We start from the raw sequence: 144,179 nt of genomic DNA, 5'->3' as shown, positions 1-144,179 counted from the left end.
GTGTTCATGCAAGGTGTCATACACACACACACACACACACACACACACACACACACACACACACACACACACACAGACTTGCCGTCTAATGCCACATCCTCACACACACATGCCAAGGCCATCTGGCAATCCTGGCAAATGTCAAAAGGTTTGCTCTGGGCCATGGCTTGCATAAAATCTCTTGGCAAATTGAAAAATAAGCAAATATTTGTGAGAGAATATGAAAGCTGCCGGCATGGTCACTTCACCTGCTACAACATTATCAAAGGCTCAGAGAACAAAACCAATTTATACAGCAGATGAGTAATCAATGATCCAGTGATGGCTGTTAAGTACACAAGTTGGAAATGGCCGCCGTGACCCTCATTAAAGCGGAGCAATCCAACAATTCGGAGGTGGCTGCACTCTGCCCATTAATGTTTCTATGAGGAACACTGAGGGGGAAATAAGGTACAAAGGGTGTTTAGTATAGCTCTAATTTTAAGTTGTAAGAATTGCAACCCATGATTTGCTTATTGAAAAGGTGGTCCTGTTATAAGTCTTAAGTGTGACAATTCTATCTTTTCATCTTGTTTTCTGCTCATTTGTTTGATAAGAAAAAGAGAAGTTGTTCTGTGTTTTGACTGGTTAATTAGGGCCGGAGCACCGACAAGGTCGGCGAAGGCCCTATTGGAACCCGAAAGATTTTTCTTTCTTTCTTTCTACCTACCCAAGTAAATTGCCTTTTTGGAGCCTTCAGCATGCTCCAAAACTCATCAATAGTAGCACATGCATCAGGATTGGTGAAAATTTCGATATTTTGGTGGCCCCTTTCAAAAAGTCCCAAGAATGGCTCAATAGCGCCACCTTCCTTCCAGCACCACACCTCCTTAACATGGTTCAACCTACATGCATGGATTTTTTTCCCGATATCTATCAGGCCAAGACCTACAAAAAAGATTCTAATGTCATAGTGAAATCCCAACAGGAAGTCGGCCATCTTTTTTTTTTCTTTTTTTCGCCTGATTCGCATTTAAGTATTTAAGAGATCTTGCCCTAGGCCTTTTCTCAGATCAAGTCCAAACCACGCACATTCTGTAGTAGACACATTGAACATTCAAAATTGTTAAAAGTATACCTCATGCGGCCACAAAATCTTGTCTAGTCAGGGTTTTCACTGTTTTTGGCACTGTGCCAAATCCTTCAGTAAATTTAAACCTTCATATCTCTCACATACAATATTGGATCAGGACCAAAACTTCCATGTATGATACATTTTGTGATTTATAGCTCCTAGTCTTTGGAACATTTCTTTTTCACCAGGCGTCAGTGCACATCAGGCGGTGGCGCACATCAGGTGGTGGCACACATCTGTCGGTGCTTGTGTGAGGGCCCGCTCATTGCTGCTTGCGGCTTTAATTTGATTTACTGCTTCTATATTTCATTTATGTGTTTTTAAGTTTTAATTATTTTGTTCATTGTGCTGAAACTTTGTTGAGTCATAACAATGTCTCTTTGTTTATTTCAGTTTTATTGTATTCGTTGATCTCTCTACTAGTTTTTGTAATGAGCTGGCCTATGTGCCCTATAGAAAAAAAATAAAGTAAAAAACTTGAACTGGATGTTGCAATATAAATTAATTTCACTTGCTGAGTATGTAACAATCAGTTTTTAGGACCTCTTGAAAAATGGCTTTGAAGTACAAGAGCTCTAAAGGATAATCATTGTGTTCATTGTGAGCTCCAGTGGTTCTTCAGTCTGACAGCAGGCTGGTGGGAGGACGTGCTTCACGAAAACTCCTGTCAACGAAAACCTGATTATTGATCTGACTAGTGATAGAGGTGAAACAGCTGAGAGTAATACGTGTCAGGTACTATTCCATAAAAGGAACAAGACAGAAACCTGCCAACATAAAACCATAGTAATGTTGTGTATCGAACATAACCTGCACCAGTTTTCTGTCATATATGTTTACCATAGCTCACTGTAATTCCAAGACAAGGCTAAAACAAGCGATGAATTGACCTTATTACAAGTTCCGCCTTTGTAAACAAAGCTTGATGTAATTCCCCTGACATTGAGCTCTTGTCTGTAAATGTTAATTCAACATGCATGCTGTTTATTCTAATCAATCTCACTGAGAATAACTGTGTTTTCCATTTCCCCATGCTCATGTCTGTCTCCATGGCCCAATCCCAAATTTTAACCCAGAGCTTGAACAACAAATCCTCATTGACTTAAAGGTACAGTATCGAAATGGGAGCGTTTGGTAGTCTCTGGAAGTCATCTTCTAGATTGAAACACTCCTTTGTACATCCCTACCATGAAGAAGCTTCTGTAATGCATGATGCGTATAATATATGACCCTGAAACTGTCAAACTGTTAACATTAAAACCTTCTACTAATACAAACTACGTTGAGTACAACAAACACTCTCTTCTTCATCATCTTCCAATTGGTGCATTTTGCGCAGCCACACACTAATTAGCTACATCTAGTGTCTAAAACCAGTCAAAGGGCTCATCCTGGTTTGCTATGATGTTTACATGCACAAACTCAAAACCAGGATACTCAAGTCAATGAGTTCTTGCCCATTTTACCTCTTCCTGTTGACACTGTGGCAAAAGCATTAGTTTGTATCAGTTTTCTCAATCCGTAGGCTAAACCACAGGGAGTGTTTTAATACTAGATAATGTCCTGCAATCCAGCCAACAGCAGCAGAGCTTGGGAATGCATCAGTGCCAGTCGCTGCCAAGTAACTTGATCAACTATTTCAGAGTGTGACAAGACCCTTCCACTTCACGTCAGGGGTCCTGCTCACTCTGTCAGGGCTCTTATTTTCACAACCACCATCTCTACTATAAATTATCTTTGCATATCACATCATCTAATAATCTGAACATTTTCAAAGCAGGTTCCTAAATAAATGCAATTTTATATTTTTACAGCAACAAGTTTCCCTCTATCTACTAGCTTAAGAGGATGTGGTAGCTAGCAGAGCATCATTTGTGTGTGAAAATAATTTCCAGGGACTACAGTTACAGTCCAAGTTGTAAAATTCTCCATCATCCTGATGTTTTTTTTTTTTTTTTTCTGGCGTATTTTCAAACTTGTGGTGGCTTTTCAAGTGCAAGGCTTTTCCTTCAGTGAACTGAGCTTCAGATGTTCCCTGGGGACATTTTGCCATTAAAATGTAAATAATGAACCAAGGCACTCCAACATCTAAATGCCCATGTTCTCTGTGGGAGGCCTCAGTGTAATGCTCATGCTTTATTGTGTTTACATAGAATGAATACCTAAGAAGATGTGTTCTGATGGCAAAATAATTGCATGCCATTTACAGTGGTGGAGAGATTTAATAATGAAGAAAAAGCTTTGCAGAAAATGCAATTTTAAAAGTTATTTACTGAAGCCATTGATGTGATGATGCTCCCTGGGGCCAGTCATGTTGCTGAGTAAGTGGGAAAATAAAAACAGTGTTCAGTGTGATGGTATTTACAGTAGTAATTATTGTCAGTTTTACACATTTTCTGTTCATAACACTAACGGGCAAACAGGAAACCTTCTCTGCCTCCCGTAGAGTCAATCAAATACTTGCAAACTGTAGCTTGTCATCCTGATAACATTTATTAAAGAGTTTTGTTCCGCTGGTTTCCCACCAACAGCGTGAAAATATCAATAGATGTAGAGCGGACACGCACTGTTTGATATTGTTTAATACGCACAGACAGGCAAGTCTGACGCGATGAAGAAAGCAATTATTCTCTCATTATTTTCAGTTTTTGGATGTGGAAATCGCGGTGTGAAGTTGCCAAACGTTTCCCTCCTGAAGCCGAGGGATCCTGCTGAGACGTAAGAACGATTTGCAGCCGAGTGTTGACATGGCTGAAAATTGATTAGGCGTTCATATTTTTATATTCTACAAACTGTGCAAGTCAAAACTCATCTTATTTCAAGTCTGCGCAAGCGGAAAAAGAGGAAAACATTGAAATACTGACCAGAGCTGACAGAATATCTCCCATGCAATCCTTGGTGAGTGAGGCAAATTGATTGTATTATTGCTGGCTGTTGGCAGTCACTATAATATAATACTACGATAGGAAATACAGCCATAGAAGCAGCAGGAGTTTATGCATCATAGGAGGGTAGTTGATGGTTATCATTTTGAGGAAAAACATATACCATTCAGTCTGCACTAGCCCTCCCACCAACACAGAAATGACAGCACAGCCAGGTCTGTGAAAAAAACAAATATGTATCTTTGCTTTCTGTAAACAGTTTCCTAATGGAGATAAAACACTGCAGTGGACTATTCCTGGAAAGGAACATGAACTTCTGAGAAAGGCAAGAGTCCAAAAGGAAGGAAGGCATTTACAAGTGTTAAATTGATACCTTCAAATCACTACAATTATCACAAAAACGGACACACACAGACCCTTTTATGAAGAAAAGGTACCTGTCGATTTCATTCCTGTTTTAGAAAATAATTACAACTTAAACCTTTTTCTGGTTTTGAAATGTTAATTAAGGAAGGCTAAACCTGTAATTACAGATATGTTTCGGTCTCTCTGGCCTCGAAAGGACACACCTCTTTAGAACAGCATTTCTTTTTCATACCTTTGTGTGAGTGAAAATGTTGCTTACTGATTATTAACAGTAGAGATGACTCTTATTTTTTGAAACGACAATACGTGCATTTGAACCTGAGAAAATTTTCAGTCACTAGAAGCCACTTACATAATTAAATAAAGTATATAATCTCCCAGCACTCTTTTTTCTTTGACACTGTTTTTTCAGCATGATGCCAAACGACTTTTTGATGCACTGCCAAACTTAACTAGCAAAGTTCTGAACAAAGCGGCTACAGGGTGAGTACTGAATATCAACTCTGACCTGAACACAGGCACACACATCTGAAACAAAGAAATAAACAGATTTGCTGCTGGTAATCTAATTTTACTCTGTAGGTCCTGAGGAGTTGTCGGTATAAGAATGACACTCCTATAAAATATGTGGGAAAATCCCTCACATTGCCTTTAAAGCAATTTTTTTTACATTTTGTCTTCAATAACTTGAAATGAAGCCTCAGTGTAATACTTATTTTTTGCTGATATTGACATACTTGTGTATAAAAAAAAGTCTGTTTATTTATTATTAAGACCAGCAAATAAAAAATAATCTCCTCACACATATAAAATATCATTATATTGACATATGTCAACACTGAATGCACTGTTCTTCTGTTTCTGAGGAGAACGTCTAAGTGTTATGGCGGTTTATATTTAATGTGTATCCTGCCAGCAGGGCTTGCCTGGATACACAATTATATTAACTTGTTTCTGGATATAAAATGAACAGTACTGAAGCAAAACAGAAATTGTAAACATTACATAATAATAAGTATTACATTGATGCAGTAATTTGGGAGATGTTTACATTGTATTCCTGAGAGCATCTCCACAAAACAACACGACATGCCGTAGAGTTTGGAGGGTAAACAGTTAGCGGGCTCTCCTCCTACCACAACCCTCGATTGAAGCCATACAGCGACTATATCACACTCTATTAACCAGAATGACCCAGAACCCAGGTGGTGCGGTACTTATTCATCTCAATGCTTCTTATGCTGCGTGGTGTAAACTCTACAAAAAAGTGTTATTAAAACACTCCTCGGGATATAATTTAGTGTGTAGAGAAAGGCCAACACGTTTAAAATCCATTTGAATGCTTGAAAGGTGCTGCTGCAAAAAAGCAACTGTATAGGTTCCCGGTAATTGCTACACCAACCTATGAACCTGTTTAATTTCCACATGTCCTGAAGGGATCAAATGATTACAATGAGTACAGCATCAGTACAGAAATGTAATGTGTCTCAGTGTGTGTACGTCTCATGGTGGAGGCCAGCATGTGTAGTTTCGGGCTTTGTATGACGATGGCTGCTATGCAAACATCATCCCCAAGGAGTGGGCTGGACTCAGGCAGGATGCAGGAGGTGTCGTGGATGAAATATGATTTGAATGTTCACGACGAAATGGGAAATATCACATTAGAGGCATATAGTATATGTCTCTATGCCCTACAGATTCAAGGGTTCATTACGCGGTGGCTTTGATGTATCTGAGAGAATTTCAATGTTTATCGCTGTGGTCTCTCGTCATTGTGATGGTTGCATTAATATCACACAGCCTCACTGTTGTTTTTCCTCCTAACACGGCATGCAGAATTGAAATACATGGCCTTGTTTGCTTGCCACGGCTGCTTTTCCAGGTCAGCAGTGAAAAGCCAAGTGAATTGTGTCGGTGTGTTTTGTGGGATTTCGTCCAATTTGGAAGGCGTAGGAAATCAATGTTTTCTACATTTTCAGAGCGGAGATGTTGCCTCGACAATAGACCTATGTCTAAGTGAGTGGTGTGATTTGAGGTGGCGACAGAGATTAGTATTATGGGTATCACCTTGTGTCTTTTTCAGAGCGTGATAGGTCCAATCACTGCAGCTTAAGGGAGCTTACACTCTCAATGCTTCATCGGTACTCCATCAGAGATGAGACGACGAGCACGTAGGTGACACAATAGCCTTTTAAAATGCTTTAGAAGCAAATCTTCCCCGCATACTGATCAGCAGGATCAGTAAAAAGCAGTATTTATTCATTTGGCCACATCCTGAATCAGGAAATGTGCTGCCATTTCTCTCTGTCCAATTTCCAATTAAAACACGTCAGACTTCTCAGCCGTCTGACACTTTCCACCTTCAGGAACATACAAAATCTGACCGAGAGCAACTCTCACAGCAGGTTTCAATTTATTAGGACCAGCACAGTGAAGTAGGGATGCAAATTCAAAGTATGCTTTGTGATCAATCTTTAGAAATTTTAACAATAAATTACATAACATGAAATTGAATGAAAATTAAAATGTTTTCCCGAAATTATATTTTCCTCTGCAACATAATGCATGCAAGTGATGGTAATGCTCAGCTGCAGAACATATGGTGGTGTACAAATTGTTTAACATGCTGAATACCAACATGCAGAGCAGAGTTATGAAAATAATCTCTGCAGACATATAGTCACATAGAGGGAGGCTCAGACTACTAAATATGGAATTGCTGCGACAACAGACCAGAACAGAAAAACATTTCAGACTCACAGTGTCCAGTTTGCTGCCTTCTTGTTCCTTTTAAGAAAAATAAGCATGTCCACACGGTTAGGTGTCAGTCGGGAGCACAACCAGGTCACAATCAGTCACCAGCTTTGACAGCACTGATGTTGCTGGTCTGCAGTAGTACCGGCCTGCTTCACCAGTCTGGGAAATCTTTCTGCATTGACTTTCCAACAGTCTGTCGGCTTTGTGTCCAGTGATGGGGTAATGTTCTGTAAAAGGTTCTCAACTTCCCTGTCCATAGAAGAGGCTGTCGTGTATTGTTCCCCCAAATAAAAGCTTGCCATTCTGAGTGTCTCTGCTGTACGCAACACCTTTAGCCAGCTGGTTTGCACTGAAACTTCACACTTAGAACACCATCTTGATAGCTAAAAACAGTAATGACTATTTTTTTCCTTCTGTGTCAAATCAACGATGTAGCCTGAGCCATAGGTCTGCATAGTTATTTTTCGAAGCAGCAGCCTAGCATGTGGCCTGACGTGCACCTCCTCCATAATGTAACTACCCATTGAAACAACGTGGACAGCAAACTCTGTGATTGGTCTGCTGGACAGCATTGTATTTACAGCACTTCTGTAACCATTGTTCACCAGTATGTTGGCTGTGTTCTTCCTCGTAATCATTGCTGTATCATAAACAGCAACATGTTTCAGCTCTAAATTAGTATGATACTCTCGGAATTGCTGTGAAAAACAAGCAGAAAATGTAACTGGGACTGGAAACAGGCAACCTGAGTATGATAGAGATCACACTGCCCTGAAGCGTTTTGGTGGAATAATGCAGAACGATGTGGACACATCAACGTATAAGTATGTATGCGCACGTTTGCATCAGCCACTGCTGCGTAGGGTCAATGCAGAAGTATAAAGTATAAATTAATATGATACCCTTGGAATCGCTGTGAAAAAGAAAGCAGAAAATGTAGTGGGACTTGAAACAGGCAACTTCAGTATAACAGAGATCACACTGCCCCCAAGCGTTTTGGTGGAGTAATGCAGCCCGATGCGGACACATCAACGTACAAGTATGTATGCGCACGTTTGCATCAGACACTGCTGCGTAGGGTCAATGCATAAGACCAAACATTGTTTATCTGTACGTGATAGAAAATCCAACTCCCCCCTTGCCAGAGAAAAATACCTGATTTTCGATTTTTCTAGTATCCCTAGCCTGAACGTTTCCAGACTCTTTAAAGGATGCAGAGCTCAGGCCCTGGCAGGCTATGCCCTCACTTTGCTTTAGTCAGCATTACCATTACAAACGTGACAATTTGGCTCCCAGCAGCTCAGCTTTTTCCCCTCACACCAATATCACAGCTACTTAGAAAGCTATCCTCCATGCTTCACACTCCATCACATCACACATTTTGATGAATAAATCTATATGTATCATTCATGCGTGAGGGTGGAGGCACTTTTCTGCTGTGTAACATGGAAAAGGCTCTGTCAGGATAGAATGACCATGGGTATTCGAACCAGAGGGAAACATAACAGATCGGTTGTCCAGGCTTATTCAGCAAAACTTTGGTTTGGGAAGAATTTAAACACTATGAACTTTGAGAAATACAAAATACCAAACAAACTAAAGTTAAGATAGAGAATGATAAAGATTTAAGCTTTTAATTGGTGGGGTTCTTGTTGACAGCTTTCCTTTCTTTGGACGTAGCCAAACTAGCTTAACCTTTTGGCATTACCTTCATATTTAGCTCACAGGTATGTACAAATATAGCATTCAGATAAAACATTTCCCTTAATGTCAAACTATTCCTTTAAATCAAATTCGGAACTCCTTATCTGGAGTTTCTTTGACAAACTTCTCAGTGCTGCCCCTAGTGGCAAACCATGAGGTATATATGTTCTCTCTGGTACCCTGGTGTGTGATGGTGTGTTGTTTATAGTTAAGTCTCAGTAGTCAGTTTCATGTAGCAATTATATAAACACACACATGTGAAATACATGGGTTATAAGTTAAAGAGAACATGCACTGACTGTTGACTGACACGGAAGTCATACACCTCAGGAACTGGTTCACCTTTCTAGCTTAATTTGACTAAGCTAGAAAGGTTGTGCACCACACTAGAGCATCGACTAACGACTACTCTGATCGTATATAATTGTCATCAGTTATTGAAATGATTATTCAACTGATTGGGCCTTAGAATTGCAAAAAGGTTAATGGTTCGTATGTAGTGATCAACCTCTAATTTAAAATTCATTTTTCAAACTCTAATCATGCCATTAAAAATCTTAAATCACGTCAAACAAATGGTTTAATTTTAAAGTGCATTCTGGTAAAACTTTGCTGCCCTGTTTTGTGGCAGGAAAGGAGGAAGAAAAAGATAAGGGGAGACATTGAAAGTCTTGTTTGGGACTGAAACCGAGCTGAACATTTTGTTGTTTGTTGAGAATCTTTGTTGCTGTTTGGTTTTGTCTATTTTAGGGTCAAGAAAGGTTTTATGACTTCCAAGGACATATACACAATTATATAAAAGAAAACTGACTCAGAAGAGAGTCTGAAATGGGGCTTGAGTTGCACTTAAATAGCACACTAACTTGACTTGAGAATTGACTTAGACTTGTCACATGAGTAATAAACAAGGGGAGAGGACCCACATGCAGGCTACTAAATTTATGAACTAAAGTCCAAAAGGCAAAAACAAAGAAATTGTGACTTTACAAACTGAGTCCAAACAGAAATCTAACATAAAATCCACAAAACCAGAGATTGAAATATCCACAAAATCAAAAATGATGAGGAAAAACAAGAATGCTGTAGGAGGGTATGATACAATATAGAATAAACACAAAGAGAACTCTGGGAAGAAGGAACCAGATGCAATGAACTGAAAAAGAAGGGAGGGAACATAGTGACTAAATACACAGCAGGTAATCAGGCACAGGTGTGACACAAGACACAGGTGAAACTAATCAGGGCAATCAAAGTGGAGGGAAACATACAGGGACATGAAGTGAAATTAAATTAGACACATAGGGAGCAAGAACTACAAAATAAAACAGGAAACACTAAAGAATATGTGAAAATACACACACAAGGAACACAAGAAGATAAGACAGAAAATACATTGCAAAAAGCATAAACCTAACTTGAAATTACAAAAGAAAGGTAAAACAATTAAAATATGACACCAACAAAAAGTGACTTGTTCCAACCTCTGCTTCAGTACTTTTAGGCTTTTAAACCTTTGACAAAAAATGAAAGGACTAAATCACCCCATAAATATCTCTATAATGGTGGATTGTTTGTTTTTATCAGTGCTTGTAATAAAATAGAAGAGCTATACAACAAACTGAAAAAAGTGCGCAGATAGGCTTATAAAAAATCTTATCTGATCTTGCTTTGAAGAAGAAAATCAAAGAGCTGACAGCCCAATCTCCTTTTTATCACAGACAAATGACTTGGCAGTAATTGGTGTTCACCCTAACGTGACCTTCCTGTGCGGCGCTCATTGTAAACATATACACTACCTCAGGGGATCGTCATTTTCCATAAGGTGTTTACATTACGTCCCCGCCTCTTTTGGCTTGTTAGGTGATTTCCTTTACAGAGAACGGATGCATGTGTGTATACATGAATCACTGTAAGAACAGGTTTTGGAACATTTTAGTATTTTCATTAATGAGGACAGCAGGGTGAGCATAAGCAAGCATATAGCTGGCATGTCTGAGAGAGCTCGGCAATCACTCTCCTATCGGGGGGTGATCTAGCCACTGTGACCGGATTACACGGGGGGAACCCGAGAGGCTGCCTTTATAATTACTTTGCTGATTGGAAAAATAAGAGCCCTCTAACAAGCTCTGTCAATCATGCATGCACTGTTTGCCACAAAAGATTATGTGGAGAAAAATATTGAGCCTTTTCTGTGTTATTATACAGCCTGGAGATCTAGCCGAATACATAAATGTTGGCCAATTTACCAGTTTGGCAAACAAAACAATGGAAATACATAAAACCCTGTGCATTGGTAAACGTTTCAGCTTGACTGAATCCATCACCACACACACATGTAGAGAAGAGGGCATGAAATAGTGTGTTTTGGGAGACAGAGTGAGTGTAATCGTGCATGCATGGGCATTTGCATGTGTTATTTTAGCCTGTGTGTCCAACTCAGCTTTAACCAAATCCAACAGACAGTGTTTGTTTATTTGTGTTTCCCCCATTGTGGCTCACTCTCATACTAATCCCTATCTGAGGACTTATTCTGGTCTGTTGTTCGGGGTGAGACTCCAACTTTACAGCAAAGCTTGGCAGGAAGGAAGGAAGCCTCTTGCTCTCCCGCCGGCGTGTCATTGATGCATGCCATTAGGAGCCATGTGTCACATTCTTCTTCTAACACATGCAGCGTTTCAGAAAAAAGGCACCAAACAATTGCAGTGCAAATAAGGGCCAACCTGCAGGATGACATACTGGGGAAGATAATAAGGACAACCAGGCGCTCGACATGGGAGTGACTGGGTTGTATCTGAAATTCACAGAGGGCAAAGTTTGGTGAGGAACTTAAGGAGGTCGTTCGTTACAGCATCTTCGCAGCTATCAATCCTCTGTCAGCTGCAAACAGCTCATTTGTCAAACTAGGAATGATACCACTGTTTACCATAATAGCAAGGTGAAGGCTGAAAGACTCACTGCATGCTATGTTTAACCAAACACAACTGGTTATTAAGTGTGTTTAGCATGGAAAATAACAGGTCTTCTGTCATTTTTCATCATTTTTCATTAATCCAATGATTTACCAATCATTTCTAAAACCAAATTAACCCCCAAAGCACACACCCATACACACAAACACACTTACTTCTCCCTCCTGCATGCACACATTGGCTATAAATAGCAGCACAAGGATGGCATACCCTTGAATAGGACTGTCTTCAGCAGCGCAAGTGACAAAAAAAGGAAAGCAAGCATCTTCAAATGCTGTGGGAAAGCAGTGAGAACAATGTGGCCTTTCTGCAAAATTCATGTTGTTTTTGCGTAAGGCTATAACACCCTGGCAAATAAACAAAATCAAAAGAAGACAAAACAAGTGACTGTGATGAAATTGGGTTGCAATGACACGTAATTTAGCCCGAGTGGAGCACTGAGAGATGTGGAAGAGACCGCTCACCCCTACGTTTTCATCCTGTGAGACAGCTGCTGCTACTGCAGTGCTTACTCTGGGCAGCATGGGGAGGGGAATAGAGGAAAAAGCTGCACAAGAGAAAGAGAGACTTATGCTGCTGACTTATTCATGGTCAGCCCTCAATTACTGTTTGAGAGAGAACCAGCAGAAGCCATTCAGCATGTGAAAAACTGATTTCTCTCTTGGCAACCTTATCATTTTTACCTGAGCCGGCACACGAGGAAAGCTTACATGTGTTTATTTTCAGTGTACTTTGCATTTCAGGCCTGATAGTTATGTATGCATTGGGCAAAGAGAGATTCACTGAAGGAAAATAATTTGCTAGAATTTTGGTGCTAGCAGTCATAAAGAGATACAAGCTAACACTCACTGGTACTGAACGTAGGAAAGGGAATACAAAAACTTTGTGAGGCTGAAAAGATGCAGTAATAAACGTACCCACTGAAGCCATTATAAATCTGCAGACGGGCTACTGTTTACAGTTAAAAAAGAATATTGAGGCAAATATTGAATCTAAAGGAAGTTATTTTTCTCTGATGCCAGGCTCATAGCTGCAAGCTTAGATGCTGTTATAAAACAAGATTGCAGTATTAAGGGCTTGCTAATTCTATTAACATTGAACTATATTTTAACTGATTATTCAATGATAAGCCTCTTAAAATAGATAGTATAAATCCAGAGGATTAATCAACATATTTGATAACTGGTATGAATTCAGAGCAACTCGTTAAAATTCTTTGAACTGCCTACAAGTGGTCCAAAATGCTGCAGCTCAGCTCTGCACAAAATCATCAGAAGGTCCCATGTCTCACCCATCACGTCTTAGCATTGGCTCCCCATTAAGTTCAGAATTCAGTTTAAAAATCTTGTGACTGTGTATAGAGCAAAACATGGTCAGTCATAGAATTCTAGCAGGACTCTAAGGTCCTGTGGTCAGGGTATACAACAGCCAGAATACCCTGATCATACCCTTGCACCAGTCTAAAAACTAAAGGTGACTGTGCTTTTGAGGTTGTTGCTCCACAACTATTGAACAGTAGTCCACCAGAACTGGGAGCTGTGGACATTTTCAAAAAGTGACCTGTCTGTTTTTATGTATTTTGTCCAATTTGATGTCATTTTTACTATGTCTTGCTTTTTATAGATTGAATATAAACATGAATGAAACACCTCCATCTCCTCCCATTGTATCTCACTGGTAAAACCTCAAAGATCCCTCAGGTCTGCATACACTCACGGTTATGGGAAGCTCAATGATCTTAGTGATTCCTCGCTACTCTGCTAATCCAGAACAGAGCTCTTCAGGAGCCCGTATTTATCATCAGAGCTGTCCATCAAACATCATATCTCCTCTTTCTGGCATCAAACAAAATTTTCAGTATTTTCAGAATGAGGTATATTAACTATTTTCTTGTTAGACCCATGTCCCATCTGTTGTAATTTAGGAGACAGGCTTTATGTCCTATACCACAGGCATTCAGCAGGTGGAGCTCTGAAGGGCTTGGTTTAACTTTTGGAGAGCTGTTGTGCTGTCCTTTTTTAATCAATGTTGCAACTGCTGCCCTCCACCAGCACTGATTGCAAACTTTTAGCTTCACCACCCTTGCAGCATCCACCTGCAAGATGAGACTATAAGGGGATTAAGATATTACCTCATTACTCCTCGGATTGTTGCATCTCAGAACATTACAAATGTGAATTTTCTGACCTAAACAAAGGCTTAGTAATCCAATGTGTTGGTTTGCTTGAAAACTGTCTCTGTGCACCTTTTGATTTTCTGTCTGCCATTGTAACACTGTGTAAATCATATATAGGTCAAACATTTAAAAAACAACCAAGCGTATAGCTACCAACTCAACTTTGGTGATTTGTGAATTTTTAAACTATGTATCCGTCTAAATGCACATGTATTTCATTGTATGTACTCAGATATCACTTCATATCCAGCTAATAATTGAAGTCACACTACTTCATGCAACCATATACATCTTCATACTGAAGTTTGGATGTTCTGTTACAAATCTAACAGCAGCAAAAAAGGTTCCTTTATATATGTTTAAAGTTTTAAGTAAACTCATGAGTGCCTGAGTCAAACTGTCCTCTTTGTTAATCATTTTCACAATAATGAATCCATTAATAAATTGAAGGAGAATTAAAAATAAAGTGCAGTTTTTGGTTTCACTTAAATATTCATTATTTTCCTTTTGATAGACATAGAGCTTAACAGTTAGAAAGGTCTTTCTGGTATTACACATATTTAATTACGTAAAGACCCTGAAGCTAACTCTCTATATGCATGACCCCGCTGCTAAATAAATAAAGCAATACAACAATTCAAAAAAACAATATGCTCCATTCATTGTATATAATTTGCCTTGTTAATGCAATCAGCTGAAGGCATTCAACTCTAAATTAAACTGTACAAAACATTTCACCATATGTGGATATGCATTCATCTATTTTTAATGAGCCAGCCTGAAATTCCAATATTGTTCAGAGTTCTGAGCTATTCAATCTTTTGCATGACCTCCATTAAGATGAGAACTTATCTGTATTGTTATGAACACAAATGGAGAGTGTAATTTTTTCTTTTTGTGAATGCTTGATATTTCACTTTTTTCATTGTAGTCTTCAGGGACAAAGAGAAAAATGGAGTTTGCTCTGGCAGCCTGCAGTGTGATTTCACAACCCCTGTTCAGTAATGGGCCATCGGTGAAAACTGGAATTCCTTACACACCTCCTCAGTTATTTTACATTAGTAGCAGCGTGAGAAACTCTATGGCCAAAGGCTGAATAAATAAATTATGAGTAAAACAGGCATCAGAAAACAATGATGAATAACTTAATGCCCACAGGTTCTAAAAGCAGCATTTAGTTTTATACTCAAATATTTTTGCTTTAAGTCTGGATGATCTCATCTCTACTTCAAAGTTAAGGTGCAAAAGCTCAAAAGGAATGAGGTGTTTCTGTCTTATTTCTAATAAAAACATCTCATTAGACGTATATAACCCACATTAACCTGACAAGTTTAGATAAACATCTCATTTCAAGATATTAATTTAATTGATAAATTATTCTTATTTCAAGAAACTTAGCAGGTACATTTTTCTTATCCCATTGGTGGATTATTTTACTCATTATAAGCAATTAGGGTCTTCATTTTTGCTTGTTAAACCTTAAAATAAGAATTTACCTGGGCTTGTCAGGTGACTGGGGCTTCTAATAAGGGAAATTACATTTTTTTACTGGAATTAAGACAAAAAAACACTTTCTGCTCTGTAGATCAGATATCATCTTGGTCCACTTCCTCTTTAATTCTTACTGCCTTGTTATTCTGCTTCATCAATCTCACCCTATGATTGGCTGTTTTTACCCTTAAAGCTAGGGTTGGTAGTCTCGGAAAACCAGCATGAATTTGAATGTAGCTTTTCCTCATGACTCCGTCTAACCCATAGACTGTATAAAATATGGACGTAGTATCCGTGATGTCACCCATCTGTTCCTGAGAGCTGTTTTGAAGCAAATCGACGGCAGCAGCCATATTGGTAATGCGGAACTCAACCAGGCAGAGTGTCACGTAGTGTGAGCCCCTTAGCCAATGGCTGTGTGTTCCCGACCGGGAGTCACGTCAGTCATGTCCTTATTTGGGCAAAACTCGTAATCTTAATATCTTCTGAACCGTCACGTTAGAAAAAAATTCACCCCCCGTACAGTGTGTACCATTAGAGAGATTAGCTTCATAGGGCCAAGCCGTTTTTTGAACCAGGCTGTAAACATGTTTATTAATGCTGCAAAGATCGTCTTTTTCCCATTCATATCTACGTAGTTTCCGATGTTTCTGCAGCCAGCCTCAAGCGGATTCTCGATGTACTGCAGTTTATAGCACTTCCGCATTGGCTTCATCGTTTGAGACCGGAGTTTGCCGCTTGGTCTAACCCCTCCCTTCCTCCCTCGGAGCTCCTCCAAAACGACGCCCCCCCCCCGCTCACATGCACGAGCGCCGCTGATTCTCGACCATATGATCGTGACTGATTCAAAACCGGTCCTCACCAAAACATTATCATAGTGAAAGTTAAACGCAAACAAACATGGCTGCTGTTAGTACTCACAACTATCATGCTAGCATTATCCAGTTGTACCAGTGACACGATATCAGGAGAAAAGTTATAACACATATAATACTGTAACAGTTCTACTGTTTGTTAAACGTGTTCAGTGTAGATGTTCTTAATTCCTACAGTGTTAACGGTCAGTGAAGGCATCAGGAGAGGTGTAGAGTGTGCGAGTGGGAGAGAGGAGAGGAGAAGTTTTTCATTCATTCAAACATTGATTGTTGCTTTGTTGGTTGGCGTGATCACGGCCGACAGTGACCGGTTATTAAAGATCAACGTGTTCACGAATTGGCTCATCATCACTACAGCGTCCAGACGGACGCTACAATAAATATATATTTTCTGTAGGACTTACTGAACGTCATTAATTATTCTGCTTGTTGGTGAGAGCTTTTTAGACTCTGATCCGGACTACAGTCCTGAGCAAAGCACCTCATCAGGTCAGAGGGGACAGGCCCGAGGACGAGCGAGAGGGGCAGTAAATAGAGTCAGGGGAAGTAGAGGCAGGAGACGGGGACTCAGAGGAGTGCACGCCGGGGAAATGTACGGCTGTACAGGATTTGATTGGTTTAAAATTTTGGAAGCCAAAACACGGTGATTGGTTAGTGTTTTCCCAGGTTTACTCCGGCTGTAGATAGCAGTTTTTTTCACTCTTTTTTAGGAACACATCATGTAATGATTGCCATCAGGACATAAAGATCATTTTAACCAGTATGACAAAAAGTGTATCTAAATCTGATAACCAACCCCAGCTTTAACTACATCCTCTTACATTATTCAGTTGGCAGAGGTTTACCTCAAATGTCATGCCTGGGATGAGAAGCTTAAAGAGACAGTAGCTGAAATGAGGCATTTCAGAAAGAGGCTGAAACAAGACACCAGTCTGAGATAAGTGTAGATTTTTTGTGCTGTTAGTCATGTAAGGCTATTTCAAAGCTTTACAATATAAAGCCTGAAAATGAGCACAATACCCCTTATGTAAACACTGTGTTCAGGGTAGGGAGCTCTGATGCTGTTGTGTTGTCTCGCTGGCTGTATTTCAGGTTATAAGCCATACAAACAAAGGGAATCCAATCCTCACAATATTGTGTTTGTTTTACTTCTTTCCAAGAAATCATCAACTCAAAAGACAATGGATAGAGAAAAGGAAGAGCAACATTCAGTCAGTGAATCCATGTTGTATGGCCAAAACTGAATTGCATTGGCAGCACCCTGTTTGTTTTTCAGGGTCATCACTCTTGTAGATTAACTTTACATGCAGAAGTTGAGAGATGATGAGATAAATCTTGAACCTCTAATAGTTGGAGCCTGCAGGTGGATGCTGGGGACTTGATGTGGCTGAATGTTAAGCACAGAACTAGTGCAGCACAGCAGTGGCATTAGCTAAGCAGAAGCAGAGACTGGCAATCTTGCAGCCTAATTGGGAGGATATTGTCAGGTGATTGTAGGTAATGAGGCATGGCAAATGAGAAATTAGTGCTGTTGACCTATTAGCTACCATTAGATAGTAACTAGCTTCAGCATTCAGCCACTACGTGGCTTATATTAACTTTAGCCAGGTAGTAGTTGGATGCAAATATTTGCTGTCAGAGAGGTGTTAAATGTAGCTGATGATAATGTTAGCTAGGGAGTGAATGCTATTGTGTGAAGGTAGCCTTTAATTACATGGAACTGAAATATAGTGTATTTTTTCCTATGTCCCTCTTGGTAACTCTCCAATTTATTTTAAACTGTTAATCAGTATGGCATAGTGATATAATCATTATTAGAGCAGTCCCTGGATTAAGACAACACAGTACTAAAATAAAAATAACAACACTTAAGCTTCAATCCTGAACTGGTTGTTGTGTGAATGACTTTCCAAATATCTTGCCTTAATTACAGTCTGATGCTACTCTGACAATGTCTGTTTCTTTTGTCTGTCCAGATGAAGTTAGAACAATGTAGGTCCAGTAACAGAATGTAAGTCTGCCTATGCTATTCTGTCCTGTTCGTCTCAGTTCTTAAGACCCCCCTCCCCAAATATGACTGCACTTCTCTCCCATATCCTCTCCTCTCCTCCTTTACCAAGGGGGTTGCTGAACCAGAAAAATGTAAAGACCACTCTTAGTCTTGACCCCCCCCCAGTTCCTGTCAATTCAGACAACCTTGACCCTTATTTATACCTCCCTACCTCGACCCCTTTAACTTACTTTAAATAAAGTTATTTTAATACAATACAACTGTGTGGCCTTGGTAGTGAATTGCTGATCAATGTGGAGGGTAAATGTTTGTGATAAAGGTGATTTGTTCTATTTTAATATGATTCATAAACCTCCAACACAGCAAACCAGCATTATAACAGCATTTGAGCTTCATGGTTAAAATAATAGATGTAACTGAAGCATAACAATGACAAATGAGACTACCTCACATACACTTCTGTCCCTGCTTGCACCAACATCAGAGAATACAATTTACATTATTAATTACTTCAGCTCAACAACTTCCAAAAAGATGCTCATCTTATTTTTGACTGATCAGAGGGATTTTTAAATATTATAGAAGTACCTGTTTGCATTGAGTGTATAGCCTTCAGAATAATAACCCTGCCATGTCTCTTCTCCCTGTTGAGTTGTTACTAAACTAATTTTCTATTCACACTTTCAAGAAAGCCTTATCAGGAGGAAAGTTGTAGGATCGTGGGGTGGTACAAAAGTTTTAATGATGAAAGTGCCAGCAGCAAATTGCGACATGATTCACTGGAGTCTGCAAAAGCCTTTTTTGACAGATGAGACAACCATCAGAAAGAAAAAAAGGAATAGACCAATTCAAGTCAGGCAAGAAGCAAAAAGATTTGTACCCCGATGGAAGAAGGAAATAAATGATCTTGGCAATTTATTAAATAAACCCTGAAGCTATTTAATTGTGCCTTTAATGAGTCCAGAGGGACTTTTTGAGAAGTTTTAAGAGTCCTTGAAAATTCAACATTTTAATTATTTTAAATGTATGTTCAAAGGAGTGTCTTTGTAGCTGTATTTTGAATATGCCTGTTAATGCAATTAGTTTCATTAATGCTGAGTCAGGCCTTTTTTGATTAGACATCCATCAAACTAGTGCAGATGATGAGCAAGACAAATGGGCACGCTTACATTAACTATACATAGACACCTTCAAATAATATTTACACGAGGCGCTGTTAGATAAACAGTTGCCTAATTGCACCATTCCACAGCTCATAAAGACTCTCGGCATCCATTAACGTGGGGTAATTAGTTGTAATTTGCATCATTAAAGACAAAACAATAGCGTAATGGTTTATGAATACTCAATCAGAGCATAATTACCTAGCCTTGATCTGCATCTTCAGGCTGGAGGAATGCAAAAATATGCAAGAGAGAGTTGAGAGTCTTTGTTGTTTGACTGAGAGGGTCCGCCTCGTCTTCCTCCCCTGCTCCCACACCAACACACTTCCTCAGCTTAAACCAACCCTGAAGTTTGGTGAATTAATTGCTACTGGCCCATTTTTTTTCCCCCTTTCTATTTTTGTGGGAAGAAAGTAAAGCGCACAACAAAGTTGACGCTTTTCTCTTGTGCTGGAACCTTAAAGACTTTGTCTCCAGAATGGCGGTTCCTCTTTGTCGAGCAAAGAGAGAGATCATTAGCTGCTGAGAAGACATAATGGAAGGAGCACTGGAGAGGAACATCGCACTGTGTGATGTGTTATGATGTGGGTGGACTTTCACTGCGTGGATGTCTGCAGTATCAATGTATGTTCATGCATTACTTCCCACATATTTACATCATATCCCAATCTTAGGTTGTATTTTATTGAACTGCATGATTGTGACTATTTGATGAGACCTGTACTTTGTATTTGAGCTTCATGATGCTAATCCATCTACATATTTTTAACCAATTTGATTGCCTTTTTTTAATATGTGGATGTACAGGAGTTGTAAAATGCCCTCTCTAGAGGATTTGGTATAGAAGCATACAAGGGACATAAAGCTTTGAATCTTGTGAGCAGTGCATTCTGAGCCAGAATTCGATTGTGAGTCATTTAACTGTTCAATTTGATATGTGAATTTGTGCAACTTCAATCTCAAGTTTTGTTTTCATCTTTTTAGTATTGATGTAGTTGATTTTTTTTCTTTTGCTATCACACATGCAGAGAATGCATTACCCATTTTTTTTTAGACAGATTGTCTAGCTGATCTAATGTAGGATTTTAGCTTGGTGAATATCTGAAGACAACATTTTAGAGTTTTCGGTTTAGTTTTCTTTTTGACAAACAAAAATCTGTTAACATTAAGTGTATCCTTGATGTCTTTTAAATTTGAAGAATGCATCTCCTTTTTCTTCAGACACTTGGCAGGAACATTTTTGCAAGTGTTTGAAACCTTCCTTGTTTACATTCATGTTTACAACATGAATGTAAACGGAACAGGAGACCATTTCCGGGTAGTCGAGTCTGTGTTATCCCGCCAGATTACTCTTTTAATCTAACTTTTTCATCATTTTTAGTACAAATCATATGCTGCCCTTTTAGATTTTTTTGACTTCCGATTCTACCTTTTTAGTGTACCTGGGCTTTTAACAATCGGTCTCAAAGATCGTGAGTTTTACCAGAGACAAACAGGGTAAGCTATGTCTCCACTTACCTTGCCTTCGGACTGCTCTAGTTGCCTCAGTCTCATTGAAAAGGTTGCCGTACTGGAGAAAAGAATCCAAAACCTCTATCGAATCCAGGAAGCGGAAAACTTTTCGGACACGATTGTCTTCGGAGGAGCTACACATAGCTCGCTCTCCGTTTCGGATGGGCTGACAGGCGCTGCTCCATACACAGTGGGTGTAGGTTCACAGAAAATCTGGAGAAGGGGTGGCAGATGATCTTGAGTCATTTTGTTTAAGAAGACAAAAAAAAACTTGACATGTAAACAGACGGATGTGCAGAAAACTTTGCTGCTCTGGCCTTAGACCTCAGATTACTTGTATTCAGCCTGGTATTGTGTCGTTTGTCCAACTTTGCACCAGTTGAAAGTCACAAACACAACATTGAAATACCTTATCTTATGATACCTTCTTTATCATCTAAAAAAAAAGCTGTGGCTTGTGCATCAGTGCAATACGTACAACAATGTAAGATGGGGAGAGAGGTTTTTTGTTGTATCAAATCATTTTACCCAGAAATTGAAGCTCAAAGAAGCAAAGTATGCTGGATACATAGCGAGGCAGAGCAGTCTAGCAGCATCATTTTCTAAAGCTTTTCTCCCTCATAAGGTCACAATCATGCATTTAATGAGAGTAGTAGTATATTATTTTGTAAATAAACCTTGTGAAGTGCTAGTTTGATTGAAAAGACTTCTCAATTTAACATTGGTTGCAAGCAGAGGATTCGTCTTTACCTTACAACTATCAACAATGCCATAGCTGAGCTCAACTGCACATGTAGCTGGCAGGGTGGTGATAACAGATGATACTAGGAAGAGCTACACATCTGCATGGATACAGCAAATTCATGAAAACAATGGAAGTCTTCACACAGGAGCAGAGTTTAAAGGTGACATATCATGCAAAATAGACTTTTTAATGGTTCTCTACTTGAAATATGTGTCCCTGGCATGTCTACAAAACCCCCGAAAATGAAAAAAAATCCATTCTGCCCCTGTTCTGATTTCTCCACCTTTCTGTAAAAGTGTGCTGAAACAAGCCGTTTCAGACTTCCGTGTTTTTGTTACGTCACAACGAGATCCGGTCTGTAACAGAAGTCAGAGCTCGGAGCTTGTTCAGCCCATAGACTGTATAAAATACAACTCAACTCCCACATTCCTCCGTTTTTCATTACCTGCACACGTGTGCTAACAAGGAGCTTAGGAGGGAGGCATGCTAGTTGTAGGCTGTCTTAATAAACACAAAGGTCCGATTTATTCCCCACGTCTGCAGATTTGAAGATCTAGTGGATGACTTTTATTTTTCATGGAAAAGTGCTAGCACTAGTTAGCATAGCCACATAGCTACATGTTCGTCACTGTGTACCAAGACACAAGTCGACATACTGACAAATAAAACAACAAGAAACACAAAGTCTGTGACCAATTGTTCAGAAAGGTCCTGCTGCAGGCGCTTCTCCGTCACAATCAGATTCTGGATCAAATCCAGAGGGTTGAAGTAACACGGGTCTGTAAACAGCCATGTATATGCATGCATGCAACATGTAAACAATAGATCAACGTGCTGGATATCCGAGGCCACATCCACTTCCTGAGAGAGCATGGTCAGAGAACTCATTCTCATTTAAAGGCACAGACACAGAAAACAGCCTGTTCTGAGCAGGGCTGAAAAAGAGGGGTTTACAGGCATGCCAAAATCTGATTTCAAAGTGTTTTTTTGAGTAATAAACTTTAAAGACATGTTTTGGGGACCTCTTAGACCAATATATTTTGATGAAAAAAGAGCATAATATGTCACCTTTAAACTTCCCCCCCCCCAAAAAAACAGACTTGAACAAACATCTGTTTGTTTAAGAGTAAGGTTTTTATCAAGCCTTTTTTTTTGATAATTTTGAGAAATGTCTTTCGTGAAATTACTTTAGTGTATTCTTGTTAGTACTTGGAGACATATTCAACAGAGAGCCTGTATCACAAACTGGTGTATATTTAGTCTGGAAGATGCAGCTGTTTATCTGGTGATAAAAGAAAAAGCTAATTTATGTATTATGAGAAATGTTGTTCCTATTGTTTTTGGATCTCCACACAAACAAGAGACTGAATGGTGAGTTATCTCAGCTGCTTTTTCTATCTGTCTCTTTTTATCCCCCAAACTTAATGGAATGCTAAATAGCTGGAGTGCTCTTTTAATTATCAGGCTCAGTTGTTTGTTTTTTCTGCCCAAACAAACCAGTTCTGTGAGTTTTCCAGACAGCTGCTGGACAAAATCTAACCCTGTTCCTCCTGTCTCAGAAATTGAACATGACTGAGACCTTCTGCCTTCTTGATGACTTGTATTGATAGTTGCGTATTGGTGTTTTTTGAAAGATATCCATTCCTTTCAGATTTTATATCTTTAAATTTATGTTATTATCATTTTGTATGTTGTTTTAAAACAAAAAAAGTTGAGTTTCTTAATTACAAGAAGTAAGACATAAAAATCAGATCACACATAGCTACAAAATGTCATTAAAAACACCATATTTGCATTTCATTGGATAGAGATGTGTGAATAAAAATGAGATACTTTAATTGCAGGCCCAACTCATGCATTAAGCCATTTATCTTAGTAAACTAGACAAAAACACTCCTTAGCCATAAAAGCTGCATGCCGTGCAGATGCTAATTTGGAGTAACAGCACCTTTGTCGTCCCAACTGAAGCGCTGCCCACAGTGTACAGGATCATTGCATATGCATAAAGATAAACAGAAAGGTTACTCCCTGCGCACGCACGCACACACACACACACACACACACACACACACACCCTCCTCCACTCCCTACACACCTGTGCAGTGCGGACTCACTTTGATAGCTGTGTCACCGCTCTGCATGATGAATGTAGATTAAAGAATTAACACATGCACGCACAGGAACAGAGACACTGTACACGTGCCTTCCAGCCCACAAGCAGCACTTTATCACTCTCACACACTTCCTCTCTCACACACACACACAGACACACCACCACCCCCACCCCTAACCCAGATGGTCGGTCCAAGCTACAGAGCTGTGAAACACAGAGGCCACAGAGCATCAGTCCAAAGGGTTTTGACTACCCAGCTGAGCTTTTAGCATGCAGAACAACGGCCCACAGCCACTGCATATGATGCTATGTGCCAGGGAGAGACAGACATAAAAGGAAGACAGATAGACAGAGAGAAAGAAAGAAAAGAAAAGAAGCTGGAGAGGCAGCAGAAACAGAGACACAGCTCCCCACAGTGGAGCTGTATTGTACCGTCCAAAGACGCCATAGGAGATGTTAAAACAGAGATGTAAAAGCTTCCACACAAGTGTAGAGAATTATTTACTTCACCTGCAATCCAGGTTTTCACTACTTCTCTTCACAACAGCAGCTATAGCTCAGTTAGACTCTCGCTTTAATGCTCCACATAAGTTTTATTTATTGCATTACAACAGAATGGCTTTACAGCTCAATAAAAAAAGAAGCATTGTAGGACATATGTGGGCCCCTGAGACCTTTGCAGTCCCCTCATTCAGGGCCTGAGGCATCAAGGTTTTCCGGACAGCACATTATTAAGTGATGATATTTTCCTCTCTTTCTTTGTGTCACTGTCTTGACTTTCTATTTCTAATCACATCCTATTTGCAGAGTATATTACCAATTCAGCAGTGAGCAGGGCCTGCCCTATGAGCTTTCTGCCAAATGTAATGTGATTAGAGAACAGGGGTGACACGGCCAAATAGAGGTGAGAAAGGCTAATCAACTCTCTGAATCACTCTCCATGTGCAAAAAGAGGGAAAGCCAGAGAGACAGTAGGAGACGAAATTGATTAAAATTTCAAATCCCTGACCAAATAGGCTCTAGGAGAAGTTAATTACAATTAAAGTCTTCTTTGTATTTGAGTTTTGCAATAATTTCCCATGTCTCTGCATCCATTTTTAGCTCTCCTTTACTTGAACCAAGAGGCAACTTTGCCAAAAAAAGTACACAACGAGGCACAGTTGATGAGCAAAAGTATGGGGACACTTTGAAAAGACACCAAGGGGGATTACTGATACTTTTGGTTTAAAAATTTCAACAAAATTGAGGAATGTTCTTCTGGTATTTGGCCTCCCTATTCCTCAATAACTTAATGAATAAGAAATAAACAAATAAACACACATGATGTGGTCGCTTTTGTGCAACCCGATTCTTTGAATTTGCCACAAGTTAGGACTGATTTTGTGTCCGTGTTTCACACCCTGCAGACATCTTGAAGTCATGACTAATTTGTGAGCAGCAACATACTATTCAATGTTTGCCAAGGTTTGGGATCTCTTTGTAAGCCCTGCTCAAAAAATGCTTTTGTGAAACAGGCTCCTGGTTGGCAGGAGGCACTCCAGTTCATCCAAAAAGTGTAGGGTGGGGTTGAAGTCAGGGCTGAGTGCAGAGAAGTCTCCAAGAAAATATAATTAAAAAGAATAGTACAATGCAATGTGTTGATATGTTTTGTTATGCTGTGGGCTATATTACCAAGATGCCAAATGGAAATCTACAAAGGATTCAACTTTGAGATTTCTCCATAAATTTACAGTTTGGACCCAAAAATCAAAATCCTGATACCCATTTGTGAAATAGAGAAATAAACTAGTGTCACCCTCATGGGATCATGAGAACTCTTCAATATATGTTGATGTTTAGGGAAAGGTTTCAAGGTCTGTAATCTCCTGATATAATCACTGTCTTTGTATCTAGCTTTATGCAGCTGAAAAATGGTGAATTTCCGATATCTGTGATTGTTGCGATACGTCGGTCATGTCATTCAAGTAAACTTTGATTTGTAGCATCTGCAATCAATCTCCCTGTATCATGTTTATAGGTATGCGTTGGATCATTCCAGATATAGGACCCTTTTTGTTTAATGCAAGCTCTTCCACACCATAATGTGATTTTTTTTGTTTGTTTTTGGAAATGAAACCAGGGAGCCCAGCCGTAACTGTTAATATAGCCTCAATTTAAAAGTGCACACTGTATCCAAGTACTTTGGACATGTTGTCAAAGCAGTTAGACATATGTTTAGTAGTTTCAGCCTTTCCACAGCTCTTAATGCCTCAACAGAGTAAAATGCATCACAATGAATTGTAAAGATTGAAAACCACAAAATTATTGGTTGCTGATTGGTTCCATTCACTGAGAACAATTAGTGCATATTATGATTTAGCATTTAACATAATGGTTATGTCATTTATGGTTATTATAATAAAAATAATAAGGCATCAGTTTGTTTTTTAAATAGCAATGATTATCATTCATAAAATGCATTGCAAATTAATGAGCATTTTTGTTGGTAAGTTGTGACCATTGCTGCTGTTATTTCAGATATCAATAAGAACTCTGAGTGAGCACAAGCTGTGTAGCAGTCGCCATGGGTCTCCTATATGTATAATTGTGTCTCTAATCCCTCAGAGGGGACAGGCAAAGTCAGAGGAATGTGTGGAGAATAGTCAATCATCTACTAAGTATGCATGAGCCGCTTTGGCATTATTCAAATCAGCACTGCCCCTGGTGAGAATGCAGTAAGCCAACCTGTTTCTGGGAGTCTCTGTTGCCAGATCAAATATTTGTAAATGGGTCTTTTCTAATCCTTTGGTTATACAGTCGACCTTTTATATACTGGACTTTTTTTTTCTGGGGTTCAGGTGATGTGAGGTCACTGCTGTTGTTGATATAATGGTCTGGGATGTTGAACAGATTAGACATTATTTACTTTTCATAGTGCAGAACAAATAGGACTTAATGATAAGAAGGCATAGACAGCTGCCTTCAAAATGCTAATAGTGCTGAGCCTGAATAATGAATGAAATCAAACTGTTTTTCTGTAGGTGTTAATTGGCTGTTTTCAACTAAGGTTGTCATTACGGCCCTCCCATGGCCTTTACCAACCAATCAAATGGTGTGTATGTAAAGTAATGGTTTATGAAAATGAACATTTGTAGCTTAATAATTAAGGGCTGCTATGCAAAGTGGCATTACTTAAGACAGACCTTGATGTTCAATGAACAGATGTTCTCCAAAACCATTGTTTTCCCCTTGAGAGAGGCGGATGTCATGAGAAGGGTGAGAGGAAATGTCCTTCAGAAGGTCACACTCAGTTTAAACTTTAATTGAATGCTTTTGGAGTCACAGGCTTTCTGATTAAGATAAGTACACTACAAATACACATTTGAACTATGTGGCTGTTTTTTAAATGTATAATTTCACATTTTTGTTTGACACTTTTTGAATACCTTCAGCATTACTTCTCATTCAGTATCCACAGAACAGAACCAGAACCAAACTCAAGCAAACAGAACCAGAACAAAACTCAAGCAAACAGAACCAGAACCAAACTCAAGGTAACAGAACCAGAACCAAACTCAAGCAAACGGAACCAGAACCAACTCAAGCAAACAGAACTAGAACCAAACTCAAGCAAACAGAACCAGAACCAAACTCAAGCAAACAGAAACAGAAACAAACTCAAGCAAACAGAACCAGAAACAACTCAAGCAAACAGAACCAGAACGAACTCAAGAAAACAGAACCAGAACCAAACTCAGCAAACAGTACCAAAACCAAACTCAAGCAAACAGAACCAGAAACAAACTCAAGCAAACAGAACTAGAACCAAACTCAAGCAAACAGAACCAGAACCAAACTCAAAGCAAACAGAAACAGAAACAAACTCAAGCAAACAGAACCAGAACCAAACTCAAGCAAACAGAACCAGAACAAAACTCAAGCAAACAGAACCAGAACCAAACTCAAAGAAACAGAACCAGAACCAACTCAAGCAAACAGAACCAACTCAAGCAAACAGAAACATAACTAAACTCAAGCAAACAGAACCAACTCAAGCAAACAGAACCAAACTCCAGCAAACAGAAACAGAACCAAACTCAAGCAAACAGAACCAGAACCAACTCAAGCAAACAGAACCAGAACCAAACTCAAGCAAACAGAACCAGAACCAAACTCAAGCAAACAGAACCAGAACCAACTCAAGCAAACATAATCAGAACGAAACTCCAGAAAACAGAACCAGAACCAAACTAAAGCAAACAGAACCAGAACCAACTCAAGCCAACATAACCAGAACCAAACTCAAGCAAACAGAACCAGAACCAAACTCAAGCAAACAGAACCAGAAACAAACTCAAGCAAACAGAACCAGAGCCAACTAAAGCTAACAGAACCAGAATCCAGGTGTTGGTGTTCTGTCTGACCTTTTGAAAGGAGCTGTTAGGGTTGGGGTTATGATTAGGGTTATGATTAGGATTAGAGTTATGATTAGGGTGAGAGTTAGGCTCAGGGTTAGGGTTATGATAAGGGTTAGGGTTATGATTCAGGTTAGGGTTCTGATTATGGTTAGGGTTATGATAAGGGTTAGGATTATGATTAGTGTTTGGGATATGATTAGTGTTAGGGATATGATTCAGGTTAGGGTTCTGATTAGGGTTATGGTTATGATTAGGGTTAGAGTTAGGATCAGGGTTAGGGTTACTATTAGGGTTAGGATTATGATTAGTGTTAGGGATATGATAAGGGTTGGGGTTGGGTTTAGGGTTAGGGTTATGATAAGGGTTAGGGTTAAGGTTAGGGTTAGAGTTATGATTAGGGTTAGTAGTGATGGGAAGTTCTCCTTTGACTCGGTTCCCAGAGAAGCCGGCTCTTTTCACTCCCGAACGGCTCTTAATTTAGGCTCTTGTGTAGCCGTATATTTTACCTTAACTTTGCAAAAAATAATGGTTTGTTTGTTGAAATCCCTTTTACGTACAGTGTTTTTATGAGAAGACTTATAATTGCCCAAATTTGTGCATTTATTCTTTACTTTTATCCTATTATCTATTTTTTTTTTTTTTTTTTAGTATTTTAATCAAACTTTTTTATTGTACAAATTAACAAAAAACTGCAAACATATCAACAGACCAGAACCAAACTGAAGAAAACAGAACCAGAACCAAACTCAAGCAAACAGATCCAGAACCAACTCATGCAAACAGAACCAGAACCAAACTCAAGCAAACAGAACCAGAACCAACTCAAGCAATCAGAACCAGAACTAAACTCACGCAAACATTATTAACGTCCTCAGGTTGTCATTGAGAAAAATGAGATGCCTCAGCTTGGATTGGCTGATCCGATTTCTCCTCTCAGTGAGTATTTGCCAAGTCTTCAAGAAGACTCTCTCAGAAGGAACAGATGAAGCCACGATACACAGCCTCCCCTCCATCACCTTTATCCTATATCCTCACATGTGATTGGCCGCATGGCCACCATGCTGACCAATCAAAACAAAGTTCTGCTGTGAGCAGAGCTGGGGCTGAACACTGAGAGCTAAGCAGCAAAAGAAAAAAACTGGGAGCCGGCTCCCTCTTGATGGGAGCTGGCTCTTCTGACTCACTATAAAGCATCGGCTCTCAGAGCCGCAGCTTTTGATCGTGACACATCACTAGTAAGTGAGAATAGAGTAAGCACTCTGAAATTGAGGTCACAGGCAGTGCCGGTGCCAAAAATGTGGTTGGTAGACACAGGCCCTAAACTGTGCTAAAATACATTTACACAGAGATAAACTTTGTCCCATAAAAAATGCTATACTCAAAGTTTTACAAAAACCTACCATATACTTTTAAGCTTATCAAGCCAAATCTTTTACAGGTTAAGTTTTCAACACAATAATAGTCTGGGCAATGCAATGTCTGTTTTGTAGACAGGGTTTCAGGGGGTACTCAGTGGTCATGTATGTGAAACAGAAACATCTTCACTGAGACATTCACAGAGCTTGCAAAAGTGTGTCCCACTACATCCAGCAGAAACACTCCTATTGGGGCTACAAGTCATGTTTTAACGAAGACCCTGCACAGCACAGAGGGTTCATGAGATTACTTTTGCTGAAAGCAGCTGCCTCTTGCTGCTGCAAATGAGGAAGCGAGTAATCATCAGCTGCTTTGCAAACTGTGTCTGCTCATGCTGCAGCAGTGATTTATTATCCTGGCCCTGGACTGGACTCTGGCATTGTGTTTCTTTTTCTGCCAGGTGTGTTGGTTTTTGTATATTAGGAGAAAGTGGTGAGCTGTTTTGGAATTTTACCATGGCTGCTTAGCACTGACCAAAAATAAAGTTAGAGAGTTAGAGTAGCATGAGGCAAAAGTAGTGTTGCTATGGTTACCTGATGTTTAATTTGATTTAGTGAACAAACTGCTCTATGTTTGAGGTGTCCTGGACAGCATCAATCAGTACATTTACATGACCAAGATATAACCACCTTTAATGAGAAATATTCTGAACAAACATCAGTGATGAATGTAATGCTGATAAATTAAGCTGACTCATAAAATAAATATTTCATTTTTAATGTAATTCAGGCAGCACAGTGTTTCTGCAGCTGTACTCATTTTTATGAACAATTACTGTACAGTAGGTTACCCTTCTGGTCATTACATTTAATTGCATAGCTTTATTGAATCCCTAATCCTGATTGGTCAGTTATGAAAATTAACAGCCTGCTACGTCTGAATAACACACAGATACAGCTGTCATTTCAATCTTTAGAAAAAAGTGTGGAAACTGAAACTTCAGCCTCCCAACAGTGTTAAGTGGTTTAAAAGTGCAAACATTTCTCAAGACCTCACACCAAACCTCTAGTCTTGTTTATGAAGCCTATGCGAAAGTGCCAAAAACTGCAGTTGCAGAAGCATTGGGTTGAGTCAGTCCAATATGGCGGCGGCTGTCGATGGGCTTCAAAACAGTGCCTCAGAAACCAATGGGTGACATCAGACTGCATCCTTGTGTTATACAGTATATGCTTCTGACGTTAGTCCAGTGAGTGTGCTTAGTTTGACAGCCTAATGGCTAGATGAAGACCTTAACATGAAAATACATTATTGCAGAACAGGATTGCTCTGGTTCACGGAAGAAAAAAAAATGTTAATTGCATTTGAGTCAGAACTGTTCTTTGTTTTTTTGTGTGTTTTAATATCAAATGCATCTTTGCTCTCTAAATCTTGGCCTTTCTTTTACCATTAGGTGGGCATAAACCACACATTTTAATATAAAAGTGTAAAACTGTAATCTTGTTTATATCAACCTTCAGGAGCAAGTTACTGTTACTTATCGCTATTAGCTAAACAAAAAATAAGCATCCTTAGCAAAATAAAGAAGAAAAAAGAGAAGAACAAAAGAATAAAGCACAGACAAGGCAAGTTTAACAGCGACTAAAAACTGGTTGACAGGGAAATTACAGAAAATTGAAGAATAGAAGCAAACACACTGAACACAGTATTGACTGTGGCAGTGTTTTAGGACGTAAGAGAAAAGAAAATGTCAGACTTTGCCAGTTACAAGGCAATAACCCTCGATCAGATGCTGCAGGGACTCATGGTCCCTTTTGAACCATCTCACTTCACCCATTGGAAAACAGCTCTGTAGGCTTATTCTTAAAACACTAAACACTTCAGTGTTCCTTCAGATGCCTGTCCAAGGTGACATATAATCAACTATCATCAGCCATTTCTCGTGGTCCCTTTGGAACCATCTCACTTCACCCATTGGAAATATTTACTGCGAGTAAAAACAGCTCTGTAGGCTTATTCTTAAAACACTATACACTTCAGTGTTCCTTCAGATGCCCGTCCAAGGTGACATATAATCAACTATTATCAGCCATTTCTGAATCAATATGTTCTGTCAAGTAGGTTGTTTATGTAACATTCCATGTTATACTGCAGGACACTACACAGCAATCAGGTCTTTATAGTGAAATAAACCCCCTCAGAGTGAGAAAGACCGTGCATCCCCCAGTAAGGGTTTATCTGCTGCTGTAATTCAGCTGTATACCATGCCTTACGTAGCATGATAGTTCTAAAAACATAAAAGCTTGGATGCTCCTGCAGATGTAATGAAACAAAATGGAGATCACAGTGGCAGGAGCTGTGGTTGAAATAAGCTCTGTCACCTTGTGGTGTCTGAGATAACAGACTTTTAAAAGCAGAACTGTGTCTTTGTATGCCGGGTCTGACTCTTACATCTAACCATTCCACTCCATCTCAGCGTTACCTGGGCTTTCATTGGCTCTACCGCTCTTGAGCTGAATCTGTGATCTCCACACACTAAAAAGGACTTACTCTGTACCCTGCAGATGTCTGATCATAAATATGAAACATGTCTGATGGTATCAGGGCAGCTCAGATGTTTGAGTCTCTCAGTCTGGGATTGTTTGAATTTCTAATCCCCTCACGCTCGCTATCAGCCGTGATATCTTTGCCAAATAGCCAATGAATAACCCCGCTTTGTCACCCAGAAATTATGTGTGCATTTAACTAAACTGATCTCCTGTTTACTTTATGTAAGATAATGTCATCTCTATCCATTTGGGAGACAGTAGCTCTTCATCTAAGAATCATCAACAATCTTCACTACATTCAAACATGAAGGCACTTTGGTTTAAGTTTATTGTTAGGTTTGATTTAAAAAGAATCATTTTACATTCTGACTTGCTCTGTATCAAACCAGTGGGTCTTGCAAGACTGCCTGTTTTGGCTGAAGCATGAATTAAACCCCTGTAATAGCTTTTTTCCCATCATGAAACAAAAGCTAAAACAGATGCTTCATCGTAACCTGCAAGAGCAAACTAGATTGTCAGCAACAACGTTGACTATTTCACGATTAATGATTCATGTCTCTTACCACCACGAACAGGTTGGTGTGGGGAAGGGTGTGTTTAAAATTCAGAAGAAAATTTGAGTTAAGAGGAAACACAACTTGTGCATGTTGAAGACCAGATCAGCAAAGGGATAAGATACAAGTGATATGCCTTACTGATGCAGGGTACAAGAGTTTCAGGACCCGTATGAAACAGAGAAAGCAACCAAATTGGAACTCCTAAAAAGTGCAAATGTGCTGGTATTAACCAGGGATCACTGGACGTCAGTGAGCAAATCATTGATTATCTCATAATGTCTGCACACCGTATTGCCACTGACACTTCTTTTTTTTTTCCATTTTAATATGGACTTAAAACCTGCTTTGAAATGCAGATTAGGGCATGTCAGAACAGGTGATTAAAATGTATTTAATCGCAAAAAACTGTTGAAGTTCAGCAGTTAATCAGAAATAAAAAGTAATAATCCTTTGACAGTCCTGCTGCAAATGTAGGGCTGCTAGAACAGGAGCTGAGTTGCTTTAAAATCCCAAAACCTAAGTCTGAATCTGCCAGCAATAAGCCCAGAGTTGAACAATGAGGAAGTGCCAAGAAAAACAAGCTGTTATTGTCAGGAAAAGACAAAAGAGCTACTTTCTATCATGGTTAAGTGATACAGCGGCAGATATGTTTCAGCTGAGTTGGTGATGAATACCACTCCGAGTGCTCATCTGACAGGTTTTTGTTGCACCTATCATACTCTCAGCTTCTCCAGTGAGGTCATTACGAATGCAAATCCCAGTCGCAGCGGTGTTTTATGACACCTGTTCTTGTTTTCCAGGCCGTACCATGCAAGTGTCCCGTCGAGGACTTGCAAATCAAGACAGAAAACGAGAGAAGGGCGGACAGGTAGGCTCTCTCAGCTGTCAGTGTTTTCCCTTGTCTCCCTTCACTCCCCCCTCCCCTCTCCTCCCGATCACAGCTCTGCCATTTGTGTCGCCATCACTCATTTTCACAGCTCCATCCCTCTCCCTGTCTCTCGCTCCCTCAATGTTAGATGAGGACATTGCACCCCACCTCTGCTTGGTACTTTAGCATCTGCTTCTTTCTGCTGGTTTTCCCTGGAGAGTTGGAGGTTTGTAGGGGTTCTGCGTGAAATGGGTCACATAGAGCGTCCTCATACCTGTGCAGTCTGGTTAATGCAGAGGAAACAGGTCGCAAAAATATGAAGGGGAAAGATAGTGCAACAATGACATGTAGGAGAATCCAACAAAGCCTTCCTAGCATTACATGTCTGATAACAGGACACAGACTGTAAAGGACCTACAATACTGTTTTAGAAAATAGAGAAGGTCTATTATCCCATAGTAAGGATCACATAGATTCACCCTATTTTTGGACAGTGGTGTAAAAATATTATACTTTACGATAAAGGACAGTAACCCAATGAAAAACGTCTTTATTGATCAACTTTGTGAATAAGATTGCTGTCAAAAATTGAATAAATGACCGAAAACCACTGAGAAATATTAGAAAGAAGCTTTTGTTTAAGTTTGAATCATGCAGCTCTAAAGTGGTTCATTCTCAGTTTTGGATTGTGCAAATCAGTGTGCCTCAAATTTTGCAAGACTCATTACCTCTTTCAAATCGCATTTTGCCTCTGCATTGTTACAGCTCCCTGATACAAGTAGCTCTCAACTTATTGGTATTTTTTTTATCTCTTTGATAGATCCACCTTTTATTTGTTTGGTTTTCTTTGTTTAGCCTTCAAAGACAAGAGTTCAGACCAAAAAGTGGAGTTGGGGATTTTTTTTAAAGTGCTTTAGAGATAACATTTATCCCAACCAGTGTGGTGCCTGAACAAACTGAAATGAGCACATTCATTTAACGGACTCATATTTTGGTGAACAGTGAACACAATGACACAGCTCACATTCTGGGTGCTACTAAGAGATACTGAGAGCTACCAAGAGTCGCAAAGCACTGTGTTTTACATCAGCTGGAGTAGGATACACGGCACCCAAGCATGCATTTGGTTTGGCTAATGCCCCTGGCATTTAGTCAAACATTAAGCCAACAAATCAGTTATATGTTTTTGTTTCTGAGTTTTCAGACCTGCAGTTTTTGTTTTCTCTCATTTTGTTAGATACGGTGTAAAAATATGCATGCTAAATATTACAGGCGACTGAAATTATCTTTATAATTTTATTCTTGTTGACTGCATCATGAGTTCCTATTTCTAAACCTCCTTACTGACCTTTTTTGGTGACACAACTAGTTTTCTTTGTAAATGACTTTATCTTTTGTTACTACAAACACTAATATGCACACTATGTTATGTTATATTCTTATGAATTGATATGTTTTCTACAGTTTTAAAAAGCTTGAACTGAAACTCTCAAAGACACGTGTTACCGTACAGTGGATTCACAATGCATGTGTTGTGGGTCAAGTATTAAGAAGAAGAAGAATTTAATTTTCTAAAATCCCTGAGTGCTACATAATAGAAATATAAGTAAAGAAACAAGTTAGAACAGCAAAAAAAAAAAAAAAAGAAAAAGAGAAAAAACATTTAAAGTCACATGGAGTCGATGTTCCAGGCAGAGTCAGCTCCATCATGGAAAGTTTCTTTGAAAGATAAAAGTATTTGAGTTCTCTCAGGGTTTTCTTGGGCTATGGTGGTGGGGCCAAGTGTGATATCTTTCATTGGGCCCATAATTCCTGGAGACAGCCCTGGCAGAGTGTAAAATGTGAATATTGTGCAGCTTTATCATGGGACAGTTGGGCTGTTAAAAGGGTTTGCTCAATTCTTAGTTTTCAAAATCATTATCTTTAAGATCCAAAATGCAAAACAAAGTCTTCAGGCCATGAAGCACTGAGCTTCTGTCTGCTTCTGCTTTGCATTGTAAACATGTGATTTGCTTAACTTTTCATAAGGTGTGTGCAGACGCAACCTTCAAAACGCAGGCTTAAAGTCAAAGGAGAAGAACAAATGATGCTTTTCACGGTCAGAATGCTGATTTTCTTTTTCTTTTTCGGTGGAGAAGGAGGAGTTTAAAAAGAAAAGTACAAAGTGAGGCTGACATTTCTGCAAACCCTGGCCTTGTTTGTGTTGCAACTCAACATGCATGGGCTTGTACCTGTGGGTCTTGTCAGGTAAGTGAGAGAGAAGCCTGAGCAGCTTAGGATCATTGTGTGTTTGTTCATATTCACTCCACAGTTTGCCGTCACGAAACAACCTTCAGTCTTTCTTGGCAACAGAAAACACATGTTGTAAGTATGACCTCCAAATTGGCTTCAAGCTGGAAAACATTGGACAAACTAAGCTTCTTTGGCATTGAGGAACATTTTAAATGTTTTACACCCCCTCTGGTCAGACTTGTTCTTCAGTAATGACTGACTTTCTCTGATCTTGCAAAGCCAGAGCGCATGTTGCTAAAATAAAACCGGGATGTGTTTTGTAGATGGTTCTCTCTTGTCTGCAAGTTTGAGAGCAAGTGTTTGTGATGGGGTTCCTGTGATCTGAGCAGTTTTTATTGGAAGTTTCTCGCTCTGTGTTTCTGTGTCTCTGTGCTTCTCAATATGCCTCCAGCTCTCTTTCCGTTCCTTCTTTCACTTCCGAAGAAAACAGTCCAAATACGTGTGAGGCTTCTTTGAGCTGAGTGTGCTCTGTGTTCTATCTGCGCTCTATATGATGCCATCAAAAAATGAGTGGCTGTTTTTGAATCTTGCCTTTCCCCTGGTGCCTTGTCCTTTACTTCTGAGGATTTGATAACACAACTCTTAAAGGTGCAGCTCAAAGCTGAAATGTTAAAGCTGTCAGGAATTTAAAGCAATTTCACCCAACTTTGTTACAAGAACAACTTTGAATCAATTAGCTTTTTCTTATCAGACGGGACATCAAGGAGGACAGTGGGAACGTGAGTTAATCTGTTCAAAGTCAAGAAACTTTCATCCTGCGGCTTCTCTGACTTTGAACAATATCTAAGATATGCCGCTGATATGTTGCTCAGCAGGAGGCAGTCAAAGTTTGCACACCTACAGTTTCACTTTGTTTCTCTCATCCAAAACAGGAACTGTAACAGTTTGTTCAGATTTTCAAGTCACCTGTAGCACTGCACGTTCCCACTTTGGGAACTGATTTAGGTCCCTCATACACCTCCTACTGCAGCATTGTTTTGCTAACATTTATTATGAAAGGTTAACTGCAAAATTTTGTAAATATTTCATGTCTGTTTAAAAAGCACCATGCAGGAAAGTGAAAGTCAATGTGTGTCTTATATGTAATTCTTAAAGCCTTAATGAATCACATCTTTTGTTTTTTTAAGATAGAGACGTCATTCTTTTTGGACCTTAAAGATGATACTCTTGAGTTTGGCATTGTTATGTTGTTCTGTTGATGTTTGCATCACTTCATGCCATGTGCAGTGTTAAAGGTATAAACAATGTGAAAGCAGTAGGGGACCTTGTGATCAGACTCAGAAGGTATTCCAAACACTTTAAGTATGTGCAGGGTTCAAATATCTTCTGGAGTGTTGGTTCCAATTTATGGAACAATTTCAAACTTATCAGTGATTCAAATTTGCTGATGGTGTACATATTCTAAACATAAGAAGCATTACAATACATATGTGCAGGTGAATTCATTTCTCTTGCACAGTGAAAGGGTTAATGTATGTATATATGTATATGTATATGTATATGTATATGTATATGTATATGTAAATGTAAATGTATATATATATATATATATATATATATATATATATATATATGAGATTTGAAGCCACCTTGTCCCTCACAAAGCCCTGGAGAAGTGATTATCCATGGCTTGCCTCTGTAACTCTGCAGACATATTTCTATGTTCAAGAGATGTGTGTAGCCACACACAAACATCAGGTGCAGTCAGTTATGTCAGGTGGAAAGCTGTCACAGCAGAAAGGACTGTGTGGTTCTCAGTCAGCACAGTTCATTTGATGAGGCAGGCTGCTGGACGGTGCTGCCTGCAGCAGTCTTGTTCCAGGTGCAGGTGCTGATGACTTGTCGATAAGGTCAGAACTGTGCTGCTGACTGGATCACATTTCAGATGAAAAAGACGAAAAATACCAGTGACTATGCCAGTGATGGCAAGTTACATTAAAATCAACAGCTTGACAATGTTCGCAGTTCTCTGAGTGGCCACCTGAGGATGGCTCCAAAAGCAGAGGAATTCCCATTAAGCCCCATGTTAAAATTAAAGCACATTATTATAACAGAATTAAACATGTTTACAGGGTAGTTTAAAAAAAACATGTTGGTCTCAGTGGCTCATTTCTTTATTCGTGATAACGCTATAGCAAGTATGTTCGTATTATATTTATGCCACGAGCTGTGCATGGATTTACATAATTACGGGTGCAGCTGATTATACTGACAGATTGTTGTGTCGTTGTTTTCCATAAGGCTTGAGGCCTGCCTTAACTCCAACTTTCTGCCCGTTTCTGGATAGTTTAGATGGAGATGACATTTCTTGTCCAGCAAATCATCAATGGGCTTCAGGCTGCCTCTTCAGTAACCAATAGATGACCTCACTGAGACTGCATTCATGTCTGGAGAGTCTATGGGTGTTATCCAGGATAAATATTAGCCTGAAAGAGCATGCCAGGAATATTAGCCACTGAAGTAGTTTCCTTGTTGACAAGTGTTAATCAGATGCCATGAGTAAAGTCAGACTGTACTGATGTCTGCCTCGTTTTTGATTTATTTGGATATATAAAGTAGTTTTGTGATGGTTTTGGGAAGTTACTGCACATTAAAAGTTGGGTCTTATTTCAATGAAATGCCCTTTAATCCAATCCAAGTGAGTTGTGTTCATCAGGCAATCATTCATTATTGTATTTGTATTTTATAGCTATGTTTGGCTCTAATTGGCTTCCTTTGTCCAAATCCAATACAGCAGCAGTGAGAGCCAACCCTGACTGTTTAGTTTGGCTCAGTAATAGACAGAGCTGATGCAGATGTTAATATTCATGTGACAACACCACAAACACACACACACACACGATTAGGTTTTTTGGTCTACTCTGTTGGGGATCCATAGAGAAAACTGTACACCATGTATTTAGATACAACAAAAAGCAATTGAAGCAATAAGTTCAGTGCTGCACTGACTGAGCTCTCCTGCTTGTGGAGCTGTGCCGACATTGCCTGCATGAACCAGAATGTGTTGTGCACACAGCTACAACGTTGGATCCCCTCTGCTGCATTTCTGCATCCTTGTAACTTTGTCTGGAATAAATGCAGATGGAAAGTCTAAGTCAGCCAAAACACTGTATATGTATCCTCACCCATAAAATCTCATGCATTTATATTTTGGGATGCTGTTTTGGCTGTTTGTTGATAGTTTTGTTGTTATTTTAAAAGGGGGAAATGAAATCCAAGCTGAAATAGCCTGATATAGCTCCCCAGAGACACTGACTATAGCCCTTTTCAAGGATGTACTCCAGACATTTTCTGGAGGATTTTGGGACATCCCGGCTCTGAAATTTCCAGAAATTGCAATTCACACACAGTGAGAGGTTGTTATTGTCAGATATGTTGAAAATACTCTGATGGTTCAGGTTGGGGTTGGTGTCCTGGGCGTAGTTTGCAGGAAGAAGAGTCTTCAGTATGACAACGTTTCCACAGCACAAGCACTAGTGTAGAAATCAATCTACGGCCTAGCAGTGAAGACCTATGCAGATGTATTCATAGGGGGTTGGCGGAAAATGTCTACATTAAGTCAGGATGAATGGATTTTGATATTTGCATTTACACATGCAGCCCTACTGGACCATGTCAGGAAATGTTGAGGAGTGCAGTGCATGTGTGAGGGAGGCTGCTGTCAAAACACGAACCTGACAGCCGGGAGAACAACAGATTTTGCAGCTGCACCTTAAAAAGAAAACCACAGAACACATCAGCAACAACTGCAGCTAGAAGGTTAATGTTGGTACCACATGATTAAAATACAATATTTAAAAGCTACCAGAGCTCCAGAAATGTAATCACAAAGTATCTTTGAGACAAAATGGAATAAACCTCTTCTTACAAAAGCCACTGTACCAGCTGCCTGATCACAATGCATGTACAGTATGCAGTGTCATTATTCTCCACATATACAATGAGAGTGTCATTGTCAGGGAACTTCTCTGTACAGTAGTTTTTTTTTTATCTCATCCACACATCAGATTATGTAAATGGCTCTTACTCATCCTCTCCAGACTCTGAGTCTGTCAGTGCAGATGCTTGTTCTTTATTTATTTGCTCCACTTTCCAGCGTGTTCGCTGGCTGTAATTCCTTGTATTACATTCACAGCTCTGACTTATTCTTATCTGATTCTCTGCTGCTGCAAAAGCTTCCCCCACAGGGAGCATTAAATTTTAATCTCATTTAGGATTTCACAACAAGTAAACTAATGACAAGAGGATCCCGCTAGTTTGGTTGCAACCTGCTGTGCTGACATAAATCAAACCCACTGCAAACAAGTAATAACTTAACACAGAGAAATAGGATTGCCATAGTGTTGGTAAACCCAAATTTCACAGTAGCTTCCATAATACCCACACAATACAGAAGTAATATCAATGTATCAGATCTTTGAGATGGACAAATATATGTCTTTTGAAGAAATATTGCAGTACTCAGACATATTTTCTACCTCGACATTTATGTTAGCGCTAAAGTTGATGTCATAACAGAAACCCCTTACTACGGCTACTTTAGGGACGTGTGTGTTTCGTCGACTTAGTGATTAATCCTTTTTTCAGCCTCTGCAATAGAATCATTTGTTAACAAATTAACATTTTGTTTTTGTTTTTTTGTTTTTTTCTTCTTTTTTTTTTTTTTTCTTCCTCTTGTCTGCATATATATTTCTGGTTTGTGTCATGTTTGTCACAAACTGTCAAATATTCATGCAATTTATTCTTGCAGCAAAAGAAAAGAAGGAAAACCTTTTTCTCCTGTGCTTGTGACTGTGTGCATGCAACCATCACCATCCCTCTTAGAACTCTGGCCTATCTTTTATTTGCAGCTAATATCATGTTCTGTAAAAGAGGGCGTGCACACCTAGGTGGGCCAAAAAAAATAAAAAAAATAAGAGAAAGTGAAAGAAAGATTACATAAGGATATACAAAGGGACAGGGAGAGAGAGACCTAATACACTTAGATGGAGAGGGACCATCTCACCATGATGCCAAAAAAAAAAAAAAAAAAAATCCGTGGGGTGATACTAATGATTAAGCAACCCTTAGTGTCCACAATCATTACTGAAGCTTGGGTCGCAGAGGGTTGCCGCCGTGCTGTGTTCTATTTGTGTAACAAGACCACCACTGGTGCAGATGAAACCACCTGGGTCAGACCAGCCGAGCGGTACGGCCCAGCACCCGGGCCGCAAGAGCAGTCAGACCGAAGGACCCAACCCGCCGCGGGAGACCCAGGCCAGGGGACAGACAAGGACCCAGACCGGAAGCAAGCAGGTACCGCCGGAGCACCCAGGGCGACCCCCAGGTCACCCAGTAGGAGGAAAGGGGGGCGAGGGGGGAGAGATCCCGCAGCCCCCCCAAGGGACACCCCCACAACACCGCCCCCACAGCCCCCCAAGACGGAGCCAAAGGAGCCACCAGGGCCGAGGGGGCCCGGCACCAGGAGCAGGCAGCCAGGCAGACGGGCAGGACCAGGACCAGAGCCCACCAACCGGCGCGCCGGAGCGGGGGGAGGGCGGAGGCGGCAGGGCCAATCCCACCTGCCCCCCCCAGACGGCTCGACCACTCCCCCCAGCCACGGCCCCCACCCACGCCCTGCGACTGATGGACCAGGCCGCAGGGGGCATGGAGGGACACCCCAATGGCTGCCGTAGTAACACCCCCCCAGCTGCGCACCACCCCACCCCCCCAAGAGGACCACGAGGGAACCCCGGGAAACCCGGCCCCGAGGGCAGCCGCGGACCAGGCCCCAACAGGGGAGGGGGCAGCAGGGGGGCGGAGGGTGACAGGGACACCAGCCACCCACCCAGCCCCGATGGGCCCCCAACGAGTAGGGCCGAGCCAAACACTAAGGCCCCGCCAAACCTGATCTGTGTGTGTGTGATATGATTTGAATTTTGTTTTGTTTGTTTTTTTTGTTGTATGTATGTTTGCTAGTGAGGTGGATTAAAATAGGGGGGGCAGGAAGGGAGGCGGGAGAGAGGGGGGAGAGCCGTAGTGCACTACTGCATCACAATCCGTCGCCCCCCCCCCCCCCCCGTATAAAACCCGCCCCCCCCGACCCTATATCTTTACCTATATCAGTATCTAGTGAGGTTCATTAAAGTAGGGGGGGGGCGGATGGGGGGGCGGGAGAGAGGGGGGAGAGCCGCAGCGCACTACTGCACCACAATCTGCCCCCCCCCCAGTATAAAACCGGTCCACCCAACCCACACCCCCCACCCCATGTCTTTACCTATATCAGTACCTAGTGAGGTGCATTAAAATAAGGGGGTGGAAGGGAGGCGGGAGAGGGGGGGGGAGAGCCTTGGCGCACCAATGCCCCATCATCTGCCCCTCCCCCCTGTATAAAACCCGCCCACCCATCAGCACCCCCAACCCTATAGTCCCTTTTTTTTTTTTTTTTTTTTTGTCTAACTGTTCTAGTGAAGTGCGTTAAAAGAGGCAGGGCCCGTCTGCGGCAAGCCCACTCCAGGGGGCCCTAGGGCGGTGGCACTCCAGCAGTCCCCGACCCCCCAAGCCCCAACCACCAGCCCCCCCACCCCGCGATAGACAAGGCCCACGGCCGCCCGGCAGGGCGTGGCACCCGACCCGAGACCCCCCCCAGTATCCCACAGGGAGGCAGGGAGCCCACAGCCAGGGAGGGGAACAGCCAGGGAGGGGAACCCGGCATAATCAAACCCACTGCAAACAAGTAATAACTTAACACAGAGAAATAGGATTGCCATAGTGTTGGTAAACCCAAATTTCACAGTAGCTTCAATAATACCCACACAATACAGAAGTAATATCAATGTATCAGATCTTTGAGATGGACAAATATATGTCTTTTGAAGAAATATTGCAGTACTCAGACATATTTTCTACCTCGACATTTATGTTAGCGCTAAAGTTGATGTCATAACAGAAACCCCTTACTACGGCTACTTTAGGGACGTGTGTGTTTCGTCGACTTAGTGATTAATCCTTTTTTCAGCCTCTGCAACAGAATCATTTGTTAACAAATTAACATTTTGAGTATTGTAGAGATCTTGGACATAAGTTGTGACTAACCTGCAGCACAGACACGCCTACTAGCTTGAGGTATTGCTCCTGTTCTAAAATAATGCTATGATGCTCTACTGCTTTGTAAACCAGCACACTGATGCATGATGCAGTATGGAAATATTCTGGTCTAGAAAATGGAGATGAAGTTGTTTGTAGGCTGTGTTAGGTAAACTGGCATACAACCACTGAAGCAGTGAGTAATCAGCACAGGTATGAGGGCATCAACCTGCAAGAGGGACTGAAGGCCAGTTGAGCTAGCTCTGCTCTTGTTTGCCACACTTGGCAAACCGGATTGACATTGTAAAAGTGCAGACTCTGAGACCCTGTGCTTAGCCATGTTAAATAAACTGTGCTAAAAGTTGACTGTTGGTTCGTTGGAATTAAAATGTTAGTTTAATCAACGAGGGGATTAGTCACTTTGGAATATCCATGGCTACTTTAATTAAAAGATTGTATGTCCTTGATGCTGACTGTGTAAAAGAAGTAGTCCTTTCTCAAGCACCTCTTCATGATATGTCCTTTATCGAACCCAATGAGTCGCCCCATGCTGGCCATTAGACAAACACAGGTTTGCAGATAATTGGCAGTCATTCAACATCAAAACTTTAAGGCAAGGTCTGCTGCTCTCAAAAGTATGATTTTTTCTACACCACTGATAGAGTAAAAACTTCTAGCTACCTCACTGAGATACCTAGAATTTAAAGCTGGGGTTGGTAGTATTGGAAAACTAGCATGAATTTGAATGAAGCATGTCTTCAGGACTCCGTCTAACCCCTCCGCTCCTTCCCCTCGGAGCTCCTCCAAAGCGACGCCCCGCTCGCATGCACGAGCGCCGTGGATTCATGACCATATGATCGTGACTGATTCAAAACCGGTCTTCACCAAAACATGATCATAGTGAAAATTATAAACACAAACAAACATGGCTATAGTTAGTACTCACAACAGTCATGCTAGTATTATACAGTTGTACTGGTGACACGATATCAGGAGAAAAGTTATAACACATATAATACTGTAACAGCTCTACTGTTTGTTAAACGTGTTCAGTGTAGATGCTCTTAATTCTTACAGTGTTGACACTGTGTTAGTGAAGGCATCAGGAGAGGTGTAGACTCAGAGTGTGCGAGCGAGAGAGAGGAGAGGAGAAGTTTATCATTCATTCAAACATTGATTGTTGCTTTGTTGGTTGGCGTGATCACGGCCGAGAGTGACCGGTGATTAAAGATCAACGTGTTCACGAATCGGCTCGTCATCCCTACAGCGTCCGGACGGACACTACAATACAAATACATTTTCTGTAGGACTTACTGAATGTCATTAATTCTTTTGCTTGTCAGAGCCCCCGTGGTGAGAGCTTTTTAGACTCTGATCCGGACTACAGTCCTGAGCAAAGCACCCAAGGTAAAGCGAGAGGGGCAGTCAGTAGAGTCAGGGGAAGCAGAGGTGGGTGATGGGGAGTGCACGCTGGAGAAATGTACGCGCAGGAGGCAGGCAGAATGGTAGGACAGGATTTGATTGGTTTAAAATTTAGGGACCCAAAAACGGTGATTGGTTGGTGTTTTCCCAGGTTTACTCCGGCTGTAGATAGCGGCTTTTTTTCGCTTTTTTTTTAGGAACACAGTATGTATTGATTACCATCAGGACATAAAGATAATTTTAACCAGTATGACAAAAAGTGTATCTAAATCTGACTACCAACCCCAGCTTTAATCAAGAGCCTCGATTGGATTCAATTTGAGTTTTCATTAATTTCATCCTCAAAGATTGAAAATAAGACAGAGTGATGGCTTTCATAGTTTTAATAACGTCTCAAATAATTGATGTATATCACTTAATTAAAAACTAACGTAATATATGATAAACTCTTAACCATCAATTATCTGATGTAATACAGAGATAAAACTTTGGATGTTGAAATGAAGTTTTGAATATGAGCTGTTCTTTGATGTAATGTTTCTGACATTTCTGGCTCTGCAGGGCTCCTGTTGAGGATGTCGTGGCATGGGGAGAGTCACTGGAGCAGCTTCTGGAGTGTAAAAGTAAGCAAACGTATGGATTTACTTTTTTGCCTCCGGTCAAATGGTCCTCCCTCACTTTTTGGCCTCTTCTTTAACCTCCACTCTTCTCTGCTGCTCTGCCCTGCATATCATCCTGGGCTGGCCCAGGGCGCCTTTAGGAGGATCAGGGATAAATTCTCGCTTCTAGTTCATCAAATCCATTCAGAGATATATTTAAGGAGGATGACACGGTGCAGAGATAAGAGGCCTAATCTGAGCTCCCGGTGTAGATAGGGTGATTCCAGCCCGCTGTCTTATTCATTTATAAAGCCAGTGCTCACTTCTGGCTTCACCTGACTGTATTCTCAGCCTCTATTTGAAAAATGACGAAAGGGGGCAGACGGTTCTCCCTCTTTCTCTTTCTCTCTTTTCTTTCTGATGTGTCTCCTATCTCATTACTTTGCTGAAATGAATTCAGCTGATCTGTAATATTTCAGCTCCTTGTCTCCTGCGTCAAGATTAACTGTCCTCCAGATGATGAATCATCTCTCGCATCACAGTTGCTCTGTTCCTCTTTGGAGAAACGCAGTGACACATATGACAAATCGATAAAAACAGACGCAAAAAATAAATAGCCAGCCACTTGCAATCTTTGGCATTCATATACCTTTACATCCTGGTGATTTTAGAGAGCAGATTGTGTTACGATTGAAGGCTCAGATATGGACAGCGAATGATTCATAGATGGGAACAAGCGGCCCCTGGACACACTGTTTCCCGTCAATTAGCGTCAGAGCAGCAGCTGTGATTTATGTAAAGCAATTTGTGTGTATAACGCCAATGCTCGTGGTTAGCTGTTTGTTTGCGCTCCCTGAAGAATTTGCTAAGTATTCTACACCTGCAATAGACTCAAAGCCCCATGAATACTCCTGTGACAAAGGTAATGGGTGTGAGGAGAAGATAACAGGAAGTATAGGAGTGTGCAATTATAAGATGCTGAGGCGGTGCACATTGGGATGCAGCGTTTGGTTTTGAAGGGTTTTGAAGTTAAAAGAGCCTCCAGACATCCAGCACAGTACCACCGTCTCTTTGTTCACCGACTTCTTCAAGCTAACAAGGACTACGTAGAGGAAGAGAGAATGCGAGTCAAAGATAGCAGAGCAGCTTAACCTTCAGCTGAGGCATGCTATGATTTTCTCCTAAAGCACTTTGTTGTTGTTGTTGTTTTTTAAAGAGCAGGTTAATTTAATATCATATCCCCAGACACACAAATGTGTTGTTCTCTGCTCTGAGAAGACCCTGACCATGGTAGTTTACTGCAAGGTCACTGACAGCAAGCACAAGGTCATAAATCTTTTGGTAATACAAAGTGGAGACAACATGGGGAGAACATACTGATGAGCCTCTGTTTCCCTTGAGATGAAAAAAAAACATCCCTCTGGATAATCTGAACTTTCCCAGCCACACCTCATGGGCTTCATAAAGGTTGAATCGCGAAGGAGTTATCCCACGAGAACACCTGACATGGTTATATTTATTAAAATAAAATCCTAAAGGTCATCAATCTTATGCTGCAAGTTTCATTTTATCAGTTTTTTTGGTAAAGTTTCAAGTAAGTAACTTATAGTGCTCAGTGTTTATTATTAAATCAACACATTATCAGTCTCTAACACCGACACTTCTGATACAGATGCTTTTTCAGCAGCCCTACCCTTCAGATTTTGTAAATATAAAGTACCACTTTCAAACTCAGTTTTGCACATTGATGAATCCTTGTTAGGCTAGCAATGATGAATATTCATTCTTTGTTTAGACCTTAGTTAAAATGATTTTAAATGGAGGCATACTACTGTTAAAGTTTCAAAATAAAAAATTCAAATTTGCGGAGTTGCGTTTTCCCTCAATAAAGCATCTTAAATACTTGTTGATTTCAAAGGAGAAACACTTTCTTTCAATTAATCAAACTCACAACAAACTTGTTACAAATATAAGTGTAACCTTGAACCCAACCCTTACAACACTGATGAACCACTCTTAATTCATAAGAGGTTTTTAAGCATTAAATATCATGTATTATCATGTCTTCGGGTCTAGGATTTTTTTTTCACATCTTTCATCTTCATTTGATTGGGCAGGGGTAGAGCCAAGAAAATATGGTCAGAGGAGAGTGGGGAGGATATGTCCCAAGGGCCTCAGGGCTGTCAAGGAATGAGCCTCTGCACACAAGTTTTGAACTCCACCATTTGAGTGACAGCAGCACCCTATGACTAGGACTTTTAAAATTTAGCCCTGCTCTGATGACATTTTATCACATATTATTTTTTATATTTGCCCCCTGGTCATCTTACACCAGCAACAACATCGCTTAACCTGTCTCTTTGAGTGTTAGAGCCTTTCAAGAACCTTTTGTTGTATTAGTTTTAACTCGATAGACTGTCAACATCCAAAATAGAACTGGTAACACTTTACAATAAGGGTCCCTTAATTAGCATTAGTTAATGCATTATTAAGCATTAATTAACAGTTTAATAATAGTTTAATAATCGTTATAATGTATTACCTAACATTAACTAACACAGTAGTTAGTGCATTAATAAGCAGTTAATTAATGTCCACTGCTCAGAGTTAATTAATACATTATTAAGCATTAATAAAAGTTACAAAACTTAATTAGTTAACCATTAGTGAATGCTTTCTGGACCCTTATTGTAAAGTGTAACACATGCATCACTTAAGTAACACATTATAAATGCTAAACTGCCTCATAAGCATCAGCATAAGCATAAGCGTGTGCATCACTTTTAAGTGTCCTCTGTAAACACTTCTGTTGTGTTGCTGTCTATTTGCAGCACGTTTTTCTAATGTGTTGTGTTGTGGTCTTTGCATCTCGTTTTCTAAATGCTGCGCATGTGTTGTCAAATTGATGAAGATGTTTTCTTAATTTGCTTGTGTTTTGTCTTTTTGCATGTGTTTTCTTAAGTTGCAGTGCTGTGAGCTCTCAGGGCCACCGTACTTCTCTGTGCCAGTTGAGATGTTATCTGTGATTATCTGTTTTATTCTAAATAAAATGTGTTGAATTCTGTATATGTGTTGCTTCAACTACATTTCAACTCATTTTGCTTCAGCGTATGTGTTACCTAAGGGATACATGTGTTACACTTTACAATAAGGGTCCAAAAAGCATTCACTAATGCTTAATTATGGTTAAGTAATGCTTATGAGGCAGTTTAGCATTTATAATGTGTTACTTAAGTGATGCATGTGTTACACTTTACAATAAGGGTCCAGAAAGCATTCACTAATGGTTAACTAATTAAGTTTTGTAACTTTTATTAATGCTTTATAATGTATTAATTAACTCTGAGCAGTGGACATTAATTAACTGCTTATTAATGCATTAACTAATGTGTTAGTTAATGTTAGGTAATACATTATAACGATTATTAACGCTAATTAAGGGACCCTTATTGTAAAGTGTTACCAGAACTTTTTAGTTCTGAATGCATTTTCATCAGGAAGAAAGCAAGCTTTCATGCTAGAAGTTGAAGAAAATAATTACTGCATTTGACCAGAGAGGCGACTTTGACATGTAGCTGGATTTAAACAGAAGGAACATGTATCACTGACCAGACTCTGATGTATGACCTTTCTTGAGGTTAAAGGTTTACTCCTTATGGTTTTAAGTTAATTAGTCAATTCCATCTTAAGAATTGAATTAAAGGTGTTTCCTGAATTGTCATTGCATTGCCTTCTATGACCTAACTGCTATGAACAATGATACTGCCTCTCTGTGCAGTTATCAAAAAACATCCATCACTATCACTTTCCCACAACTGATTAACTTTCATGGCCGATTTGATGACATCCATTTTGAAAATAGTGAAAAAATCTCCACACGAACAGCTGATCTTTATCCTGTTGAATAATGTACATCAAGTTTATGTAGTTGAGTTCAGAGTTAAATTAATCTGACTTACCACATTTGAATGAGAAATTATCTCTGATAAATAACAAAGAAAAATCTCCTTACTTTTTCTGCATAATTATGAGATATATGTATGCATATTTTCAGACTTCAGGGCTTCTGCACAATCTGCTTCTTTTTTTTACATACAGACAAAAAAAAAATTCTAAGCATCATTATTAAGAAGTCATAATTTCACAAAGCTAGTAGTAAAGTTGTGTCAATGGATGTGATTATATCTGCCAGCCACTTCTACCTCTGCAGAATTTGCAGTGGCTTTTTATTGTTATGCAGTTTAGACATCTAAAGGAGGATTGTGGCAGAAACAGGTCCTTAAAAAACTTGTTATTGAGCATCTGTTGAATGTTCGACTGTCAAGGTTTCAAAATGTTTCTGCCTCTTTGTGTGCAGCCGGCCATCTGGTGTTTGAGGACTTCTTGAGGACAGAATACAGCGAGGAGAACCTTCTATTTTGGCTGGCTTGCCAGGAATACAAGAAAATTACCAGCAAGGCAGAAATGATTCTCGCTGCCAAAAGGATCTACACAGAGTTTGTCCAAGTTGATGCACCACGACAGGTACGGCTTTTGTAAAGTGGGACATGAATGAAGTCAGACCTGCATATCTTCAAATCAGCTTCAATTGCTGGCTTGCTCGCTATCGCTGTCACTCCTGCACGCTTCCATTCATACGAAACACAAAGATGTTTGTAGGCCACTTTCCTGTTCTTTGCTGGTCTGTGCTTCACTTTATTTTTCTTTTTAAACATATCTAACTTTCTGAGCATGACACATGAGAATGTAAAAATATCTTCAAACAGAAGAAGTCATGAGTGAAATAAAAGTTGCTGTTTTCTAAACACAGATAAACATTGACTGCGTGACCAGAGAGGAAATCAGTGGAAATCTCTCACAGTCGGGGCCGAATTGTTTCGACAGGGCGCAGAGACTGATATATGCTCTGATGGAAAACGACTGTTATCCACGATTTCTGAAATCAGAAATCTACCAAGCTCTCCTGGAACAGCAATGAAAGCAGCGTGGAGGGGGAGACGCTCGCCTGACGTCTCCCTGAGTGATTGATTCTGCCCTTCAGCTGACTCTCCTAAGGATCCCGGTTTAAACAAAGAAAGGCTAGTCTGTCTGGGAAAGTGAAAGGAGTTACAGAGCCGTAGGTGAGGAGACTGGCAGGATGTAAGAGCAAAACACAATCTAAATTATGTATTTAGTCGCTTTTGAAGTCTAGTTTTATTTGGATTGCTTTTGTATTGCACAAAAAGGACTGCAATTCAGACAACAGACTGAAAAAGAACAGGCTCTGAAATGTTGATGTTTGCTTATAAAAACAAGCATCAAGAGTAAAATGAGTGAGTGTAAGCACAACATTAAGTGTCATTAAATTAATACTAATCAAAGCTGTCTGAAGGGTTCATTTGCAAATCTCTACCTGCTGTTTGTCCTTTAAGGAAAGCTGATGGATAGTGTTTGTTTCAGTTTAAATGAAATATGATTATATTCAAAGACTGAGTCCACCCTCTCCATCTATTTAACATTAACAAACAACACTCTATGTGCTGGTGGAGAATCCAAAATCCTGTAATCTGTTTGCATTTCTGAACAATCAATTATTTGCAGTGTGTTTAGTCTGTGGCCAACCACCCATGTAATTGTGTTTTTGTTTGAAAAAACTCACATTAAACTACATTACCTGCAACTTGAAGCTCCTCACATTCCGTGCTCTGAAATAAGTTATTTTGACATTAAATATTCTGTTGGGATGAAAGCTCATGTTTTGTTGTTGTTTGTTTTTTGGACAAATCTTTGAGCTGTTATGAAGAATTATCCATCTATCTATGGGGGCTGGAGCCTATCCCTGCTGTCATTGGATGAGGTAGGTATAGCCTTGACAGGTCACCAGCCTATCACAGGGCTAACATGTGGAGACAAACAACCATATACACACACACTCACTAACTAACGACAGTGTGACCAGTTAACAAGTATTTTTTTGGACTGTGGGAGGAGGCTGGAGCACTCATATAAGCATGCATCTAGCTGGAAGACACAATCTGCCACTGGGGACAACAGTGGAGAAAAGTCTAGCTAAGTGCATAGTGCTTCCTAAAGAGCTGGGTCTTTAGCTGTCTTTTGAAAGTAGAGAGGGATTCTGCAGATCGAATGGAGTTGGCCAATTCATTCCACCATTTAGGGGCAACAGAAGAGAAGAGTCGAGCTAGTGATTTTGAGGCCTCATGTGCTGGAAGCACTAGGCGCTTTTCAGAGGCTGAGCGTAGCGGGCGAGAAGGGGTGTAGACCTGGATGAGGGGTTCCAGGTAAACTGGAGCGGTTTTGGTTACTGCTTTGTAAGTTATGATGAGTTTTGTATCTGATGCGAGCTGCAACTGGAAGCCAGTGTAGCGAACCATCATGTTAAGTTAATAAAGCCTGAGAACAAAGCTGTGCGGTTCCAGTAGAATATACTGTATGAATCACATCACAGAGCCTCTGCATCCAGTTAGTGATGAATGTAATCTGACTCCCCTCCAGTCTCCCTCCTAACACTTCACCTGTTTGCTTCAAGTAAAATAAAAAACTTTAAATTTCAGCAGGTGTTATCCACAAAGCTAAAGATCATCGAGTCCAGCCACCCTGAATTTATGCAGATAGTTTCACTCGTGTTCTCGCCGTTTCCCCTACTGAAGGTATTTACTGTATGTTGCAGGGTGTTTTGCCATTCAGCACAACTGAGGGGTCATGTCCCAATGGCCACAGTGACCACAGCATATGCCCTCTATTCCCCTTTGAAACCCCAACCTTATATGGGTTTTTTATCGTCTTCATAAAAGCCTTTCCTCAAAACAGTCAGTTCTAAAGATATTTAGTTATTGGTTCATAGAATTCTTCCACGATTTACTAAATCTTTCTTATCAAATGTAAAAGGGGACATGACCCCTGTGTCCGCAACATTATAGCTAGAGGTTTGGGTTCTGCTCTGATGTAAGGTCAATGTTTGGTAGCAAATTTAGTTAGAAAATATGCCAATTAAAACTATGGGCATCTGTGGCACAAACTGTTGCTGACACAGGTAGCTCTGTAACAGATGTGTGTAGGAGGCAAACAATTTGACCAAAATACAGACTCTGTGGCAGAACAGGTTGGCGAACAAGCTACTGAAGTCAGAAATATGCACATTGCCCCTTAATGTTATTGATTTAGCTGTTAAAACCGCTTTAATCTCTGCACCACAGCCTGGAATGAATGGAATGATTTTTATATCATTAACATTAAACAGAGGACATAACTCCAGGGGTTACATTTTTTTTTTTTAAAAGTCTGAAAAATATTCTGTAACTCATCTTAAAAGATCCCCAGCAAGATTTGATTTACGGAGAGAGTGGAAACAGCTCAAGGCTTCCTCTAATCAATATGATTGCTCATCTATAGTGCATCTCCAAAGCTGTGGGGTTCTTTAAACAAGAGTGGACTGCTGATAGTTCAGATATCCAGTTAGTGACCCAAACAACTTTGGAAGTCAGTTTCCATTTCTGCTGGTTCATGAAGTGCAAACATCCAGTGAGAATGATAAGATATCAAGCAGCTGAAGGGATGATCAAACACAAACATCCTTCTTAAGAAGTCTAACCTTGGTGATACTGACTCCCTGTTTTCAGCACTTACAAAACTATGAAGTTAATTTGATGCCTCTGGGCTGTTCGATAATAGCTTTCAATCAAATTATTCAAGTAACTAAAATACATTTGTTTTTGGCTTACTTAAATGAGGTGCCATATTCATAATGTTATGTTAATGGCTTACTTTAGTCTTAAGACCGGAAGCAGAGAGAAACGACAAGCCTGATTCTGACTCTGAAATTTAAATCAAACAAAATCCATTCTGGAAATTGAAAAGTTACCCTTAGAGGAACAAGTATGGTGTTTTTGTTTGTCTTCTAACAAAGTTAGGCTGGCTAAATCCAGTATTGTGAGCTATGTGTTACTAAGTAACGAATTGCAGTACCTTCACAACTATTTGTGGCAACAAGTAGTGCATGTAGTTACTTTTCAAATTAAGTTATGCCATCAAAATGACAGAAGCCCACATCATTAAGAATCAGACTCAGCAGGCAAGGTTAAGCCCATGTCAGCAGGAAATACCAGCATTTTTCCCTCCTTAAGGTATAAGGCAAAGAATAGATGAGCTGTAGTCTATTACCACCGCCAATAGTCATTCCAATTTCTCAAAGCACCTGACCAAGAAATAGAGAGCTTGATGCTGCAAACACCGGTGAGACAGGTGCAGCTCACGTTAGCTCAGCGAACCAGGGAGGAGCCACTCCACCCAAACAGCCAAAACTTAATTCTAAATCACTGCCAGCTCCACAATCTGTAAACGAGGAATGACTCAAGAGATTGACTGTTAGGTATGTTGTTGAAGACATGCTTCCTTAATCAACGGCTGAGTCTGCTGCTTTTAGAGCGCTAATGAGCAAAATATAGGTGGGACTAGAGGCAGGGTGCATCTCAAGAAGTAGCACTAAGGTTATTTTCAAAGTAAGTACTTGTTTTTATAATGCAGTAACTCAGTTAGTAGTTCACATTTTGATTGTAACAACTTGTATTTGGCACTATTTACTATTTATGGCTGACACTGGCTGTATCTATTCCAAGCTAACCATCCTCTGAACACAGCTTTACATCAAATGAACTGGTGAGGAGTTATTCTGTTCATCTCTTAACCTTATTCCTGAGTGAACATTTTTCAGGTCCAGCGACATCATCACTTATTGTTCCATGATGGCACTGATCGGTGACCCTGTCTCCACCACCAAGTCCTTGACTTTTACCCAATATGCTTCATCCATAGAAAGTTATGCTAAAGCTAAAATATCTGGTTTGGTATCCTCATACAGCCAAAAGGAACAGTTGCACATACATGTTGCTGACAGTTAGAAACAGTCACTGAGAGTTGGGGTGATATGGGAGTTGTGTTTTTTTACTCTGTGGCAGAACTTCAAGCCTTTTTATACGTTGCTTTTTCAGAAGAGGGGTAACAATGTTAGCATGTTTCCACAGATAAAACAAACTTTTTGCACAACCACATTTCTTATTCTCTTCGCAGAATATCTCACTGTGAAGGAATACGTTTCTCCTTCTGTTGTTTCTGATCAAAACTCAAGGTTATGACATTTCTTGAGCTTGTATACCCTCCTGTTTTGTTGTTGACCTTGTGCAGGGGTTTGAGTTTGGATGTCTGCTGCTTCCTTGCATGAAACCTTTCCTGGACCCTACTCAGAGAGTCTGAATCTGCAGAGTGTGGAGCAAGCAATTCTGCAGAGAACTACCTTCAGCCAGCCTGATTGGAGGTCCAGCATTATCTGATTGTATTTCTGGCCCTGCCGGAAGTCAGCATGGGCTTAATACTCCAGAGAGATGGGAGGGATAGGAAAGGGTTCGGCTAAGGTCAAAAAGTGGAAAGAGAAGAGGGAAAGAAAATCTGGAATGTGTAATTAGAAAGGAGGAGATCACAGGCTGGATGGAAAGAACCAAAGAGAGGGAGGGAAGGGCAGGAAAAGTAAAGCTGGGAGAAGAAGCTAAGGACGGGGCAGTAATGAGAAAAAGAAGAAAGAGGAGATACAAGAGGAGGAACAAGATGAAGGTTGAGGGAGGTGGGGGATTAGGAGAGGTATAAAGGAACGGAAAGGAAGAAGGCAAGTAGGAAGTGTTTGAAGGAAGAAGCGCCAGTGAACTGGAGGAAGGATGGATGGACGTGTGGGAGTGAGGGAGGGCTCGGAGGGCAGCAAAGCTCCAGCAGGTCGCAGTAATGTGAGCAGCAGAGGCTGAGATAATACCCCAGGGCTTTGGGCTTGGGGAGACGTGAGTCGCAAAGTCCACAGTGGGTGGGAGATAAGGCAACTGGGTCTCTGCTGACAGCCACTAACTGTTCTCTCCTCCCGACTGCGGAAAAGGAAACATTACAATGTCTCAACGCAGAAACTCCCACAGATTAACTCCTCCCGTGGCAGACTTCCAGTGCTTTAATACTTATAGGAGGAGTGATGAAAGAGTGTTTTTCCCTCTACTATCTTATAATCTAAGGAGCCAGCAGCGTTTCTCTTCCAGCTCCCCTCTAGCCGGTGTGCTGCGAGCGTGTTTGTTGGAGACAAAGCAAAGAAACCCTGCAGCCATGCGCTATTATTCTACAGTAAATATTTCATAATGCTGCCATCATACAAGTCAAGGCCAAGATGCAAAAACAGAAATGCAACTTATCTTCATGGCAGCAGGTTTGGTTTAATCTCTGTAAATAGATTTGGCACACAGAGGCAGAATTTAGGTTGTACTTTTGGGGTCTGAAGCACATTCTGACTTCTCATTGCAGTATTGATCAATCACAAAAGCACACATTAGCCAAATGCAATACAGGCAAGTCAGCAATCATCTGAAGCTAACCTAGCTTCCTATTAAACAGAAATCTGAATTGTTGCAGAAAACAATCTAGTATAGCAGTCGTTACCAAAACAGGGGTCAGGACCCTCTGAGGGGTCGCAAGAGGGCTTCCCAAATAAAAGATACAGTTTTAAATGTTTCAAAATCTGCATGCATATTTTAAGCATTAGAGTGAAAGTATAAATTGAACTAGGAGTCTAATTTATAAAAACACCATGCAAATGAAAAATGTGTTGACAGTTTTCTACATGACCCCTGGAGGTAATTGCAGCGGATTAACAACATCACTTTCAGCAGTACTGGAAACACAACTATGTGCACACAGGTAGGCTAACTTTCTGCAGAGGGTATGAAACTCACAGACAAACACAGACTTAACTGTTTGCATGTTACATTTCTTAAGCTGTATCACTACAATTAAACATAGATCACTTGTAGCTTCTATAGCCTTTTTTAGATCACATTAAAATAATATCATGTATGTTTGCATGTGTTTTTTGTGTTGTTCTTTTGCCCAATTTTGTATTGGCCTTTTCGTGCTTATGCCCTGTGAGCAATGTTTAACGACCTCGAGGGACAGTGGGGGTCACCAGTCTCTGGCATTGTAATTTCGGGGGTCGCAGCCAGAAAAGTTTGGGTACCCCTGATATACAGCACAATGTCTCTTGAGTCACACTCCATTTTTCTTTTCATTTTTCATAGTCAAACTGCAAACAAATACCAGGCGACCTAAGACAACATTGTTGCCTTGTTATTCACAACATCAAGTTATCTGCAGGCTGTTGAAGCATCAAAATACGGGCCGTCAACCTGGCAGCTAAATCATCATCAGACCACTGCAGAGGCTTGCGGTCGGATTAACCCTGTTGTTTTATACTGAATTCTGTCATCAAAGCCCATGCTCATCTAATGAGTCCACCACAGGCACTCACTGGACTTTTGAACAAGGTGTATTGATTGAATTCCTGTTATTTCTTGTGTTACATGCACACAAGGTTGCACATGCTTTGAACCTGAAACGCATACATGTCTCTGGTTTCACACTACAGCGCTGATGAACATTTGGTGGTGATTATGTGCAAGATATTATAAACAAGAAATGATATATGTAACATAGGACTGCAATTTTTAATGGGGATGGAAATGAATCAGACCTTTAAAGACCTGATGGAAAAAGTGTTTTGTTGAGAAACTTTGAAAGCTAACTGGAGATCCACAAGAAAGCTCCACAGAACACCTTGAAAAGATCAGTTGTCAGTCAAGACGAAATGTGGACACTGGTTAATTACTGGAGTCACTTATCAAGCTGGAAACCCAAATATTTTATTGTTCCCGCCCCTCAAATGTTCAGACTTGCTGCTTCTATCTGTTCTACATCAGAGTGAATTGAGTAGGTTTACTCTATAAACCATTACTTGAACAAAAGCAGTAATTTCACACGTCACCTCAGGCTCTGGGAGATTGCATTTTTCACTATTAACTGACACTGTATGGACCGAACGGAGACTAATCAATAGTGAGAGTAATTAGATGCAACAATAATTACCAACTTGTTTGTAAAATGTCTTTAGCCTTTTACAAACTGAGTTTAAAATTGGTTCTGCCTAAATTCTAATTTGCAAAAGTCTGCACAAACCCAGCGGTGGCACAGACAGGATGCTGATTAGCAGGAATAAACTCACTGGCCTCTCTCACTGAGGTAACGTCTACTCTGTCACTCTCAGGGAGAGAGAAGCTAAAAAAATGTGTTATAAATCCAAAGTGCTGTCTGCGTGTGTAACAAGTTATAAGTTGTAAAAAGAAAAATGTGGGAAATCTGACAGTTATTGTTTAACAATGCGCTGATCAATCAGAAACGGAAAAGACAGTAAGGTGTAAAAGTCTGGAGAGATGACAGCAAGGTTTCAAGTTTAAACATAACGTTTCATTATTCATTAGCTAGCTGTCACAACAGTTAATGTTAGCATTCAGGTACTTTCCAGCTGATATTAAATTGGAAGTGGCTGAATGCTAACACTGCCATTTTAAAGAGCAAAAGAGCATACCCTCAGCTAATGGTTATGTTATTTAAGAAGTAGCTAAATGCTAACATTGATTTAAGTCCAAAGGTAGCCAATCTACCGTTGATGAAACCATCAGCAACCTTTTCAGGACCGTCTAGGTGGGGATTGTTAGCTGCACTTTCATGTAGATGTCCGTAAATAGACATTAAAGCTAAATTGTTATTGGATGATTGCTGACGGGTCTAGGGATTTCACTACAGTGTGTCTTCCACCCCTTAAGCTTTCCTCAAGGACTGTCTTTTTTCCTTATACAGACAGCCTGTTGAAACACCAGTGGATGCAGTGCTCACATTACAAAAAGAAAAAAATCAGAACACTCGCAACACAAAACTGTTTTCTCACACCCACAAATTCAACATTTGTATGTAGAATCTGTAAATACAGGTTGCATTGTAATTTGTGAAGAAAATCTTGTTTAACCATCAAATATTGCAGAATGCGTCTTAAGATTTTCACTATCAATTTATCAGTTGCTATTGACCAAGAAGATGTGATTCTTTCTGTTATATTTTGGAACACAGAATACAGCATTCCATGTATTGTAACACAATTTGAGCTCTCAGCTCTGAGGGTGAAAGGAAAAGTAAGGGGTCAGGAATTCAGTCTTGGCTTCAACTGACCCTGCAGTACACTCCTCACTGTGCATCATCTTTTTATACCAGTGTGCACATGTGACCACTAGATGGAGTCAAACGCTTGGTCTTATTGAATTAACAGTAACAGCAATGCATTCAAATAAACAGCACAACTACACAGGAGAGGTGTAAGAGCTAAAGGTCAATGTGTATCTGAGGTTGGGAGGAATATTTTACAGGATGCATTTTGTTTCTTGACGTGTGAAATATCTGCTTTGTATGTTTTTTATAACATGTCCGGTAATTGCTGTGATTATAAAACATTATTAACATCATAATAAATCATGAATTGTAATTAGTTGTAGTCTAAATTATGTAGTATTTAAGTGTTTTTGTGTTGAGCTAGCAGTAAGGGAAATGTGCACAGAGCATTACGTTAAGCAATCCTGCTGACAAACAAAGCAGTGAGATGGATCAGAGTTCAAGTGTACGTATCCTTTGAAGCAGGGACTTTTGTCTGTGGACTGTGAGTGACTTCATTGGAACTTGTCAGTCTGACTTCCCCTGAATCTGTCCCCTGCCTCTTGTCCCTCGTCTGCCGAAGCTGTTTCACTTCCACACACACTTCTGCTGAAACATTCACAACACTGACCCCCCCACCCTGCAAGGAAGTGGGGGGACATTTGCAGTTCCCTGGAACCCTGAAATGACTAAATAGCATGCAGCATTATGGAGGAAAGACGTGTACACCATCACCATCTCCATGTGATTACATCACATGGAGATGGTGGGATTTTAAGGCTTGTACATGCAGTAGCAGCTGATTAGGTTTGAAATGTTCAGTAGTTTTAAAGATGTCTTCTTTCACGTCATGGATTTTTACAAATGTAGACAACTTCTGCTCACAAAAACAACAAATAACTCTTAACACTCCAAGAGTAGATGTTAACACAACAGAAACAAGCTTTTTTAACACATGATTAAAACTTTAGAAAAGCTTCTGTTTGGTTTGGGTTCACTACCAAACTTTCATAAGGTGCTGACACAGTTAAACTACAAACATTATTTAAGGAAACATACATGCAAAAGGAAAACATGTCAGCACTGAGAGTTGGCGTCACATGGGACCTGATCTCCCATCCTGTTTTTGCGTGACTAATTCATCATCGCCAACCACCAGCCCAAGCAGACTTTATCAGTTCTTAAACTACGACACCAGATTCTGTTTGAGTACTGCCAAACAAATCCTAGTGGACCTAATGGCACATATAACCCAGCTGTGTTAAACACTGATTGGTCCCTATCCCATAACAATGACATCCTCATTAAAAAATAAATAGATAATGTGCTGTCCTGGTCTGACCTGATCAATTATATTGTCTCCGAAATGGTAAAAGGAACAGCTATTTCAAGGAAATGTTCTGGATTTGTTCCACCTTCTATCATGAAAGATGTTGTTAGGTCACTTGTTCTGTCACACATTGAGTACTGTCCGCTTATCTGGTCAAGTGCTGCTGAAAAACATCTAAAAAAAACTTCAAGTTGTACAAAATCGAGCTGCCAGATTGGCTCTGAACTGTTCTTTTCGTATTAATGTGCTTGAGATGCATAGAAGATTACATTGGCTAACTGTGGAGGCTAAATTAAAATCACGTCTCCTGTCATTTCTGCAAACTGTAATATGGAACAACACAGTTCTTTTGTAATATATTCAAATATTCTGGTTAATCATAGGTATACTAAATGTCATGTGAGCACTAGTCATCTGCTAACACCAAGTCCTAGAACCAACTGTTTGATGAGATCTGTTCGTTTTAGAGGTTCCTCTGCCTGGGATCAACTCCTCACTGACATGAGAATGATCAAAAACAGATTTTCTTTTAAAAAGTCACTTAAACAAATGCTGATGAACTCCTCATAGACGTTATTATGTTATCACTGTTTTGAAAGTCTTTGTTTTATTCATTTTTGGTGCCATGTTTGTGACAATTTTGTTTTTGTTTCCATTATTTATCGTTTATTTGCTCAGATATTTAGTTTATTTTTCATTTTCATTCTTGATTTTTATAATTGGCTGCTATTGCATCTTTGTTTTATGGATAATGTGTGATTTTAAATCATTGTTTTTCTTGTTTTTGTTTTGTTATGTGGACCCCAGGAAGACTAGCAACCACAATATGGAAGCTAATGGGGATCCTAATAAATAGATAAATAAATAAATAAATAAATAAATAAAAGTGCTGCCTTTGACAAGCTGGAAAAATTAAAAATAATATGAAATCAATCTGTAGAAACAAGCTGGTCACGTTTCACCTCTGCCTGTAGACTATGTGGCAGATATGTCCGTTTCATGATAGAATTCTAAATCAGTCCACAATGTGAAGATATTTAAATGTTTATTTTGATTTGTTTAGGGAGCAGAAAACTAACTTTTGTGGTTAATGGCCAACCAATCACCAGCAGAGAAAAGAAGAAGATTAGAGGTTAACATCGCAGAAACAGTGAGGGAGGTTAAACAACACAAGCTGAATTAATGATACATGGACCAAACTGAAGAGGACATATTTGAAGCAAATTAAATGATGTGGTATGAGCTTTAGTGGTGTTAAAGGAGTGGCTGAGTGAAAAGAAAATGAAGGCTTTGAAAGTTATGAGGCAGAAGCACTGCAATCAGGTGATGTGGTCATTTTATGCATCAGTTCAAATATCAGAGGTAAAATACCAAAGTTTGACTTTTCTAAGAGTGAAAATGTAATTTGTAAGTGTTAATTTGACCCACAATTAGGCTGGCAGGAATATATTGTGCTCATGGATGTATGAATGAAGCATTTATAAAAAAAAAATGAAACCATCTTTAAACCAATATTTTGTTTCAACCTGTTTACTTCTTTGGTTGGTAATCAAGTGGAATAATGTTCAATAAGCGGATCGAAATCTCCTCAGGATTAGACAAGATCTTAAGGTTGTAACAACCCACCATACATTACATGACAAAAAGGAGTGTAAACTCCAAAACACAATGTGAAGCTTAAAGACACCAAAATCACTGGAGCAAGGTAACGCTTCCTGTTTCAAGATTCAGTTTGAGCTTTTTTTGTCTTTATTGATAATGAAAGTCAAGGAGACGGCTAACATGATGGGGGAAAGAGAGATGAGATGATATAAAACAAATGACTCAAGCCTGAAATTGAAGTTGGTCTGTGATGGGACTGGAACTGGTGGCCCTCCAGTTCCCCACCCAAGCTACTGCTGCCCCACAGACTGAGCTACTGCCGCCTTCAACACTCTGCAGCTGAACTGTCAAAAAGGGAGGAAATAATCAGATCACAATCACATGGATGTCACCACAGAGAGTGTTTTATGAGCATTAACTCATAATTTAAAGTGTACAATAGACAATCAACAGAGACTATGATGTTTCTACTGCTACACAGCCATTTTTCATCCATAAGGAACAGAAACCCAAAGAAGGGCATCCTTCTGCATGACAACCATCTGACCATACATCATTTCAATACTAGACACTTGTTTTCTACATTCAGACATATTTTAGGATTTTAGGAACTGGACTACAACAAGAAGAAATCCTTGTAAAATACAGAAAGTCCTCAACTTCCCCATTAGCTAGTCACTCATACAGATGAGATATCTAACTCCACCAGGTGCGATGGAAAAGCTTGTTTCAGAGACCAGAGGGATTCAGGCACGAGCACACAGGGTCAGACAGGCACAGACTAGTGACCATGGCTTCCAATCCACATGAAACCTCAGCGAGATCAACACAAATTGCTCGGCGTGCTTTCCCTCCTCTTCTCACTACAACTGCAACACCTTCATGCATGGCCCTAAGCATGCTGGGATGTCAGATGCTTAACTGTTCCAGGGACTGAATTTACTTTGGATTATCAGTGGTCATCTACTTCACAGTCTCTATTTCCAGATGCAGACATAGTTCAGTAGTTCCTCACATTGTGAACCGTTTGCAGACAGAATTGTACCTTTTGAAAAAGCCTCTTCCTGTTGATGAGAATATCTTTGTTAACTAAGATAGCAGAAAGTTTTGTGTAGATTGACCTGACTCACACTTGCAAACTTTGCTTCCATTTAAAGATAAGTCTGATCTAATATAAATCAGTCCAATCAGATATACAACCACACTGCCCACCAGCAAGAACAAAAAACACGAAGCAACAAACACACTTGTAAAAATATATAATACAATGCGTAGAACATAGAGTACTAAGTAGGCAATAATTCATACTTAAGCCTGTCTGAATATGAACACAGTGCTTGTTTATAATTCTATAACGATCATTTGTCTTTAAAGTTTGATCTAAGCAGTATACCCGTCACAAATCAAACAAAAGTGAAAGCTCTTACTCCCGTTAGCTTCCAGTTTATTATTCCTGCTGTAAGCATTCATATCTCAAAAGGCACACTTCCTGTCAATCAGACGGGACCAGGCTGATGAAATGCTTCTTGATTTTCCATTATTATGTAATGCTAATGTCCCAACAGCTCTGCTGAAAACATCTGAAGGATGGTGATAGAAGTCAAATGAAAGGAGGATATTGCTGACAGGAAGGGGAAACTCTGCTGCTGTGAACACGCTGCAAAGGTATATCATTTATTCTTATACAAACTTCTCTGAAATGTGGGTCCAACAAAGAGAAGGAGTTTTGAGTATGCGATTGATTTTCAGTTAGTGTGATAGCAGTATTTGTCCTCTGAATTGTGATTAAGAAAAATGTTATCATGTAAAAAAAGAAAGTCACCGACAGAAACAACTGTTGACCAAACAAGTTCAACTTTAGGTCCACCTACTTCTGAAATTAACATAGAAAAAGGCACAGAAGTCATGTAAAGTTTGAACAGAAATGTGAACTTATATAAGTGAAAGTTTTGAACATCAACAGTTCCAAGAAAATGACAGAAATGATTGACAAAGAAAGTGAGATGCTGCTGAAAACTCCTCAAAAATCAAACAAGAAGCTTGTTAGAGTCGTCATTTTGTGAAATACTCTTCGTTTACCTGTCTAGGAAACTACTTTATTGTGTGTGTGGCACAGGAAACGTTTTTTGTCTGGTCAAGATAAACTTAAGTGAAAAAGAACGTCAGTAATTGCAAGCTATGGAGCATTTCAGCATTTCAGTCACCCATCTGAACATTGACGCTTTTGCTAAAGCTAACACCATACATGCAATCTGAAAGTCTGAAAACTCTAACTCTGTTTATTATTGAACAATTTGTTCCATTCAGTCTATCCTACATTATGGCTGCACTAAAAAACAATGACTTTAGCCTGGTTTAAACTTCTGCAATGACGAGGTGGGCTGTGGTGGCCTATGCTGTTGTGAGCGCTACATACTTGTGCCTTATCGTGTCTGCATCGCTCTACAATTCTCACCCTAATGTTAGTTGGCCGTGCAATTTATGTATTAGTCATATCCCCAGTCTGTGCTTCCACTGCATTATTTTCCTGTTTGTGTACAGGACACCATGGGGACTGAATTTAGAATTTTATGTTGGAGTTAGAACTGATGAATGTTGAACAGCAGTCGATCATAGTCCAATTATTGCAAAGGCGAAAAGAGAGGAGACATAGGAGGTGATTAAAAGTATTTTCCCTGAATCAGTGAAGGCAGACGATATGGGAATGTTTTGCACCTGTTAGGTAGGATGAGACCCAGCAGACCAATCATAGGGCTTGCAGTCCACGTTGTTTCGACACGTGATTACATTGTTGAGCAGGTGCATTTAAGGCTAGATACACATGTTTCTGCTTAGGTACGGGGCTATGCATACCAATAGTGTATGCTACAGCATAGATTCAATGCACATACATTTCTCGTCTAATCAGGCTTTAGTCTTAAAATTACTTTCTAAACCTCTCAAAATGAACCCAGCAGTTATTCCTACAAATTGCTACAAACATCATGACTGTGCACTGTTGATGGAAACAAAAATAAAAACTTGTGAAATTAATAGTGAATGACATTTGACTATTTCATAGAACAGTTCAGGGATATTGTGTACAACCCACCCTTGGTTTTACACTTGAATTTGAATATAATGCTACATAATCACAGTGTAATCAAGATGGGGCAGGGATGAGGGTGTGGAGATAGATAAAACAAATACAACATGATCAGTACATCTGGGATAAAAATAGCTCTCTTAACACACCTCCTTTTAAAGTCACTCAACTTTTGTTTCTCATGCATCTCAAAGGTCTGTCAAATTGCCCAACCACAATCAGTATTCAGCTACAAATGTTATGACCCAATTAGTTTTGCTTTTCTCAAGACGTCACCACAACACACACCCTGGCATTCATACTGAAACTAGATCGTCTTTGAATTGCAATAGACCAGAAAAAAGCTGGTGAATACTGTTGACACACTTATTTCAGTGAAATTTGAATAAACTTGAGGGTAAAATTTCAGTTTCAGAATAAATTTGACACCAACAAATTCTGATTAAACAACCATTTTAATGCCCAATCTGCCTCCAACATAAGTTACAAGGTGTTTTTATGCACTGGTAGACTTTATACATGTGCTTATGCAAGTTTACATGATTTAATGTATGCCATCATAAATTATAAATTATGGTTAATGACTCTGCAATGTAAACAGAATTCCTAGACATTAATGGGCGTCACCAAGGGAGGAACTTTGCAACAAACTAACATATGCAGTGGGAGTAAATTTCATTTTAAACGGCATAAAATGTAAACAGATAACACAAACCGCTTGTTGCTAACTGAACTATGACTTTTAAGACACCTGGGTGTCATATAATAAAAAAACAGGTTTTACAGAACAAGCAACACACTGTTCTTCTCAAGTGATAAGGGAGGTGCTCTCAGTCATCAACTATTTTCCACTGCTGTGCGAACTAATGTTCAAGAGGAAAATCAGCCCACAGTGGGATGAGAGAGTGACTCACTCATTCATCTTTGATTCAAGTGTCTCCCACTTAAGTTGAGGTATTTTGACGGACTGAAAGGGGGCAAACTCGGGAGCCACAATGATTTATAAGTGTCACCGGTGGCTGTTAAAGCGGAAGTGCCCTACTTTAAATGTCTGCAGTGTTGCAACCATGGGGAGCAGTAATGATCAATGATCCAAATATTTCAGTTTTCTTGGGGTTGATTTATGACTCAGATCTCTAGGCTACAGGCTGATGAATGTTGTTGAGTTTCATAGTACTCTCTACTTTTGGCTCTCTTAATTTAGGGACAAGTTTTGTGTCATCTGCATAGAAACAACCTAGAATCTATCTAGTGGCATTCTTGCACTTTTTTCCTATTCAAACGGGGAAAAAAAATGTGATGTGGTGTATTTTTATAGAATGACAGATACAAATGATTTGGAAAAAAAGAGTTGAAGTTAATTTTGGAGGTCCAAATCATCAGACCTCAAAATAAGTGGCTCAAACCTCTGGCATAGGGACTGGCTAGTGGTCACATGATGAGGACTCACGAGGTGATTAAACAGACCAGAAAGAGGTGAAATATCTGGTGCAGAATTCTTTGTTGTTGTTTTTTTTTTCAAATAAACCTTTTCAGATCTTAAAAGAATGTATGTAAAAAAAAATATGTTTCATTTATCTGATTGTGTGTCTTTCTGAGAGATGTATGAAGTGAAAATATTTGAATGTAAACCACATATTTTATTCATTAAGGAAATGAGAAAGCAAGCCTTGTGAACAGACGTAAAAAACAAAAGGGTATTTTATGTGAAAAAAGGGCCAGATGTTCACTTGTTGCCATGAGTATTCTGATAGTATTACATTCTAAATTTCTACAGCTAAATACATGGTAAAGAAGACCCGTGTCATCATCCAGCTCTGCTTCAGTTCATTTCCTCTTTGTGCTCTTTTGAAGTCAGACCGTTTTATTCAGATTTTCCTTGTTTACCCAACACTGTAGACGTGCCAGTTTGTGTTAAATTGACGCTACTGTCTGATGAAAAAAGATAAGTTTGCGTCATGAAATACCCGAAGGATGCAAGTGCCACATTGTTAGCTTTAACAATGTATTTTAGGTGCTATTTTGTACCACCAAGAGAAACTATAATATGGAGAGGACAGTACAGGGTGCTGACAGCTGGTCAGAAGCCTTAGTACGCTGAAAAAAATCCAGTTATACCAAATGGTTAAATTTCAGGTTTGTGTGGGCTGCACCTGTCAGGCTTTCTGTTGGTGTTAACAGATTTATATTTGTACATTTTAAGTCATTTTTAAGCAGTATGTTTCTGAATTTCAGCCAAAGGGAGATAAATCCAGTGGGAGGAAGGAAGTAGGGACAGATAACCATCATATTAAATAAAATATTTGGTCTATAACCATCAATTTTATATAATGCTTTGGCTAATTCCAAGTGTTGAATTAAAACAGCATTCAGCCAAGTGTTTAATGTCTGTGATGTTTGGATTGTATAACTGGAGCTAAACTTTGAAGACAATCTCCCACATGGTGGAGGACCATTACACAGAGGACAAATTACTAAGAATGAGATTTATGGAAACTTAAAGTTCAGCTAAACTGGATAAAGCTGGTTAGCTCATTGTTAGCTACTTTGCATTTGAAGTAATACTACTTACTGTGCTTAGTATGACCAAGTTATCCAGGCATGCTTATGCCAGTAGCTTATAGAACAGAGACACATTATATTTCAAAGATAGTAATACTCCAGTTTCCTGCAATTTAAAGTTACAATTTTCACTCTGATTTTGGTCACCACCAGAGAGAAATTGATCTATTTTGCTGCTAAATGCTCCACAATGCTCAATATTAAGCAGACAAGTTTGTCTGTGCCAAAACCAGCCATGGGGAGGTAGTACATAGAAGGTTTTTTGCGCTTCTTCCCCTAAATAAACTGGGTGGCTTTGCAGAAAATGAAGCTGTGAGGGATGTGAGAGTGAACCACAACAGTACAGTTGCAGGCTACACACTCCACATTCTACACATGATGTGCCACTATAAACACCCACGTATTGTTAAACAAATGTTCAGTTATTTCTGCTTACTGCATTGAATTCTTTATAAAATCCTGCCAACCTAAAATTATGCAAACCTAAAAGATCACTTCCCTTTCACAGGCATGGCTGATCATGATTACAGTTTGAAAGCTCAGTGATGGTAGTTCAGTCAACCATGCAATACGAAGGGTGTCGCCCACCAAGAAGTCAACTCCCTAACAGTGCATGTGCATCAAGTGCAACTCCTGTGACTGTGTGGAAAGTTTAAAACAAACCCACTTCAGCTTTCTCTTAACCACAAACACACCACTATACAATGCAGAGACCCCTGAGGGAATCCTGAAAAGCACCACACACACACCCATGTTATCACCCACACCCAAATGTACACAGAGGTCCTGGCTTAGTGAGTGGTAAAATTTCCGTCACTATTTCAACCTGTGTCTTAGGACAGTCAACAAGAGGAGCTAAGCTGTGCTGATTAGTGTGTAAACTTAAGGTTGGGAAAGAACCCAGGAGTGAGTGTATCGATGAGTGTGGGAATCATTAATGTGCAACATTAAAGAGATAGACATTATGAGTCTTGTTTGGGTTGCTTAGTTTCAGTACATGTAGGAACTTCCCAGCTAACTTCCTGTCTTCTGTAAATCTTTATCACACTGTGTCCTTACATGACTCAGTTCATGTTACAGTTCCTGTGTGCTTTTTTTCCCCTTGAATAACTTTGAGGTTTTCCCCCTTTGTAATCATCCTTTTTAAAATGAATTATTGCTTAGCTCCTACATATTCAACTCAACTCAAACTTTATTTATAGAGCACGTTTTAAACAACCGGGGTTGACCAAAGTGCTGTACAGATCAAAAACAGCACAAATGACAAACATAGCATACAATACAATACCAAAATGCAATACTAAAATACGTAAGCAGTGCACATATATGATAAAATAAGATAGAATAAAATCAATTAAAATGTAATTAAGATTATGCCAGATGTCCACTCAACCTTGATTAAAAGCCAGGGAGAAGAGGTGAGTCTTAAGAGAGGATTTAAAAATCTCGATTGATCCCGCAGAGTGGATATGTTGGGGCAGGTTGTTTCCAGAGCCAGAGTGACCAATAGCAACTGACCAGATGATCTCAATGTCCTGGCAGGGACATGATATTGGAGAAGCTTGGTCAGGTACTGGGGGGCTAGGCCATTAAGAGCTTTAGAAAAAAAACAATAAAAATTTTAAATCTATTCAAAAAGCAACCGGGAGCCAGTGCAGCGAAGCTAGGACAGGGGATATGTGCTCACGCTTGCGTTTGCCAGTTAGAAGACAGGCAGCAGCATTTTGTACCAGCTGTAGGTGGTGCACTAGTGAGTGGTCCAGGCCAAAATATAGTGAGTTGCAGTAATCCAGTCGAGTGTTAATAAAAGCATGGATTACCGTCTCAAGATCTCTCTGTGGCAGGTACCCCTTTACTTTTGATAAGATCCTCAGGTGATAAAAACTGTTTTTAACAACTGAACTAACCTGTCGATCAAATTTCAGCCTGTCATCAAATATTATGCCAAGATTCCCGACTGATGACTGGATGTTTGGTGTAAGAGGGGCCAGAAAACCAGCTGGAAAGACTGCTGGACCGCATCCAAACATTATGACTTCTGTCTTATTATCCTTTAAGTGCAGAAAGTTTGCAGCCATCCAGGACTTAACGTCCTTCAGGCAGTCAAGCAAATTTCTAACAGCGTCATTGGATCTGTTAAGTCTCATCTGCACTCTGTAATGCATGTAAGAGTTATGGTTGGGCAAGTTATTCCACCTCTGATCCTCCAGAGGCAGAGTGAGGGAAAGATGGTGGCGAGGTATAACGTAAGAGCCGGCAGAGCTGACCAGCACTGTGTGTATGTGCAGGTCTGAGTGTGTGTGTGGCACTCCTACTGCATGCTTACTAGCCATGCATCTCGTATTTCCATAACGTCATGTCTGATGTAACATCACACACTGGGACACCAGTACTACACCGCTTTGGAATGAAATGTGTAAGAACAAAGGTGTAGTGATGGCACAACTTCAATCCAGCACTGTTGCAGAGTTGTGATATGTAAGAGGCTACTGTAGGCTGTCCACGACTTGAACAAACTCCCTCACTCATGACTTTTGTGGCACAGTATTTTCAACAACTTTTACCCTGTTCCTCTGTTCTAGATAATGAGTATTCGAGAAAAATAAAGCCTGCAGTGAATGTTTTTGAAAAGTAGTCTGTACCTTCTTTCTACTTTATTTATGTCACTCTGACTGAGGCTATAACTGATTTGTTGGTTAATGTAAAGGGTAAATGGACTTTTACTAATACAATGCTTTGTTAGTCCCTCCGACCACTCAAGGTGCTTTGTGCACTCCTTGTCAAATTCCCCCACTCACACCACATCCATACACTGATCACTGATAGCAGAGAGCACCACAATGAGAGACTATCAGCTTTAATTAATCCCATTCATACGCATTCACTCATGGCTAACCAGGTTCAGTGTCTTTCTCAAGGGCACTTCGGCATGTGATATGCAGGGCAGCCAGGATCGAACCCCCAACTTTGAGATGACCGACTACTAGCCACTGAAAGAGAAAGAAGAGAAAGGACCAACCACACTATGGTAATTGGTAAATTGTACTCATGAAGCGCTTTTCTAGTCTTTTCTGACCACTCAAATTCACGCATTCACACCACATTCACTCACTGATGGTACAGGCTGCTATATACAAAGGGACCATCAGTATTAGCTAATCTCATTTGTACACATTCATACACCGCCAAACACACAGTGGGAGCAATTTGGGGTTCAGTGTCTAGCCCAAGGACCCTTCGGCATATAACTGAAGGAGCTGGGATCAAACCGCCAACCTTCCAGTTGATAGACAACCGACTCTAACCACTGAGCCACAGCTGCCCCACATCATTCTCGTTACATAACTTTGTACTGTAAACATAAACGATCCAGAAATTACCTTCATAGCTTTTAAACCACAATGAAGTTACAGCACTTTAAAATAAAGACAACAATGATCTTGCTTTATCTACACAGCATTCATTGTGTGTCAAATAAGGTGGAGGATTTAACAGTAGTGTATACAAACTATGTAGATTACAAAAGGCCTTTACACTTCAGACTGGGACACACCTTTCTCTTGAGGCCAGTGATTAACTGCTTAATCTTTTAGTGCTAATGGCCTGTCTTCAGTCATGTTACTGCATGCATGGATGCACATATGTGTGTGTAAAAAAAGTACATATTTAGCTTTGATGTGAATTATAAATATCTGGTGTGTGTGTTCTCATTGCGTATGTTTTTACTGCAGTGCCTGTTGTTGGTTTAAGGTTAGATATTTGGTTTCATATTTCTCTCATTTAGATTTCTCTCTGCTCTTTCTTCTGCTTGAGGTCAAAGGTGCAAATTGTTTGCTTCAATTTAAATTGAATGCAAATTAAAAATAAATAAAACCTGACTTTTTGCCTGAAGGTTAGTCTACTTTATTGAATTTAAATCATTTGAAATTGAATTATTGGCAACTTTATCTCCAATGAAATGAGCAATTAATTAAAGTGAAGTGTATGTTTGTGTACAGTTATATAACTAAAACAAACAAAGGAACTCCTTCAATTTGATACATGTCCTTACTTAATAAAACCACAGAGATTAAAGGCGTAGCTACCTGACTTTACATGATACAGCTAAGTAACTGTTAGCTGACTGAGTGTGTCTCATTGTGTGTAACGTTATTTCACTCTGCTTTAATTAATGGCATGTTTTCAGGCCTCAGTTGACCTCTGGGAGATTTCCTCTTCATGCAGGTTTCTCTACAAACTCTCACTGGAATTTTACAGCTGTGAGTCAGTAACAGCACTGAGTGAGTCTGAGCAGCAGACGCCTGTATGCTTATTCAAAGGGCATCAGGAAACCTGTACTAGCAGGCCCTCAGCGTCATAGGTGTGCACCTTTCCTGCCAGTTTTAGGGCGAGTGCTAGACAGGGTGGTGATTTTTACAGACACAGCCACTGACTATTGGAGCTCCTAAAGAGGACCAGGGATGTTAAAATGCCGAAACGTTTGTTTTCAAAGTTTAGGTTTAATGAAATTAAGGATTTAATGCAAAATGTAAAGCGGCCAAGAAGGTAAGACAGACAGTTCAATGATACTGAGCAGTGTTTGAGTGAATGTGACAGGGTTTTTCTTTTCACCGTCTTACATTGTTTTTGTTATCATTTGTTTCAAAGAATAGATATTGTTCTTAATCGAAGGAGGCATAAGAAGAATATCCAATGCCTCATGGTACAACAAGTTAAGGAGGAGGCTTTTCCTTCAAAACGCAGGTGAAGTATGTTCTGATTATTGTTACCTTTCAAATTCTTATGACAAGTTGAAAAGTAAAGTTGAAACTTGAATTTTTTGTTTAGTTGGCAGACTGACCATGACGTCCACCCAACCATGGAAAAACTGCTTCAGGATAAAAGTAAGACAACTTCATTTTGAAACATTCCTATTATTCTGGTCATAAAGAAATAACTGATGTACAGTTATATCTTAAAACCATACTTAGAATGAGTTCCTAATCGTACACACAATTTAACTTGGTAATCTTTCCATGAAATTGAAAAAGGTATGAACTCTAAAATAAAGTCTTTCTCTCCTCTCAGAATGTCTAGCAGCGTTTCGGACCTTCCTGCAGTCAGAGTTCAGTGAAGAAAACATTGATTTCTGGCTCGCATGTGAAGACTTCAGGTCAACCGCCTCAGTGGACGACCTCCGCTGGAAAGCAGAAAAGATCTACCAGGAGTTCATCGAGCCTACGGCCTGCAGAGAGGTCAGTCTGTCAGAGATACCAGTGTTCATGGTGGAGCTGAGTGAATTAACTTCTTTAATCTTATTCTGCAATGTATGTGTGTGTGTTGACCTTAATATTCACTATTTCCCCCGAATTGAGATTATGAAACAGGGGAAAGTAAGGTTGCATAAGCTCATGAAAAAAAAACGTCATGTTAGCAAGAAGGATGAGTGAATACTCAAAGTGGAGGAAGAAACGCAGCTACAACATGTCACAACTTCCACTGCCTGTAGTGCTGTAGGCTGTAACACTTTCAGTGTTGGCACATGATGTGAAGATATATCCTGTGGGGTGTGGTTCACAAGCATTTTATCAACTCTGAGTTCAGATGAGGACCTATTTCTCAATTGTAAATGTCTTGAATCTTTCTGTTTCAATTCTGAGAAGGAATGGGGAATGATTGATTTGACTGGTGCACCCAAGAAAAGACATCCATAAATCGCTTGTTACAACATATTTGCATATGTTGCTTTATGCCTTGAGGTACAGCGTGCAGTATTTAGCAGCATTTAGCAGAACAGACTTGGTAGAAATAGAATATGAATTGAACTTGAATTGATAGACGTTTTTGATGGTGAAAACTTAACTAATGGAGGATCAGACTTATATCATATGTCATTTATCTCAGGAGCTTCTTGTTCTCAAAGACCACAAAGGCTTCAGCAATGGGAGGAGTGAGCAGGGAAGCATTTCAGTCTAGAATCTGACCTCTACACATCACTAAATATTCTTATTTCTACACACTGTACCTCTCATGAGTAAAAGCGGGAATGCCCTCAATGCACCTATGTGAAGCTCTTTAGATTGTGGGTGGAGATAATGTAAATATTGCCTTATCAGGCAGTACTTCAACACTGTGGGAGAGATACAATATGTACTTAGCTAGCTGAAAATGTCAAATCTATGAATGCTTGAGGTTATCACTTATGTTACTTTTCTGTGTTATTCCTTTCTAGATCAATGTGGACCACCATATCAAAGAGAAGATCAAGAAGTCTTTGGAGAAGCCGAGTCTTTCATGCTTCGATGAGGCCCAGAGACAAGTTTATCTGCTCATGGAAAGAGACTCTTGCCCTAGATTCCTGCACTCACAAGCCTACCTGAGTCTAAAGCAGAAATCCAGGACTCTTTGGTACATTTAAGGCCACCGAAAACACTGGGTCCACCATAGACCGTGTATGAGAAGTGGACGGGAAGTGGTCGTCCGTTGGTTTGGGGATTGCGATGTGATGCCTCAAGTTTGGCATTTTGGCCACCGCCATCTAGTTTTTTGGAACTACAGTTACCATTTCTGGACGAAAAAGCTGAGGTAGAGGAAGCAAGGGGTTAGTGAATGCTTCGTTAGCAGCTAAGCTTGGGTAGCAAGGACTAGCAAGGACTGCTTCTGTTTATCGGCTAAAAACAGGAGGAAAAATGTACTTAACCTCAAATTGAAAGCCAACTCCTTTCTTTAAGTACAGTGGTATGAAGGACAGACACTATTTGGGTTGCAAAGTAGTGGCTTGACAACCACCCTAACTCATACCCTACTTTATTGTGGGTTTATTCTAAAATGTGACTACATTTTAAAAAGTAAAAACATTAGGCTGTATGGAAAAAGACTCCAAACTAGAGATTGAAACCATAAAAAAAAAGGTTGACTGGGGTAACAAACTTAGCCAGAGGTAGTCTTATTTGCTCATTAAATCAAACATCTTTCCCACCAGAGTTTTCCCCAGCTTGCTGTTGAAATTGATAGGAATTTCAACATTGGCTCCACTCACCAGGCCGAGAGGCAGAGTCCATTTCTAATGTACAGTTTGTGGTACTAACAAAGCTTTTTTAGTTCTCATTTCCTGATGCTTTTTTTTTTGCTACGTGGCCTAATTGTAAAGATGTTTTACACTGCAGGAGAGATGAAAGGTGGTTTATTAATTAAATGTTGCAGAAGGTAATAAAGCAAGTTAAACACCAAAAGAGAAAAGTCATGAGAGAAGACAAAACGTCTGTCGCGGGGGTTAAAAGAATGCTGTCACTACATATCAGTGAAGAAGATGCAAACATATGTAGTTGTTTGAAATACGGTATGTGCTACCTGAAAGTCTTTTGTAAGTTAAGGTGGTGTTTACAGTATGATAAAGAATGATACAGAAATGGTTCGTGATATGTGGAATAAAATGGCCAACTTCAAATCAATAGGCAATAAAGTCTCATAAAACTCATAACTCCTTGTCCAACTTTGGATATGTTTCACACATGGTGTGTTGGTTCCACCTTTTCTTTTATGTGTATTCTCAGAAATCTGACTGTTTCCATGCTGTCAGAAGTTGTGAGACAAAGGTTTATATTTATCTGACTGTCTGTCTGACTGGAGCTGTGAGGGTGGGCATGAGTCAGGGAGAAAAAAAGAGAAGAGTTTCCACAGTTCACCCAGCAAGGAGATTCTGTTTTTGGTCACATGTTTGATATATCCTCTAATTAGGTGCAGAGATGACTCCACACACCAGCAATAGGGTTTACCAAACTGGAAAAAAGTAACCCTGCAGTAACCCTTGATCCCGCTCAGCTCTGTAAATGGCCTTATTCTGAAGGGTTGTGCCTTAAAAAGGAGTACTGAGGCAGCTAATAATAACTCAGGGGCTTAAACGACAACACTGGAGTCATCAGACAACCTGAGGCGTAACAGATCAGCCTGAATCTGCTGCCTTGTTAGGGGAATAATCTCATCATCTGTGGACAATGATGGCAGAGATACACAACTGCTTTACTGTGAGATATAACCTGCACAGATGTTCTCCTGGAAAAGATGGTGAAGTGTCTGGTTAGGAAAAATTATTAAATGTAAAGATTCTGAAGATAATATTTAAGCTTTACAGGTTGTTGTTTTTTACGATAATGGCTTTAAAGCTTGTTGTGATTCTTCTAAGCAGTCAGTGCAGACTTAAAAAAAATCTTTACACAGTGAAAAATTGAAACATCAAATTGAATTGAGTTTTAGAAGGCCTATAAACTCAAATTTTGTGCCAAGCAATAACTCACAACGCTACTCTCAATTGGTGAAGCTGGAATGTCTGTGATATTGTAAGTATACAATAAGCAAAGCAAAATGCTTTAAGGAGGTTTTTTGAGCCTGGTCTGTTGGAGAGACAAAATCTAATGACTTCATTTATTAGTTTTAACATCCATAAGCTTCTGTTTTTTAACCATATGACTGTCTTTCTGGTCAGTGTTAAATACCTGATTGTGATTGGTCAAAAACCCATAACAACAATGGTTAATTGTCACCGGCAAAAGTGAGAACTTGATCACACATCATATCAAATCAATGTGCGGAAAAGAGTTCAGCACATTTCATCTCTGCTTGTTGACACTGTGGTAAAAGTGCTACTGCTGTCTCAGGCTGGTCTTCAGAGTGGGGAAGTAATGACAGTTAGCAGCTCAGATGTGAGAGCAGCCCAAGGAGCTACTGGACCCCAACCATCTCTGATAGGGAAAAGTGGGGCAAACATCCTTTTCTGCAATCCAGGCAGGTTAAGTTACTGATCTCTACTAAGTCACTTATAAGTTAAGAGGTAGTGATAATAACAACAATTGTATTAGTTACTTTAAATCACCCTGTCAAAATTCTAATTTTAATAACCACCATGTAACTTTACATGATCCCTTACTAGTACCTGCAGTTAAATGAATGAGTTGATGAAATGAAATCAAGAGTTGATAACATTTAATTCCTTCTCATCTACACTCGCAAACATTAAGACAGTTTGGATTAGAGGTAAAGCCATTGGTTACATCATTCTGTTCCCAGCGAAAACTCAAACTAAGTTGTACAAATTTAAGTTTTTAAGCTTAAATTTTAGTGGGAAAAATAGAGTTACTTTATTTCAAATGTAAAAACTCACCTTTTTTTAACCCCAACAAAGTAAGTTGGGTAAGTGAGCATGACTACACAGAAGTTAAGTGCATTGCATAAACACAAAAGGTTACGAAAAACCCCCCGGCATATCTGCTCCTGCTGTGATGCAAGAGCAATTACAAGAAATGAAAAACATAGGATGAAATGAAGTCAAATGTGCATCTTTTTTAGTCTTTTTTTCAGGTTGATAATAATGAGAGCAGGTGCCCTCGCATTTCTAGCCAAATGAATATGTTGTTGCACATCAGTGTGTTTCTCTCTGGTGTGCAGGCTTTGCAGAGCCACAGTTCTCCAATGTCAAACGTCAGTATGTGTGGGTACACTCGGGTGTCAGGGGTTGTTCCTGATACATGACAGAGGTCTCACATCTCCTGCATCACATGGCGCACTATCCTTCACACACAATCTGTCGCTGTTTTCACACAGCCCAGCATGGTAACCATAGAAACAAAAAAGGAAGTGAGCACTGTCAATGGCAGAGTGTTAGTCGAGACCGTCACACTTGAGGAACTTCACAGTTCTGAATGCTACATGCTAATGGTCATAGCATGGTGCTTTTTATACCGCCGTGTTCCTTCCCAGGGTAACTGTGGAGACACCATCACATTTAAAAAGGGACAGCTTTCAGTTCTCAGTGTTTGGTGTCTCTTCGTAACGCTCCAGCACTTATAACCGTGTTTGGGCAAAAAAGGGAGAGCAGCATCAGTGAGGCCAAGCCAAAGGGCAGGTTGTGAGAGAATGGCCTGGGGCATCAGATGGGGAACAGAAAAGACTGGCTAAAGGCAAAAAAAAAAAAAAAAAACTACATTTAATCAGTTTTCTGATAACAAAGAAGTCCTCAGAGGTATTTTAAGCACCCTCTGAATCCATTTTCTCTGGGTTTTCTTCCAGATTCTTCCCCTGTTCTGTAAAATGAGCATAACTTTCTTTTGTTGGTGAAATTAAAAAGAGACTTGAAGCTGGTAGAAGATTTATAAAGTAATCAGGGAGGTCTTTGAGTGTATCAAACAGTAACCTTTTGAAGATCCTTACATAGATCTTGAACCTCTATAAACTGTGACAAACTCTTATGATACATATTTGCACTGTGGCAAAACCAAGTGATGGTTGGTTGGTCCTCACATTTTGTAATCTTGTCTTGTTTTCATAAAAATAAACTGTTGTCGGAAGTAACAAGGAATAGTGCAACTCGCGTCAAAACATGTAGAAAATGCAGTGCCAGTGTTAAGTCCAAGGCAGACGGTGCCACACTCACAGTCAAATCTTGGAGTAGAACAAGCAGAAGTAACTACAGAGGGACTGGAAGATGTTTTTCTTAATCTGGCGTTGCACCTTTAAGTGATTTCTAAACAGGTTTTGGGGTGCTCAAAGCATACCCTTGGATTCTCATTTTGATAAAAAGCCTTTAGTCAAGCACCAACCAATAACCCTTTGGTATCCAATAAGAATGGCAATGACATTTAGTGACCAGAAGTAGTGTTTCTAACCTGACTCTTTTTGAATTTAAGAAATATTGCTTTTTTAGTTTATGCTTTGTTGGCTCAAGAATGTACCAGCACTGGTTTAACCTTCAGCGAGAGATTAACAGTTGTATAACTGTACCTGTTCAAATCTTTGCTGCCAGTATTCACCACCAAATCCAACACCCAACTCATCAGTACCAAAGTTAAAATATTCTGTTCTTGTCTGGAAACTAGAGGACGGCCCCAGGAAGCTGGAAAAACACACTTACTATGAGTATTGTGTGTTGTGTTTTATGGACTGTATTCATGTCTTAAGAAATCAATATGTTTCAACTTAGGTGCTTTTAGACAACGAACAACATATGAACCCTACATACCTTTGTAACGCTCAAAAGAACCGTTTGAATGTCAGAAACTGACAATGAAAAACAACTTCACCCAGTGAGCATGCACGGTTGAGAAAGTTGGCATTGATGTTCACATATCTACCTGGATGCCCTCAGGCAAAGAAAACAGGAAAGTGTGCACTGAACATCTCTCCCCTCTTTATAACTTGGACATTAATGCTGCTGTAAACTTTTTTCCCTTTCGACGTGGCTGGAAAACACTTTCTAAAAGCTACTCTGGTCTGAGTGTGCCCCCGCCTTCAAGATAAGACAAAAGTTCAGGATGGGATGTTGAAGACCATAAATTCCCACAGCTTGTTCTCCAGCAGCCTCTTCAACGCCAGACAAAATATATCATGGACCAGCGCTGACTTGAAGGACACATACAAAGTCAAGGGTCAGTGCTACTAAAGCTAATTTCAGTTAATGCTACACACTCACCAAGAAACTGTCTGGTTCACTACAAGTTCTCACACCAAGATTCAATTTCTGGCCAAGCTAAGTTATCTCTCTTCACCCCTGTCTGCTCCGAGCTCCTTTAACAACTAACAGCCTCAAATGTAGAAGGCTGTGGTCCATCAAATGCGGATCAGTTGGCATCAAGATTGGGATCCATGTTAGTTTTTGTAGCTGTTGACCTTTCTGGCAATTTTATTCAGTTTGAGGGGAAATATCTTCACATAAATTACTTTAAATGTCAGCAAATCTCATCATATGGATATTATTAAGCTATTTTTCTCACATACTAACTACAATTGAACCAGTTTTAAAACTTTGATCTTGTAGGATGTAAGAGCTGGCCAGTTTTGACTTTTTTAGGCTCTCTTGGCCCTTCTTTAGTTTTATTTGAATGTCAAATTGTAGAGACAGACTTCATTCATTAAAGATTTCAGTCAACCAAAAGGAAGGGTTTTGACAATTACGAAAATCGTTGTGGCTGTAAAAAGAGCGGTCATGATATGACGTTGAGACAATGCTTCTAACTTCCTACCGCTTTGCTGATTCTGTTGCAATCGATCTGCTGTTTCCTCTTTCTAACACACAGCCATCTCCTTGCATTGCACGAATTTTCACCACATTTAAGAAATTCCCTTTGTGGCACCGATAAATGTTGAAGTGTATGTTTTGTCACAAAGGCAGAAATCCCAAAAAGCTACAACCCTGTCATCTTCCTGTAACTAGCTTCTCCTTTTCAACCTACCAAAAGACACAGAGTGTGAAGGTCACGATTTGCCTATCACAGTCACTGTTACTGTAATTTGCATTTGTTCTCTAGACTAAAAATAATAAGAGGGCAGCGTGCAGAGTGTTTGGCTCATCCAGTTAGGAGGAGGGAATGATCTGCAGCAGCAGCAGTAGGAGAGGAACGGACGTAGAAAGACTTAATAGGGAGAAAGGCATCAAGAGGAGGGAGGCACACATGCAGTACAGTGTGCGTATGTGTTGTTTCTGACAGCGAGGTGGGAGGAGAGGAGGAACAGGAGAAGGAGGAGGAAGGGGTGCTTCCTCATCAGTCTGGGGCTGAGCTGCTGATGTATCCCAGTAGTCCGTAGCAACAGGAAACCTTGGTATAAAAAGCAGCGTTGCAGGGGGAACCCTCCTAAGAGCCTCTCAGCCGCAGCATGACCAGGACGGAGAGCCTGAGAGTTCGGACTTAACAAAACAATGCCCAGCCTAATCGTCGAACCACTCAACAAACAACAGTTCATCATGGATAGAGATGACAGAAAGAGAAACAAGAACATGTGAGTGAAACTTTGACTTCCATGCTAATAACATCTGGTTTTATTGAATGTATCTTTTTGAATTCGCAAAGCAGCAGTTAGCATTTTCGGTTCTCACAACAAGGGTTTCAGGCACAAGAGGACACATTAGGATATTATTCAATGGTGTCTGCTTAATCTTCCAAAAAGGGTTTAAGCTAATAATGCTATCTAACTTCACTTTCCATCATGCTCTATTTTTCAAATTGCTGAAATGCCAGGCATGCTTGGATGGATTCACTTGAAGCTAATTTAACAGCAGTTAATCCTATAGGGATAATATATTCATGTATGTCTTATCTCTTCTCAGTGGAAAGAACTTTATGTGCCGACTCCAAGGCATGTTCTCACACTCATCAAGCTCTGAGAGGTAAGGGGACTTATGGAGTGTTTTGCATACATTTCAGTTTTAAAATAGCCAGCCTGCCTCTATCATTTCCATCTATGGCATCATGAAAGGATTCAAATGAACTAGAGACACAATGTTTGCTTTGGCACGGCACACAAGTGAACCAACCGATTCCATGGTTGGACATTTTTGTACAAATTTGATAAGCACATCTGCTATGCTTCCTTGATGAGACTGCTTCTGTGTCCTTCAGCTTTTTACCCAAACTTGATTCTGGTCGAGTAATCAAACTTGCATTCCCTCCAGCAGGCTAACTTTAGAAGACACCCAACAATGGTCACAGTCACTGGAACGGCTTCTGGATTCTAAATGTAGGTTGATTTTCCCCTCGAGGACAATAATGCAGCTATAACAGTAAATAAAGTTTGTGAGGTTAAGAGTCAAAGGAGGATAGTTGATCTGCTGAAAAGGGAAGTTTTTGGTTCCTTACGCTTGGTGTGTTTTCTCGGCTTTCCTCAGATGGACTTGCAACTTTTCGCAACTTTCTCAAATCTGAGTACAGTGATGAGAATATTGAGTTCTGGCTCACCTGTGAGGATTACAAGAAGATCAAGTCTTCATTCAGGATGTCTTCAAGAGCTAAGAAGATTTATGAGCAGTTCGTCAAAGCAGAATCACCTAAAGAGGTAAGTTAGGAGCCTTTGCATTCATGCACAGATGCGTTGTTTTTCCTATATGTGCTCACATCTTTAAATCCTGTTACATCAGATTAAAATGTGAAGGAACACAGTGAGGACTGACACAAGAGAGTGCCTGACAAAGTGCTGAATCTCTGATCTCTGGCTCTCTGCTCAAATCCCCTTATTCCAATCTTTCTGTCTCATTCCAGATCAACATCGACTATCACACTCGAGAGCAGATCAAAAGGAATATCAAGTCTCCCACCCTGCACTGCTTTGAAGAAGCTCAGAAGATAGTTTATGGACTGATGGAAAGAGACTCATACCCACGGTTCCTCCGCTCGGACATTTATAGAACTCTCCTTGAAAATCTTTCTGCTGACGCTGCAAAGGGTTGAGAAGTGCAGATGAGGGGGGAAAGAGAGAGAGCGGACTTAAAACCTATAACTGGAATGTTTGCGCTCCTTCAGGAGGAAGGACTGAACACAAAGAAGGAAGGAAGGTCGAGCTGCTGCACGCCGCATGGACACATACAAAGGCCTCGTAGTTTCCGGCGACACTAGACCCAGAAGTGAACTGTGGAGGGTGCCCACACAGAGAACTTCACACCTGAGGACTGTACTATGAAAAGAAGACAAATACACGGACCAGCCTTGATAGAAAGGACCCTTTATTGTGTGTTTGCATTGGATAAATCTGTGTTCAGGCCGCTTGACCACTTCAAACAATGAACAAATCCGAGGGGTGACAGAGGCCCGCTCCTCGAAGCTGCATAAGTAAACCATGCAGTGGACCTCCTTTTGGCCTTCTTTGCAGTGGTGTTTCCTGTGCAGATAACAGTAGTGGATGTCAGATGCAACGGTCACACTCGATCACTTGTGTGTTCATGTGTGTTTGTGTCTCAGAGAGAGTGTACGAGCGAGAGAGAGAGTATCTAGTTGTAGCTTTTAAGTGCTACTGACAGAATAAGCTGTCGCAATAAGAGTTGGCCAATTATCTAACGACAGCCCAAAGGAAGCCAACAGATCCAAAGTGGACAGAGGACTCAATAGTTAGGTGTAATCCTTAGTAAAGGGTTGCAGAAGGCCACTTAGTTCTGCAAGAGGCATTCTGGGACACTTTAGAAGGAGATTTTTCCTTTCCTTTTTTTCTTTGGACTGATACGTGTTTTCAGAAAATGATTTTTTGGATTCAAGCTGCCTTAGAGTGATATTTTGTGCCATTGTTTGATTTCCTTAAGGTTAATCACTGCAAACGAAAAGTAGTTTTTATTTAAATTCAAATATAGGATGAATATATTCTTAAGTGCGCACATTTTCTGAGAGGAAGTGGGACTAAACTCTGCACTACAGCAACTAAGAAGTTCCCAGTTTCAACACTGGTGACGTCCAATTGAACTCCATAGCATAATGAAGACTGCCAGCTGTTGTTGTGGTCAACCAAATTCTTCCAGAATTTAAGAGTCAAGAGTTGTGATTTTGTGTAATACATTTTCTGAGTGGAATTATTATAGAGGTAGGATGTGTCACCTTGCATGATAGGATGGTAAAACTCCTTGTACACCCTAAGAACAAGCCTTGTTACTGCTTCCAAAAGCATGTTGTTTGAATGTATTTTTAGGAGTTCAGAGTAATGTTAACTTAAAGTTCAACAATGCATTATTTATTGTTAATTGTCACTATTTGAGTAAAAAAGTTTGTTGCAGTGTTGAAGTGCCTGTTAAAATGTTAGTGATTTGAAAGTCATTAAATTATTTAAATTGCTACTTAAAACAAAGCCACCTTTTTTATGCTCACACTTTGCAGTCCCCCGTTTCGCTCACAGTGACTGATCTTGAAACGAGGGATTAGGAAATTAATGGTATGTTTGCATTAAGATTGTGATATGTTTAAAGCAATACTCCACCGCATAAGCATGGAAACATGAAGGCTGTGCCAAGTTCTGTTGGGCCAAAGATTTATTTTCACTACAGAGGAGTTGTTGGCAAGAGTGCACACTCAATCAGAATAACTGTATACAGTATATTTCTCAAAAAAAGTGCTCCTGGTCTTTCGAGTTCAAACTGTTTCAACCTTTGAATTAAAATTGAATTAAGGAAGCTTTAAATTCAGAATAAGAACATTCATATTACCAGCCCCTGCTTTATCTCAGTTGGCATTTCAACTTTGTGCAACAAGAAAAGACGTTTCTCCAGATATTGATAGAGGATTTATGGTGTTAGGAGTTTCCTGTTATCCTTTTTCTTTATCACTGAAAAGCATCTGTATGCTGGAAAGTTTAATGCACAAGTGACATTCTGGTTTTTAGAAACAGGAAGCCCAGGGGATCAGTCTCTTGTGAAATCAGTCAATGTGAGAAGTGAGATTTAGTCTGCAGTGTAACTCTTCTGTAAAATGAAAAACACACTTTCATTTTTAAAAAAGTAACACATTTAGTTGCTCTTGAAGTCAATTTTGGTTAAATCATTTAAACCTTGAAAAGCTTGGTTTAGAGTGGAAGTTCCTGATGGATTAAAAAACATGGGAAGAAAATAAATTCTACAAAATGTCACAATAGGAGGATGTAGATGTGAGGCAACAGTACCAAGGCCTTGAGACATTTATTTTCTTCTTTCTTAAATGTGCATTTAAAACTCATTATGCATAGACAGGAATTTCAACATGTTTGCAGCTACACTGCCTAGCATGGAACTAGATGGTGACGATGACGATAAGATAAGTGAGAGGAGGTCGGATATTTTACTCATGTTTGCCTCCTCAATCCACAATGTTGAGATTTAAAGACACTTTTTAGGTTTACCATATTGACCTGAATGATGTTTTCCTTTTTCTTGGAAATATATCTGAAAAAAGTGGGATGGTCTTGTGTTTAGGGTATAGTAAGTAAAGCCAGTGTGCTCCTCATTACTGGAGGAACAAGGAATGTGGTATGTGACAGAAAAACAGAAGATATGCCCATTAGCAGTCCTGTCATCTATCTAATAGACTGAAAGTTATTTCATCTTTATGGTGTTAGAATACTGATATCAAAATTGTTTCACTTACACCTGTGATCACATTGTATTCCATTTAAATGTTGCCTATAGGGGAACTCCTACTGACAGCAAACTTCTGTTTTCACTGTTTAACCCAACAGAGATGTATTGGTTAGCTGAAATGCAAAATGATGTCAAAGCATTAGCTAATGAAGCTAGCTATTTAAAATTGTATTAATTTAGCTTCAACATCACAAGAATCTTCAAACATTTTCATTCTCCATACAAAATCATAACCATCCACTCAAAGACTGAGGCTCAGTACGTGTGCACGGGCAGATGATGCAAAGAACTTACCGATAAGGTTTTGTCTGATCCGGTTCTACTGGTTCTACTGGTTTTTTTTTCAAACAGTGTGATCTTAAGGTCAGCACCAGGTATATTATTGTCTGATAAGTATGAAGCTAGAGTCAGGAAGCGGTTAAATCAGCTAAAACCAAGCGGCAACCTCCGGTCTAAAGTTATGAGCCCAATGCGGAAGTGTTAAAAACCGCAGTTCATCGAGGATCTGCTTGAGTACCGGAAACCACATACACCCCAATTCAAAACAGCCAATCTTTACAGAAGAAATAAACATGTTTACAGCCTGGTACAAAAGATGAATGTAGTCTGGATAGCTCATTTCTCGATCGAGATTACGAGTCTTCCGATGAGAGGCACAGCTGACTTGATTGACAGGCGGGAACACTGCAGCTGTTGGCTAGGAGGCTCAAAGCCAGCCTCTTTAAGTCACAATCACTCGACAGCAGCAATATGGCTCCCACCGACAATTGGCCTCAAAACAGCGCTTCAGAACCAGATGGGTGACGTCACAGATACTACGTCCATATTATATACAGTCTATGGCTAAAACTAGCTAAGCTAACTGTATTCAGATGAAACGACTAGATTGTCTCTTTCCAGAGTTTAAAAATAGTCCCTCCTAAAGTGAGCTAATTAAAGCTCCAGATTGGTAACATACAGTATATTTTCCTGTTTTATTTTCAAGGAAAGCACTAAACATCCCGCAGCCTTGAAAAGACAGTTTCTTCCCTCCAGTCCGTATGCTCGGCTACCCTTAGTGTGATCAAAATATCGTCATAAAGCATCTCTTACCTAAGATACAATCCATTTTATTTCATGCATAAAGTAATATTTCATATCTAATACATACACAAATGGCAGCATCTGCTGAGCACCTGTCAGTCTGTTTACATGTTACCTTTATGCATCTATTTAAAGTTACCTTTTGGCAAAGTTTTTCCATTATTTTCTGTTTCAAGATTCCTTCTACTGCCTGTGCTTAGGTTCCCTTGGGCAGCTTTTTCAATACATCTGTTAGATAGCATCTGTTTCCAGGTACCAATTGGCATCTGTTTCAGCCTGGGCTTCAGTGTATATTTCAAGGTACCCTTTAGCATCTGTAAATGGTTTGCTCCATGTTTATTCTGACATTTGTTTTCTTCCTCTGTAACAAATCAAACAGTCTGTGTGGTTATAGTTACGATCAAAATCAACTCGATTAAGAAAGCTAACAATGTGTTTGTTAAAATAACTCAACACTGACTTTTGTATTCACAGGACTCCATCTCAAAGACTGTGTACTTAACAGGTGCAGACATAGTGACACACTTAACTCCAAATATGGGTCAAATTGTCTCATTAGTATATTAATAGGTTAATCATATTTCATCATATATCACAATTTTTATTTGGCATAAGTGTAATATAGTGATGGATGATGTAAAGTGAAAAGGTGGTGATTCAAAGTAGAATTCTGACAGGGTGAGCAGGACCCTGAGGAGAAGTAGGGTGGGGGAGGGGTCTCTTCTCACCCTTAAGAGATGCTCTCACCTGATCTGCTGTGCCTGGTAACTGGACTCTCAAGATCTGCCTGAGAGTGAAACCAGTGATTGTGCCACAACTAACTAAAGTTTTGCCTCTGTGCCAACAGGCTGAGGTGAAGCGTACCGGACTTCCTCAAGCAGATTGATTTGATCTGACACGTGAGATCAGGTTGTACCTTCTTGTTATGGAGGGTTTATAACTGTTGTTATGGAGTTTTGATAAATCAGAATCAACAGTAAATGCAAGCACAAGCTTTGTACTTAACAGACATGAGAGTGGTCTCAATGTTTGGGTCTGAAAATGTACAATAAAAATAAGTTAACTCCACAGTTTAAGATACCTCACAGGATACCAAGTGTTATAGTCAGCTGATTTTACAAGATATCTCATGTGTAGGCCTTCTTCTTGTATTGAAAAGTAGCCTATAGGGGTGTTTTATATTTGTGCCTTGGCTATTTGCTGACTTTTAGTGTATTAACTGTGTTTATAGGTATTTAATTGGTGTCCCAGGAAATTTTACTGGCTTTGGTTGGCCCCAAAGCAATAAAAAATCCTCCTAAATTGTATTTTCCTGTAAGTTTTTATGGGGGCAATCTGTCCTCTATGTTGTTAACTGACCCAATATTCCTCTATGGATCAATGAATTTATGCTTTACCACTCTGAGTTGCCAAACTTTTCATTGCAAGATGAATAAAGGGACAAACAACCAGAGGATTAAACACGTTAACAAAGAAAGATCATAATAATAGTTTTGTATTGTTACCACAAAACGGAGTAGAACTTGATGTTGTAAAGTACAGGAAGAGGAGTCCACTGTGAGGTCACGACACAACCTCTCACCTCTGCTGAGCCAAGTGTACATGTGCACAAGAGGAAACCAGAAGCATAATGTATTAAAGGTTTTCACATGACCAGACTGGGAGGAAGGTGACACACCAACAGTGATGCTAAGAGGTGTGAAGGTGCTGGCAGAATGCTTGGGATCTCTTGGGGCAAACTGTATTTGTTAGCAATGCAGAAGGGGCCATTGCACTCTATCCTCTATAGTAAACACACACTTGACAGTATTTTTCTATAAAGAAATGTCTGCCTCAGTTTGAAAGAGATAATCCTTATCTTGCACGTTATCAATTTGACTTTAACCTCACACGCAAAATGACATCACTTTCATTTTTATGCATCTGCAAACAGCAGCTTTAACAATATCAGCACCACATTGCCACTCCAAACATTTTCCATCATCCTCATCTCCCTTTCCGTGTACTTCTAGTTTTGCCAGAGTCCATGAAATGTATTGTAATTATTTTATCATTTGTACCTACTGGAAATGCTTCAAAACCTGGGCAAACAGACCTCAGTCACGCTCCACCTTGTGAATGACACAAGCAGTGAAACAAGAATAAGAAACCAGCTCCACAGTGCTTTCTTTGTTCCATGTTGTTTCATGTGGAGTTGTTGTTCGAGCCTTTTTTAGATACTTTTGGATTAAATGTCTGAATTGCAAAATCAGACAATAGGGTTGATCAGAAGTCGACTCAAACACGTTTTGTGAGCCCGTTAAGGAGCGTTTCAAATGTGTCACCACATACCAAAACCTTGCTTAGATTGATGCTGTTTCCCTGGAACAACGGTTGAAGCAGAGTGAGATTTTTGTGCCAACAGGCAGCATAAAATGATCACTGGATAAACATTCATTGTTAGTGTCATTATGTTTCATCACCATCAAAAAATGCAAACAGGTTTTTTTTACTGACTTTTCCAATGCTCTGCTCAAAAAATATGATGTCCTCATACAGAGCAATTCATGAATTTGTTTTTTTAAATAAGAGTAATGCAAGAAAAAAGACAGATTCAGGGTATGGTAGGATAAATGTCAATTTCTAAATTAGTGTACATTACAAAATGCTGCAACCCTACACGATAAACCTAGGAACATTACTCAGTAACTTCTCACACAATGACCTCTTTGTACTAATGGATATGTTTATGAGCGGTGTGGGAAGTTTGTGGTGCTTCAGGGGGAAACGGTATCATGAAACTCAAGCTTTGTGTGCATCCACGTACAGTGCAGATGCCTGCAAGAGGATCATGATGATGATGATGATGATGATGATGATGATCATCATCATCATCATCATCATCATCATCATCATCATCATCATCATCATCATCATCATCATCATCATCTTCTTCTTCTTCTTCTTCTTCTTCTTCTTCTTCTTCTTCTTCTTCTTCTTCTTCTTCATCATCATTTTCTTTATTTAAATCCTCAGAAAACACATTGAGGGAGATACCTACAGACAAGTACAGACAACAGTTCACATACAAATAATCAGTTTTTAAAAGTAAATTAAAAAATAAATAATCAGAGAAGATGTGGTGCAAGGGCACAAAGTTTGACAAGAAAATACATAAAAACAATCGCTAAAACATTAACAGTAAGTATGAAAGCAAAAACAATTCAAATCAATAAAATTAGACATAATAACTCGTACACGTCTTACTGGTTTTAGAGTGGTCAGTTTAAAGTTTTTCTGAAGTAAATTCCAAGTATCTGGAGCAGAGAAGCTAAAAGCATATCTTCCTAACTCTGTACAGATTAAGGGGACCTGTAGGGTGAGCCATGATTGGGAGCGTGTATGGTGGCTGCCCACATTAATAGAGAGCAGAGTTGATAAATGGAGTATTAAAAAGTAAAACCAATACTACTGCTATACCACTCCTCTCTGCCTTGTTTTTCCTTATGTAAAAATATGCTTTTGACACAAGTGAAAAAAACGACCAGGTGGACTTCTCTTTTTAAGACACAATAAAAAAGAAAATAATGAACGACAAATTTCAACAGCACCTTTCAGTTTGCACACCAATGTACACCAATGTAATAATGAAATCAACCAGTAGATACCAGACCCTTTTGCCTGTACAGTTTTTTTTCTTTTAAGTTAAAATAGTAACTCACAATCCCATCATAATGCCATGTGTTGTGTTGCTGTCCTGCCCCCCGTGTAGTGTGTGTGTGTGGGGGGGGTTTGGTTTGCCTGGATCCATGTGAACGCAGCATCAGTCAGAATAGATAAGTAAGGTTTCACAGGTGTTTCACAGCTAACTCACACGCTCTGACCAGGATTCCACGTGAGAACGAACTTGCAAAGGTTTTCAAGATTGCACGTGCATTGATCAGGAGCAGCTGTCCTGTCAGAGTTTTTATCCCAGGTTTTATGACTTAAACTCTTATCTACTTTCATTTATCACAACTAAGCATTGCTTTTCTGTAACTCTTTGGACCAGAGTAGTATTTATGTGTTTGCAGAGCACTCAAAACCCTCACTTCACTGAGCCTTATACAATCTAAACAAACAGCTCCATCTCCAAAACAGGGATAAAATGAACATTTACAAGATATTTATATATTTTCAAGTGCAACTCTATTTTTTTAATGTGTAAGTGTACAGCACTTAGAGATATTTGCATGCAATTGAGTCAAAATATATTTGAAAATCATAAAAATTACAAAGACATCAGGAAAATAATTGGAAATAGCCACTGTCAAACACTTTAGATAAATCACTTAGATGCCGGGAAACTATCCAAATATACTTAAATGTAATAACTAATACAAAACATTTTTTTATTTTTCTCCTTGAGTCAACATCCGGACTGACGACTAAACAGATCCTTTGCTTGACAAAAACAGGCTTTTAAAAATGTAGCATCCAAAACCTTAACCTACAAGTTTGTCCAATTCTATGATCCAAAAAAATCCAGAATTAATTTGTGGAAAGTTGCTGCAACCCTTCAACTCTTCCAACTCTTCCTCACTGCATTTTCAAGAAAACAGCTGTTTTCTCCAGTAGTATATGCCGCCATTTACCAAAGGTGATAACATGATAACAAGCAAACATTGCATCATACTGGCTTCCTGATTCCCCCCCGTGGGTTGGGATCTATCTCACAGCACAGTGTTATGTCATCCATACATTGCTATAGGCTGAGACTCTTAGCCAGGGAAGCCTTTCTACATTTACAGAAGAAACAGGTGTAGAGAAAACATAGAACTAAAATTACATAAAGAAAGGTTGATACACTGCAACTGTCCTTTGAGATGTTCAAAAGCTGTAAGGTTAATCTAATTTAACCCCTTATTATTCTGTTATTATTTCTTATTCTGAGTGCATGTGCAGCAGCTGGAGAAGTTCATGGTTTTTTTATGCAGTAATAAATACACACAAGCTGTTGTGTACTTCTTTGATGTCCCTAATGTTCTGCACATCTTTATCCGTGCACAATTTTGCAGTAAGTGAAAAACAAAGGCCTTCCGACAGTTTAACAATGCTACAGAGTTTCACTGAATACCACGACTTCCAAACACATCAAGAACAAACTCTACGAGCAGGTGCTGGGAATCACCTCCTGCGTAAGGCCCTCCGCACAGACCTCGTGCCTCAGTGGAAACTTGGCTCTGCTCTTCATCCACTCCTAAACGGACGGCTGCTTACACACAGTCTGCAAATCATAATAAACACACGGGGTGAACACAGCGTTTTCACCCAGCTCAGCTCCAAACTGGTGCAGACTGTGATAATCTCAACACTGCAGGTGACGCAGATACATTAAAGCAGATAACCCAGAACAGACTGTGATTATTCTTCACATGCAGAATCTGTGTCCTGTTCCTCAAGAGAAGTATCCTAATTCTGGGATGTGATGTCAATGCCAAATACTTTACTGGAATAGGGAGTTCTCTCCACTTTAATGTAAATCAAACAAGGGCTGATGGGAAACTACTCTCAAAACTGTGCTAAGACGTATCTAACAAGTGCATGCATTTATCGTGTGCTGTAATGTTCTCTCAATTAACCTTTTGTACTTGACTGTTATTTAACTGCCGCCAAATAAAACATTACAACAAAGACTGTTTTCATTAATTTGGAACCACTGATATGATTTCAGATGTGTGTTGACTTTTTTGCTAAAGAGTCAGCAGGCAGATTGTGTGTATAATACAATGACAAACACTTTCACAAACGCTGCCTTGTATGCAAACAGTGACTGAATGGAAACACTGCAGGCCTGACGGTGCCAAGATAGGCTGGTGAGGGTTACTCTGCGCACAAAAACCTGACCTGCAAGTTTGGCTGAACTACAATTACACATTTGATCCGTCCAACATCCTGTTACATTTGTAAACAATGGAAAGAAACACGGGTGCATTGTGCATTTGAGGATACGCACGTCCATCTGTGACATCAAGCACGTTTGTTTTTTCTGCTGGGAGCTGAGAAGCACATGTATGCTGCAAAGTGCTTGATTTGGATTCATCTAATATGTTAGTGTTTATTGGTCACTTTTACAGAGTGAAAGAAACAATCTCAAATGTAAGAAAACACTTGATGAGCTTTGTTTGTACTACACATGGAGTTGTGGGGCAATTTTGGGTGTGATGTATGAATTGCAATTTTCCACACATGCTCAATTTTTGCAACACGTGATCACCAGTGGAAGACATGAAAAGTTCACTTGGTTTTCTATATTGAGTTGATAGTTTTAATACTGTTAAAGGATAAATATAAAGGTGAATAATAATAATAATAATAATAATAATAATAATAATAATAATAATAATAATAATAATAATGCATTTTATTTATAAAGGTGCCTTTCTTAGCACTCAAGGTCACCGTACAGGGCAGAGTTTAAAAAACAATATAAAAATTAAGCTGATAAAATAAACAAGGCATGATACAGTGCAATTAAAATACAAATAAAATGAACAGGATCAAATAAAGTGCAGTGAAGAGGTGTAATCAGTGTGAATATGACAGTTTAAAAAGATGTGTTTTGAGATGCGATTTGAAAATGGAAAGCGAGTCGATGTTACGGATGTCTGGTGAATGGAATCGTATTGTGATGAACAAATGGAATCACACCATTTCGTTATTTTCTGATGTTGTTTTAGCTAATAAGAATCAAAAGACTCATATAAACTAAGCAACCACTTCAATACTAAACTAGTGGTTAGAGTGTCAAATAATTTAGCTGCAAAAAAGGGCCCAAACAAACAAATGAGAAATAAAATACTGGCTTCATTTAATTTTTTAAGTGCTGACCTTGCATTGGCTCATATATTATATAAGTATGTATTTTATGCACTTTGTTTCGTAATGCTTCTTTAACCATGCAGTCAAGAGACTTTTGAATTAGGAGATTGAAAGTGTTACACCCATTTTAGATGCCAAGCATTGACATATTTCCTTTCCTCATTTTTCATTAAGTAATTACGCGACCTCTTTCTGAAAGAAAGTAAACAAATAAATAATTTGCCCTAGCAACAGCTAAATAAACATGGACATCTAATTACAGGTGCTGCACTCTTTGTACTCGCTGCTTTTGTGCAATTAAATTCCACTTTTCACAAAGTACGTCTTCATGGCATACAGGAGCAAAGCTATTATTAAAATGTCTTTATCAATCATGCTTGCTAAGCCACCAGCTTGGAGGTAATGTCAAGTTATGAGCATCCAGGTGTTCAACCCTGATAACCTCACATTGTTCACTATCTGATGATACTGATACCCTCATGCCAACAGTCTTGCTCCCTCTAACCTCCTCCTTTGGCGCTGAAGCTTCTGGTCTTGTTGACTTTAATAAGATCTTCTGCTCGTGTATGTGTTTGTTGACGGGGGATCAGTTCCCCTGGCAGCAATGGATTCTTTGAGCTCCTGAAAAGAGCAGAGCTTTTCCCTCCAAATCAAACGGTCTTTGCTATAAATGGTCAAAATGTGTCTGCGGTGAGGTTCACTGACCGACTACTGTACATTTCCATTTGGAGCAGGCCTTTACTGAAATATTGTTGAGGTGGTGGTAACAGAAGCTAGCTTAAATGTCTAAAATATGTAATTTTCCCATCAAATGTCACACAGATACACACCTCAATTTTGACCCTGAAATCATCATCTTTACGCATGACGCAGAGGCTGGTTCTAATCAGGTTTGTACTAATACGAGAAGAATTTAAAGCATTGCTTTCTGCAGTGCCTGCATTTCTTATTTTAAACACCAGACAGAGGTAAGAGGATATTGCATAACTTTTGTACCAACTTGTCGTATTTCTTAATGCTATGGTGACAAACGTGATGCTTCACACTTCCGCACCCAGAATGAGTCACTGTTCAAATATGGGCACTGCAGGTAGTGCTGTAAAGTCACACTGAATCAACTGATCATCACATTTAAGATTAGATAACTTTGATTTCAAGCTGTGAAATGGGGGCACATTGAATGTGTCAATACCTAAGATGCTTTCTAAATATCATGAGACCATCACGCAGCGGCTGGAAAACGCTCTTAAAGTGTAAAAATAAAAATGTGGAAAAACACACAAGAAGGAAAAGAAAAGTTCCTTCACTCCCTGACACAACTTATTTTAGAAATTAAAGTCTTCTGTTTACGTCAGATGTTGACCTTACCAATGGAAGCCTACAGGATACTGGGGGGGGGGGGGGGGGGATGTTTATGCAGTGACAGCCTATCATTGCCTCAGGCCCCTGAGAGTCATACCAGGGCAAGTCAGTGTTTACACAGCCAGAGCCAACCATGTTACAGACCTGTCAGACCAGGCCCCGCCTCCAGCCTGTTACGCTGCAGGTTGTGGCAGGAGAGAAGCTATAAAGCTGCCTGACAAGCCAAGAGGGAGACAGAGAGGAGACAGAAACATGAGAGAGAATCCTGCTGAGTTGATTTCATTCCAAAACATGGCATTCACTGACTGTATGAAACCTACTGACCTGTCTGCAGAGAGGAAGGGGCTCATGTAAGTTATCATGGTGTTTGGTGAAAATGTATACCATTATTATGATCTTTTAAAAGACACGCTGGAACAAAATACTAATGAATGTGATTCTCATCTTTGCAGGAGGAAAAACTGGAGGAATAGGATAGGATTTCTGCTGAAGTCAAACTCTTCTCATTCCATATTACATCTAAAGAGGAACAGGAGTTACAGGTAATGACCATTTTTAAGGATTATTCAAAACTACTTGTTTGTTCTGTATGCTGGTTTGATTATGTAATTGTGCCGTGTTCTCATCTTATTGAAAAAAAATCATTTCATTCATCTTTTTGTCCTTGCACACCCAAGACCAACTCTCTATTTGAAACAGGCCTTTATTTTATAAATATAGTTTATATTTTTGTGTTTTTGATATTTTTGGCTGTTTAACAAGTAAATAAATATTTGGATAAAGGCTTTAGGGCACAAAAAAATTCCGCATCCTCAAATATAACACTGGAAAACATTTACACACAGTTAGGCAAAGTCAAACCAGCATAAAGATAACATCAAATTAATGTTTGTCAAGTTATTTAATGGAATAATATGCCTTTCCAAGGTGTAGGTGTCAAAGTAAACCAGTATTGTCTTAAACTTGATTTAAAAGTATTCATGTTTCAGATTTTTTAGCGAGTATCTCTAATTGGATCTGTGCCTTCTTCCCTCAGGCCGACTGCTGATGACGTGAGCCAATGGGCACAGTCACTTGACACACTCCTTAGTCATAAATGTAAGTTTCATTCACTGCACTATTGCTGTACGATTACATAAAGAGCCTCAAAGGTCACACGGTTACTGTGTGCTGAGTGATGGCAGTTTTATTGGCCTCAGTAAAACAAAGCCTATAATGGCTCTGCACTTACTTTGGCCTTCATTAATGGGCAAACAGTTGGAAGGCTTGTCTTTTAACACTTCTCCCTATCCTTTCCTTCCCCTGCAACAGATGGGAAAGCTGCTTTCTGTATCTTCCTGAAGTCTGAGTTTTGCGAGGAAAACATTGAGTTTTGGACGGCGTGTGAGGATTACCAGACCCAAACGTCGCACAAAGAGCTGGTGTCCAAGGCCAACAGCATTTACGAGCAGTTCATTAAAAATGAAGCTCCAAAAGAGGTAACAGCTAACAGAATCTAGCATTTACTGCTAATCCAAAAAATTACTATTTGATTACTTTCCTCTAACTCTATTTAATCAGAAAGTATGAACCAACAAGTAGCATAAATACAACAGATATCTTGTATCAAAAGTTGACACAAAATACTCATAAAGGCTGTTTCTTTGTTTTCAGATAAACCTGGATTTTCACACCAAAAATACCATAACCCAATGCCTCCATGACCCCACTACAACAAGCTTCTTGGCAGCTCAGAGAAAAGTCTACAGCTTGATGGAGAACAACTCGTACCCCAGATTTATCCACTCAGACCTCTACAGAGAACTGTGTGAAGTTGCCAGGGGAGAGAGCAAGCTCATTAAGTCCTAGTCAAACTAGACACCCGGTCCTGAAGTCATTTGTTTACTGCTGAGACTCTGTGAATAGACGCTGATGATGATCATCCCAGGCACTGCCTCAGGATAATAGACCCAAATGCAAATCTTGGGCACAAACATTATGGCCGAGTGTGGATAATGCAAAACTGAAAGCATTTTTATTCCGTCCTACTGAGAGTGTTCGTCATAAAGAGCTGGGATGATTAGGCAGGTTACTTTATGCTGCTGCAGACGGCACACTGAGCATCTCTACGGCCAGATGGGATCAAGGTTACATCCTCTTCACCAAGCGTTTACCTGCACTCTTTTACCATTAGACTTTGGTATTTTTAGCAAGTGAAGAAAACACAGTAGTGCAGCTTAATTCACAGCTGCACTCAAACCACTGAACTCCATCCCTCACAGACACACTTTCAGATGTATCCCTCACTTCCTATACGACCCTGGTATGTTGCTCTGATGGATATTTCCTGTGTTTACACAAAAAGTGCAATCTTTATTTATAGAACATGTTGATATAAGTATGATATAATAATGAATTATGATGTAAAAATTGTGATATTACGTGTGTTGAATGTAAATTTAAGCTTGGAGCAGCTGGACTGCTTGCAAAATAAAATGTGTTACACTTCAGAAATGTCTGAGATGTGTTTATTCTTATTTTAATGTCAAATTGTTTCTACTTCAAAGTTTTTGTAGACATCTGCAGGAACAGAGAATGTTATCAAAATAATCTAAGCTCAAAAGTTTTAAAATATTTTTAAACCAAAACGTCTCAATGTTCTAGTCTACTCCGACTCAGGGGATCATGTTGCAATTCTTGGAGGGGAAGGCTAATATTTTGAGGCATCCAGGAAATCTGGTCCTGGACTATCTTCTTCCTGCTCTAACTTGATTATAGTCCAACTACAAACGTGACACGAGAGAATGAGAGATTGCACAGTTCTTTAAGGGTTGTCACATTCTTGACAAATTGAAAGTTACTCAAAGTTGTTTTTCAGTCACTGTTGAATGAATAAGCATGGCATTTTTTTAAAATATTGCTATCTACTGTGTACTAACCCTACCTCTGAACAACACAACTGATGGTCTCAAACACATTAAGAAGGCAAGTCATTCTACAAATTAACTCTTGACAAGGCTCATGTTAATTAGAAACCATTCCAGGAGACCACTTCATGAAGCAGACTGAGAGAATACCAAGAGTGTGCAAAGCTGCCATCAAGGCAAAAGGGGGCTACTTTACAGAATCTAAAATATAAAACATATTTTTGTTTAACACTTTTTTGTTAATTGAATAATTCCATGTTTTTTCATAGTTTTAATGTCTTCAGTATTATTCAACAAATATATAAATAATTCAAATAAATCAAAACCATTAAATGAGCAAGTGTGTCCAAACTATTGACTGGTAGTGTACATAAAGGGAGTGTCATTAAATCTCACACCACGTTGATGAAACAGAATAACTGTGGACCATTTACCTGTTCTTAAGGTTCCATGATCACAATTCATGTTCATTTTGTCCAATATTTAAGTTTGTGAGTGAATACAGTGCTTGCAAAATAAATTGTGTTATAAACTTCAAAAATGTCTGAGATGTGTTTATTTTCATTTTAATGTCAAATTGTTTCTACTTGCTACTAGCTTGTTTAGAGTCCAACTAGAAACGTGACACGAGAGAATGGAGTTTGAGTAGAGAGACAACATCAAATGAACAGCAAATCTCTATAATCACATTATTGCATACGAGTGCACGCACAAAGCTGAAAACAGCTATATCATCATCTAGTGACAAATGATTGGTTCAGATTTTGTTTTTTGCTAATGTGTTCCGTTCATATTTGCACTCCAAATGGATGCTGATATGCAAGCAAAGATCGCACATGAAGGGTTAATACTGCTCCGACGGAAGAAAGACAAATATATTTTTGATATATTTTGTATCTACATCACTGCTGCAGTGAATACTGAACTGTCCATTCCCTGAAACCTGCGTTAACTGATGTATTGGGCCCATGCACTGAATCAACCAGCTCTGCACAATGTGCAAACATGTGTACCTTTAAATTTAATGACTAACATGCTAGCAAACAATCTGAAGATTGAGTAACAATGTTATTAATTCAGTTGAGCTTGTGTTGAAGGAAAGTCCAATGTTTATTCTGTTAGTCTCCTCCAAATCCTCAGATAAATGTCTCGCCCTTTGGCTGCTTAATAATCCACTATGATAGTTGCTTACTTTGTCTGTTGAAGCAATGTCCTGAGCAGGTAGATTAAGGCAGGCTGTAGTGTTGTAACTGAAATGATGTCTGGTGCAGGTGGAAACAATGTGGATGTGAGAAGACACGTGCAATGAAACGGTGAGGTTTCAAGGAAAATTTGAAATTTATTTCCTGGATCATCCTCAACAACATCCTCAACCAAGAGCACAGAACAGTGTCAGATTGACTCTCACGTGCCACACTGCCGAGATTCAAAACACAACAGGAATTTTGCCACAGTCTTTCATCACTTACAAGGGTTTGTGACACATCTCTTGATGAAGATACTGTTGTTTACAGTTTATCTTTAAGGCATCTTTAAATTTGGCTTGAAACTTTGTATCGAGGATTAGGGTCTCATGCAGAACCCAGTAAAAAATCTGAATGAGAAAAAAGCTTTATGAACTGTAAGAAAACAATACACACATACAGGGCCTTTGCTGTTTTCACCAAACACTTTGGGGGCGTGGCCGCTCACATGTTGATCGACATCCGTGTGCTTCAGTGCATGTGACCTTAAAGCTCTGAACATCATATTTTTTATATGTTAAATGTTCACAAATCTGTGAATACAATGGATATTGCTAGCTCTGTCACGTCAGCAGTAAACTCCGCCTCCACAAATGACAAATACTACTTACCTGAAATAGATCAACAATGGCCTGTAATTAACTCCTGCAGTGGAAAATAGGCAGCAGCAGTCGTCACTTAACACCTGAACACCTGGGGCGGTGGACAACACTGACACTGGGTGTAAACAGTGGAATAGCTTCCATTTTTCCAATGATTATTCACACAATTAACCACGTCATGAATATAGCTTAACCAGACCTAATACAAACACAAGGCAAGGAAAGCAAGCAACAAATGATCAAATGACTGCATTTAGCTTCTTAGATTAAAATGAATTTAGATTTTTTTGTATGCTAATGATTTTGTACACAAGACTATAAATAGCATAATGCAGCAGCAGTTCCGCGTCTTAAGGGACTATCACACGAATGCTTGAAATGCTTTCATGCAAATTTAGTTAAAAAAACAGACACGTTCACGTGAGGTGGAAGGTGTGGTACTTTTAGAGATTAAATGTCAGATATTCTGCTGCAATACAAAAACAGCATTCCTCTTTTCGAGAACATTTCGTGCAGCTGATGAAAGCCACGTCATCTCAGCCTTGTTCCCGCTCTCTTACAATGTTTGGAGATGTAAGTGCAGGAGAGAGAAAACACCCTGACTGACAGCAGAGAGTCCTCCTCTGCCTGCTGAGCGCTTGCTCTCTGATACCCAGGCTGTTTCCAGCAGTGAACTCGTAGTAGAGGCTGACAATGTCCAGACCCCCGGACGCGGCTCCTGACAGGCTGACAGCTCCTGCTCTCTGCTCAGACCTGAGGCCTGCTGTCTGAGTGTAATGAGATCATCTTTTACTCTAGCAGCTCCACAGAACTGTAAGCTTTACTTTCCCACAGGTTAGAGACACAGATCGATGACTTGAGATGTGAAGCTTTGAGTCCAGACTGGCTGACTTTAACATCATAGCTCTCTCTCTTTAGTTTTTCAATTCATCTAATCCTTCTTCATCTTGATGGATGGCATATTTATTGGGTATTTACACTTTTCCATTCCCTAAACATACTCTGAAGGATTTCTTTAAAGCTATGAAACAGACTTTGCCTATGTAAAAAACCTGCAAAAACAAACCAGACCATCAGCAACAACAGTGGCCTCTTACGTTCTTCACCCTCTCACAGCTGCTGCACTTGATTCAGACGAAGCAGGGACTGCTGTTTATATTTTCTGGAGCATAGTTTGGCAGTGGAGAGGATTTTTTTCCCCGGTTAACATGAAGTAGCGCACGTTTTTTGATAAGGAATACTGCACATGCATGAAATGATAGTATCAGCAGAGAGATAGCACAGCACTACTGCCACAATCACATTCTTGACAAATTGAAAGTTACTCAAAGCTGTTTTTCAGTCACTGTTCAATGATTTTCTACAGGTATGAGGATACATGATTCCAAAAATTATATTGTTAAATCCTGGGCTGTTTCCTTCAACCAACACTATGATGTTTACTTTTGTAGTTTTAAGCAGAGGTGGGTAGAGTAAACCGAAACAGTACTCAAGTAAAAGTACTGTTACTTTACAATGATGTTACTCAAGTAGAAGTAAGAGTACTCGTAAAAATAAGTACTTGAGTAAGAGTAAATAAGTACCTAAAAAAAGAAACTACTCAAGTAGTGAGTAACTTGTGAGTAGTATTATATAAAATTGTATTGTATTGGAAACGCTAACAACAATGTGAAGTGCACACTGCCTTTAATAAAGTGACATTACCAGGAAAATGCCAAAATGAATGCTGTTAGGCATGGTTTACTTTCAAACATTAAAGAAAGAGAAGTTGCAATGTGCTCAAACTAATGTACCCGCTTTCATTTTTTAAAACAAGCTGAAACTTCAAACTGTGTCTGAGATGTCATCAGAACTCCAGAACATCAATACTCCAACATTACAATAAAAAATATATCTATGCCTTCCAAACTCTCTTTTTTAACCTTTAACCTATTTTCAGTACATCGCAGCCTCTCTCCCCGGCTGTAGGTGAAGGAGGGGTCGGAGCTACTTCTCCTTTCATTCAGTGTTGAGGCTATTTATAGCTCTGGATCAGAAGGAGCTGAGTATAAAAAAATATAAAATGAAAAAAAAAGGAACGTTAAAAGTAGCGACTGGACAGCCTAATGGAACAAAGTAAAAGTACTACCCACCTCTGGTTTTTAGTGAATCGTCTTTACATACACAAGTGTCATTTAATCTAACATCCATGTTGATGAAAAATAACTGTGGACCCTTTACCTTTTTTAAGGTGCCATGACCACAATGAAAGTTAATTTTGTCCAATATTTAGGTTTGTGAGTGAATACCTGTATGCGTCTTGTTTAAAGTGCTAGCTATCAAATGCAAGCATGCTAACCTGCTAATTATAAGTTACGTTCTTCTACACATTAACCCTTTCACACCACTTACATACACTAAAGGCAAATGAGGCTATTGTAGGGGACCATCAGTACTAACTGATCATATTCATTCGAATTTCTATGGTTTCAGTGTCTTGGCCAAGGACACTTTGGCGTGTGACTGTGGGAGCTGAGACCAAACCACCTAACTTCAGCCCCAGCGTCCTCTTTGCCCACAGAGGGAGACAGTCAATGTCTGACTCTCTCAATCACAGCGAAAACATAACTTTATTCAGACTGGGAGGGTCTGCACTCTAGGAAGACGACGAGGAACGAAATGACCATTATCATTACTATAACTGCAACATGTATTCGGATGTTTTCACTTTATCAACAGTGGAAAGCAATATGCAGCCAATCTGCATCCAAAAAAAAAGGTAAACGCAAAAACACTCAGGTCAACATTTTTTTAAAGGGGACATATCACGCTTTTTTCATCAATATATATTGGTCTAAGAGGTCCCCAAAACATGTCTTTAAAGTTTATGCTCAAAAAAACACTTTGAAATCAGATTTTGGCATGCCTGAAAAGTCCTCTTCTTCATTCCTCATCAGAACACTCTGTTTTCCCTCTGACCACGCCCCCTCCGGAAGTGGATGTGCCTCGGCTCTCCAGCACGTTGATCTAATGTTTACATGTTGGCTGAATATACACGGCTGCTCAGAGATCGCGTTACTTCAACCCTCTGAATCTGATCCTGATGGAGAGGCGCCTGTAGCAGGACCTTTCTTAACGATTGGTCACAGATTTAGTGTTTCTTGTTGTTTTATTTATCAATATGTAGACGTGTGTCTTGGTACACAGCTACGAACATGTAGCTATGTGGCTATGCTAACTAGCGCTAGCACTTATCCATGATAAATAAAAATCATCCACTAGATCTTCAAATCTGCAGACGTGGGGAGTAAAACCGACCTCTGCCAGAAAGGCAGCAGGACCTTTCTGAAGGATTGGTCACAGATTTAGTGTTTCTTGTTGTTTTATTTGTCAGTATGTCGACGTGTCTTGGTACACAGCTACAGCTACAGCTACAGCTACAGCTACAGCTATGAACATATAGCTATGTGGCTATGCTAATTAGCGCTAGCACTTATCCATGATAAATAAAAATCATCCACTAGATCTTCAAATCTGCAGACGTGGGGAGTAAAACCGACCTTTGTGTTTATTAAGACAGCCTACAACTAGCATGCCTCCCTCCTAAGCTCCTTGTTACCACACATTTGTGCAGGTAATGGAAAACGGAGGAGGGGTTGAGTTGTATTTTATACAGTCTATGGGCTGAACAAGCTCCGAGCTCTGACTCCGTGACAGACCGGATATTGTTGTTACGTAACAAAAACACGGAAGTCTGAAACGGCTCGTTTCACACACATTTACAGAAAGGTGGAGAAATCAAAACAGGGGCAGAATGGATTTTTTTCATTCTCAGGGGGTTTGTAGACATGCCAGGGACACATATTTCAGGTAAAGAACCATTAAAAAGTCAATTTTGCATGATATGTCACCTTTAAGTCATATCTACGCCTGCTTACCCGAAGGTTCAGTATTCCAACTACCTGCTCTGTTCACACATCAGCTCAGTCTGACTTCACACAGACTTTGTGGGGGAGGGGGCAGGCAGGGTGAAGTCTGTTTTATGCCAGGTTCAGCTAATGTGGAAATTTGAGTTCTTACAGACAGCTCTTCTAGGCAATGTGATAAAAAGTTAACATTGTACCTGCTAAACATCAGCTCTTAAAACCGCAAGTATTATACAACAATGTTGTTTTTCTCCAGCATGGATCAGTATGATTAACAAGCAACAGGATCACAGCATCCATGTTTAAGGAGGGAAGGGAAGAAGGAAGAAAGGATGAAGGGGAGAAGGAAGGAGAGAAGGGATGAAGGGAAGGAGATAATGAACGAAAGAAATGAAAGAAAGAAAGAAAAGGAAGGAGAGAAAGAAAGGAAAGAAAGAAAGAAGGAAAAGGAGAGAAAGAAAGAATAGATAGATAGATAGATAGATAGATAGATAGATAGATAGGAAGGAAGGAAGACTCTACGAATGATTGGGACTTTTTCCCAAACTAAAGATGATGTGAAGCCAAGTTGAAATCTTTCCCAGACATATTAATAGATTTAACAAATATCAAGTCAAACAACCATCATTTAAAAAAAAGAAGTATGACTTGCAGCTTCACTGCTGTTATTTTTTCAAGGACTTCTTCCTTGTCTGGGTACAACTGCTGCTTTTAAAGGCCTCTTAAGCCCTTTGAGAGACTGCATGTGATAATGAGTTGTACAAATAAACTTGCCTTGACCTTCAATGCGGGCCTACGCAGCACACATTCCGTTACACTGCAGTCTTTGGCTATTTGTGAGACCGTAATCTTTTTGTAGCATCTGCTACATCAGAGTTCTTCCACCACATCACATTTTCATTCGTACGACCCCAGCTAGATATAAAGGTTAGAAAAGCAATGAAAAGATAATGACATATGTAAGATCAAACACCCACAGTGGAGGTATGAGCATCCTGCAGGGCTGGAACAATGTCACAGTGAAGACTTTTTGTTTGCCACCCCACGTGGCCTCACCTCAGATAGGGTGATAAAACAGACGCACTGTTTTCTCTCTCTGTCTCTGAGGTGGTAGTAAAACCTGTTGCCATGACGGATCTTGGCAACAGACTGCTGGGATCGGGTCCAAGGAGTACTTAAGGTGTGTATGTAAACACTGGGGCCAAAAATAGAAGAGGGCCACGTTCTGCTTTGGTCGGCACAGTGCAGATACGTCACACTACGCAGGAGTGGATGCGAACGCTGTGTACAAGCACGGCTGGCAAGCCAGTGAAGTGTGGTTATTTTGTAAAGTAGAGTTTCATTTACTGAACACTACAAACCCCCCATGTTCGAAACATAAGCCTACTTTCACGGGAACATGTCCAAGAAGACAAACAAGTCACTTACCTTGTGCTGGTGGATTCTTACTGATGCACTTGAAAGGAATTTGCAGCTTGTCAGTTTGCTCCAAGTTAAATGGCTGAAGGAATTCTTTTAGGCAATTCAAACCATACTTTTAATTTTTTCCATTACATTCAAGCTTTTAATTAAACATTATTCATTCCACTGTCCAAACAAGAATGATAATAAGTCTGTTTTAACTCTTGATGCACAAACAGCCTCATACCAATTCAGAGTTTTAAAGTTATTTCTTGCCATCTCAAGTTGAAGATTTATGATCGTTTTTCTGGTTTAATGTGTTTCACTGAAAGCTGATGTGCTTTATTTATTAAAGATCATTTATTCCCTGAACGTTTAAGTGTGCGGGGGTTGCGTGGTTTATGTGGTGAAGCTATTTTTATTTTTTCCTTTACATGTATGAAAAGTGCTTTGCAAACAGAGTGGGAGAGACTGATGACAGTTTGACCACATATTGCGTTAGCTTGTGTCGTACAACTTCATTTATGCATGTATGAAATGTGATGCAAGAGTTTATTGGTATCTGCTGTTTTTTTTTAATAATACTTCAAACATCAGTCTGTAAAAGAAAGCAATGCTTCTTTTATTTAATTTAAAGTTTTTGTGTCTAAAACGCCTGCTATCATTCCCAAGGTTTCAAGTGCTGATGCTTCGTCATTGCCCTCTGTGGTTCATACAGACCCACAAGATGCCCAAACTTTAAGTTAAACTTTTCCACTGCAGTATGTGATGTTAAAGGAAACGTCTTTCAGTGACGCAACACGAGACCTTTGAGTGGGGAGTGGGGCTCTGATCCCTCATGAAACCAAAATGACACAATAGGTTGTTGTTTTAAGTTACACCAAGATGTTTTTCGCAACCTTTAACTATGTCGTTTTCTTTGCCAAAACCTCCACCAAGGAAACCGTTTGATGTTAGCCACGTGCAAGATAGGACGAAAACAGCAATGTCATGTGCCCATGTGTGGCATGCAACAGAGCTACCTTGTGTTCTAAATGAAAGTCAGAAAGGGTTGGGTTTTTGAAAAGTTGTTGCACGCTTTTTTAAAGTTATCTGGCTGACTGAGTACCCTGTGAAGATTAGTAACCATATCTGGACTCCAGTTTCTTAGAGGATGTATGTTACTGATGTACATTTTTAACAATTCCCTGTAATTGAGGTGCTATTTTATTGTTTAGTTGATGTTTAACTTGTGAAGATGGGGGCACTGTTGTGCAATAAACTAAGAAAAACTGTGGTTTTATTACAGTTTTGAATATACACTGTCCATTCATTTATTTTAAAGTGCTTAAATTGTTTTTTCTACATTACAAGGACAAACAGACTGAAAAACAGTTTTTATCCAAAAACAATAAGTGCACTCAATGCTAAATAATGCAATATAAAATGGGACTGTGCAATCTTTTTGATCACTTGTATGTCTAACTGATGAATGCTGTGTCTCTTTGTTTTTATTTATGTTTGTCTACTATTTTTATGATTTTTTATTTAATTTTCATTTTTTTTACTGCTGCTCTTTTAACGCATCTTTTTGCACAGACATGGGTTGCACCTCAATTTCATTGTACAATGACAATAAAGATATATTTTATTCTACTCTACCTATACTGCCAAACTGTTTTCATGTTGTAGCATTTTCTGTTTGTGCATTTCATGTTTGTAGCACTTTCTGTTTGTGTATTTCATGTATATTTTGTTTGTTATGTTTCTTTTATGTGAACCTCAGGAAGAGTAGCTGCTGCATGAGTGACAGCTAATGGGGATCTGAACAAAGGAATAAAGTAGCTTCACCATTGCTGCTAAAAATGTAACCTTAATAAATGTATACTGTAGCATTACTGATATATTTACCCTTGACAAAAAGAACTTCAATAGAAGTTATTGTATGCCACGTACGTGTTATACCGTCATTCTACCAGCTGATGGCAGCAGCGATCTATAAGTCTTACTGTCAGGTGGACTTGAACTAGTGAGGTGCATGAAGATGATTTTCTGCAAAAGTAAAAACACTCCTCTGAGTTTCGTCAATCTGTTCATGAAAACATAATTTCACAAACATCTAAACATTTTATTATGAAAATAAGACAGAACATTATTTGAGCACAAGTTTCCTTCTATCATGCATTAGAGCAGATGGACACTCACATAGAGAGCTTTCAGAGGGAAGTCTCTCTGCTACACCTGCAGTGCAGTTCTTTAAGTGTGGATGGTTCACAGGATGCCACGGTGAGCTCGTGCTGCTGAACATCCACGGACATTAATATGAAAATGACAATATGTGGCTCAGTGATGAAAGGGGGACTGCATGGTTCTGAATGTGTGTGTGTGTGTGTTTGTGTGTTTGTGTGTGTGTGTGTGTGTGTGTGTGTGAGATTTCAGGCTTCTCTGTTCACTTGGCTTCCTGGGCTTTTTTGGCACTCTGTTTCTCCTTCGCCTGAAAAATAAAAAGACTCAATTAATTAATCACCAACATATTACGACACATTAATTAAGAATACGTGACTTATCACTGCATCTTGGCTCACTCACAGTAAAGTATTGACAACCGCAGTTAATCGAACATCCCAAAGCATTATGATTGCCCTCTAGTGGACAGAATAAAACACTGAAACTCTACTTTTCTAGACACTGATGTAGTTGAGAAATGCTCTGAATATTATAATGTTTACCACAACCTCACACAAAAAAACCTGCATTTTAGATGGAGTGGGATACCTAGTTGAATCCTTTCTGTAGGGTTAGAAAATATAACATGATGCACAGTTTCATTACTAGCTGCTGGTTTTAGAGGAAATTGGGGGTGGAACTCTATGTTCATTTGAAATCCTGCAAACTAGTTGGCTGTTGTTGTTATATCCGCGGTTTGACAGGCTATTCCATCTATCCATATCAAGCAATAATGTCCACATTTGACAATTTAAGTAGGTGCAAATTAGCATTCACTACAAACAGAATGATACTTTCATTGGATGGCTGTTCCCAGTTTGTCTGTGTGTACTGTATCTGTCCCTAACAAATAAAACATTAAATAAATATATTTTATTGCACTCCCCTTTAACAAAATGAAAATCAAATTTGAAAAATGAAAAAAAAAAAAAAATCCTTAAAGAAACAAACAAACACAAGCTCATTTTAATCACCCAACACTTCCTCCTAAATTGTGTCCTGAGAGGGAACACTGTTGTGAGACCTGAGAATGGAAAATAAAATACCTTCTCCACCAAAGGTATTAACTGCTGGTACTCTGCCAGCGTCTTCAGCAGCTCCATGATGAACGGAAGGTAGTTGTGCTTTCGTCGAATGTTTTCAATCTGTGAGAAAACAGACAAATCCGACAATTGAGGGCAGAGTGGACATGACTGATGTCTACAACTATGATGAAAAAACCCTCTGTGGTTAAATTACATTCAGGAGCAGCCGGAAACAACGCAGTAAAAGACAGCCTGTAACTGTACAAAGTGTTTATGGTGATTCAAAAGGCTTTTTCACAGGAAAATAATATGTCTACTATTAACTTGCGAGTCATTTCTCCTTACATAAATGACCCAAGAGAAGTGAATGTTGTTTTGTTTGGGAGAAACTCACCTTATATCTTTTAAGTTTCTGATTTTCCTCTTCAATAAGGAGCTGGTGCTTTGCAATCTCTGACTGGATGGAGCTGAGGAACGTGCTGCTCTGATCTGTGTCCATGGGTTCATCCTGAGAACAGGAGAGTATTGTTTTTAACCACATATATCTTGGATCAAAGAATATAACAACATTAAAAGAAAGCTGCAAAAATGTATCAATCCATTAGCCAATGGGAAGAAAACTGAATACTATGTTTTGTAAATAAGTGAACCCACGAAGTAAAAATGCCAAAAGGGGGGCGCTGGTGGCCTAAGCACCCCACATACAGAGGCTAACTGCCAAATTCCCCCAGATCCGTGTCCGGTCCATCTGCTTTTTGTTTTTTTCAAACTCTTTTTATTAAGTTTTGAACATTTTAACAGGCAATGTCATGTTCTTTGAATAATAAGGCACAGGATTACAGTAATGTCTTAAACCCCCCCACCCCACCCACCCAGTTCAGACTGTACGGAGGCTGGTGGACACACACAGGCACACAACGGCACACAACAGGGAAAAAGAAAGAAAGAAAGAAAAACAGAGAATAAAGAAAGAAAAAGAAAGAAAAAGACAAAAACTTTTTTTTTTATTAAAAAATTTACAAGCAAGCAGAAGATGCCGCAGTTGGAGGAAAAGAGTGGAAAGAGTGGGAGTAAGGTGAATTACTCATCATCACAATCAGGAATTAAAGTAATGGATTTTACAAATGTCAGAAAATGATTCCATATATTTTGAAATGTGATAGAGGAGTTTTTCAAAGAGAATCTGAGATTTTCCAGCTTAAGGTTGCAGAGGACTTAGAGGACTGATCCAGCGGTCATATGATGGGGGGCGAGCTAGTTTCCAGTCAAACAGGATCAGCCGCCAAGCTAACAAAGTAGTGAAAGCAAGAGATTGTTTCATCGCAACAGGGAGGCTAGAGTCAGGGGGTATGCCAAAGATGGCTGAAAGTGAGTTTGGGGGGATATCCTGGTTATAAGCTTTGCACAATGTGTCCGGTCCATCTCCGATCCGTCAATAGACGCAAGACTATTTTTGCCGGATGCCGGAGCACGCTGCATCAATATGCACAGAGCAGATGGAGGGGGACAGAAAGTCAGGCACCAAAACAAAATGAAAACATCTTGTTAATTTTCAGAATATAACACTCAGTTTTTTGTCATAGTTAAGTTAAAAAGGATCTGTTGCTAACACAGTCATGAGTAGAGCCAGGCCTGGAATCATCATGTCAGAGGTTTTCAGAAACAACATGGATAAGGAGAGGAGGAGGATGATCCTTGATTCAGTAATTGCCGCAAGAAAACCTCGGGCACATGACTCCAGCTGTCTAGCAGTCCTGCTCCGTACTGCGTTCCGAAAACGCAACCGGTGGGTGTTGACAGACGAGAGAGCACGGAGCCGGACCACAGTGGATCGGAGATGGACCGGGCACAGATCTGGTGGGAGACCCGTGAAAAGTCCTTGTTGCAGAGGTCGCCAGTTGGACTCCCGGCCGCGACCATTTTCTACAGGTCTTCCCCCACTCTCTACTCCACACATTTCCTGTCTCTCTACAGCTATCCTATCAATAAAGGCAAAAAGCCCCAAAATATAACTTTTAATTTTCTGAAAAATATGGTTTTTTTATCTTTTTTTAAATAAAATAAAAAAATATCCAGAAAAATAGTTGTCTTGGCTTTTGCTCAATTTCTATGATCTAAAGAAAGAAACATTCTGTAGTGCCTTTCTACCAACTTTTTGACGTATGGATTAAAATCAGAGTTGACCCATTGTATAAATAATAGGCATATCAATCGATAACTGAAATGTTTTCCCATCAAAGCCCAACACACACACACACACACACACACACACACACACACACACACACACACACACACACACACACACACACACACACACACACACGCGTTAAAGCAATTTGTAATGGGAATTCATGTGTTGATTTAAACACTCACACCATTGAAATAGAGATTCAATTAGAGGGGTTATTCCACCTGTGCGAGGTCTGAATAAGATGTTGAAGATGTTCTAAATGTGTGTTTGATTCATAACACACGTAGGACAGCAGTCTTTAGAAAAAGCAACTTGTTAACTATGTTTGCATGATTTCAGATCAATCTCAAATATTGTTAAACACTGACCTCCAGTGGTTGAGTGTTTTCCTTCGCTGCAGTAATGCGGATGTGTACTAACAGTGTGATTCTGACACCTAGGCATCACTGATAGTTGTGTTGTCACAGGTGCAAGAGAGCTATTGTCTGACAGGCCCCTATAATGACGCTGGGAGTGACATCAGGTCCAAAAAACTAAACATCTCATCCAGGGAGAGAGGACACTTGGCTTGGGATGACATGAAACTCTGATTCATGAAGGGGGTAAAAAAGGGGTCAAAGTGAGGCTGTATCTGATTCACCTAAAACTGCTCACATGAGACTTTACCTGAATTTCTAAATGTGGCAGAATGCATGTTAACAAGCAGTTCCTTTAGAGGGACACTGTCTGTATGTGATCATGTGTGGGGGATAAATAGAACCCTGAAAATCGAACACATTTTTGGTTTGGCACTGCAAACAAACAGCCATCTTTTCTTTCTTATCTGAGCACAACCGCAGTTAAGATCTCTAACTCTTGAAAGCTGACAGCCGTTGAATTTCAGATGTAGCCTAGCAGGGAGAAAGTGAAATAATACATTATTCTTTTTCATGTCTGCTCTGGATTCAGCTCTTCTGCTGCCACTCACCTCAGTGAGCTGTGCCTGAAGCTCTGCGATTTTTCTCTCGTATATCATCTTTCTGTCTGACACGATGGCCATTAGGTTGAATCGGATCTCTCCTTCACTGTACCTGGACGGGGAGACAACAGAGTTTTTCAACGTACAAAAGTGATACACCTACAGAATGATATGCTGTCAGGAAATCAAGGTGGTACAGGTTTTTATTTTACTGAATACTTCACTTTTTTTGTCTTATAGCATCAGAAACTGAAAAATGGAAATGAATAGAAAGAGATTCTGAAAGAGTATGAGTGCAAAATGACTAACTCTCTTCCTTTTGTGTCTATCACTAATCAATGCTTCTTCAAAAATACAAAACTACTGCATTTAAAAGTCCCATATATGTAGGAGATAGTTATGAATTACCTTTGTTAAAGTCTAAGTATTCCTAAAATTGTAATTTCATTTCATTTTAGATGATCAAAATGGTGAGTCCATGAAAAAATACACTCATAGTCCTGTATTTCTGCACTAACAACTTTCTTAGGCTGTTGTGTCACAATGTTACATTCACCACACAATACTCTGACCCTGGCATTGTGTACAGCCTGCTGAGTCCACCATCAAGGACTTTCTTTTTGGTTTTATTTGTATTCAAGAAGCAGAACCACACAGTCTTTCTGACTCAAAATGTGGAGGAAAAGCTTCCCAATCATTAGAAGTAAGAAGCCTAAAGATCACTGCAGAGTATCCAGAGGATAGTTCGGACCTGTAGCGGCTATAGGTTGTTTTTTCTTGAATACTAGCGTACCTGCTCAAATTATGGCTGACTGCTTCCTAAGGAACAAAATGTTACAGTTTTCAGAAGCCTGCTGATCAACTAAAAATGACCTGCAGGGTAAAACTCTCATTTGATGAAATAGAATGGAAGAAGATTTGTCAAAATCATAGAAAACTGTCAAGAGACATAAAAGTAAGACTAACTCAGTTTAAAATATTGATCGCTTTCATTGGACACCCTGTCAGGATTCAGAAGGGACATTACTGCATGCTCTCTGGCAATGCCCAAAGGTTAAACACTTTTGGGAACAAATTCACAACGGTATTAAAGAGCTTACAAGAGACAATTTTGAATTCTGTCCTAGGCTATACGTAATGGGTGACCCATCTATAGGGAGAGGCTGCAGAAATGCAGAATTGATTCAAACAGCCATAATGGTGGGCAGACAGACCCTATTAGGAGGATGGAGAAAGATAGAAGCCCCCTTATATGGCGAGTGCTTCCTTGAACTAGGTAGGGTGGCCTCATATGAACAAATTCTCTATAGACAGACTAACAGGTGGAATGATTATCTTTTAAAGTGGAAGACTTACTAGATCAATTAACAAGGACAAAGACTGTAATTGTATTTTCATCTAGTTTTTTGTTTTAGTTTTTTCTATAATCTATTTGTGTTTTTGTTTATTTTCATTATCCTTATTTTGTTGCAATTGTATTTGTTTTTAATGTTTCTTGCTTTGCTGTTTGTTGATTGAAGTAAACACACAATTGATTTCTGTTTTGCGCATTTATGAAATGTAAATTGTAAATGTATGAATGAAAAAAGCAATACAATTGTAAATCTATAAAAAAAAAAAAGACCTGCTGGTATTTGAAGCTAATCATTGAAGCCTTAAAGAGGAGATGATACAGGAATTCAGCAGATATCATTACTCCATTTCCCAGCATGACGTCACCTCGCGGTACGTTGCATTATATCACACACTCTGCGACGCAGAAGTCTTTCAACCTCGAGGAAACATGGAGAGGAAAAGCGTTTTTCCTCTCCAAATTCAAAGTCTTTTCATCGAGGCTCGAGGGGCCACGTCCGGACTCACCTAGCCGAGAATGAGGTCAACCTATCGTTCAGTATGTTCAAGTTGAATATGTTCAAGTTCAGTCTTGTGCAGACATAATTTTGGAAAAAATAAAATGGTTCCTTTTGGTGAAGAAGATTGTGTAGAACTACTTTTTTCCCCCTCAAAAAAATACTCAGGAATCGTTTGGAGCATTGATAAAGAATTGGATTGATAAACAGAATCGTCATTGACATTGATAAAATCTTATCAATTCCCACCCCTATTCCATATGTAACACTGGAAATGTGGAAAGTTTGGGACCTTGACCTTGAATCCTTAGAGGGATGATCCTAAAGTATATCTAGAATAAATGTGTCAGGATACTCACTTCTGTATTCTTTTCTCAATCACTGGACGCACTGCACTTATCCAGTCATCCTGGTTACACGCACCTGGTGGAAAACATGGACATAAACGGCATAAGCATCACAGCAGGTGTCCGTTCATCCAGTAACAAAAGTCACACTTTACATCTCACAGAGCAGGCAGTTTAAAAGGAAATGGGCCGTGGCCGACATTAAAGTTACAGCTGTGCGCAGCAGGACCGAACCCACAGGGGAGACTCCGGACTCACTGCAATAAAGGAAAAATGAAAAATGACATTTTTCAGATTACCTAGGTCAATTGGTCCCTCTCGGAGTCCATCCAGCTCGTATAGTCGGCCATTTACAGGAACATAACTGACAAAGTGGAAGGCGTCTTCGTCCTTTGCTGACGACTTGGTGTCGAATTCAAACATTTGCTGTCTGCAAGGACAGAAACGCACGGCATCACAATCCAATCAGACTAGGTGAATGCATTTCACACAAAAGAAAGTGTTTTATCACTGAACAGCCCAGAGACAAGGGAGGAAGGATACACTCTGCTCAAGAAAACAATCACATTTCAGCTCAATGAATGAGTCAGATTAACAGGATGATTCAAATGTGTGTGATTCAGAAAAATGAATGCTTGTTTGGTTGTTAACTGAAAGAAGTTTTTTTTGGAGTGACCACCGAATGAACTCGCCTCACATTTGTCAGATTTGATAAAAGCAGATTGGGGGCCAAACACCTCTCTCCAGGGCTGGAACCAGGAGCTAAAAATAACATGAAGCCAATCAAACAGAGCCTCTCCAGCTGGATATGATATGAGCAGGAGCTTACCTGGCAAAGCTGTTGTGAACTTGTCGGATCACTTCGGAGTTGCTAAGAGCCAAACCTTTCATCTGAGGAGAGAGAGGGGAGATTAGGATTATAATGCTGACTGTGTAACCCTGGCTTTAAAGATGCGGCGGGGTTATAACAGCCGTGTGGTACAAAACACACATTTCCTTTTCAAGTAACATGTCATGAACCCACGGGGAGTCTTTGATTTATGGCAATGAGCCATTACATATATAGATTAATCTTGAATGGAACAGGGATGCTTCTTCTTCCCTTATGGAGTACGGTACTTGAGGTATTTCTTAACTAAATTAGAAAAGGCAAATTCACTCTCTACTTTTGTTGTTCTTTCTTAAACAAAGGAGGAGGGAATCATGAAATCAGTCCAGCCTGGTTCCTCAGTATTTTTGGGACAGAGATCTGAGTCATCTTGAAGGTAAGAGGATGAAACCGCCAGTGTTAGAGATGGAAGACGAAAATGACTATAGCTCCGGGTGTCATAAATTACAACTCAGAGAAGGGGAACAGTTCTGACACTATTTTTAGAAAAAGTAATGAATAATTCAGAACTCATTTCAGTTAGAGGAAAAATGCTGGCATCGCTCAATAACATGGGAACTTCCATTATTTTGATTTGACATGTGCACAAACGAAAATAATTACAGACAAGTAAATTCCTGAGCAAATGCACATGACTGGGTAGGAAAAACAAAACAAAACGTAGACCAGAGATGATGAACTTACTGCAGCATCAAAACTCTGTGAGAACTCTCTGAATTCTGTCAGTGTGTCTCCCAGCAGCATGTCTGAATGGGAGCAGTTGAGAAGAACGCTGACTATTGCCTGGGTGGCACAGGCATTATTAATGACCTGAAAACACACACACAAAGAGGAGGATTAGGGCACATAATGGAATCTTGTATTAGTTCAATCAAAAGGGCAACCTCCAGCCACGAGAATTGAGGCCAATGCAGAAGTGTTAAAAACTGAAGTTTCTCGAGCAGAAATAAACATGTTTACAGCTTACTACAAAAGACGGCTGTAGTCTGGATAGCTCATTCCTTGATCAGCACACACTGTACGGGGGTACATTCTTTCATAACGCAGCAATTTTGAAGAAGGTAAGATTACGAGTTTTCCTTTAGGAGAGGCACAGCTGACTTGATTGACAGGCGGGAACACTGTAGCTGTTGGCTAGGAGGCTCAAAGCTCACCTCTTTACCTCACACTAGCTCGAAAGAAGTTAGGTTGACTTTCCAATATGGCTCAAATTCACACGTTTTTTCACTTCAAAAGGCAAAAATTCACTTTAAGATTTATTTTCCAGTCAAAAGTAAAATTATATCGTTTTAATTAAGAAGCAAAATTTTCAATTTTTCATTTTTTTCGAATCAAATATGAAAATTTCTCATGTTTTTTTCGGGTCTGAAGAAAAATTTTCAGTTTTTCTTTTTTTTTTTCGTGTCAAAAGTAAAAATTTCACTTTGTCATGTATTTTCACCTCGGAAGCAAAAATTTCACTTTGTCATGTATTTTCACCTCGGAAACAAAATTTTACTTTTTCATGTTTTTTCATGTCAAAAGCAAAATTTACACTATTTCCTATTTTTTCGTTTCAAAAGCAAAATTTTTCACTTTTTCATTTTTTGTGTCAAATGCGAAAATATCTCTTTTCAATGTTTTTTGGGGTCAAAAGCTAAATTTACACTTTTTCATGTTTTTTCGCTTCAGAAGCAACATTTTACTTTTTTTTTATGTTTCTTCACTTTGGCAGCAAAATTGTCACTTTTCGTGTGTTTTTGTGTCATATACTCAAAAGATGAGATATAATTTTGACAAAAATTGAAACATTATGTCTAGAATACAGACAGCTCTCATATCAGACATCCTGAATCTGTTTGAAAGCACTGTGTACCTAGGAGACTGATTTATGGCATGAAACTGATGTATTTAAGTGGTTTCAACTACTGGGTCCATTTGTTTTGCACAGCAGGAGGCCTCTGCAGAGAATGTAATTGTTAAGTGAATGATGAAGACTGAATAAATCCTCAGAAACATAATCAAGCTGAGCTCCAAGAACATGCTGTGTATCCCAAATAGCATCAGAAGGAAGTCTTTCCTGTAATATTGCTTTTGTTCATTGTTTTCCTTTTGTCCTTTTGTAGCATCAAGTAAAGAATATATTCTGTTAAGTGTGACAGAAAATATAAGCCCATGGTTAAAACTATTTAAATGGGACTGGTTTTCTTTAGACATTTGATATAAATGAATGAATAAACACTTTTATTTTTTAATATACCAAAAGGTTTGTTTCAAACCTAAAATCAAAGGAAAAGTAATCCCTTAGTCGGGTGAATAGAAGCTGTTGTGGGCTGTGTGCCAATGTAACAATTTCAGACAATTACAAGGCAAAGCTATTCCCCATTTAATTCATTATCTAAGTTGGCTGCATAACTATGCTCTATAGATTATAATGTCTTTTAATTTTGCTTGTACTTCTTTTGTGTTACCATCAGTGCAAATTGAATCTGATGCACCAATTACTTGCAAAAAATAACTATCTTTTACTTTGTATTATGGGACAGACAGGTGTTTCCAAAGCATACCTGTTTTGCAAAGAAGATGTGGTCCAGTCTTGAATCCTGAACAATTGATCCTGCTGGCTCTTCACCTGGCTGCCACTTGAAGAGGAAAATCAACCCATGAACTGGTCTGGAAGAGAACAGGTAAATGTAAGTGCCTGTCTATAAATAATAAGAACTTTATCTGTGTAACTGCTTTGCGAACGGATGTTTACAAATTGCTTTGACAACCGCAGCAAAGACAGGAACTCAGAAGGATCACAGATTACATTTTCCCAAGTCAGAGAGAAGTAAAAAAAAAAATTAACTAAAAGCAAGAACACATGCAAAGGCAAAATACCAGCAAGAATAAATGCAAACAAAAGAAATACACTTGATAAAACAGGCAAACCTCAAAAGGAAGTCAGAGCAAGAAATACAAATATAAATATAAATAAAATAAATGTAGGAAGATAAAAAAATGAGGAGGAAAGGACATCAAATTACAGGAAATACAAATATGAAGTGGAGATGAATATAAGATACGAAAGTGAGTGAATAAATAAAAGCAATGGATGATGGTAAGATAGGATGTCAGAGAGTGATCTGAGACCGGATGGCTAGAGAAGACACATTGAATAGACTAAATGAATACAGATGAAAAATGTATTTAAAGACATTTCACTCATACACCTATCAGCCTTTACATCATGACCACCTAAATGAAATCATAAAGGCCCCCTCAACCTCTGATGGAGTGATGGAGCAGTCTGCAGCTACTCAGCCCCATACATATAAACTGTTATGTGCTGTATTCTGACACCTTTCGACCAAGTCAAAATTCTGCAGTTTGAGGCCCAGTAGCTCAAATTGCTATAAATCACGTGATTGGCACGGTACAGGATAAAAAGTTAATGGGAGCAGAGGGAAGCGGGACGGTCTAGAGGGACTGTTGTTAAGTCTTACTTGTGACAGCAAGAAGTTTTCTTAGTTCATTTTGTGTAAACTGTAAACATTGGCTCAGTGTTTACACACCTGCACCAGCAGGCAACGTGGGAATCTCTCCAGTTTCCAGTTTAGCCCTGAAGTTTCTTCTTTTTTTTCCTCTAATACATTAAATCACCTTTTCCTCCGTAAACTCCAGCTCATAAAAGGTGTCCACATGTGTCTGCAGTAAACGGCATGACATCAGCCCAGTCAGAATCCCTCATTATTAAGTTTAGTTGTATTTTTGTGACTTTGAAGCTGCAGACCTGGACAGCTGATCAGTGCGCTGCAGGCGGAGGAGCATGTCTGTGTTGCGTCTGCAAATAATGCAACAACAAACAGGTTTTCTGATGTGAAGGGAAAGTGAAGTGCTGACAAAAATCCGAAGTGGAGCGTTCACCTAAACCAAGATGAGTGCTCGGGTCTTAGTTTACCAAAACTCAGGTACAGTGTGTGAATTGTGAAGGTAATGCCTTTGTGCACTTTTGTTCATTGAGGTATGCATTGCCTAAAGACTAAAAGAATAAGAAAAATGGGGGCAGTAAAGGAGCGGGAGTCATTCTGAATGGGAGCGGGATGGGTGTGGGAGTCATTTTACTGGGATTGGGACGTCACAAGATTTTTTTCTGTGGGAGTGGGATGGGACAGGAGTGAAAATCCACTCCCTCGTCACTCTCTAATCGGGACATCCCACAAGAGCAGCAGCTCTGGAGTAGCACTGACCCAGTCCTCTTTATCACAAGTTTGGTCCTTGTCAAAGTTCCTTCCACTTGCCCATTTCTCCTGCTTCTGTCACATCAACTTCAAGGACAAACCCTTACCTGCAGCCGAACATTTCCCAACCACTGACAGGCGCCATGCAAAGAGATCATCATTGTTATAATCACCTCACGTCTGTGGTCATGACGTTACGGCTGATTGGTGTTCATAGCGAATAATTGCTTTATAATGAAGCTGCATGTGTAAACCTACTTCAAGTTGTCGAAGTTCTCTGGCTCCATACTCCATATCTCTTCAACCTGTGCACCTTTGCAACCTGGTAAACACAAGCAACGTGTCAAACATTTACTCACAATAAAATGAATAAAAATGATAGCATAATTGTACCGATTTGCACAGATATAATGGTAAAATCCGTGAAAAATATCTAGTGATTTTCTCAGTAGCAGGTTAGCTCCAGAGTAAAGCGATCATCTGTCAGAACTCGTGAATGAGGATTTGTTTTGAACGCTGAGTAATGCTAGCCAGTTAGCCTGCCTAATTAAGCTAGCTCAGGTTGCCCAATTTTCTCATACACTTTACGAGAGTTCATCGTGCTGCTGGCTGTTTCAAACGCAAAGTCTGTATATCATTTTTGCATTCATCCCTATGACATTTTTTCCCAATATTTGCATAGTTTTAATTTAATTGTAGAAGTTAACGCTCGGTTTGCAGCAGCCAGCTAGCTAGCACTGTTCTGTAGCCACGTTACTCCGAGCAGCTAACAGTCACTCACCAAAACCTTTGATGAGCTCTGTGAACACGCCAGGGTCACTCTCCATCAGGCACCACTCTCCAGCACTTCCAGCCATTGTTTAAAATGTTGTTATTGAACCTACTGTGCACATAAACAAGATGATAAAATTCAAGCTTAGCCGTGCACCCGCTACTCAAGCTAATTTCACCGCACTGTAGTGACCTCACCGAAGTTGCATTCACGTGTCGTTGGAAAAATTGGAAATATTGGTTTTCAACAGGGAAAAGTCACACCAACATAACTTCACGTCAACACAATGCCTGGAATTAAATGCATTCACATACACACACAGTGCAACGTTGTTGTTTTATGATTTTAAGAGTTTTAAAGGCCTGTGACTGGGTATTAGTTTTTTGCTTCATTTAATTTTACTGTTGCATTATTAGGTTTTAACTATCAGTAGCTGGCCACATTAGTGACCTTCTGGCCAATGCAATGTAAAAATAAATTCATAGCCTTCTATAACATGCCAGGGTTCAACTTAAAACCCAGGATCCTTGCATTGAGAGGCAGCAGCTTTGTCCCCCACACCAGAGAGCTGCTTGCCATCACAGGCCTCTTTAAGTCTTTTTATTTCAACATTTTGTTGGAGTAGTTTAAAAGCAGTGAGGAAAGTCTTTCATGTACATCTCACATTTGAAGCCCACAATGGGATTTAAACCAAGAACCATCAGATTGACAATTAGCAGGTATGTCCTAAATGCCACAGGGCTGCTTCGATGAACTTTTTTTCGTAAGTCTTTTCAATACACCGTTTTGTTGTAGTAGTTCAATAGCAAAGTGAGGAAAGTGTTGCATCTCACATTGGAAGCCCATAGTGGGATTCGAACCTAGAACCATCCGATTGAAAGGTAGCAGATACGTCCTAAACACCACAGGGCTGCTTGGAAAAGCCTTCTTTTGTAGGTCTATTTTATTCCACCATAGGGATGTTATACTTCAAATTGATTTAAGTTCATCTCCCATGGACACTCCATGTCCAAGATATGAACCAAACATCCTTGCATCGAAAGCCATTAATCCAAACCCCAACACCACAGGCCTGCTTTCCAGTGCTTGCCTCTTTAGGTCTTTTAATGTATATCTTAATGGTACTTTAAAAGCACAGCTTGTTCTCCCTTGTCATGAAAACATTTCAGGATTTCCTAATATGAAGGCTACACCATAAGAGTACTAGGCTACATTACAAGTTGTCCTTTGTCATAAAGCAAGCAAAATGCGACAGGTTCATAGGGATCATTCATATTTAATAATAGTAGTAAATACACATTCGGGGCATTAAGAAAACACTCAAGAGTGTTTGTGGCTTTATACATACACCAGTTCATACATGAATTCATAACACTGATCAGCATCATGATTCAAAATAACCTTTATAACAGACTATGTTATGTAAAATAAATGCAAATTCAGTTACTGATAAAATCTGAGGTACATTCTGATAGCACCATAAAATGTGCTTATCATTGAAAAATCTTCAGAACTTTTACTCTTATAGGACATGAAGCCTTGTGGTAAAATTCAGCTTCACAATATGAGCATTGAATAAACAGTTTATACGTCATGATCAATGATGTTCAATGATCATTGCTATACGACATCATGCTTCTAAATGACAATAATACTGTTAAACAAAAACCATTTAAAAAGTGTTTATGAGAAGCAGCTTCATTGTTCACGTTTTGTTTAAAAGAGAGAAACTTTAAGAACAATTCTGTACAACAATGGTAAACCTGTTGAACCTAACATCATGTACCCAACACGCTGTGATAAATAAAAAACATAGTCAGACTCCAGCATTGTAAAACTTGTAACACAAGATCATGCACAGATTTGATAAATAAAGGATTGAATAAAATGGCAAGAACGGTTAGTCATTTAGCGGTCTCGAACTGTCCGCTGGCTGAGCCTTCAGAGCCGCTCCCAGCACAGCATGGGGCGCACTGTTCAATCAGGGGCACCAACCTCCCCTGCTGATGGAGCTGTTTAGTGTCCGAGCCGCCCCCTATGCAGTTTCCGTTAATGAAGACTCTTGGCACCTAAATAAAAGGAGTCACATCACAACATTAGCACTGTGTGAATTAGTAGCTCTTTCTCTACCTAGTATATAAACTGAAATAAAGAAAAAATTGAAAGAACCACGCACTGGTTATAGAAATTGCTATTCACAGGCATCAAGGCTGATTTATACTTCTGTGTCTCCCCTACGCAGCAGGGGCTGATGCGGACATGAACACCACATACTTGTGCGTCGGTGTGTTCGTGTCACGTAGCAATTCTCCGCCGTAACGCTTGAGGGCAGTGTGGTCGCCTGATGGCCGGTCCCGCTACGATCTCTGTTTACTTTTCCACAGAGTTTCAGAGCATGTTATGTTACTCTACAGCTGAAAATGTTGCTGTTTATCATACAGACATGATTACATGAAGAATAGAGAGGAGGAGATGAAATACCAGGCCGATGTGCGGCCGATGTCCGGGATCCCGGAAGTGCTGTGAATGCGGGAAAGACAAGCTGCCGAGCGGACCAATCACAGGGCTTGCGGTCCGCGCCGGCTCTACGGGGAGTTACATTTTGGAGGAGGTGCACGTCAGCTACGTGCGTAGGCCTCGGCGTAGGTACGGGAGCTACGCGGACCCCCAGCGTAGGGTACGCCATTGATTCAACGCAGAAGTATAAATCAGCCTTTAGTTTGGCAATTCAGCATCTCTTGTTTTGGAATCAGAAGCAACCTATTTGAAGGTCTGGGGATTACATTTCTATCTTGACTGACAGGTCCTATGGATGACAACTTAAAATGACCCAGCATTATCAATAATTTAACTCTAAATAGAGCTTTTGCCATCTTCTCTCTCTGATTTCAAACAACTGGAAGACTTTTTTTCTCCAACCAGAACAGTGCCCCCCTGCCCCCATACCAGATACCTGCAAGCAGTGACCCTCTGGCCTCCTACACACAAAGGCCGGCCTGATGTCTTTGGCATTTAGACCTTCCCATATGATACTTCTAAAACAGTATTGTTCTTTTAAGATAGTGGTTTATGAATAATGCTACAAAGATTCATTGGCATTATAGTGACTACTTAACTGCATCAGAAATGTCAGAAGTGAGATTTCCACAGCAATCCAGCTACGTTTAAACTGATGAATATTAGCAACCTGATCAAAATCTGATCCTTCTTTTGCTGAGCCACTGGACTTGCTCATCCTACCCTGCTGGTTTGTATTGCTGCCTGGTTCATATGTACAGCAATCAAATCACATGGTAAAGAAAAAATGTATGTTCACTAAATGTATACATTTGGCAAAATAAAAGGTGGGGATAGATTATTCCAATTTCCTTGAGTTTAACCTCTGACAAATATGAAAACCAAACTTGACCCAAATGCAGTTCTACCAGAAACAACAATCTGTCAAATATGCATGTTTTCATTCTTTTTAAAATAGTCGCTTTGAACTTTGAACTCTGAATCCCAAAATATAACACCAGACTCTCACCGTCCTGGCACCAGTCATCTGAGCTAAGGCCTCTTGCAGTCTCCTCCCATCATTGTGCTCGTCCAGCTCAACCACTTTGTAGGTTGCCCCAATTTCATTGAAGACATTCTTGGCCATTTTGCAGTAAGGACAGGTGGTCTTGGAAAATATCACAACGCAGTTCTGAGACACCACCTCCTGGAAGATCAAGACAAATCCCATTCATTTAAACTTCAGTAAAACACTTAAAAGACTGCACATGGCAGGGCCTGAGTGTGTGTCTGTGTAAAAGGCAAGAAAACATTGACTTTTCCTTTTAAGAGCATTTTTCAAGGTTCATCTTTAGTACATGAGTAAAGAGTGATATTTGTTCGATTCATCCTCCAAGAAAAAAATACTTTCACATTTTACAAAAGCAGCAATTCAAAGTGAAATCTCGTGTAATCAATTGGGAAATTAACCATTGCTTAATAATAAGCAGTTTTGGAATCGGCATCAGTTTGCACTACATTTGAAATGTTTCTGAACCTTGTCTGCCATGGTTTGTGGATGTTGCCTGTTACTCGTAAAAGTTACAGATGCAACATTTGGGTCACTCAGTGTGGAATTTTTTGACACAATAACATAAACATAAAAACAGAATCACATGGCAATATCATCCACAAGGTGAAGAAAGCCACAGAGCACAATTTAACTCTAAACCAATGCAGGGGTGGAATCTGTAAGAAACACTTGGTCATCAAGAATAGCAAATATGTCTTGTATTGCATTACAAAGACAATCAAGTCTAAGCTCTCCAAGAGCTCCAAAGGACACTCACCTGAACATATCGTACACATGATGTGCCGGACAGACCTGCAGTTGCAGATGATGTTAAATTTCCCATTCTGAAACAGAGCAAAAAAAAAAAGGCACGTTCTTTAAGATTTTTAAAAGGCATTTGGTCCACTTTTAGATGTTAAAATCTAGTGAAAATTAGCTGAAGCACACTACTTGGATTATCACAACAGAGTACGTCCACAGTCATGCAATAACCTCAAAAACGGGAAGATACTTCTGGAAGAGACACATTCAATGCTAATAATTAGCAACATAACATGTATCTGAAGGATAACTGCTGGTCCAAAACTAGAAATACTCATGGTTATTGATCTATATTCAGATTTTACTGATTCTGAAGGTCTGTTTTCTACCGGTAACGCCTGATCTACAACTGCAGTGAGGTCCATGTGCTAAGTAATCCAGGATTAGTAGTACAAATACCCTTCACTCATTCTGGTGATTAGCTCAGACTGTTTTGGGAGGAGACAAACGGCACTGAAAATCATGCTGTTTAAAGACGGACAATAAAACCAGTAAGGTTATTAGTGTTAAGAAAATAAAACTAGATTGAAGAAAAACATTTAGGTTGGCTGTAAATAAATAAAAATGAGACTTTATTGAAAAAAAAAAAAAAGAACTGCAAATGTATGGTGCGTTTACAAAACTAAAGAAAATAGAATTACTGAGAACATTTCTTTGGTTGCTGTTTTTGTCTTTGTATTTATATCATATATTTTGTGAATGGCTATGGAAGTTGATCTTTTTTTGTTTTTGAACAGGCCTACAGTTTAAATAGCATTATATTTTGAGTTTTAATTACACAATGTTTTTTTACTGACCTTTACCCCTGACAAGAATTACATAACTACTGAAAAACTGCAATAAATGAATAAATAAAAAGCATGAAAACTAAACTAGGTAAAAGTTATCTACACTATAAGCAGTATTAAACGTATTTAAAAGTAACGTGAGTTTGAGAACATAAAAAAAAGTTGACGAAATAAAAATAAACAATTGAATTAAAAGAACAGTCTACCCTGGAAACAATTTCGGTGGAAATAAATGATTTTAAATGTTTACCGAAAGCTGAAAAGTGAACTACCAGTTCTCTTATCAGTGAGCCACCACTTCTCTGGTGCAAGATAGCATGGATAACGCCAACAACGACACGTATGCCTTTAATACAACCTAATATTTAAAAGGACATAATACATTATTCTGGAAAAAAAAAAAAATCCGAATTTACCACTTGGACATAATGAGTATCGATAGCTACATTTTATTTGTTTGTCTTTGGCCAATCAATTTTAAAATAGAATGTACCTTGAATTATGTGAATTTGTAATGCAGTTTTGTTTGGCATGGTAAGGCAAGATTAACATGCTGCATTAAATGTCTTCTATTAACAGCTCTTTTCAACATCTAAGCACCACATCTTGTCGTGTTTGCTAACGTTAACAGCATGCCTCCAGTACTGTCTGCAATTATCTGTGATTGATTAATAAAACAAGATAGCTTAGCGACAAATGTCGTCAAGCTAGCAGGAGTGACCTTCGGCAGCCGGTCCAAGCCACCCTGGAAAGACATCCTGCTCGAGCAAACATGGAGAAAAAATAACATAAAACGCAAAAATGATCGAGCCGCAGGCCTAGAGAAATCATGCGGTGAGTGTACAAACAAATCTAAAGTCATACACCAATACTGGCTGTTACTGTACAGCTGCTTTCCCCACTTACACACTGTTTACATGTGCAGCCTACCTTTATGTGACCGCAGGAAGTAGTTTCTGACGCAAGTGGACGCACGACGCAATTTATACGTAACGCCCTGACGTCAACAACATAAACGTGAAGGCGCTTCAACATGAGACAACATGAGACCACATGAACAGGTCATGGCATTTATTCAAGATGTGATGGTGGGCGTTAATTATCGGTCCTGATTACCTAAAAACTGAAATAAGTCTAATCACATTTTAAAATATATTTATATACCTAGACAGAGAAGTGCAGGCTTTTATTTCAAATATTAGCTGAAGTGGAAAATGCATGACCCACTCAATTTACTCTTTTCTTTCCAATCAAAAATATTAATAGAATTAAATGAATAAATATACTGATCTAACTCGAGGACAGACTTCTTATTATAAACTAAGTAAAACATGTATGTACCCTTTGATCAGCTTCTCTGTAAAACTGCTAAACATTGTCAATCTGTTCTATGTCTGATAAAGAAAGACTATCTGTTAATGCACAAGGACAATTTGCCATCCAAAGGCATAAGAGGACATGAATGATTTATGAACTTTGCAGCCAATGCTTGATGGATGAACTTCTAATGTCTGAAGTGCAATATTGTTGTTCTTGCTTGTTTCCCTTTGCAATGTCTCTGCTTGTTTTCCAACATCATGTTGATGCAGGGTCTTGTAAACCCATGTGAGCTGGGCACCCTTTTGGTGCATGACACACCTTATTACTACTACCTCTACTAATATAGTCAGCCACGGCTTACACAATTCAGAAAGTCCCAAAAAGAAGCAGTAGTATAAATAACTGACTGTTTGTTGATATGGAAATGCACCTCTCCTCCCATTGTGAAATGTGAAGCAAAAATATTGCCAGGAAGGAGGCTTAGGCTACATATTGTACTGGTGGAACAGAAACATGTCCAGGTGGACTCTGGCTAATGAAGACGTGGGAATGGTATCTTTTTTTTTCCTCTAACCAAAGCACACATTGAACTCACAGATAAAACGTCAATGGACACTGAGCAACATTAGAACAATTTCTGATTCACAAAGTAAGAATGCTGCTAAATTATTTTTTTTATGTATTTCAGAACTCCCCCTGTCTTTGTTTATATGTATTTATGTTTTTGCAGGTTTCATTTTTAAATAAAGACCATGAAAACTGCATTTGTAAACTCTCTGGTGTACAGCCAACAAATAGCCAGTCATATTGTGTCATGTGACGAGCAGGCGCAGAACCCCGATCTGACCACCTGAGCACATCTGGTACCTACATTGGTCCAGAACACCACAGTAGCCTGCATTTGTCAAGAGAGCTGTCAACCAATCATCTTTTTGACATCAAATAAATATTTAAAACTACATTTTGATGAAAAATCAATACTTGCATATAAATCTGCATGAAAAAAAAATGCAATGACAGAAACCATGCATGAGAAAAGTTCATTTCATTTTTTTATCATGACACATGCTCCATCTGCTGTAATAGAGGAGGCAGATATTAGGACCTTTACTGCAGCCTTTCACCAGAGGGAGCTCTAAAAGTTGTGGGCTCCACTTAAGATAGCTGGTGTACTGTCCTTGAATTAATACAAGTTCAACCGCGGTACTTATTTCTCTGATAGTCTTTAAAATGTATACTTAATAGTATTTTACAAGACAGCCTTATATTCATTTAAGAAATTGTGGAACCACTTAGAGTAAAATCAGCGATAAAGCAGATTATGCTTTAAGTCATGGCTACTTATAATTGACAGGTCATAACCAATGTAGCCTGTTGACCAGGATGAAGATTGAACAATCTACCTAGTCTTCAAAGTATGGTTACTTCTGGTTCCAAAAAAATGAAGATGGCATGCCCAAAATTCAGAACAGTTCACAAACTAATGGGCAATGTCATGGCAGAAACATTCACTTGTCATTGAATGTCTCAGGTCACATCAATCATTGACTTATTTTCAAATTTCTTTAGATTGAAGGAAACAGAGAGTGACTTTTCTTTACAAAGGCACAAAGATTGAGGACGGCTGAACCGCCAATTAACCTCCATGATGGGAGAGGAGAGTGCAGCAAAAAAGCACTTGTGGATGTATTCACACGAGATTAGAGCCATAATCTGACAGGATAAAGTATGGATATTATTAATATAAGATAAGAGTTCCAGGGCCACTTCACCTGTGCTGAAATGAAAGAGACTTCCTGCAGAGAGTTGAGATAACATTCTTCTGTCTTCACACTCTGTCAGACACCACAGGCATCAAGTATGGTGCAAATGTAGATTATTTCCTCCTTTATCCTCAAAGGTTTCATTTTCCCTCCCTCTTCAAATGCAGGAGGAAATGCATTAGTTCAGAAGTAACTATTTCCCATTAACCATGTTACCAGAGAAAGCTCCCAGGCTGAGGAATCAATCACAAATCTAAAGATATCTGATGAGGCAGCACAGGAGTGCTTCACTTGAAATACCTTTTTTTTCAAAGCCAAGCAAGAAATGCATCATTTCAGAATGGCTTCACACCATCAAAGAGATCTGCCGCTCTGCCCTGGAGTGGGTAATATCCCGGCACAAATCCAGAAATGTTATGAAGGATGGAGGAGAATAGTTTGAGGCTTCACACACCTCTTCACAGCATCGATACATGCCGTAGAAGACCGCTTTGGTCAGGCTGCATGGAGTTTTAACATTCAGCTCACTGACTCGACAAGTTTAAAGAAAACACACCTGTAGTCTGATCCAGCAACTAGAGCAGAACACTCCCGGTCTGTAATGATGTCAAACAGTTGCAAGCTTAAAAAGCTGATGAGGATGAATGGAATTAAAACTTTAACACAGAGTCAAATATGCATAAAAAGTTGAAATGCAGGTGTGGTGTTTATTTGACATCATTCACCATTTTATTTGTTGTTTTACTTGAACAGTGATAAAAAGCTCAGATATCTGAGAGGCGTTCTCAATCAGATAACCTGAGATCGATTGCTTCTGTCCACACCCAAGTACTTGGGGAATGGCTGTATTTTCTTCAAACGACAACAGATTGTTTCTTTCGATTTTAAGGCATGTTGTTGGGTTTTCCTCTAGAGAACCTTGGCTGTATGCTCGCAAACATCTTAAAGGGATAGTTCAGTTTTTCTGTAGTGGGGTTGCATGAGGTAATTGTCAATGGTAAGTGTATTAGCCACAGCAGATCCCAGTCAGCTTAGCCCCTTTGAGGGGAATCTGGCTGGAGAACCGGAATGGAAGCTATAGGAAAATAAATTTAGAGAGGAGATCTCAAAAGTGTTTCATCTATGTCTCCTGGACAACAATGAGATCTGTTTGAAAGCAAAATGAGACTACAGCGTATGTCTCCTGTCTCTCATTCTTGCCTCCAGAAAAAAGTTGCAAAACGTCTCAGCTTATACTCCCTTTCAGTTCAAAAGGAGATCTCGTCAAAATCTGAAATGATTCTAAGGTATTTCTCAAGTTTTGTGACTCCTTTTGAGCTCAGGTGGAGAAATCAGGGAGCTCTCTCAAATGTCTCAATCTAACATCATCCATTTGTTTTTGTCAGACTCAGTTTTTGTGTCCCAAGTTGAGCTCAGATGGAGCAAAGAAAGAGCCTGAGTTCATCTTTCATGAACATTTATAGTGCCCTGAAAAATTAAGATTTCAATGTACAATTCTCATTAAAACATTTCAACCACTTGCAAGATCAGCTATTTAGATGTCAAATGATGTCTTCTTTGACTTCACAATATGAGCATTCCTTTCCAAGTCTGTTTGGAACAAAACAACTTCACAAAGATTTAGTGCATTTAAGAGAAATTGCAAAAGATAGAGATTTCATACCAGGTATGACAGATGATTTATTTAAAATATGGGCCGCAAATGGGCTGACCAGATTTAACCAGATTATTACAATTAAAGGGGCGGATCATTTTGGGCGCTGGTGGCCTAGCGGTCTAAGCGCCCCACAGAGGCCACAGTCCTCGTCGTAGGGGTCGCCGGCTCGATTCCCGGCCGGTCGACCATTTCCTGCATGTCTTCCCCCGCTCACTACTCCCCACATTTCCTGTCTCTCTTCGGCTGTCCTGTCAAATAAAGGCAAAAGGGCCAAAAATATATTTTTAAAAAAGGGCGGAAAATTAGCCATTAATGAGATCTCTCATTTTAGTCTCAAATAAGACTCATGTCATGGTCTCAACTATTTATCCTAATGAATTTTTGGAGAAAGTAATGAGAAACGAGTGAGAACAATTTGAAACTTGAATGAGGCTGAAGTGAGAATCTCAATTTTGTCTCCGGAGACTTAGAAGAGAAAGCCTTGAGCAGTACAATTTTCCTCTGGGCAGGCTAATAACCACTGCAGACGGGGGTAAACCATGTAATTTAGCTTATATCAAGAAACTCCAACCTATGCATTAATGTTGGTGTAATTTTACGCTCTATTTAGGCATTTTTATGCTCTTTACTTTGCTGCAAGAAAGCCTGTTAAAAACTCTAATACTGGTCAAATTTGGCACCTTCACTCATTCTGCTTCAGAAAAACACACCCTGCAGCTTTAGACAGAACATCCTAAAAAATCTCCATCATGGAGATTATTTGTCAATGCACTTAAAATATTAGACAATACTTTGGAAATGCATGTTTCAGGTTCCATTTTTGGCACAGTAAGGAAAATGTGTGCACCTCCCTTTATGTAAAACAGGTAATGAGGCGTGTACATTCCAAGCTGCAGAGGCATTCTGACATGAGGAACTGATATCTGTTGACAAATCGTTGGTTGACATGTTCACTGCTGAGTGCCGTCTGATTTATGATACATGTAATGGAAATGCCACTTTAAGATATATGCTGTGTCCTGATGTTTGCATTCATGTGAATTACATCAGCTAAACATCGTATAAATGCCTGTCAGTATCATTATGTTGTGACTCACAGCACAAACCAGTTTACTATTATAGACAAACTCTGATTATTCATTATTAATGACAATAGAGCAAAAAGATTAAAAAGTCTGCTCACTCTACGAGAAACGTAACAATCATCATGAAATACATTTTTATAGCACTGTTCAAGGAGCCAAAGGATGCTGAAGAAGATTGACTCAGTGCTGTTTGCAGAGGATAATTTGTCTTTGGAAAAGAATGAGCAGCTATTAGTGTGATCTATATCACACATGGCGCTGGCATTAAGCCACTGATGTCTCACTTTGACAAATTAGACTCAGTGTGAAGTGAGTTGTTGGCATTGCCTCCTCTGCTTTAACATGAGTTTTTTGATCCAACTCGCAATCTCTGCATGGACTTCATCTGTTTGTCTAATCCCTCTAGTCATGCAGGGTCATGTGAGGTCAAGGCCTTTTAGCATGTAATGTGCAGATGACATCAGAAGTATGTTTATGGACTTGAAACGTGTCTGTTGCAGTGATAGGAGAAAGACACTGTGACATTCATGTGCACAACCCCCTCAGACCACTTCCTTCTGATATGCCTTGGAGGGGACAAAGTGCACACTCATCACAGGGAGGGCATGTGAACCCAACACTTTGAGACAACAGAACATTTCCGAAGTTTGCAACATGGGACTTTGTTTTACACATTTTTTATGTGTAAATGTCCGGTCAGTTGAAACCATATTGAAGTCACCTCAGCAGACAGCAGCAATGCTGGATATAAAAGCTGCAGTTTAATTCTCAGGGACAATGTATGTGGTTTACCATTATACAACTAAAAGGTGTTTCATATTCTGCATTACTGGGTACTAAAATAAAAAGAAGAAAAGAGAATTATCTGTCCAGGAAAAGAGTAGCATGCTCAGCAGCGGATTTCAAACTTTAAAACCTTGACGGCCCGCCGCCGTTCATACGCAACTTGGATGTTGATAAGTGTATGAGCCCTCAGGTTTCTTCACCGTTTTCTCCTTGTGTATGCGGTCGAGGCCAAAGGAGGAATTGGAACTTATCTCTAGGCTCTCCGCTGTCCGCTATTGTTGCAACACACTTTATTCACTTATCGTGCACGATCTCTGAGGAAGTAGCGCCAGCTTCACAACCAATCAGGACAACATAGCAGGGGCCGCCACTCAACCAATCAGGACAGAGGGTCAGAGAGTAGCTCTGATTGGTCTGTGGTAACGAGAACAAGGGGAATAATAACATTGCTTGATACAAAGGCATTGGAAAACAGAGATTTTGCCACAATCTCAAATTACTTCAATTACTAATGAATGCTGATTGGTATTATGACTTTTTTTCCAAACCCAGCGCAAAAGAAATATCGTTTTTTACCCCATTCCTACCAACTGCACCTTAAAGTGCTTCCACAAATCATCCTTATTTTGCGGCTGACACAATCCAGTTATTATTCAGAATGTCTGACAAAATTTCAGAGATGATCTCTTCTGACACAACATTTTTGTTTACACTTAAAACACTCTTTTGGAACCAGTAACACACCACCAAACTTCACTCACAAAAGCAATTCAGCAATTCTTTAACCTCTGAGAACATGTGAGAAACAGCAACTGAGGTATTCTGCAGGGTAATACTGTTAATCAATGAAGTCTGGTAGCTGTGAAATGAGACTTCTTACCTTCACACAGCTTACCAAAACTGCTGGTTTACAGACTGCTTGTATCAAGCTCCTCAAATCCAGTGACGGGAAGAGGATTTTAGAAGCGAATCAAAAATGTGACAAACACTTCTAAAGGAGCAAACTGACGTAGAGGGATACACAAAGTGTAATTTTATGTGTTAAATGTGAGAGCGATGAGTCAGGTTTCCTCCCCTCAGTCGGTCTGTCATCTTCATCTCCAAGGAGAATAATGCACAGCAGTGACAAATCTCATGCCTTGGGAGCAAATCTTAAAGACACATATTTTGCTCTGACTCATTCTGAACACGGAGAGTCTTATGAGCACTCACAGATTAGCTTCCTTGATTGACTGAAAGATACAGATTTACTTTTTAGGGGAACATTTTGATGTCAGTGAGGCTGCTTTGTAATGTGCAGGCCTTTTCTGAGCAGTTTCTCCAATCTGATGTGAAGAATGTGAAGCATTTGGATTCATAATGGCTGACAGTTCTGAAATGAAATCACATTTTCATTTATTTTTGAATGCTTTGAAACACATGATCTTCACTTGTTTTATTTTTAACACACACCCTTTCATTTCTGTCATCTCCACTTTTGAGGACAGAATATGGCGAGTCTGCTTCCTCCTGTCCTCTGCATCTAATTTTATTTTCTCTACAGTTAACAGTTGCTTCAGGCTATGCAGCCTGATGGTAAAGAAAAATCTCAACTGTAGTCTCCATTGATCAAAGCTATTGCTCTCAGCCATAGATTGATTGAGTGCTGTAGAGTTTCTGCTTAACAGGCAATTGGTAAAGTGCATAATAACTCATTTTTGGTCAGTTCGTCAATAACCTAACACTTAAATCTATAACACTTATCATGGATAAGTAAAGTGTGTGTCACTGTGATTTTTCATTCCATGTGAGTTTCAGTCAGGAATGGAGCTGAGCTCAGCCCGACTCAGGATTTTTATGTGTTGACAAAACTGCAGAGTCAGGGAGTCAGGGAGGCCAGGGTTTTATCCAAAGTCTGCTGCAGAAGAGGTCCAAAGATGTCCAGGCCGAGACAGGACCCATTAAAGGCTAAGATTGGCAGTAAAGCTGTTCTATGAGGTTTGTCCAGATCTAAAAATACAATGTAACAGTGCCTCAACGCTTTGATAGAGAAATTCAGTTTATAACTCCCCAGAACATTTTTACCTACCTTAAACTCACTCAGTGTGTTTTACAGCCTCATATCTGCTCTCTGGTTCAGTCATTTCTTTCAAAACTGTCACAGTAAACCTACTGAACACACACCTGTCCTGCGGGGAAAAGACAGAGAAAGGAAGCTGCAGAGGAAAGTATTTTTCTCAGATGTCAATGGAGACCAAAACAAAGCTTAATCTGCCAAATGCTGGAATAACATTTTCTCAGGGTGAAAGAAACCCCATGCTAATTACAGTACATTGCTTACATTATTGCATGTCTTTTGGATAAAGAAAAAGCCAATTTTACCTCATCCCACAGTGGCCAATAATCTATCAATGCAAACTTAACTGATTTTCATAGTTTAAATATCCTAATATAAGAATCCCCTAACACTAATTAAATCCTTATTTACTTCTTAAAACGTACCAGGGGTGAAATACAAATTCATTCAAAGATCCTGTTATTTTTCTAATCATTCAGAGAGGAAACCCTCTCCATTAATACATCTTAATCCAAACAGCTCTTTATTAACAGGTGAACCAGTGCCATATGGGAGAAAGTGAACTACATGCTCAGGAATACTAAAGTTCTTCGGTTAACGAAAGTTAAAAAGTCTGCCTGAAGGCAAGGTAAGCACCCCAAACCTCTTCCTGAAAGTGTGCGGCCCCTTTCTACTGCAGTACTTCACTTTCATGACAGCTCCTTCAATACTTGGTTAAGAAAACTGTATATTTGACACAACGCTGAGTAATGATTCAGACTGTGCAAGTTATTACCAAACAAACACAAGCGTGTGACAAGTTACAAACATAATCTGGGGACCGGTCTTAAGTACAGCGACATGCAGCCCTCCAGTCAGCTTAAAACAACTTTGTTCAAATGACAGCAACCTTACGGTTAGATTTCTCTCTCATTTGTTCTGTCTCTGAGCTAAATTGCACATCAAACAGCTTTAAAGAACTCAAACACGGCAAGTGACAATCAGTCTTATCAGATGGAGCCTTGCTTTGCTGTAGGTAGAGTGCTTTTTTCTGAATATGAACTCAGTTGTTGAATGCTTATCCAACCACTGCCCTTAAAGGCAGAGTGGCCTTCTCGAGCAAAACAACAGATACTATGGCAGCAATATATTTCTCAGACAGAACAATTTATGGGGCCATCACTATTAATCATTGCTGTGGAAAAGAAGATTGCCTAACTCATCCAGAGCCCCCATAGAAATGTAATTCTCCCACTGCCTAAAGTGCTTATAGGGCTGAGCTGCAGATGCATTTTGCCCACGCTCGGTCTGCGACCTACACTGGCATAGCAATAAGCTGTGTTGATTTAATATCCGTTTGCTGCATGCATTTTCTCGGACGTGCAATCAGTCCGCAAGGTTCTGCAGGAGGCTGTCATGAATCTCATCGGCTGTACTTTACCCTCCCCCCAACCCCTCGTCCTCCGATGGACAATCACCGGCTCGCCTGCGGACATGGCAGATCCAGCAGCCAGTTCTGATTACACTCATGACTCAGGGTGCCGATTGGCTGTCAGGGTGCAATCACGCATACAGTTTGTTTTCTTTGTTTTTCTTTTCTTTGCTTTTCACAGTTTTCTTTAATCATTGTCTCTGAAAGTTTTGTCACTGTGATTGAGTGGGATGTTTTGAAATGCAAATTCATGTTTCTACGCACAAAAAAGAAGACAAAATCTGAATATTTTCTCGTCCAAGTATGTGGAAAAATATTGAGAGGGGGAAGAAACCGGTGGAGCTGATAGGCGGCAATTCAAAATGTGAGATGACAAAGATGATGTGGATGAATATGGATTTAAAGTGTCAGGATGTGTGTTTACTCTCCCATGCCTAATAAGCCGAACATGCAAATGACATAGTTGGCGCCAAGATATTGAATATTCTTATGTGACAAAGGAATTACTACATCAAGCAACATGTTTCACTTGAAAAGCTTACACAAGAAATTGCCTCCTGACTTGGAAAGCGAGCCAGTGAAAAAGGCCACATTTTGTCTGATGGCCGGTAAGGGGCGACTGGCTGCAAAACTAGTCTGCTGGTAGAGACAGTGAGAAGCTACTTGTTTGCTTTATTTCCTCAGTAAGCATTTTCCAACACAATTTTTGGTCTCACTTGCTAGTTGCAAGTCTTTATAGCCACATCATGATTTATGAATTTGTAAAATATGTTAAGAGTAGAATATCAGGGTCAGAGTTCACTTTACTGCCCAGATATGTGTACGTGTATATAGCATCAAAGATGGACCTAATATTCACAAGGATAAGTGAGACAATCCTGCAATTGTGTAAAGTACAAGATTCTTGAATAAATATAATAGTTTCTTAACTTTGTCACAGGTAGGTACATTTACAAGGTTGTTTTTTCTTCTGTTTTTACAACATAAACATTGTGATTCAGGTTAGATATGATATTTATATGATTCGAATGTGTATCCAAACAATGAAGGTAATTGATCTTCAGACACAGTGAATGTGCCTTTGGAATATCACATGAATTGTTCCCAAGACTCTGACTGTCAAGTGGTCATCAATAAGCAGTATATCAAGGTATGTTATCAAGCCACCAGTTACTGTCACATGTGTTTCTACCATGGGCTGAATTAAATATGTATCTATAGTCTCAGTGATGTCACCCATTATTTTCTGAAGAGGTGTTATGAAGCCCAAAGATGGTGGTAATGATATTGGAGAAGCTGACTCCAACTAACTTCCAGAAAGAAGTGATGAAGGCACTTCCGCCTGTCAGTCAAATCAGCCATGCCCCTAATTATGCCCAACTATGCATGATTCTGTGCTTTAATATGATCAAAACTGATGGTTTATAAAACAATTCACCCCATGTAATGCTTTAGAAAAAAGAAAGGGGATATAGAGATCAAAAATGGTTTTGTACCAGGCTGTCAACATGTTAAATGGGGGATTCCTTGGCTTTTGGAGCAAGCTTCAAGTGGAGTGAGGGAACTGCAGTTTTTGCACTTTCATATTGGCTTCAACTTTCCACATCGTAGGATGCTGCTTTGTTTTTAGCCCCACTTATAAATCTGGTCATATCTTTGTTCAAAAATAAATGAGATGCCAAAGGCCACAATGCAAAACTCAAGGCTTCAATGTGATATTGTACAAACTATAAGGTGATGACTGTTGGCAAAAGCCAATGGTTTTTATGCATCATTCTTCTTCAAGTAAAGTTTTAATTTATATCACTAGGAGGCCATTTGTTTGAGGATGGAGCAGAGAACGACACATTCTGATCTGTTGTAGTGAAGCATTTAATCTTTTGGGGCTTATGCATATTAGGGGTCATTTCTATTGTTGGATCTTTGCGTTATCACTGACGTCCTCAGCATGTTTGTCAAGATTAATTTAACTATAAATGGCATCATAGTGTTTCCAGTAACTGAGCCTGACTCAGAGTGATGCATTTAACTCTGACAACCTGCTGCCAGCTCCTGACTTGTGCCAAAAAGATCTTCAGTAGAATATTTATGACGAAATATTCATTTTTAGATTGTTTTTCTAATTCAAGAATAATCATAATGCTTTCCTGAACTCTGCAGCAATGCCTTGATTTTTAATATTTGTCACTGTTCACGAGGCAGCCCCAGGTCTGTCAGCGTCTGAAGCAAGTCAGAAATGTAGGACTGCAGAGCGAACATCATTAAAATACAGACAGTTTTAGGAGTCTCTTTGTGCTGAACAGTCTGTATAAAGAGCTTGCAATCATCTCAAGTTTTGATTCAGATGATTTAAGTTGGCTGTAATGATATCTTTTTACCTGCATGTAGGCACGCGTGAATGAATGCAAGAGGATCAGCACCATGGATAGCGCCTGAGGAAACCCATTCCCTTGCCTGAAACCCTGAACTGCCAGGACTCAAAACATTGTAGCACAATGGAGGGCAGACACTATAGACAGCTCTGTGGTAACATTAATCTATAACACTACCATTAAAGTGTATGTATAAGGTTTCCACTTTGTTAGGCATTATAAACCTTTTAAATTAGTCATCATCTGCCATTATCAATCATTTAAAGATGCCATGCTGTGTTTTTTGTGTGTCTTTAGTTGATGTTATTCAGAATGTAATGACAGACATGAAAACATAAAGTCATAAGGTTAAACAAAATGATTGTATCAGGAGTTCAACACCGTATTTACTCATATGAACCTCAAGTTGACAGTAATGAGATACACCAGGTACAAGTGTCACTAAGAAGTTTGTGAACAGTGAAGAAAACAAGGCAGACATTTAAATAAAATGTTAAAGTTGTATTTTATAGAAGTGATAGCTCAGTTCAGACAGTAGATACAATTTTAACTGAGATAACTTAAGAGCTAGCCATATCTTCTAAAAAGACTTGCATTATATGACGCGTGATAGCCTCAAACTCCAGAGGCTCATCTTTCTTGCTGTCAGGTATTGCAGCTTTAGATGCAGTGATGATGTTAGGGTAAGCTACAGTACATGGTCATTTGCCTCAACCTACAAGGGCTTTCTAGAGACTTGATATGACCATTAAATATATGGTGTGTAGTAATTAGCAGCATTCATCAGAACAGACTTGGTAGAAATATATTATTCAGAAGTATGTTGAAATTAGTGTATGATCACCTTATGGCCAAGCTGTCGTCTCTGATGGACATTTTCTTTTTTCTATATATATTCTTTTTGGAATTCTTGTAATGTACATCCTCTTGTTTGCTGCTGTAACTCCGTGAATTTCCCTGTTGTGGGATGAATAAAGGAGTATTTTCGTATCTTATTAATTTTTTTTTGCTTTTGTTAACTTTGAATGAAGCTTTTAGATCTACATAAAGAGTGGGTCCCATTCCAACGAGGCCATCATCTTGCACGGCCAAGTTTCTACAGTAGCACAGAACGGACAAACTAGTAGCATATGTGTTTTTGTATTTAGTGAGTGGCTGCTTGAAATACATCGGTTGGAATAAGTTGGAGAGAGCATTTTTTGTGCACAAACAGGTTGCTATTGATAGAAGGTGTTGATAGTAACAACATGACAAATGTGAATCATAGGCGCTTCTTGTCCTCAAAGGTCACCATTGCTTCACCGACTGAAGGGGTGAGCAAGGGAGCGTTATAATCTAGAATCTGACCGCAAGATATTCCCATTTCTACTCATTATACCTTTAAAGATACATTCATACTACTCACCTACACCTGTCCCATTTGTTGTTAACCCCCCCTTGAAACCTAGGGTTTGCCACTTTTACAGCTGCCATCACATGACTGTATTAAGAATACAACTAGGCATGATAGCAACTTTTCAATCAATGGTAGCCATATAATCCCTGTATATTGTTGGATTTACTTTTAAAGTAAACTTATTCACAAAATGTACTTTTATTAACCTTGGGGCATTGATCTGCTATAATTCAATCAGACTTCTTTTTGCAACTTGTGGAATCTCCCCCTGCTGGTCACAAGAGATAATGCAGGTTCAAGGCACTTCCATAGTGGCTTCTGTTTTGTGTCCTGAATACAGTCTATGGCACCAGTGGGAAGTATGTGACCCTGAGGCAGCAATGATGTACCAATAATAACACTTAATCATTCCTAATGGGCAAAAAAGCCAACAGTAGAGTGAGGCATGTGTCAACAAAGCCCAGTCTGTACGCAACCTGTATCCTGGAAAGAGGTACACACAGGCACATTTGGTAAGATCACCTGTCTAGGTGCCAAAAGGGTGTGTGCAGAGTTTAAGGATATCCCACTTTGTGTTTGCACAAGTTGCTTGATTTCCTTTAAACTGTAACATAAACTTGCTGACCGTCTGCAGGATGTGAAACTGTTGTAAGGTCACTTGTTGACTTGCATTGACGGGGTTTTAAGTATCTTAATAAGGCAGCTTTCAAACCAAATTCACATTTTAGAGGAATAAGATATGATTAGAACTTTGTAACCTCCGACTTCTTAATCAGCAGTATCTGTGTACTCTTTTGAAAATAAGCATGTCTGTGTGTGCATGTTTTGGGGTTGCCGTTTCAGTGTGAGTTTGAATAAGAGTTTTAGACAGCCTTTTATGGCAGGTTTTCTTTATTTGCCTTTTCTGAAGCTGGGCCTTCGCTGTTTTTTCTATGATGCATTATCTGGAAACCAAAACCCTCCAAACCCTATCTGTTGTTTTGTTTTAACACTTGAACATTAAAATGTCAGCAGAGACAGCAAATGATTCAGACAAGTTTCCAGGATAACAGCACACAGTCAAGAAAGAACATTTATTTTCTTAACAGGAACACTCAGATGTCATTGAGATGAAAGATTATAGTGAAAATCAGAAATATGCTTCTACAATTGTATTTGCAGGGTTTAAATGAAAACTGTGCTCCTCTCCTGCTCTTGTGTCATCTTTAGTTTTTAAATGTCTCTGGTGAAAGATTGGACATGGCTTGTGTCAGCTGAGACGGGCCGTCCTACTGACAGCGGCATTTGTTTTAGGGAAGGTTACGACGATGTGTCAAGTAAGTATTCTCCTGACTGCTGTCAACACGAATTGCTGTTTTTGTTGTCGCAGTCGAGGGGACGGGTGGAGGGACCTGCTGTTGACGCAAATTGGACTGGTGGCATGTCAGGTTAGTGTTTGGAAGTCTAAAAAGGACAGGTCCCAATTTTTTTGACTTTGTGTGCGCGTGTGTGCATGGGAGGGAGAGGGGGTATGTAGTCTCCTTGTTATTCAGGATGGATGCCGGTCAGTGTGTATTTCTGTGATAGGAGAGGCGGACACCAGTTGTTTCAGTGGCTCAAGGTGTCGGAAGAGATTTCACAGCTCCTTGAGCACGGTAATCCTGGAGCTCTTGATACAAGATGGCAAATAAAACGGCCCCCTGGACGAGCCTGGAACACTTACTGAACCTTACTCTCACTGATCTGTATCGCTCCACCATGTGAAGTGCTCTTGTCCCCTACAAATAAGGTCAACAACACCTGGCTATGTGGTGTTATTTTCTGACAATTGATTAAATACTACATTTTATTTTTACTTTTTGTGTTGCAGACTCATATGAGCTGCACATTAGGTTGGTAGGCACTTTTTCGGTGGTGCTTAATGTGCTACACATATCCCCCATTCATAACGTTCACTTAATTCAACTTAACACCGTTTTTGGTATCATAAACACAAAAATCATACCCTGAAGTCTGGGATACTGAAGAGTTTTAAAACTTGTTATTTAAATGTTAAAAGTATTTTTTGATATTTTAATGCCACAGTTTCACAGAATAAGGCATGCACGTGTTATTAAAATACAATGGATTGAGTAAGTGTTTGAAAGATTAATTTATTCTTTGAAAAACCACTCTCTCTTAAACATTTTTCTACCTGTGCTCTGTAAATTCTGAGTGGAAGCAAAATGTGAGCTTTATGTAGTAACTGTTTTGTCCTGTAGAGGGCAGATTTGTTTTGTTGTTTTCTTCAGCAGCCAAACTGCAGAAACAAAGCCTGACATTAAAATATAAGAAAGGATTTAATCATCTGTGAAGCAGAAACTTTTGACACAGTTGTACTTTTCTCTAATACCTCAGATTTCTTTGGTTTATGTCTATCACATGTATTCTAATTTACCTGCTCATTTGTATATGCAGAGCTTTCATAAATAGGGAAATTACTATAATGGTTGTGTAGTGCAAAGTAGTACCACACATCTTGGGGAAATGCAGCATTTATCTGTAATAATCCTCGACCCCTGAGGCTCACTGGGCCAAGGTAGATAAGTAAACGGCCTGTCGCTGACGCTGTTCTTGCGTGGGTGGCCTGCAGCAATCACAGATGACGTCCTGTTGGCTGAGGAAGCTGGCGATCCATCTTCCCCCAACTCTCCCCTCGTCCTCTTCTTCTTCTTCTTCTTTTCCTCAGTCCCTTATCTTTCCTAAGAATCCTTTCCCCCACCAGTGCAGTTTTATCAGCTGGCGTCAGAGCCCGAAAGCAGAGAGCTCCAGGTCTCTATTCGTTGCTTTATCTGCAGGAGGAATTACGTTGACCTTGCGGCAACTTAAACACTTTATCAGAAGCACAATAATCTTCTTTGCGGGAAAGCATCAGCGGAAAGAGAGGAAATAAACGAGTTGTGGAATAGCAGGTCTGCAGGTTGGCACTGTGGGGTTACAGTGCTGCTGGCCTGAAGTCAAAGACAGCAAGGTTTCAGCATGCTGAACCTCATTGTCCTCCAAGAAAGGAGAATTTTTTTTTTTGTATAGCAGCCTTTTCTGCTTACAGGGGAAGAAACACATTAATGGCATACATGTGTTACATATATTAGAAATAAGATTATGTGGTGTGTCATTATTATGCATATTGCTTATTCCTTTCTAAAGCAACTGGCAGTGAGTCTTTTCATGCCACAGAATTAGGTCTTTGTTATTTTTACATGTGGTGTTGAGACAGGCTGACTCTACTGCAGGATTACCAGTGTTTGATCAGACAGGTCTGCAGTGTCTGCTCCTACATATTCCGATGATTGACAGATTTTTTTCACAGTTATAGTTCCCCACAGAAGATTTAGCATTTTATAACAACTCCTCTCTGATAATAAGCCTCCCTGATGCATCTCTGAGATGATTCTCCTCACAGGAGTGACAATCCGCTCAACGCTTTCGTCTTCATGGATGATACTGCTCTTATCCTCGGGCTGTTTCTTATGCTCTGTCCCACTGTTTCACCGACTGTATTCACACTGCATCTTAAAGTGTACCATCTCTGTTTTTTCACCCAGGTGGCAAACATCTGATGTGGCAGGTCTGTGAGAAGAAGAATGTGCTACAGAAAAAAACAACAACATTTACACTGAAGACACGTCCATGACAATATGACAGTTGTCAAAATAATCTGTCAAAAATGTGGGTACTGATGACACAATATCTCAAACCCCCATATTCTTGACCTCCAGTTGATCGATCGCTTTAATCAAAAAATAACTTTGATTACATTTATTTCATTCAAATCAAGTGAACAGAAGAATAAATGCCCAGTTGTTTAAAAAAATATTTTGCCTGAATTCAAAATGCAAAAAGACTTTTCACTAATGTTATTAGATGCTGTGAATATTTACTTTCAGGTGCACTTTTGTTTGCAATACAGTGGATTTACATGGCTGATTAATATTTAGTTGCTGACTTATTTCATTAGTTTTATTAAGCAGTCTTGTCCTGATTGGTTAAAACACAGCCATAGCTTTATTCATTTGTGTACATTAGCTACACTGCTGCTGCTGCTACTTTTCAGGGGAGGCTTCAAACTGTTAATGTAAAGGAAATAGCAAGTGAGGCTAAAAGTAAACCCCACTTTGAGTAAAATGTTGTAAATGAAAATTAAAACAGTTTGATACCGGTGGAATAAAAATGCTAAAAGGCAATTGCATAATAATGGACCGGAGTGGCAAAACTGGCCAAGCCACGCAAAGCTAATTTGCTGCTTAACCCTCCTGTTATCTTGCGGGTCAAATTGACCCTTTTTAAAGTCTATTTTAGGCAATATATTCCTTCCAAACCAGCTAAATGCAGCATAAAAATCTGGGCAGCATGTTAAAGAAGAGCTGTCGTGTTCATTTATCAATATCACTTCATAAAAAATTCAAAATGTAAAATAAAATATACAAATAATCGATATCATGTAAAGCTATTATATTTATATTTAGGTCTTTCCAATGTACATTAAAAAAAAGTTTTAACATTAATTTTAATGAAAAACGAGTGAGTTATCCTCATTGAACCATGATCTGTGAAAATTAATGAACACAAATGGACTGAATCTTGCTTTCAATGGTTAATAATGGAGTTAAAAATTAGATAAAAAAAAATGTGTATTGGGATATTTTGGGGTTCTGACACTTTTGGATAATTGAATATGCCCCAGGTCAAATTGACCCAGGAACATTATTGCTGTTCCAGAGAAACGAACATAACAGGAGGATTAAAATTTAGATAAGGCGTTGTAGCTTGGAAATGAAGACGTCGGCAGGTGAGCAAACCAGTAATATCTGTACATGTTGAAAAAAAAAGAGAAAGCTTCAAACTTTCGCAAAACAATTAAATGGCCACATGAAGGGTATTGATTGAGTAGAATGGAGAAACAGGCCTGGCCAATGTCAGACAACGACCCAGGTTATGAGGTGCAAACTGATGAGCTGGTGACTATAGGTGAGCTAAACTGCTCTTGCTTGATAAGGGAAGGCTTTACACTTTTGTTGTAAAAGCATTAGCAAGGGAGGCTGTCCCTAAGGTATCCCCCTCTGAGTTTATTGCTGCAAATGAAAATAAAGACAGTTTGATACCTCTGCGATAAAACTGCTGCCAAAACCTGCAAAAAAAAAAAAAAAAAAAAGGACCAGAATGAAAAATAAGCCCAGCCAAGGTGAGAATTTTTTGATACAGGCCTTCAGCTAAGCTTTGAGAAGCAAGACATGCTCTTTACCTGCTGAGCTAATTTACTGGTTAGTCTTTGGTTTGAGGCTTTGCAGCTTGATAATGAAGACATTAGCATGTGAGCTACAGAGTGTCCTCTTTACAGGTTGAGTCTAAGCAAGTGAAAAAAAAACATATCTTAATACTTTTGCAGAAGAAATAGATGGCCACATATATAATGTTGGCAGATTAGAATGGAAAACAGGTGTTTTACTCAAGAGGAGGCTTTAGAATTATAAGGCATTTGCAATTAAATAGCCTTAAAGAGAAGTCCTAAGAGGTTTTAACTTTTTATCCAAGTACATTTCACTGTGTGTACTCTTTCGCTTTTACTCCAGCTGGTATTTCAATCACTCTACTTGAGTGAAGAATGTGTGTACTTTGGTAACCTTTGCTAAAATCTGTCCCGCTTGACTCTGGACTCTCTTGGGGTCTACTCCCTGTAACCCTGAACATGTTGAACATGTCTGCTGTGAATGATGGAGAAAGAAGTTGTAACAGCTGCTGCAGCTTTACACATTTATCAGTTTTATTTAAATGCATAAAGATGTTCACAGCTGCCAGTGAGATGAATTAACCAGTTTACGCTCTGGTAACGTTTTTATTGGCAGTCTGTCTGTTTGAAGCAGACTCCTTATTACTGTTAAGACCCCAAAATGTTCTGCAAAGTGTAATAAAAAAATATTCTGAAACTAAAATTAATGTTCAGGTGATCTAGTTATGGTTCAAGGCATGTTCATCGATATAACAATAAAATGTAGTGTAATAAAAAAGTGAATTCAGAGAAATTGTGATGATTCTGCCCAAAAAGCTACAGCTTTATGTTCAGCAACATCCTTCATTACTGTAATGACTGTCTGTGTCTGGAGGGGCACACCTGATTTCTGCCACCTGTATATTATTGTCTTTTGAAACTGGCCTGGATTCAGGTGTGAATATGAAGCATAAAAGTTGATGCTGCAGAAAGCAAGAAATCCTGACTTTTAGTCTTCAGCACAGGTCAAGCCTGGAAAATTTTGCATCATACTTTAGGGTCATCTCTTTTTAGACTGCTCCTGACTCCTGACTCCTTACTCTGACATTTAAATTCCAATAAGCACTTATGGGGACGCAGGTTGAGCTCATTGGTTAAACAGGTTCAACTCCCTGCCTCTACCCTTTGCTACTAATGTTAGGTTGGGGTATGCAACTTTACAGAAACCAGCAAGGGTAAGGGAGATAGTACTTGTATCCAAATGTTGAAGCCACTCCCCCAAAGAACAAACATACACTGCCTCACATTGGATGCAAGTGGAGTCAAAAAGCACAGCACATCAGCATCATTACTAACAACATCCAGCAACCTTTCCCTGCCACTGTTGTACAATTAACAAGTAGAGGACCCCTGTCATGATCAATTTGTGTACAGGCTGGGTGCAGACTTGTGACAGCTGAATGCTGGATGCTTGTCTTTTGCAGAAAACAAACCAAAGAGGAGGACTAAAAATACAGACTAAAATAAAACTGGTTTAATAACCTCCTGAGAACAAACAAAGAAATAAACAAAAATGTACCTTTCTTCCAAATCCATAGTTAAGTCAAAATCAACAAGAAACACAGGAGAACATAGAGAACGGCAACATCCACACGTAAGATTCACACGTAAGACTTCTATATTCCCAGGGAAGGCGCACAATGAACTAACAGGGGAATGGAGAAACAGTGGAAGAAATGTATGCAGGATAATCAACATGTGTGACATGACACAGGTGAAACAAATGAGTGCCATCAACGCTGGAGGGAAACACACAAGAGCAGGAAGTAAAACTAAACCAGACACACAGGGATGAAGAACTTCAAAATAAAACAGGAAACACGATAGACTAGAAACACAAGACTTAAGATAACATATCAAATACACAGAAGGTAGAAAACAAGACCTGATCACAAGGTAGAACTACAAATAAAACCGGAAATCAAACTCAACTCAACTCAACTTTAAAGCACTTTAAAACGACCACAGCCAGAACAAAGTGCTGTACATAAATAGACAAACAACGCAGGCATAAAAACCATTAAAACACAGGATAATAAAACAATAAAAACAATAGAACAATAGATAAAAACAAGCCATAAAACACTAAAACAGGAGCAGAGTCTCATGCAGGGTTGAGAGAAAAATAACAAAGAAAATACAACACAAAATTTAAAGCTGTTTCTGTCAGAGCATTTGACCTATTGGATAAATTCAAGGTTTAAAGATAATTTAATAAAAAAAAACAAAGTATGCTCTCAAGATTCCCTACCCTAGCTTAACTACAAGAAACAGAAGAGGCTGTAACATCACAGGCACTCCCAATAGACTGTATGAAATATGGATGTAGTATCCGTGACGTCGCCCATCTGTTTCCAAAGAGCTGTTTTGAGGCAAATGCTGCTGTGGAGCCATAAAAAAGCACAATGTTAAAAAAAAAAAAAATGACATTGTAACATTGTGACATAAAGAGGCGGAGTTTGAGCCTCCTAGCCAACAGCTGAAGTGTTCCTACAAGCAGCTGTGCCTCTCATTGGAAGACTCGTCATCTCAATATCTTCGAAATTGCTGTGTAAGAGAAAAATCCCCCCCCCCCTCACAGTGAGAGGACATCGAGAAATGAGCTATCCAGACTACACTTTTCTTTTGTACCAGGCTGTAAATATGTTTATTTCTGCTCTAAAGATC

At 39.5% G+C, this 144,179-nt stretch overlaps 6 protein-coding genes across 10 annotated transcripts; 4 read left to right on the top strand and 2 right to left on the bottom strand.

Moving 5' to 3' along the window:
- Nucleotides 1-23,114: 23,114 nt before the first annotated feature.
- Nucleotides 23,115-50,658, top strand: LOC117832634 (regulator of G-protein signaling 8-like). Of its 3 annotated transcripts, XM_034711855.1 has the most exons (5): nt 23,115-23,139; nt 33,538-33,605; nt 44,946-45,007; nt 49,341-49,507; nt 49,794-50,658. In XM_034711855.1, the coding sequence occupies exons 1-5, from the start codon at nt 23,137-23,139 to the stop codon at nt 49,959-49,961; spliced, it is 468 nt and encodes a 155-aa protein (XP_034567746.1). In that variant the 5' UTR covers nt 23,115-23,136; the 3' UTR covers nt 49,962-50,658. The 3 variants fall into 3 exon arrangements, with proteins under 3 accessions (XP_034567746.1, XP_034567753.1, XP_034567763.1); XM_034711862.1 differs by lacking the exons at nt 23,115-23,139; nt 33,538-33,605 and adding an exon at nt 35,688-35,852; XM_034711872.1 differs by lacking the exons at nt 23,115-23,139; nt 33,538-33,605 and adding an exon at nt 35,884-35,969.
- Nucleotides 50,659-71,076: 20,418 nt separating this feature from the next.
- si:ch211-117l17.6 (regulator of G-protein signaling 21) lies at nt 71,077-74,055 on the top strand. The gene is made up of 5 exons (XM_034711902.1): nt 71,077-71,157; nt 71,260-71,355; nt 71,440-71,495; nt 71,680-71,846; nt 72,824-74,055. Exons 1-5 carry the CDS (start codon nt 71,081-71,083, stop codon nt 73,007-73,009), a joined length of 582 nt encoding a protein of 193 aa, XP_034567793.1. The 5' UTR covers nt 71,077-71,080; the 3' UTR covers nt 73,010-74,055.
- Nucleotides 74,056-79,000: 4,945 nt separating this feature from the next.
- LOC117808052 (regulator of G-protein signaling 21-like) lies at nt 79,001-83,206 on the top strand. Of its 2 annotated transcripts, none has more exons than XM_034677491.1 (5): nt 79,001-79,356; nt 79,685-79,744; nt 80,030-80,094; nt 80,243-80,409; nt 80,613-83,206. In XM_034677491.1, exons 1-5 carry the CDS (start codon nt 79,277-79,279, stop codon nt 80,799-80,801), a joined length of 561 nt encoding a protein of 186 aa, XP_034533382.1. In that variant the 5' UTR covers nt 79,001-79,276; the 3' UTR covers nt 80,802-83,206. The 2 variants fall into 2 exon arrangements, with proteins under 2 accessions (XP_034533382.1, XP_034533390.1); XM_034677499.1 differs by having other exon boundaries at nt 79,108-79,356; nt 80,033-80,094.
- A 9,686-nt stretch (nt 83,207-92,892) lies between these two features.
- Nucleotides 92,893-95,178, top strand: rgs2 (regulator of G protein signaling 2). The gene is made up of 5 exons (XM_034711807.1): nt 92,893-93,075; nt 93,178-93,267; nt 93,762-93,823; nt 94,037-94,203; nt 94,379-95,178. Exons 1-5 carry the CDS (start codon nt 92,978-92,980, stop codon nt 94,571-94,573), a joined length of 612 nt encoding a protein of 203 aa, XP_034567698.1. The 5' UTR covers nt 92,893-92,977; the 3' UTR covers nt 94,574-95,178.
- Nucleotides 95,179-104,837: 9,659 nt separating this feature from the next.
- Nucleotides 104,838-117,449, bottom strand: uchl5 (ubiquitin carboxyl-terminal hydrolase L5). The gene is made up of 11 exons (XM_034675346.1): nt 117,235-117,449; nt 116,712-116,775; nt 114,798-114,903; nt 112,936-113,061; nt 112,192-112,253; nt 111,662-111,792; nt 111,375-111,438; nt 109,175-109,277; nt 106,408-106,521; nt 106,035-106,133; nt 104,838-105,256 (listed from the first exon to the last, which is right to left on the bottom strand). Exons 1-11 carry the CDS (start codon nt 117,308-117,310, stop codon nt 105,212-105,214), a joined length of 990 nt encoding a protein of 329 aa, XP_034531237.1. The 5' UTR covers nt 117,311-117,449; the 3' UTR covers nt 104,838-105,211.
- A 1,032-nt stretch (nt 117,450-118,481) lies between these two features.
- On the bottom strand, nt 118,482-123,376 carry glrx2 (glutaredoxin 2). 2 transcript variants are annotated; one of them, XM_034675260.1, is made up of 4 exons: nt 123,313-123,376; nt 121,551-121,617; nt 120,752-120,928; nt 118,482-119,294 (listed from the first exon to the last, which is right to left on the bottom strand). In XM_034675260.1, exons 2-4 carry the CDS (start codon nt 121,614-121,616, stop codon nt 119,130-119,132), a joined length of 408 nt encoding a protein of 135 aa, XP_034531151.1. In that variant the 5' UTR covers nt 121,617; nt 123,313-123,376; the 3' UTR covers nt 118,482-119,129. The 2 variants fall into 2 exon arrangements, with proteins under 2 accessions (XP_034531151.1, XP_034531143.1); XM_034675252.1 differs by lacking the exon at nt 123,313-123,376 and adding an exon at nt 123,104-123,287.
- Between the last annotated feature and the right edge of the window lie 20,803 nt (nt 123,377-144,179).

This window comes from Notolabrus celidotus, chromosome 2 (assembly GCF_009762535.1).
Source record: "Notolabrus celidotus isolate fNotCel1 chromosome 2, fNotCel1.pri, whole genome shotgun sequence".
Taxonomy (NCBI): Eukaryota; Metazoa; Chordata; class Actinopteri; order Labriformes; family Labridae; genus Notolabrus; species Notolabrus celidotus.
The sequence above is the reverse complement of the archived record's forward strand: the minus strand, read 5'-3'. Positions and strand labels throughout refer to the sequence as shown.

What these genes read in the sequence shown, in the direction of transcription:
- LOC117832634 (XM_034711855.1), top strand. An exon ending in AACGAGAGAAGGGCGGACAG is followed by an intron (nt 33,606 to 44,945) that starts GTAGGCTCTCTC and finishes CTGGCTCTGCAG; the next exon opens with GGCTCCTGTTGAGGATGTCG. An exon ending in GCAGCTTCTGGAGTGTAAAA is followed by an intron (nt 45,008 to 49,340) that starts GTAAGCAAACGT and finishes CTTTGTGTGCAG; the next exon opens with CCGGCCATCTGGTGTTTGAG.
- si:ch211-117l17.6 (XM_034711902.1), top strand. Translation starts at nt 71,081, where the DNA reads ATGCCGAAACGTTTGTTTTCAAAGTTTAGGTTTAATGAAATTAAGGAT. An exon ending in AATGTAAAGCGGCCAAGAAG is followed by an intron (nt 71,158 to 71,259) that starts GTAAGACAGACA and finishes TTTGTTTCAAAG; the next exon opens with AATAGATATTGTTCTTAATC. An exon ending in AGCCTACGGCCTGCAGAGAG is followed by an intron (nt 71,847 to 72,823) that starts GTCAGTCTGTCA and finishes ATTCCTTTCTAG; the next exon opens with ATCAATGTGGACCACCATAT.
- LOC117808052 (XM_034677491.1), top strand. Translation starts at nt 79,277, where the DNA reads ATGCCCAGCCTAATCGTCGAACCACTCAACAAACAACAGTTCATCATG. An exon ending in ACGGCTTCTGGATTCTAAAT is followed by an intron (nt 80,095 to 80,242) that starts GTAGGTTGATTT and finishes GGCTTTCCTCAG; the next exon opens with ATGGACTTGCAACTTTTCGC. An exon ending in AAGCAGAATCACCTAAAGAG is followed by an intron (nt 80,410 to 80,612) that starts GTAAGTTAGGAG and finishes GTCTCATTCCAG; the next exon opens with ATCAACATCGACTATCACAC.
- rgs2 (XM_034711807.1), top strand. Translation starts at nt 92,978, where the DNA reads ATGAGAGAGAATCCTGCTGAGTTGATTTCATTCCAAAACATGGCATTC. An exon ending in AAGAGGAACAGGAGTTACAG is followed by an intron (nt 93,268 to 93,761) that starts GTAATGACCATT and finishes TTCTTCCCTCAG; the next exon opens with GCCGACTGCTGATGACGTGA. An exon ending in CACACTCCTTAGTCATAAAT is followed by an intron (nt 93,824 to 94,036) that starts GTAAGTTTCATT and finishes CCCCTGCAACAG; the next exon opens with ATGGGAAAGCTGCTTTCTGT.
- uchl5 (XM_034675346.1), bottom strand. Translation starts at nt 117,310, where the DNA reads ATGGCTGGAAGTGCTGGAGAGTGGTGCCTGATGGAGAGTGACCCTGGC. An exon ending in AGAGCTCATCAAAGGTTTTG is followed by an intron (nt 116,776 to 117,234) that starts GTGAGTGACTGT and finishes TGTGTTTACCAG; the next exon opens with GTTGCAAAGGTGCACAGGTT. An exon ending in AGAAACTTAAAAGATATAAG is followed by an intron (nt 106,134 to 106,407) that starts GTGAGTTTCTCC and finishes GTTTTCTCACAG; the next exon opens with ATTGAAAACATTCGACGAAA.
- glrx2 (XM_034675252.1), bottom strand. Translation starts at nt 123,213, where the DNA reads ATGATTTCTCTAGGCCTGCGGCTCGATCATTTTTGCGTTTTATGTTAT. An exon ending in GCTTGGACCGGCTGCCGAAG is followed by an intron (nt 121,618 to 123,103) that starts GTCACTCCTGCT and finishes GCTCTGTTTCAG; the next exon opens with AATGGGAAATTTAACATCAT. An exon ending in AGATGACTGGTGCCAGGACG is followed by an intron (nt 119,295 to 120,751) that starts GTGAGAGTCTGG and finishes CCTTTTATTTAG; the next exon opens with GTGCCAAGAGTCTTCATTAA.